The 121,896-nt window shown below is 35.0% G+C and overlaps 6 protein-coding genes and 3 long non-coding RNA genes across 12 annotated transcripts; 5 read left to right on the top strand and 4 right to left on the bottom strand.

Moving 5' to 3' along the window:
- Positions 1 to 1,973: 1,973 nt before the first annotated feature.
- Positions 1,974 to 10,430, bottom strand: LOC128995872 (prostaglandin E synthase 2-like). Its single transcript, XM_054420899.1, has 6 exons — positions 10,057 to 10,430; positions 7,289 to 7,498; positions 6,784 to 6,983; positions 4,624 to 4,735; positions 2,678 to 2,778; positions 1,974 to 2,334 (listed from the first exon to the last, which is right to left on the bottom strand). Exons 1-6 carry the CDS (start codon positions 10,348 to 10,350, stop codon positions 2,079 to 2,081), a joined length of 1,173 nt encoding a protein of 390 aa, XP_054276874.1. The 5' UTR covers positions 10,351 to 10,430; the 3' UTR covers positions 1,974 to 2,078.
- Positions 10,431 to 13,880: 3,450 nt separating this feature from the next.
- On the bottom strand, positions 13,881 to 15,558 carry LOC128995874 (uncharacterized). The gene is made up of 2 exons (XR_008490989.1): positions 15,449 to 15,558; positions 13,881 to 14,422 (listed from the first exon to the last, which is right to left on the bottom strand). It is a non-coding gene; the product is annotated as an uncharacterized LOC128995874 (long non-coding RNA).
- A 62-nt stretch (positions 15,559 to 15,620) lies between these two features.
- Positions 15,621 to 19,878, top strand: LOC128995873 (uncharacterized). The gene is made up of 4 exons (XM_054420900.1): positions 15,621 to 15,818; positions 16,534 to 16,698; positions 17,599 to 17,767; positions 19,645 to 19,878. Exons 1-4 carry the CDS (start codon positions 15,668 to 15,670, stop codon positions 19,775 to 19,777), a joined length of 618 nt encoding a protein of 205 aa, XP_054276875.1. The 5' UTR covers positions 15,621 to 15,667; the 3' UTR covers positions 19,778 to 19,878.
- A 995-nt stretch (positions 19,879 to 20,873) lies between these two features.
- Positions 20,874 to 50,590, bottom strand: LOC128994416 (serine/threonine-protein kinase PRP4 homolog). Of its 3 annotated transcripts, XR_008490893.1 has the most exons (21): positions 50,345 to 50,590; positions 42,731 to 42,904; positions 41,973 to 42,222; positions 41,401 to 41,537; positions 40,236 to 40,526; positions 39,732 to 39,790; positions 38,289 to 38,427; positions 36,654 to 36,743; positions 35,720 to 35,807; positions 35,071 to 35,322; positions 33,671 to 33,903; positions 32,686 to 32,839; positions 31,968 to 32,105; positions 30,958 to 31,072; positions 30,628 to 30,734; positions 29,752 to 29,883; positions 27,728 to 27,942; positions 26,452 to 26,506; positions 23,357 to 23,417; positions 22,294 to 22,337; positions 20,874 to 21,645 (listed from the first exon to the last, which is right to left on the bottom strand). XR_008490893.1 is itself a non-coding variant. In XM_054418974.1 (17 exons), exons 1-17 carry the CDS (start codon positions 50,347 to 50,349, stop codon positions 27,739 to 27,741), a joined length of 2,568 nt encoding a protein of 855 aa, XP_054274949.1. In that variant the 5' UTR covers positions 50,350 to 50,590; the 3' UTR covers positions 27,432 to 27,738. The 3 variants fall into 3 exon arrangements, 1 of the variants encoding a protein (XP_054274949.1); XR_008490894.1 differs by lacking the exon at positions 26,452 to 26,506; XM_054418974.1 differs by lacking the exons at positions 20,874 to 21,645; positions 22,294 to 22,337; positions 23,357 to 23,417; positions 26,452 to 26,506 and having other exon boundaries at positions 27,432 to 27,942.
- Positions 50,591 to 52,164: 1,574 nt separating this feature from the next.
- On the top strand, positions 52,165 to 55,142 carry LOC128995032 (uncharacterized). 2 transcript variants are annotated; one of them, XM_054419901.1, is made up of 3 exons: positions 52,165 to 52,252; positions 53,021 to 53,084; positions 53,728 to 55,142. In XM_054419901.1, exons 2-3 carry the CDS (start codon positions 53,022 to 53,024, stop codon positions 55,048 to 55,050), a joined length of 1,386 nt encoding a protein of 461 aa, XP_054275876.1. In that variant the 5' UTR covers positions 52,165 to 52,252; position 53,021; the 3' UTR covers positions 55,051 to 55,142. The 2 variants fall into 2 exon arrangements, with proteins under 2 accessions (XP_054275876.1, XP_054275877.1); XM_054419902.1 differs by having other exon boundaries at positions 52,176 to 52,256.
- A 647-nt stretch (positions 55,143 to 55,789) lies between these two features.
- On the bottom strand, positions 55,790 to 56,826 carry LOC128995933 (3'-5' exonuclease-like). The gene has a single exon (XM_054420993.1). It carries the CDS (start codon positions 56,660 to 56,662, stop codon positions 55,976 to 55,978), a length of 687 nt encoding a protein of 228 aa, XP_054276968.1. The 5' UTR covers positions 56,663 to 56,826; the 3' UTR covers positions 55,790 to 55,975.
- A 1,331-nt stretch (positions 56,827 to 58,157) lies between these two features.
- LOC128993876 (uncharacterized) lies at positions 58,158 to 61,032 on the top strand. The gene is made up of 3 exons (XR_008490846.1): positions 58,158 to 58,302; positions 60,280 to 60,345; positions 60,922 to 61,032. It is a non-coding gene; the product is annotated as an uncharacterized LOC128993876 (long non-coding RNA).
- A 15,605-nt stretch (positions 61,033 to 76,637) lies between these two features.
- LOC128993944 (uncharacterized) lies at positions 76,638 to 80,133 on the top strand. Its single transcript, XR_008490849.1, has 3 exons — positions 76,638 to 76,749; positions 78,411 to 78,520; positions 80,038 to 80,133. It is a non-coding gene; the product is annotated as an uncharacterized LOC128993944 (long non-coding RNA).
- Positions 80,134 to 80,902: 769 nt separating this feature from the next.
- On the top strand, positions 80,903 to 109,307 carry LOC128994249 (LIM homeobox transcription factor 1-beta-like). The gene is made up of 6 exons (XM_054418656.1): positions 80,903 to 81,212; positions 99,257 to 99,474; positions 100,488 to 100,690; positions 103,267 to 103,402; positions 106,591 to 106,794; positions 109,069 to 109,307. The coding sequence occupies exons 1-6, from the start codon at positions 81,019 to 81,021 to the stop codon at positions 109,236 to 109,238; spliced, it is 1,125 nt and encodes a 374-aa protein (XP_054274631.1). The 5' UTR covers positions 80,903 to 81,018; the 3' UTR covers positions 109,239 to 109,307.
- The last annotated feature ends 12,589 nt before the right edge of the window (positions 109,308 to 121,896 follow it).

Here is a 121,896-nt window from a genome sequence, read left to right as displayed (position 1 = left end):
ATACGTCAATAGTATAGGATGAAATAAATAAATTTGCCAAATTTTATAAATATATATCCATAAACAAGTAAACTACAACTGTTTTCATTTTCTCCATAAGAATAACATGGGAATTTTAAATTACACAATTTTTGAATTTTCTCTGTGACCATTAGGCATACAACAGCGCTGCAATATACTAATTTTTTTTATTTTGTAAGCTCTACAAAACGGTTTAAAAAGAAATTACAGATTCTATTGTTAAACCCTTGTTCCCATGGTCCGATTATGCTGGTTACCGAACTCGTTCAAATAAACGTAGGTTTACACGTTTGTACCAAATTTCATCAAAATCGGATCATTTTTGCCTGAGTTATTGCTCTAACGGACACATATATGAATACATATATATGAATTTGACGGATAGTGTTTTTGGCCTCTAAGGACCTCAAAACGAAAAATTACATCGGTCCCGAGTCCAGGTCTTACTGAGTACTACGGTAATAGCTTATTCCCTATATGGGAAATTCGCTAAAAACACAGCAAAACAAACTAATGCCTGTTTCTGTATAGATTTAGCTTGTGCAACAATGTAAACAGCTGATTGTAATCATTAAAATAAACCGTAACAAAACACTAGTGCGTGTAGTGGATAAATAGAGAACTAATCAAGGGCGAGGGAAAGTAAATTTAGAGCGAGGGAAAATCAGCTGATTGTTTTTCCCTCGCTCTAAATAAGAGCTTGGGAAACAACTATTTTCTTTGATATCAGCTGTTATTGAAAATAGTTACTTTCGGTAAGGAGTGATGAAAAGAATGTTTAAATTTACTAAGACGATTCAACTTTTTCTGCCAGAATTTCAATCCCAATATCAATCCAATGTATTTATTAACCGTACTAATAGGGAATCTGTCAAATTTTGTGCAGTTTAATTATTTCCTTTTTCAGATCATGACAGCCTAAAATTTACCATAACCCTAGATATTAAGAAAAACCAAACTGCATCTAATGGTACCAAACCTAACCAAGTATGTTTGAAACAATTTTTACCTCAACATAGGTTAAGTGAGTGACTTGTTGGAAATGTTTTTTTGTACCGATGGGAGCAGGTCATGTATGGTATAACTGACTCTATATCTTTGATTTCATGTTTGTTTGTTTTTTCAGAAACTTTGTAAACTTAACTCAATACATTTTTATCGTAAGAAAAAAAATCACAAATAGTTCTGATAAAAATTGGGTTACCAAAACAAAAATGGTACACAACCGAACTTGCAGGTCTCAAGCAGGAGATTTTATTTTTAAGTAAGTTCCTTAGAGAATCATTTTCTTCTAATCCAAGGATTTGTGAACAACTTAGAAAAAAAAAATGTATAGACCGAAAATCATTGGCAAAACTAGACTGAAAATAGTAGTAAAAAGTCTAAAGCTGCTTGGAATATCATAAAATCAAACACCCAAAACTTAAAGAAATGAGCCTTCACCAAATATTACACTATCTCAATTTAATGCATATTTTTTTTATCAGTTCAGGCTATAAAACGGAACACAACATTCCAAGAATACACAAACTCCAAAGCTGTGAAAACAAAAACAAAATTCCTTAAATCAGTTAGACAGTAACTATAGTAGAAGCACAATACTGTAGTTAGTAAGTAAGTACAAAAAAACAAACAAAAATCAAGACACGGAAGAGTGGCTTAAGCAAGATTGAGACCATTCGACATTAGGCAATTGGTCAAAGCAAAGGGGAGATCAAGAAATGGTTTGAATCCTGAAACTATCAACAGTATCAACATAGCAACATGACTTAAAAACCCGGAGAAAAAAATAAATAAGACTTTTTTGACGGCGTAATTATGAACTCTTTCACTGTTGTGAAATCAACTATTAACTAGTCAAAACGATCATCCTTTTCTTACGACAAATCTAGTTCTATAATCCAAGTCTGAAAATTTTTAATATACCACAAGGATAATAAGGTAGCTAAAAAATTATACAAACATAATTTAATTAAACAAAGCGGTATGTACAGAATAATACACGATAAAAATAAATTAAAATGTGCTTAGAGGTCACTGACTTAACAGTTTTCTGACTAACTTATTACAATGCCCATGTTGGACTGGACGAGTTTTTTCATCGGCCAGTACCATGAGCCGATTGATGTGTTCTTCAGAAGGTCTTCAAACGCTATGCAGCCTTCAATGCTGCTCAGTACGCCATATACCGCCAGGTCTCCTAGGTTCGGTTGTTTGCCTCCCAAGAAAGTTGAATTTTTCTTTTTGAGGTTTCTCATCCAGTTATTACATTCGTCGTAGAGTGACAACCTTACATTGTCTTTGAGATTATGCCTAGAAGCAAATTTGACATTATCATTTTGTACGTCAATAAGAGTGTTTATAAGAAGTTGCCTCATAAAAAAAATGCAACACTTTTTATGCTTTGAAGTAATTTTTTGTACTAATAGTTGGTGTGGGATGGTTGACAAGGGAGTACCACAGTCATGCAATGAAGCAAGTCATAGCTCAAGATCTGTTGCATCTTGTATCATTTCTTAACATGCTAAATACCTTTATGCATTTTTCATTCTTTATTGTAGGCCTCAGGAGTGAGGCATAAGGCTGTTTACGTAAAAAACTACTTCATTTTAAAGGATTTTATCTAATGTCTATCTGAACAAGTTTTAACTCAAACCTTTTTTTAAGACGTTTGCCAATGAATAGCATAGCATAAGCGCCAGCGTAAACGATCAGATTTCTTTCCCAGCTTGGGAATAATCTGTCCCATTCACCGACCTGTAAAAGAAATTGAAGTTACTTTTAATAACTACATCATGTAAGTTTGTGAAGGGAATACCACAAAAAAGTTCACAACATAGTGAATTTAATATTTTGATCTTTTTTATTTAATTAAACTGAAGGAAATTCACAAATTAAGTTGTACAACTTAGTTGTACAACTTCCGTGATCAATAGAAGACTGTAACAGTTGACTACAGTAGATTTAAATACCCCCGCCGCAGCAAACCTGCAGACTAAGCGAATTTCCATTTGACTGATTGGATTTACACTGAAATGTCTACTTAAAAATATAACATTTATTCTTGATTTAAATAGAATTAGTTTAACAAGTACTTAGGTTTGCTGCATCAGAGAGGGTAAAACTGTTTTTTTTTTATGTGAATTGTTAGTAAGAAATAAAAACATTTTCCAAATTTGATCAAAATATGTTCACAAACAAGCAAACTACAACAGTTTACTTATTCTCCATAAGAATAACATGGGAATTTTTAATTTACAATTTTTTGGAATTTTCTCCGTAACCATTAGGCGCATAATAACGCTTCAATATACTAAGTTATTTGTTTTTTGAAGCTCTACAAAATGGTTTGGAAAGAAATTGCTAAATTTTATGTTTTTTGGGTCAAAAATGGGAAAAACCTATTTTTACCCCATAAAACCCCCCGTAAACCCCCGTTCCCATAGTCCGATCATGCTGGATCGCGAACTCGTTCGAATAAACGTACGTTTACGCGTTTGTACCAAATTTCATCAAAATCGGATCATTTTTGCTCGAGTTATCGTGCTGACGGACACATATATATATATATATATAAATATATAAATATATAAATATATAAATATATATATATATATATGCATTTGAACGGATGGTGTTTTTGGCCTCTAGGGACCTCAAAACGAAAAAAAAAATCGGTCCCGCGTCCAGGTCTTACCATGAGTACTACGGTAATAGCTTATTCCCTATATGGGAAATTCGCTAAAAGGGCGCCTACCAGTTGATTAAAGTAAATCTCAGTGACTTTAGGGAGGGGATGTTAAATACCACCTTTGGAACGTTATGGCAATATATTTGTGTTTTAATGGCAAAAAGAAACAAAAAATACAATACTGATGTATTTATAATTAATGGGAAATAAATATTTCATTTAAGTTACACATGAGATAGTCATGCATACAATATTTTCCACCTTAACAATTTGAGCTGGTTGCCTGCTTGAAAAATATGTTCACTATAACTGATTCTGAATTTAATCATTGCCTGCAGCAAGGTGCAAAACAAAAGACAGGTTCGGGGAACTTTATTTTTGTGAGGCCTGATTTTTCCTGTGACCTTTGGGACCTTAAAATAAAAATATATTACTTTTCTGTGACTGGTAGACACCCTGTTTAAAGAACCTCATTATTCACTTTTGCATCCTCACCCTGTTGGTAAACAAGGGTGTTACGAGTAGTAACATAGTGCGGCCCCAGACATTCAGAAATAAATTATCGTTATCAGTACTTCAAGACAGTGATGCACACCTAGGTGCATTTTTAAGCTGAACATGAATACAAGGTGAGTGTGAATCATTAACTATTGCATACTGAATCAATAGTCAAAAGTAGAATAAAGCAAGATGATTTGTGTATCTTTGTTACTGACTACGATCAGCTGTTAATATAGCCAGGATCATCTGTTACAATGATCAAAGGACAGCTGGGTCGTTTTAAACCACCAAAAAGCTATTGACTTTTTTCAAGATCAAACTGCCAAACTTTGTATTGTTGGGCGAGCACTATAACCACTCAACTACCCAGCCAATCAAATGATGATTTGATTTGATCACTGATCACTTACCTCTGAAAACCACTCAAATGCTTGCAAAGCCTCCTCTTTGGTGCGGTAAACATTTGGTGAGAGTGTGTGAACCAAGGTGTTGTCAGCCCATTTCCTCCACTTTCTTTCTTCCCTGGAATATTTACACTAATTTAAAATTTTCTGTTTGGATGTAAAAAAATCCATCCATCTAGCTATTTAGGCAGTTTGAAAATAGACCTAGGTCAGCTAGCTTGCCTGAGAAAATTAAGAGTTAATGGCCTTACATAGAGTCCTTACAATAAAATGGTCAGATAACATTAACCCTCCGAGTGTCCCTTGTTTTGGCCTTAATGTCTGCCTATTTTTTGCTCATTTGCAAGGTTTTATTAAAACGGATCTGAGAAGCTTGAAAACAATGTTAATTATACTGTTCTATATACCATTTTGTTTGGAAAATCATGGGCTTCAATATTATACATAGAACATAAGGAACATTTGTTTCAAAAATTTTTTTTAGGTAAAAACAAAATATTTTGGAAAATTTTCAAAAAAAAAATAAGTTCGCGCTCAATGAAATTGTATAAATTATAGGCTATAAATATTTGAAAATAGCCACTTTCTTCTAAATTTTATGAGGATTACAAATATATAATAATATAAGGAAGTAGATTTGCAAATAAATGAGTTATGGGCAAAAAACAGATTTCAGTACATAGCGTTTAGCTAAGAATGCATAGCCTAACCATAGCTAGGAATCTGGCTGATAATTTACATCAATATCACTACCTACTTCTTCAGAATCATCAACCAGCCCTTCAAAATCACTTAAATCTTCTTATAATGCACCGCTTATATCACTACTTTTGATTTTTAACACTAAAACAATGATAAACGTAATAAAACACATCAGTCATCGGTCCGAGGATAACCAAGCTGTTTACAAATAAGCACGTCAGCTGTCTGCTACAATATTTTCGGAACTAAAATGAATAGCGCTTAGAGACAGACCTCCGGAGAAAGCTCTGAATCTGTAAAATAAAACGATACCTAACTCGATCCAGTTCAATCCGATTTTGTCAGTCATAGAGCCTTCGCCGTAAACAGTGTTTGTGAGTCGCTGCAGCGACACAAAACACTACACAAAGTGTGTTATGTGTCGCTGCAGCGACAAATAACACTTGGAGGGTTAATACAGTGTGGGAAAAAGTCCTGGTATAAAGGTAGTTTAATATTTCAAAAAATAATAAAGATATAGGGCCTAGCTACAAACTTGGCACAAAGTTGCTGGGCATTAAAATAATTTAAACACATTATTCAGTGACACGCTAGTTCCTTGGGGACGGCCAGATAAAGTCAGAAAAGAATCTTAAATGTTAATATACGTTAATATGCATATAAAATAATTAAAGGTCTTTGTAAGTAAAATCCCATGCCGCAAACCCAAACTCGAAACGGTCAATTAAGTAGAAAATGACAGCAGTTCAAAGATTCCTTGAATTTGCTATGCTAGGATGTTCCGCTACCTCTTCAGGGGAACGCCTGATAGAAGTCAAAATCAAATCATTAACGTTAGCATAGGTCAATATGTGCATAAAATTAAAGGTCTTTTTATTAGTAGAATACAGTGCTGCAAATTTGAGAAAAACTTGGTCGAAAATGGCAGCAGTTCATAGATTCAGAATGAAAAAAAGAAATCTTTGAACAGCTGCCATTCTGTACTCGATTGTCCATTTGGGATAGAATTGTGCGACATTGTATTTTACTAGTAAAGACTTTAAATTTACAATATGTTAATCAAGCTATGCTTACATTTAAGATTTTTTTCTGACTCCTAGCGGGCCATTCCTTCCGGAGGAGGAAGAATCATGTGTTAAAATTACTTTAATGCCCAGTTACTTTGCACCAAGTTTAATAGACCTATCTTTATTATATTTTGAAATATTTAACTGTCTCAGGACTTCTTTCCACCCTGTAAATCATTGTAGAACGGTAGCCTTTAGATTTTTTTCAGAGTGGATAATTATTAATTTAGCATTAAACTTTTAGAAAAATTGATATTGGAACAACCTACATGTTTTTGGTAATATATTTAAGGTGTTTTAAGTATATTGGCTGTGAATCAGACTAAATGCTCGCCAATTAGAAGTTATAAATTTATAAATCTTTGAATACCTATTCAAAAGACATGAGCAAACTTACTCCATTTCTTCCTTTGTTTGTCCTGTGAACTGTCCGTGTAGCATTAGGAAGTATCGGTTCATAATCTCACTCTTTTCATCTCCGTTGTCATCCCGATACGACATGCTCGGATAGCATTTCACTATTTCGGACAAGTTCGGTTGAGATTCTTGAAGGTAGGATGCAAGAGCAGAAATTATCATGGAACTGTCATTAAGTTGCTGCAACAAAATACAAGTTGTAATGTAATTGATAACATTACCAAACAAATGAATAAAAATAAATATAATTAAAGTGTCATACTGCTTTAAAAGGTACAATAATTTGATAGTTGCTATAAACATGTTTAAATTTATACACGAAGCTAACAACGGTAGGCCTAGGTGCCTATTTTTTACCAAGTTAAGTTACTTTTACAGCAAAGCACAACAACACATACCTGGAAAAGCATATATTCACAAGACACAGTATACATTATTAAATCTAATAGTGTATTACAGTCTACATCAGTAAATTGAGTATTCACCTGATAGCCATTTTCAACTTTAGCCAGTAGTATAGGTACTTTTTTATAGTTGCTCCAACCAATCTGTTGCCTTAGAACTGGATCAACTTCCACAACGTCATAGGATATTCCATAGAAGTTCAAAAAAGCTCGGACTTTACAGCAAAATGGACATGTAGGATACTGAAATAATGTGAGGTGTAAGCCACTGGCGTCTGCTTCATTGAACACCTGAAACCGAGACGACACAATATAAATACTGTAGCGTAGCCTTTATGTAACATTTGAATTTAGTTTGGTTTTAACTTAACGATTAACACGGATAAGGAAGATTGCACTTGCACACACACACTTACTTAGTTACAATCATAATCGTTAACAAACAAGTCACAACAACCTAATTATATATCTGTGTTCAGATTTTACAGATTTATTACTTTATTGTTAAGCTAAGCCTAAGTTTTTAGACCACCTACTGTAACTTAGTTTAACACGTTGACTGCGCGCGCCGACTTTACAGGCGCTCCCCAGTGGCGGGCGAAGCCCCGGCGCGCAACCGAATCAGCGAACGCAATTGGCATTCAAATATTTCAGTCTGACGAATCACAAAAGAGCAGTGGTGATTGTGCTGCGTTACCCCGAGAGTGGATGTAGTTCACTGAAACACCCAAAGGTAGCAGCACTGCATGGATCCGTATCCAGTGTCTTTGTAATGTGGGTTGAAGAGAAAAAATCCCCGAAACCGGGACAAAAGCATTGCCAGACGGGATTTTACGGGAAATTTTAGTACCAACCTACACCAAAGTAAAGCTTGCATTCTAAGCTGGCAGGCTGGCAACGATTATAACGTCTCCGTCTGAGGCTAAGCTCACACTGACTCAATATTTTACTGTTGGTCTGGTGCCGACTGTAGTCGGCGCGCGCCACCTGGGAGCGCTGGCGACGCCGACTAAAGTCGGCACACGCAGTCAACGTGTTAATAATCATACCGTACACACATTTAATGGGTGATTGTGGAATGTTATCCATTTACTTTGTTGTAAATTCTTAAAAATCAGAAATAGTCTAGCCCTAACAAGGATCCAGTACCTAAATGTGCCCTATTGAAAGGAAGTCTAAACTGTAATGTCTTTAAGTTAATTTCAACTGTCACTCCAATGTACATAGCCTAATGTAATACGGAACCTCGCAGATATTGCATGCAGGCCTGAATACCTACAACCATATTTAAACTACCAATGCGGTTCAAGGATTGAGAGAATAAGAATTCAAATTGCAATGATTCAAACCCTTAACAAATAGTTCCAGGAAGGTTGATTAAAATATTTTTTATTTAGGCCTATTATCTTTCACCGATAATAATAATTTAAGAGATGCTAAGTTAAAATTTGTTTGTAATGATTTAAATGTTGTAGACTAAGTAAATTGTTTCTATACATTCAGTAGGCCTATCCCTTACTAAAAATGTGAAGTTTAATATTTGTCTAACAAGTTAGATAAGTTTATCTGTAGGCTACCTGAAACAGTACTGTTGGTACCTAATAATGCTGCTAACAGTAGGCCTACCCTGAAAAAAGCCCTAGTAGACCTAGTCCCTGAAAAAGTTAACAGAAAGAGTAAGTTTATAGGTGATGACATTTGACAAACGTAGGCCTAATTAACAACCAATCGTAGGTATAAGTAGAGTAAGCAACTCGCATAAATAGCCTTTATCACGCTCGTAGGGGAAGGTTTTAGGGCTAACTTAGTAAAGGCCATAACGTTATCGTGTAAACTACTAAGTTATTGCGGTAGGGATACATAAGTTAGGCCTACACCAACTATTTAATAATTGATAGTAGGTAGTCTCAGTAGGTATTCCCTAAAATATTTTCTACAGCAGATAATTGCATAGATTGAATCTTTAGGGATAACTTAGAGGGTAATAACTTTCTGCAAGGCTAGTTTGTTTCTTGGCTTTAACCGCCCCCTCCCATCAGAAGAATGCTACTAAGTTTAGCCTACCCATCTGAAAAAATGACAACAGCCATGTGACATAGGCCTACTCCGGCCAACGTATCACTAGCAACACGAGACTTTCCTGACAGAAAAACACCGCCCACCAAGCTGCGTCGTGCCGAACGCGTCATACCGTGCATAGCTGAACTGTTCTCGGCAAATTGTTAGGCCTATCTCTGTCACTCTCGCTGTCAAGACGTATCGTTTGTATGTTAAATTTAAATATAATTTATCTGTCATAACCTAACCAAACTTGCTGGCATGAAAAAATCGAATGAAGGTTTACTAATCGAAAAAAATAGTTCTGTTTATATCTTAACACTCCGTAACATACAATTATAAATGCCTCAAATTCAATTATATATTTTTAAAATTATAAAACAAATGTCATAACCTAACCAAACTTGCTGATAAAATCAAATAAAAAACTTAGTGCCTCTGGTGTGTTTCGAACCGGCTAACTGGCCATCAGAACATCAGCCGGTGCGCTATCCACTACACCACCGAGACCAATGGCTTAACAACGTATTGTTACGGTAATGGTGTTCGCTCAATTGTCACGAAACTGGCCATCGCTGAAGCGGTTGTGGGCGGTGCTTTTCTGTCGGGAAGGAAATCTCCAGCAACTACTTAAAGTACGCTTTCCAGAGGTGGTATTACTGTAAAGGTCCTGTCACCACTAGTGACCACCTTAGCTCATCCAGCTATCGTAATCCTAACGAAAAGGATATAAAAATTGTGTTGGCACTGTTTTATTACACAAGGATATTATTACATAACATGTTACTCACCCTCCTTGAAACACTAACTCCAGGGAAGTTTTGAATGACCGAGCTGGTGGCACCAACCCCATCGTTAGAGATCGGAGAATTTCCTTTGTTGATTGAATAAAACGAATACCCTCCACCCAATATAGCTCCAGCGCCTACACCCGCTACGGTTAATAAAAGTATTGATGGTGGTTTGGACTTCAAAGAACTTGTCGAAACTTGAACTCTGAAGGGTAGTTCATTTCTAAAAACGAAAACCCGAGGAGTTTTAAGCACTGAGGAAAACAAATTTCTTGTGATACAATAACCGGCCATAGTTTTGACAGAAAATTCTTTTATTGAACTCTTGGACTTGGTATAATATAAACCTAACCTCTCTCTAAATATATGATTTTTGATTGTGAATGTTCTTCTTCTTCTTCAGCAAAACAAAATCCAATATCAAAACAATTTTAAGACAGACAGACTACCAGAGAGAAAATCAGAGAATACCAGCCAATACAGAAGAAGAAAATTGAGAAGTCTAAAGTCAATGGAAAAAAAATATTAGACAAAAAATCAGTTCACTATGACCAAAATGTTAATAAGATGTTGACAGCAAAATTTGTTCATTAAGATTTATTACTACAACAAAATAGCTGTCCAATCTGGGCCCGGAATGAAAGTTTTGGCTCTTAAGGGTCTTTGACCCCGGGGAGGGATTTTAGATCATCCGGCCGTCCAGGCACACAAGCTATTGCTACAGTGCAATCGATCATATTCATACCCATAATATTCATCAACCATTCATTTTCGTCAGGTTTGATCCAGGTCCGGCACTGGGCAAGGCCCCACTTTACAAGGCCCCCTGCACTGGGGCCCTATTTTTGAAATCTGACTGCTGAGTTGAGTGATGTTGACTATTGATTCAATTCTCAAGCATTTAAAAACAGGACCCCCGGCCCCGGTGTGAAAGAGATTTTAAAAACACCAATTCCACTCCCAGATGTGTTGCAAAGCATTTCGCACACGGCTTAAGAAAGTCTCACAGTCAGTGTTTTATAAAACTAAAGTAGATTGTTAAAATTAATCACGACAACCTGTGTTATTCCACCATATACGAATATCCTTATTTACGTTATGAGATGCATAGCAAATCTTTAAAGAGTAAGAGCCTTCTCAATCACTAACACACTACATCCGTGTGGTTTGGTCAAATATAAGACTATGTGAATACATTACCATACATTAATTGGTATCGAGGTATGTGATAATAATACGAAGTGTGTGATAATATATGAAAAACATTTCTCACTTTAATTACTTAACTCTACAATAAATTATTCCTAAAGTGGACCACAAGGAAATTGTACAGGGGTTATAATGATTTTGCGTAATAAAGTAAAATTTATTACAAAACGAATTTCATAACGATTAACATTTAAAGAAATCAATACTTTTCAAAGCTATCCAAATTTTGCTACACCCAGAGGTCTACATTTAGTAGGCTACTCAACCAACCCGACCCGAAGAAAAAAGGTTTACACCCCACAAACCTATATACTGGAGAGTCTTTGAAGGAGGGTCCCTAGAAAATGTCCTAAAGAAGACTCAGAAACAAGGTTTTCATGTATTTTTCATAAGATCTGCACACAAAATAATGGTGCATTCACTCACATTTTCTCACGGAAATATGTTAAAATCATTACAATAGGCGTTTTGTTTTTATTATTTAATCATCAATCTTTGAGATGGGAACGCCACCTGGGTGCGTATTTTAACCCAAATATGAGTGAAGGAGTAGTGTAGAATCACGGCGATCTCTTTAACTCCAGGCCGCGGCCTTCGAAGTGGCAACGTCGCAAGTACGGTAGTGTTGTTACAGCTGTTGTGTTTAAAGGCAGCTAATAGTATTCGTGTAATTATGTAAGAATATGAATGCTTATTACCTTACCTTGCTTATTATTGTTACCGGGCTATAAAAATATTGACTCCATTTTAAATGTACAGAAATCGATTTCAATTTATATTGTTTTGGTTTTCAATTCTATATGTTTTATTTTCAATCTTTTAACAAATTTATGTTCATAAAATTAAATGAATATTACGTGAATTAAAATGAGCTGGTGTAATCCGTCTGCCTGTTATCTTATGGGACGTCTGGCGCTAAACAACACTACTTGCGACGTTGCCAATTCTACCAGACTATCCTACCCTGGAGTTTGACAACGATTATTGTAGCTTTCTTAACGACCAAGATCAGCTGTTTCAATTTAATAGCCAGGATAATTTATTTAATGACCAATTATCAGGAACAGCTTGGCCTAGATTTGAACCATCAAAAAGCTACTGACTTTTCCCAGGATCAAACACCGGCGACCTTTTGATTGTTAAGCGAGCACTATAACCACTCAGCTACCCAAACAGTCTATATTTTTCATGCTCCCCCTCAATAGTGAGCCCATATGCTCCACTTATATTTGTACAAAACGGAAAAAATAAATATAGCTGCCAGTTGGTTTTTATAGTGGTTTAGTTACCTTTTGGTTGTATTTGAATCTACAGCCATGGTTTCAACGCCGGTTTGCGTCATAGTCATTTAGGTCATATGGAGAAGTATATTGTTGTCATAGTCGGATTCTTGGACATTGTCAAACTCGCACAAACACAAGGGGACACGTATATCATATATATAATACGAGTAAAGTTTGAATAATTGTTACTTCGATCTGGGAATCGGCTCTAACAAAAACGTTTAGTTTCCCGAGCAAAGCTCGGTCCCCAGGTACTAGTTAAATAAACGGTATCGGCATTCTAACACATACTTTCTCCCGTAAGCTCATCAACAACCTTTATGATGGGTAAGCAGTACAGTAAAGAGTAAATATTATATTTTATAGTTAAAAATCACATGGGGTTTGTACCATTTTGTTCAGAATTTAAAGGACTATAACATTCTCCATTTTTTTTAAATACTTTTTTTCCGTTATTTTATGGGGAAATTCCCATTAAAAATCAAAATTTCAAAAGAAAAAAAATTCAAAATTTTGAGGACTCCTACTAAGTTGATCAAAACCAACTTTTATTACAAAATCCTATTTTTCTTAATTTTATGTTTTTTTTTTTGATAGCCTATTAATATAATTAACAATAACTTTTGAAACATATTTTTTTACAGAAATGGGAGTTGTAAAATTTTTTTCAGAATTTAAAGTTCTAAAACATACTGAATTTCTATCAAAATCGTTCAGGCCATTTTTGAGAAAATCCGATTTTTTTTATACTATGGGAAAATCTACATTAAAAATTCAAATTTCAAAAAAATTAAAAAAAATACCCGGAGATACCATGGATTAGAACCTACACACCAAATTTCATCGAAATCGGACCACAGGTGTATACACATCCAGACACACAGACATCAGTTTGAAAACTACTTTTTTTCACAAAACGGATATATCCACTCAAAACTCAAACTCGAAAATGTTGACGAAAACAATACTTTTCCCATATACTATGGTATAGGGGGAGAAAGTAAAAATGGTTCTCGGGGACGGAATACAGGCTAGTACTTATTTAACTATACCGCGGGAGTCAGCTATCGATTTAACTATTTTGAACTCGAACAAAAATAAAAGGTAATTAAACTTAAACCACGGTAAATACCAGCTCAGGGGCAAACCACAACAATGAGTAAAATACAGTTGGACTGCAGCCCTGCACCACAAAAAATTTCCTACTTTCTTAAATTTTCATAAGGGGTTTTATGCGAACTGCTCCTTTTGTTGGACACATGGTAACAAACAAATGTGCACCAGAAATCAAATGTTAGCACTAGGCCTATAAATTAAAAAAAAACATATTCAGTCAATTAAAGATTAATAGTTTTATTATTAGTTTAGTACTGGCATAATGGTTTTATTTATCTATAGGATGCGTTTGAACTTTTTCTTCATAATTCTTTACTTTTTCTTTGATATCCAGAACTACATTTTTCATTTCAGATTTTATAGTACAAGGAATTATAGGATAGTGGTATTTTAACACCCAAGAGACACAAAATGTAAACATCATTTGATATTTAGATTTTGGAATCCGTTTTGGCATAAAAAGACTTTGAATGTCGGAATCACTTCTTTCCCTCATAAAATGATTACTTTGCCTTTTTAGCTTCTTCATTTTTAAACTTAACTGTGAATCCATAACACTGTAATTTGCTTTTGAGTCTCTTCAAAGTAAGTAAAATTTAACTGGTAAATTTGCCAGGTCATCTATTAAGTAATTCAAAATTATGTCAAAAATAAAAGAAAAAGAGATGGTAGTAATTTTGAGGAATACACATAGTAGGTATATGTGCAATTGTTTACAGTATTAATTTTGAGTTTTGCAATTACATTCTTGGAAACACCTGAAACAAATGTTAATTTAATGAATATCAGAATCTACTAAGACAACAGTTAACTTTTCTGACTTTATAATATGAACAGTATCAAAGGCGATGAAGTTTGATGAACACATAAATCATTCACAACCTATATGTAAGGATCGGAGATTAATTATGAAAACAGGATAATTTTAATTGATAGACTTCATTAGTAGTGTTGTCAACAGAAGCTATAGCACAATTCGTAATATAATCGCATAAATCAATACTTTTAGAAAATATACAGGCCTAACTTGACTTAAAAGATGAATTTAAATGGAAACAAGATACACCAGGTGGATGAAACCCTTGAATCAGCCTCTTGATATCAGAACGAAAGTCAAGAGTTTGAAACTGAGATTTATTTGTTTAATCTTACACAAAGCAAACAAAAATAAAATACCCCGGCCCCAGCGCTTGAACTCTCTGGTTCACCAACTCGTAGGACTAAATGTAGGCTTACTTGACACGTTTGTACCAAATTTCATCTAGATTGCATCATTTTTGCTTGATTTTTCGCGCTATCGGACATATATATTGAACGGATGGTGTTTTTGGTCTCTTGGGACAGCATAGCAAATATGTTAACCGGTGCTGGGTTCAAGTCTTTCCATGAGACCTATGGTAACAGCTTAGCCCATTATTCCCTATCATGTAAATTGGCTAAAAAACACAAATAAAAATAAAATCAATCTCAACAGTGAACAGAGTACAATGGAAAACCTAGACTGAGATAAGAATGTAATTACCTACTTCTGATAAGGATGCTCCTCTTTGTTGAGAAGGAAAGATCAAGTGCATGGAAATGGTTATTGGAAAAATATTTGAAAATACACAAAGTACATCTGAGGTCAAGAGTACCACGTTACTTATTAGACATTTTCAGTAATTAAGTACCATATTAGTAAAATTCTTATGGTGTTTCTTGTTCTTCTGAATTACAAAAAAGTTATAGAACTAATTGTAATATGTTATCAATGGATAATACTAAATAGGGTAAAAAGTACTCACAAAAGCTTGATGTACCAATTAATTTATTGATGTTTTATAACTTGTGAATCTTGAAAACTTGTTTAACACGGTAAATTTGTCAAATTACATTTTGTTGTTGATTTTGTTATTGTGACATTTTGCAACATAAATAAACAATATAATGTTTGTATGTCAGATGGTATAATTAAATGATAGTTTTGCATGTGTATTTACTGTTAAATAAAAATAAACAATACTATGAATTCAGAGAGCTCCAATAGTCCTATTAGTGAAATAAATGAATCGCAAGACGAGGAGAAAACTGAGGAAAAACTAACACCACAAATAATATCTTGCCCAGCCTTTCAACGCCAAATACGGGATGTGGTGTTCACCCTCATCCCTGAAGGTAGCCCTCCATTTTTCAACCTATGTAAACTTAATTATCGAACATGAAAGAAAGCAATGGGTACAAGAAAATCACTAATAATAGCCTCTGTTACGGAAAACCTGTACAGACTAAGAACATTTCTGGTAGCTTATTCATACAATTTCATAAGTATAAGAAACTTAACACATAGGCCTACACTTAATATATCATATTTGGTCAATTCATATATCCATACTAGCATGGTAATGTGTTTTACTACAAGAAACATCCTCATTTGGTTAAAATCAAAGAATATTTGTGAGTTTTGAAAACTACTGTACAGGTATTTACAGTAAGTACTAAGTACCAACATAGTGTTTTTGTCTACTGTAGACTTGAATTAAAAGGAAGGATCTAAATCCCTCCTGGACCTAAATCTTATGATGGCAAAAACTTTGCGTCAAGCTAAATTTGTGTAAGTTAAGTACAGACAGACATATACAGTAGTTGTTTAAATGCATTGAAGTAAAACCTATTTTAGGGTTTGAGTTTTTCCTTAAAGCCACATTTGTTAAACGACACCATTTAGGGAGAGTTAATTTTCAAACAAAACTATTAACACCTAGAACCATTGACTATACACAACAAAGTTTTTGTCCGATTTAAATTTTGTTTACTATTTTTCTCTATCCCCAAAATCGTTTTAAAGGTCATATACCGTATTAATAGAAATAATTAATTGATTCTGCCCTAGTGCCAAAACTTAGGGACTTGTACCTAAGCTGGGAATCACTCTCGACTCAGGACAAAGCGGTTATTGACGAGTATGGGAAGTCTCGTGGTAACTCGCCTGGGATGGAATTGTACAAACCACTTGTGGACGCCCTCAAGTACTGGGATGACGTTCAGAACACCCAAGGTAATCAACTTATAATTAGTCTTATTGGAATGAAGGCAAGTAAATAAGAAAACTGTAAACATTTCAAGAGTAAATATGCCACTATTTGGCTTTCAGAGGCATGTGTTGTGGCATGTTTGTGTAAGGGAACACAAAATAAACTATCAATTAGTGTTAGTGGAAAGAGTGCTTTAGTTTTTGTATCTAATTATAAAATGGAAACAACTAATTGTAACCCAGTTTTATTGTAACACTTTGGAAACATCGATAATGATCACCCAAATTAAACAGTGTACTAAAAAAAATTTGAGATAAGAAAAAACCTTTTCAGTTGCACTTAAGATAAACAATTTTGCCAAGTTACTGTGTGTGTATGAACAAAAATCTTGTTTAAGAATCAGGTTTTTTAAGTTCAAAGGATGAAAAAAATCTCAAGCTCAACCGGTAAAATGTGATTCTAAAAATTTGTGTCAAGGGATTCTTGTATGTATGAACACCATTTAAATTTTTATGATTTTTACACGGGAACCTTCCAAACTGTAGTCTTGTTCTAACTGATTAATGACATTTTATTTGACAGCATCATTGATACCCCAATGACAAAAGGCATCTGATCTGGCGTAAGACTGAACCGGTTACCTCCAGGTTTAAAGGCAAGCACCATAACCACTCGATTACTCAGAAAATCTAACTCCTGTTCTCACTTATAACTGTTTTGACCACAATTCAAGACTACAAAGTTTTAGGAGGGGAGCGAGCTAGCCTAGTGGTAGAGGATGGGTCCTCTCATAGGTTCAAATTTCACCCAATAAATTAATGCTTCGGTCCCCAAGGCGTAGTATCAAGTACTGTGCTCTGGGCGAGAGCCTATGTTCTAGGATGTGAAGATGGACAATTGATAAAAAAACTTGATAATTTCAGGAGCCCCTGGTTGTGATGCTGGACTGGTGACTCTAAGTGGACATCCCCAGATAGAAGCTGCACTGACCAGCGTGGTGTGTACTCTGGAATGTCTAGTGAAACGTCTACACTCAGAGACATCTACTCATCTCCCATCCATGAGCGATTCCCGACTCACTACGTCTTTGGTGTAAGTTATCAATTTTGGAATACAATTGCTGTGTAAGAGTTGTTAAATTAATGGGAATCAAGCAAATTCTAGCACAGTAACTATGACAGTATTCCCGTAAGGTAGTCCTATGTCCGTTGGAACTATTTTTGGTGTAATCAGTGGTTTTACAATACTACAAGGGTTGTCCGTAAATTAAGGTACAATTCTTGCCAGTTTCAGCCTTAGGACGGATATTATCGCCAGAGTATTGAAAACATTGTGAAAGAAAAATTGACACTCCATCCAAAATACATATCACTTTTTGTCATCAAAATTTCTGTGATATCAATCTTTAACTGCTTATACTACAGTATATCTTGTTGAAGAACATGAACCGAGTAAAGTGTTTGGTCATAGAAAATGTGTGGCATTTGGAAATGGGTTTTAACATTCGCAAGATGTTTTTCATGGTGTAGGCCAATTGATAGATATCATTCGTCCCGTTTGAAACAGTGACCAAAGTTAGAGGAAATTTGCATTCGGATCACAGTGTAACTAACTGGATGTGAGAGTCAAGCTAATCTATATATATAAAATCCAATGTATGTATGTTTGTTTGTTTGTCCTTTATGGACTCTGAAACCACTCGACAAATTGTAATGAAACTTTCAGGCATTATTAAGCATTATTCAAGGATGGTTTGTGTGAAGTTTGGTGCAGATCTGTCATAAGGGCTCCGCCCCAGTGGCTCTGGAGTTTCCCATGTTAACCTTATGAGTACTCATATTTAAATGGAATTAAAGAACCTTAACAGCTTCAGCTTGTTCAACTAAACAATTTGATTCTGTGATGTTCAATAGCATTAAATGTTAATAGGTTTACTAACAGGGTGCAGCACTATTATTTTTTTAAATTTATGACAACAGCCAATTTGCAACCAAAAGGTGAGTGAGCGTAGCAAACGAACTTCAACCAGGACAAGATTGAGCCATGCGAACGAGCATTTGACATAAAACCACATTAGGACAGGACGACGTCTGTCGGGCCAGCTAGTAGGGTATAAAACATGCCGATCAGCAAAGCAAAGTTTCCTCAAACTTACTGTCTCGATGGAAACAAGCTGCTGGCTATAGAGCAAACCTGTACAGTCTTCTGAGAACTCTCTATGCCATTTAAGCACATATTTGACATCAAAATCACTTTTCTTCACACACATCTGTTCTGTTGCACAATAATCAAAAGGAATTGATAAAAAACCCTTCCTACAAAAAACCTCATCACTAAACAAGATTCATACTTGTAGGGGTTCACATTTCCAAAACTATGACAAAACTAATCGTCTCATGGGGAATGGAACTAGCTAGAAGTGGATTAAGTAAAGAACTAACTCGTGAGAAAGTTGGTCTCGGATATGATTCAGACCGCCTGATTATGGCAGAAGCTTGATGATGGAGACCTTAATTAATCCAGGGACAGCCCTCATATTACCCTTTATCTGTAAAAAATTCAATATGCTTTCTTAACACTGGACTTTAGGAAGTTTTGTTAAAAACAACTTTACAATACATTAAACTTAAGAGTCTTTGGAGCCTATATGTTCTAACTTATAAAAAAAATTTAAAAAATAAAAACACAATTTCTGATCTCACAGTTTACTAGATATTTAAATTACAATCACACTGGTGTTTGAAAAAATATGTTAAGATGGTTAATAACTATTCAGCAGCTGTTTGGAATTACTACTTTTTTAGAAGGTAACTTAAGTTAACTAAAAGTATGCTAACCAAATTAACGGAAATCACAATAAAAACTGTTGAAGGCAATTTTTTGTGCTGGGAGGACCGAGTAAGTTACTTGTTGGATATAGTCTGGATTTTTTTGTTAAATAAGATTGTAAATGAGAGATCATTTTCCAGATCTGTATTCGAAGATGAAAAGGACAGAGGAGACAGTAGTTTAGTAGTGGTTTACGAATCTCGCCACAAAAGATCTCTTTCATTGGACGACATACCAAACACATCGGATAAGACATCACTATTGTCTCTGTGAGTTTATTTATTTTTCTTGATGCTCATTATGTTTTCTACAGTACCTATATACTTTATCCTCCTATAATATTATATTACAAGATGTAAATTTTTTTAAATATTCATGGCACAATATTACATATCTGTAAATTATAAAATTGTTTTGTACATTTGTTATTAAAATCTGTTATATTTTTGAATGCTTTTGATTTATTTAGTTAAGATTTTGTGAATATTTTTAACTTGAAATCTTTATAGCTTAAGTTTTTTACCAATTAAAAAATATTTCAATCCCCTCCTTACAGCCCTTCATTGGACAATACTTCCTTCAGGTTTACTTCTGAATATTGATAAACCTTAACATTGATATCAGTGTAAAATGTAATTTGTAAAAATAACTAAGTAAAGTAGAACTTCAATCATGAGGATCACAATTTGAACAGTAAAGCAAAAATCTAGACAATTGAGTTTTTAAAGAATATGTTGTTTGAAATGGGTGAAGACAGTGCACTAGGCAGATGACTCATCACCCACTAACTGATAACCATACTACAACAAACTCACAATGTGATGGACACAATTAGCGCATAATATTGAAATGAAATATGCAACAGAAAACAGCCAACAACGAAAATGAACTTAATTAATAATTATTCCAACTGAATTTTCCCTTCATTGAGGTGATCCAATGATTTGAGTTCTATTGTATGTTAAACCTTTAACAAATCTCACCTAATGAATTTAAAAATATTTTTTATACTGTTTGAGTAACCTAGAGGTTTTTGCATTTTATTTTAAACACTCACAATAACTAAAAGTCTAAATATTGACTGACAGCACAGAGAAGGAGTTGAGAATGCTCTCATGACGCAATGTTTGGGACATCGAGTGGTTTCAATGTAGTATAACACTACGCAACACTGGCCTGTAACACTAAATATCGTTAAATTTGATGTGCTAGAGAAGATAGATACTACATTCTGAACAACAAGATGAAACAAAATGGTCTACCATTGAGACACATCCTTGCTCCTTCTCTTTGTACACACTTATTTTCAGGGTAAAATTTGAAATGAAAATTCATTTTTTTTAAGTAATTTTTATTTAATTATGAAGTCATACCTTGCCTTGTATAGACTTGACCACCATGTGGCTTCACAGCAACAATACCTTGCCGAAATTAGAAATTGAATACCTAAGGAAAAAATAAAGTCATCAGAATTATTTGACATCAGACAAAAGTCATCTCACTTTTATAAATCGTGTTATTACAAACAAACAAATATTTAATCAAATAAAAATTTACATTTTGCTGAAATTAAGCCAAAATTTAACTTATAAATTATTTGAACCAGGTTGATAAACAATATTTTATTTTACAATATTTTAATATTTTATGGGGGATCGGTAGATGTGAGGCGGGATCCAGGAGATGTCAGGCAGGATAATCAAATACCTAATGGGATTGGGAGATGTCTGGTGCAATCGTCAGATATCAAATGACTCTGAGAGCAATTGGCAGATGTCGGACCGGTTTGGGAGACGACAGGCACGATTGGCAGATTTCAGGTGGGATCTTATGGAAAGATTTACAAACTAAACAAAGATACTGTGAGTTATTTTATCCAAGACGAAACAGAAGAATTTTAATGCATGAACAAGAACTTGCCACAGCTAACATTTACTTTATTATTTTCCAAGATCTATATTAAAAGTTGTTAAGTACTTACCGTTCTTGATGTCCACTTACCTCATTTTGTCTCAATACATACCACAACTTTTCTGTCCTTTTGCTTACTTGGATGTTGACAAAATAAACTCAGTTTGATCACAAATCCTTAAAGTTAAGTATCAAATTCGTTTCTGGCAATCCAGTGAGTTTTTTATATCCTGTAAAACAAAAATGTAAAATTAACGGAGCTATTGTACCAAATACTTCTTAACAACAGAACTTTGATGAACTTTAGTTAAATACTGAAGGCAGAAAAATCATAATAGTCCTACTAAATTGAAAGCTCTATCTACACTTCGAAAGCTTAACTTTAGTGAGTAAGAAGGTTATGGTCATCACTTGGTTTATCACCACTGCTTCCTTTCACGATAAAACTTTTTTTCGTGTTGCTTTTACTCCCAAAAACATAAAACTCTTGCCACTTACACAACTAACATGGTTCCCACTAAAACTTAAAACTAGCCAGATCGTGTGTGATTCCGATTCCTTACTAAGTTAAGATCCTAGACGTTGAAAGACTGAGTGATAAACACCAAGTCAAGAAATCAAGTAGAGTCAAACTTTTATCCTCATAACAGCAAAAACATTGGTAAAAAATTCCTGATGTCCCCTAAACCTTGGGGGACAATGATGTTTACACAACCTACGACCATAGGAGATGTCCACAATTATGCAGCATTACACAAAGGTGATGAAGATGTCTCCACCCTTCTCATCTATGTTAAGGTAATTTGGATGTCAAAATAAAAAATAATAAGAATAGTAAAACTTAGAGCAATTTTACTGATATTATAAACACCACTCACCACAACTTTTAGAGACTTGAAGCAGAACATCAATGTCTCGTCTCCTGAGAAACACACAACGGCTTAGAAACACTCATACACAAACAAACGTTGGTAAAATAACCTAAATACCCACCTAACTACTGCACTTACCACTGCAACTACAATGGATGATCAAACATACTTTCTAATAATTCTTAACCTAAAATATTCCCTACCCATATAGATAGGTTTAGCAAGTAAAGGAAGTAAAATGCTAGAAATTTTAGGAAAAAAAGGTTTATGTCAACCAATTGGTTTGGTGGTAATATAAACCAAGCTTTTTCAGCAAAGAAAGTTTTTATTTTGTTCAGATTGCTTTCCTGTTAAAATGTACGAGTACATTGTCATGTAGTATTGAACATCCGTTTTTTTAAATTTGCATAATCAGGAAAATTTAATTACCGGTTTATTTTGGCCTGAGTATGCTTTAAAATAAACATTGGGAATAAAATTAATGATAAAATTTAAGTGTCAACGAAAAATTATTTTGTTCTTTAATGAGGAAACTTACTTAATTTATTGAGTTTTCATGTGAAAAAAAATAGCGGGGAACAAGAATACAACTCATTATTTTGATAGTCACAAAATAGGTTGACTATTACCGACTGAGTCATCCAGGGTTTTAGAAAACGTGGAAGTAAAAAAAAGTCAAAAAAAGGCAAACAGGATATAGACTTTTAATCTTTTTAAAAGATACAAATCGGCCTTATTGAGAAAAAGTGAGCTTGAGTGTTATTTTACAAAATGTAGCCTACTGGACAACATATATGCATTAATATTAAGACAACAATTTTAAATTTAAACCAAGACCTTTTTCAACTTGAATTATCTTATGACAATAGAACTTTGGAATACTGTAGTCAACAAATATACTAAGTAATACTGTGATTAAAAGTTTCAAAGATACTATAAATAGGCATATATCAAAATGTTTACAATGCACAGCAGTTCAAAATTAACCTCTCGTAACTTGATTTGTCACAAAACCTTTATGTTAAGAGAAAAACTGTACAGGGTTGATGACCAATTTCCGAGGAAATACCTTTGAGCGAGCTAAGCAAGCGAGACAGTGCCTTGCCGCAGCTCTAGCACGCTACGTACTTCTGCAACATAACGTTTAAATTACAAGACATGTGAAAAATATGTGGTTGGTTACATATATAGTAGAAATAGAACGCTACGATGGAATGAATTTTATTGGGACGCAAATAGGGCGATCGTTGAATGTACAGTAAAACTCCTTTTTAACATAATTTGTTACACCAAACCCCTCAGCATACAAATCGATTGGAAAATGAACTATGCAACGAGAATTGTCTGTCATGACGCTAGTCCCGTATTATAGAGTTTAGGAAACAAAAGTAATTTTAAGAAATAAATTTTATGTTTACAGTTGCAGATTTTAAGATGATAGAAATAAAAATAAAAAAAATATTGTTCATAGATCTTTTTAAAAAGTCATAGCCTTTAAATTCCTACCATCGATTAAGAATTGATCAAAATAGGTTATTCTAAACGGCATTGCCCTCTTTATTTCATTTAATTGGGATTTTACTGCACTGTTTTTAGATTTTCTCTACATACTACGGAGGTATTTTTAACGTTTTAAGTGAGAGAACAGTTCACACGCTGATTATGTTATTTGTTACGTTGATATCATATTAGGAAGTGCAATTAGCTAAAAGCCATATGAATAGCAAGAAAAGAAAACTGCACTGAAATATTTGATGATTATGACATATGTAGACAGTTGGATTGTTAACTTTGTTTCTAATTATCAACAGTGAACTGCCTCATAGAGAAATGTCAAGCAAAAAGAATCACTTTTCTACATAATGGTGGATAGGATGTAGCTACATATTGGTGATTTTAGATAATTGGATTAATTATTTCAACATTCATCTTCGGTGTTTAACACCAACAACACATACCTGTATTAATTTACTTTCAAACTAAAGATAAATATGGGTTTGAATCTAAATTTAATCTTTGTATAGCTAAACTAGGAGCTGTAAACACAACATTAAAATTAATTTTAAATCAAAACTAGATAAAGTTGGCAAAAGATGAACTAAGAGATATATTTTTCAATTATCTTTTGGCACTGAGTTTATAAAATAACATGAATTGACTATTATACCCCTTTAATCTAGCCATGAAAATAATATGGGTGGAAAAAAAATTGTAGGTACGGAAGCTTTGTGAAGAAAAACTCACTATCAATACTAATACAATCGGTAAAATGTTTATTAGAGACATATTTATGGGATTAAGCTCTTAACTTTAACTGAAAAAATCTCATAGTCACATATTTACAACCCCAAATTACCTCATCTAAGAAAAAATATTGAAAAAGGTAGAATCAATACAACTAGTTTTATATCCACTACTTTAAGTTTTTAGTGAAGAAATAATAGAATAATTAATAAAAAAAATCACAAGGGAACCACTTATAATCAACTGCTTAACTATTGACCTACAAATAATTTAACAAAATTTCATTTTCATCTTAAAACCAATCCAAATATATTCTAAATCTATGCAGAACAATTTTCTTTTGTCTTCAGCGTCGTCCTCTTCTTTCTTGACTTGAGTTTGTTTCCCATTAAGTTAACATTAAAATATCTTCTTAACACGTTCGCTGCTGACCGCTAGACGCCGGGACGGCACCAGGAGCTGAACTAACGCTCGCTGCTGCGTAAACATTGCTGCCGATACACTGAATTAAATTACAGTAAAAACAACAGTAGCTATACTGGATGGCAATGTTCTGCAATAAAACTGGCTTTGGACATAGTACTAAGTGATTCTGATAGATAGCAGCACTACCCAGGTTGCAGTCGGTAAAATAGTGTCGCTATCTAGCAGGAAAGAGGTGGGACCTGTTCTAAACGACCCTGGTGGTGATTTTGGGAAACAATATTTTTTATTGTCAGAAAAGTATGTCCCCACGAGCTGCAAAGAAATAATAGGACGCTCGTGACGAGCTGGCTGATCCATGGTAACGTTAAACAACAATGAACGGCGACGTTCCGGAACATTCCTAGCTCCTGGCACCGTGGCCCGTTTGACGTTCTGTAACGTCCGTAGCAGCGAACGTGTTAAGATTTAATTTGATACATTTTTAACTGAATTTGGTCTAGTTAATAGCATTTAAGCCTTTTGTGCCATCAAGTATTTTATTAGGTGGGATTTGTGCAAGCTTTTTCAGAACTTAAAATCTGGAAAAGAAAGAGAGAAAATAATGTACCTACAAATACAAGGGGACATTTAAACCAGGAATCATTTGTATTAAAAACTTAAACTCACAGATTCCTGAGAAGCGTTAAAATTAAAAATTCTAAATAATGTACAAAGGCCAATGCTAGTCTTCACTGTTAATTTTCATGTCAAGAAGATGAAAAACATCCCAAATAAAGACATTTTACAAAACTTAAACACAGAGAATCAATTAACTGTAAAGCAAATTAGATTTATAGAATGGAGAATAATTATAGTTTTATACAAACAGATATTTTTCTTTAACACTGCTTGTGAGAAGGATTCTTAAACAATGTTGTAAAAACCAAGCCATTGCTCAGTACTTTGTACTGTTTGAGGGTTGTTTCAGTACAGTTATTTTGGTAAAAATTAATAACAATTTGATGGGGTGATATTATTTTGGTGAAAAGTAAGTCAAAGAAAAGAATTTTACATTTAGGAACAGGAACCGAGTAAAATGTAGCGTAAACCCCTTGAAGAAAAGATTTTTCTTTTTAAGAATGATTCGTTTTCATCAGTGCTACAAAAATCTTTCAAAATGAGGCTGTTGCTTTAAAATAACACTAAAAGTCTCATGAAGTTATGTTTAACAAAACAAAAACAACGGTGAAATAAAAATGAACAATTCATAATTAAATAAATCATTAATAGTAAATTTCTTTTTATCACAACCAGAGGCAAATTAAGTTCTAACTTACAACTGATAATTTTGAAATAGTTTCAAAATTCATTCTAGTTTCCAAAATTAGGATTAACAAGGTTCTACAGTAAATCGTTAATGGAAGGAAACAATGATTTGAATTGAAAAATGGATTTTTAAAATGACAAATTTCTAATTAATAAAAATGTAAATACCATATCTCTTGGCCGGCCTACCTTGACTGTTTTACTGTCAGGAACTCAAGAGGTAGGCCTAGTAGAGTCAGGTCATCTGCAAAACCAAAAGCAACTGCCAGTAAATTGTTTACATAATCATTCTCACAAGCTATGCAAAGTTGATGTAATTCCTGGTTAAACCATGTCACATAACGGGTAAGGGACAAGGGTCAAATGAATTCAAAAGGGCGCCTGGATGTTAAAAGTGGTTAGAAATTAACAATGAGTACACCATGTAACGTTCATCGAAAAACACAAGTATCAAAATAAAGAAATAGATTTATGCATTAAACTTACATATCTCCAGTAGCCTAGCATTTAAATTTGATCCACAAGAAAAAAATCTCAAATGTGTCCTAAGAGATGAAAATACTGTCACTACCATGTTTTACTGAACTACTAGGCCTAGTGTACAATGACGGCTGAAAATCATAGTTAGTAATTTGATGAACAAAATATAGTTTGAAATGAATTAAGAGAAAGATTTGTTTGTGGGCTGTTGTCAACATTTTTTTTAAATCCCTTAGTTGTTGATGGTGTAGTTAACAATAAGTTGGCGTTTCAGTTTGGCCAGGTTAAAAAGTTCACAGCAGCATAATTATTTATCAAAAGGCTTACTTTGACTACGTTTATTTTTATGCTAGAAGTGGCTACAATTTTAACGAGAGAATAAAATGTCTAGTTCTACACAGAGTCATTAGCATCTCCTGCAATCGCGACAAAAACCATGATCACCCTTGATTGCAATGATACCAAGAGATTACTGTGTGTTGAAGTATCTTTAGAAGTTCTGGTCAAAAATGAGTAATACAAATTCTGTAAGAAATTCTCACACTTACGGGACTTAAAACACTTGAATAAAAACACAGCAAAAGTATTTAGAAAGTTTCCAAATTAAAAAACTTTGTACAAAAACATATGGTAACTGACTGATAATTTCTTTCCACTTTTAAAATAAAATATATCACTGCACCACAAACTGGTTACTTTGAAAACATTTATTTACAAAGCAAATACATTTTTCCAATATATTACAATAATATGTTAACATGTACGAGTGCAACAATCACTTATTTAAAATAATCTTTCAGCTACCTGACATCTAGGCTATATGTTTAACATTTTGAAAACGAATCATGTAACCTTTAGTAACGTATTTTTAGACCAGATTTCTCTATACCTAATAGCCTGTTTTCCTGGTAATTTACACAATTAAAATAGAACTGTGACGAAAAATAACTTTTCTGATAAAAAGTTTTTCCACACTATCGGTTACCTCTGCGGACACTAAATCTTCTCTTGGATGAAGGAATGCAGCAACGCCTGATTTATCGGTATCCGTTTGCTGGAGTCCAGCATCAATATCTTCTCCAGCAAGTCCTTCAGCTGGTTGACCTTGCGAGCTTGGTCGTCAGGGAGGTGTTGGTTGCCGACCAACTCACTCTGCAAATCCCTCGTTATGTTGATTGTGGACATGGTTACCACTTTTTCCTGTAAAAGTAAAAGATCAGTTTTCCATTTACCACTTCGAAGTTACAATTTAAATTGATCATTTAAAATATTGTAAAGACGGTAGACGTAATCAATGGGAAAACATAAGATAAATATGATTCTCCCCTTACAACTGATCATGCCCTTGGATAAGTGTGACATGGAGCAGCTGTCATAATGTCTGTTCATAATCTGACTAATGGAAAATCCCCCTGTAGAAAAATAATAGAGTATAGTGGCCAATGCCAAATTTGATTGAAATATATCCATAAACAAGCAAACTGCAACAGTTTATTTATTCACCATAAAGATAACGTGGGAATTTAACATTTTTAGCGAATTTCCCATATAGGGAATAAGCTATTACCGTAGTACTCATGGTAAGACCTGGACGCGGGACCGATTTTTTTTTTCGTTTTGAGGTCCCTAGAGGCCAAAAACACCATCCGTTCAAATTCATATAGCCTATATATATATATATATATATATATATATATGTGTCCGTCAGCACGATAACTCAAGCAAAAATGATCCGATTTTGATGAAATTTGGTACAAACATGTAAACGTACGTTTATTCGAACGAGTTCGCGATCCAGCATGATCGGACCATGGGAACGGGGGTTTACGGGGGGTTTTATGGGGTAAAAATAGGTTTTTCCCATTTTTGACCCATAAAACATAAAATTTAGCAATTTCTTTCCGAACCATTTTGTAGAGCTTAAAAAAACAAATAATTTAGTATATTGAAGCGTTATTATGCGCCTAATGGTTACGGAGAAAATTCCAAAAAATTGTAAATTTAAAATTCCCATGTTATTCTTATGGAGAATAAGTAAACTGTTGTAGTTTGCTTATTTGTGAACATATTTTGATCAAATTTGGAAAATGTTTTTATTTCTTACTAACTATTCACATTTTACAAAAAAAAAAAACAGTTTTACCCTCCCTGATGCAGCAAACCTAAGTACTTGTTAAACTAATTCTATTTAAATCAAGAATAAATGTTATATTTTTAAGTAGACATTTCAGTGTAAATCCAATCAGTGAAATGGAAATTCGCTTAGTCTGCAGGTTTGCTGCGGCGGGGGTATTTTACTATTTAACCGTTAATTAAGATGGGTTTTCCTAGGCGCTGAAGGGGAGAGCGGAGAGAGGAACGCGGAGATCGGAAAAGAGATTAACATGGTGTTCCGCTCCGCTTCTAGGAAGACAGTAATACTAAATTACCTAAGACAAGTGGAGTCCGCTCTCCGCGTTCCTCTCCCCGCTCTCCACTTCCGTGCCTAGGAAAACCCGGCTTTAGGAGTACAGTAAGGCTTCAAACTAAATTATTTCTTTATTTAAGCTCTACAGACAAGATATTGGAAGGTTTGGAAAGTATATGTGAATTTTTATGTTTTTAGGGGGGAAATGGGGAAAACCTAATTAGACCTTTTACCCCATAAAAACCCCTGTTCCCATAGACCTATCCTAGGAACCATCATAGGTTCAAGAACTCGTTCAAACGTTTGTAATTCATCAAAATCAGATCATAATTGCTCAAGTTATCGAACTAAGGACATATATATACATTTGATGGTGTTTTTGGCCTCTGGGGACCTCAAAACAAAAAAGTCAGTCGGTCCCGGGTCTAGGTTTTACCATATCAGACCTACAATGATTGCTTATTCCCTATATGGGAAATTCTCTAAAGCACAAACATGACAAAACTATAGCTAAATTGTTTACGCCATGAAATTAATTACTGTTGTACAAATGTGATGCAAAATATAAATATTTATAGTAGAAAACACTACACTTGACTTACTCTCTCTGTGACTTTATCAACTTCATGAGACAAGAAGTTACAGTTGTGGTCAAAATGTTGATCTTTGAAAGCTCCTTTTCTGATCAACTTGTTTGGGAATTTACCCTTGAAATCCATGAAATACTTGAGCATCTGTAAGCAGAACAAAAGATGAACCAAAAACAAAAACATTGTTAGAAATGAAAGACAAATCATTCGGTGTTAAAGTATCTTGATAAGAGTTTGGGCAAAGTTTTGAAACACAAAGAGATAAAGGAAATATAGCTCGCCTCAAGAAATAATAATTAAAAACTGCAGCTTGCTCCCAGGGTTCTGCAGCATATCTAAAACATTAGCCAGTACAGTAAAACTCCAACTATAATTACCCAAATTGCTTACAAAAATAAGTTTAAAAACTTAAAACCACAGTAGGCCTATCAATAATCTTTTAAACAAGTCAGAAGCCTTGATTGCAGCAAAATCTCAAACCTCAACGTACAAAAATACATTTAACTATATGGCCTACTAATTCGAGGTAAACGGTCGTCACCTAATACAGATCTGCTCGCATGCCGAGACTCAACCGATAAAAAATTTGTCAGTCTTTAATCTTTAATCCACCAGTCTTAAATCTTTATTCTACAATTTAAAATCCTGGCCTAGCCTTTCCTTAACCTCATGGTTTGATATTTTCTTTGCTCTGAAAATATGGAAGTAGGCTAGAATACTGAAATATACGCTTAACATTTTAAAGGTCAGAGTTATGCAACAAAAAATAAACATCTTAGAAGCAATCATTTTTAAAATTACAGTTTTTGTCATTTAAAAAAACAAAGTATAACTTAACGAACTTACAGTACATTTTGAATGTAAAGTATGGTTGCATCCTAATCGTACCTGATTGTTGGATTTTCCAGAGAACATAATTTTCCCAGTGTACAACTCATAAATTGTACATCCGGCCGACCACATGTCCACACCAAAGTCATACGGGATGCCTAGAACTAGAAACAACAAGAGTTACAAAGTTGTCGGAGGGAAACAAGTTTATAAATTTAAATATCAAAGTAGCTGGAAAAGAGCTCCATAACCCAACATTTCAGTAACTGGAATTGTTTACTGAAAATAAAATATATGTAGATGACTTATGTTTAAAAAACACTAACATTTTACTGTACTATGTTAAAATAATACAATTATAAGGCCTACTTTAAAGTCGGTACTTACTGACTTCTGGAGCTCTGTAGAATCGACTCACTAAGTAAGGAGTAATTTCATTTTCTGCTACATGTGATGCAGAACCAAAATCACACAGTTTAAGCACCAGTTTGTTTTCATTTACCTAAAAACAAAAAAAGGAGGTTCAGACACTTTATTTCATAGAATTAGAAAGATTAATTCTATTTATTCTCAAAAAAGATAATAATTACTGTACATCAAGTTTAAATTCTTCTAAATGTGTAAAAGTTAACTATGCAGATAAGTAGGGATGGTCAAGTCTCGAAATTTCGGGAAATTTTCGGGAAATTTTAAATCTCGTTACACGAGACGAGATTTCTTTTTGGCCGAGATTTTTATCAAGACGAGAATTAAAAAAAAAAAAAAAAAAAAAAAATTAAAAACGCCTGCAGAAAGTCAATGCAATACCCGCAATACAGGAGCGTATTGTAGTTGCGTTTCCTTTGCGAAGGCGTTCTTTTTAATTAATTCTATAAATGTAAATATTACTCAAATTATTTTAATAATATTACTTTAATAACATTTGAGAAGTTTTGTTAAGTGTAAGCAGTGTGAGGAATGTTTTATTACTATAAAAAGTCAAAACAAGTAACTATTTTATAAAAATTAATATTGCTTTTATTTTATGATTTATTTTATTTTAGGATAAATTGATCTCTATCCTAACTGATATGACTACGTTTCCTAATCGTAGGCATTTTTAATAAGTTAGGCGTGATTAATAAAAAAATGTTATGCTGATGTTTTTTAATAAAAGATTGTAAATATTCTTGCCTATTATCATTATTTTTGTATTTAAACAGTCATCTAAAAATGTTACAAAATCAGGTAAAAATTTTGAACGTGCATTTCCCGTTGTGCATGAGAAGGGAAATCCCGTCTCGATCTCGTCTCGAAATTTTATGAGAAATAAAAAATCTCGTCTCGTCTCGTCTCGAACTAAAAATTCAATCTCGTCCATCCCTACAGATAAGTTTACTAATAACTGCTTTACTCACCAAAATATTGTCTGGTTTTATGTCAGCGTGTAGAATATTCGCTTTTTTAAGAAGCTTCAGCGCAAGAAACAATTGCTGACTATAAGAACGGACTGCTTTTATATGAAGTCCAACATCTTTGCCGTACTTTTTCAGCACCTGAAAACAAGAAAAAAGCCACATTATTTAGGTTCAAAATACAGCACATATTTTAATTTGTTTGAGACAGAACGTAACACAGTAAAACAACAGTTCTGCAGGAAATGTTCTAGGTATATAATAATTTAAAATACTTCCTGCCATATGCTGATGCTGTGAATGGTTTTACATTTGCCAAACTTATGAGAGTTCCTCTACATGACAAAATTGGAGGAAAGGTAAAGAAAACAAATGGAGAAGGTTCATAGGCTACTAAAAGGTATCAAATCAATTACTTGTAATTACTGATATCAAGCAGTACTTATACACAGTTTCAACAAAATGTAAAATAAACTGGCATCTTAAATTAACTTTAAAATTAAAAAAATTTTTTGGAAAAAATAGTAGATTATTGGGCAATTACTCAATTTAGTTAGTTCATCAGAGTGAAATGGAGTTTCTACCCAATACGTTAAATTACTATAAAGCCAGGAAATTAATCGACTAATAAAAATATAAATTGAAAAGCAAACCTAAAAATAGTTTTAAAAATTTAATGTTTTGCTTTTAGGATTGTTTAATACTAAATATTTTTTCTTACCTCTCTCAAATTCATACTGAGCGGCTCAAAGACCATACACAAGTGCTGCTTGTGAAAGAAATGCCTGAAGAGTCGTAAACAGTGGAATCTATCCTCGGGATCTGTGTCGTTCAGTCTCTTCAGGACTTCCAACTCCTTTAAACCTGTTTTGTGCCTAAAAAGAAGAAAATAATTAAAATTTCTGACTAAAACATATAATTTTTGTAACTTTGTCATAACTTTTAGAATGAGCAAATGAAATAACACTGATCTTGTCTGCCTATTAACAGTGGTCGCCTGAAAGAAAGTAACATTCTGGACAAGAGAGTAACAGGGGACAAAATAATAGTATTATTTTTACCTATTACCAAAAAGCGATGGAAATTTCAAGTAACGGTATTTCCCATCTTTACAACACACCTTTCTAACTAACACAATCTTTACCTTTATCGAAAAAAGATAGTTTAGTATTCAAAATATACTGCAGGGTGTCCACAGAAAATTTGTCATTAATTACCGTGACTCACGAACTTTACTCGAAAATTATAATATAACATACACACACGAATAATACTGCATAGACAACTTATTTCACAGAAAATATATACTTAAATATGTTAACAGATAACAATGGAGTAATACATTTTGCAAAAAATATGGTATTCAAAATGAGGAAGGAAAAAGAAAACCCAGCCTCCAATGTCCACACAGCTGGCCAAGTTCTCTCTCCACTTTCTTTTTCGCTTCCTATATACTTTTAATTATTTATTTTTATTGAGTTTGCAGTGTTTATATAAACTCAAAACTCATAAACTAATACAACTTTAATAAATTGAATTGTCATATATTTGTTAAAAATCCTGAAAAATGCTACAATAGTTTAGGGGTTAGGGTTGACTAGAGCATTGAAAAGTTCCCTCAAATCCATCCATCATTAAGAATTTCCATGACTATCCCTGACGTTTCAGAATGTGGACACCCTGTACTGTGTCTCTGTTTCACTCACATGATCTCGTTGTTCCTGATGATCTTGATGGCCACGTCCTGGTTGCCTCTGGCTCCGTCCCTGGCCCGGATCACGTTGGAGAACACCCCCTGACCTGTGTAGCCGTACACCACGTAACGGTTGTCCATCGTCTCCCCGATGCGGACACGGTAGTAACCCTCCGCGTCGTCCCAGTTGTCTGTCAGACTGGGGTTCTCAGGGAGCAGACCTCCCTTGGCCACCATGCTGGGGCTCTGCAACAAAGCAGGGGTACTACTGGTAAAATACTTTATTTTTGAAAGAAAGAGAAACATTGATTTTGGTTAGGATAAGAATGGAAAAGAGTCCATTGCTAATACTCTTCAAGATTTTATTTAAAAAAAAATTGCACAAGTCTACATTGGATACGGAATAATATCGTGGCAATATTCCTCCGGAAGAGTCCTTGGGTAATAAGTGTTAGAATGGAGTCTCTTATTGAAAATACATCAGTTAATATTTTATAATAATAAAGAAAACACTGTATTTTCATGAATTCTACACTTTTCTATTTTAAGGAGAGCATCAGAATTATATATACGAGAGGTCGTCCAGTGGTCGAAACTCGACCAAAAATATGTAATGTACTCACTTAACTATTTTCACCCCACACTGTAAATAAAACATGTGATTGGAGTTTCCTCCATTTGTTTTGATTTTCTGTTTATATTTCGTTGTTATTTCGTAACCAGCATAGCAACGCATAAGATCCATGTTAATTTTTTACAACTTTTAAACTTATTTTTTGTGCTTATCTTTGAGCCTATTTAAATTTATAAAGGGATTCTGCACACCTACAGGAAAATAGCTTTCCAACGGTATGCGTAGATTTTCCCTACGATGCACACGAGCTGAGAAAAAAGGTTTTAAAGAAACATGCTTGCCTATTAATTATATACGAGAGGTCGTCCAGTGGTCGAAACTCGACCAAAAATATGTAATGTACTCACTTATCTATTTTCACCCCACACTGTAAATAAAACATGTGATTGGAGTTTCCTCCATTTGTTTTGATTTTCTGTTTATATTTCGTTGTTATTTCGTAACCAGCATAGCAACGCATAAGATCCATGTTAATTTTTTCAAATTTTTAAACTCATTTTTTGTGCTTATCTTTGAGCCTATTTAAATTTATAAAGGGATTCTGCACACCTACAGGAAAATAGCTTTCCAACGGTATGCGTAGATTTTCCCTACGATGCACACGAGCTGAGAAAAAAGGTTTTAAAGAAACATGCTTGCCTATTAATATATAGATAGATATATTATATAAACAAGGTATTTAACCCTTTGAGGTCAAATTTTGTTCTTTTTTCTGCGAGTATAGGTTGCCATTCAAGCAGTCGGGATGAAAAAAAAATTTAAACAAAAGTTAAACTCACATTCACTTGGCTCCCAAAGTTGTCCGCCTCAGCAAACATGTCCCATTTGCCGTCTTTCCGCTGCTGATTTTTCCCGTCAGCTTTGCCATCTGACTCTTTCTTTGTCTCCGGTTCAAACCTAGACTTGCGCTTGGGTTTGGCGGCCGGTGCTGGAGCGGGGGCTTCTGGCTCCATGGGGGGCTCATCTGCAGGCGGAGGCTCTAGTGCTACAGGACTGCTGGTTAAGTTGGAGTCTTCACTGACTCCCAGCCTCTGGAAACATACCACAATATTATATAAACAAACAGTAGGCCTAACAACTTTTACACTAACTGTTTATTTACAAGATGGCAAATAAATATACACTCACTCACTCACTCCCTCCCATGGCCATTTATGCCGAATGCGGGATTTGGCCGCACCAACAACTTCTCCTCCCCATCCTTAACTATCGCATATATTGGTAAATATGCATGTATAGAACTTTTTGGTCTTTACAATACGTTACGTCTTTGCTGATTGATTTGTTTCTGGGAAAAAATTATTTGAGGTCATATTACAAAATGTTTCCTGATTCATAGTAGGATTCATACAAATGCTCATAGAGTACGATGATATATTTGAACACGGACATAATATTTTTAACCTAAACCTTTTTAAAGTTCCTTACCTTCAATAATTCCTCTCTCTGTTTTCTTCTCTTTTCAATTATCTGTTCCTCATCCTCTTCTTCAACATCGATGTTTATGTCTTCCAATCTAAATTTGGAAATGTGTATTAGTAGTACAACTATAAAACAGTTTATAGATATTTTTCATACAATATGGAATATCAGAGTGTACAGTCGAGGGAGGAGCCTATTTACCAAAGACATCGAAGGAGCTAACAAGGCCCAAGCATTGTTGAGAAATCTAATAATTGGACGATGTTGCAACGTGCGCTAGTCCGGTCTTGGTATTGCCTGCCGCCAACTGCAGACTCTGTAAGTAACTAATTGCAATATACTTCTAGTTACCGTACCATAATTTCAGTAACAAGAGGATAAAGAATGTTGACTTGGTACAAAGGAGAATAATCGTCATTAAGGTTAAAAAAAGTCAATCAAATGATCATGAAAATTATATTTATCAAGTACAAACGTAGACTTTAAGTAAAGTGTAGCAGACTTACTTGCACTTGTTAGGCAAGAATAGTGTTAATAATTTAAAAAAATTCTTAAAACCAAGGCTTTTGAGCTCTGTGTCCTTAGAAAAGTGTGATTGTATTTTGGTTGAGCATGAGAAGGGGTTTCTGTATTACTTCTTATGTGTCCTTTTTTGAGAAATTAATCGTCTGGTAATAAGTAAGCCTGCACCGTCACAAGCACTATTCTAGATTTTAATTAGAGCCAACGCTTGGAAAAATATATAAAAGAATACTTTTACTGGCTTTAATTTTGTTTTATTTGTTGCTCAATGTAGCACAATTTTCTAAGGGGCAGGTAATGATATGGATGGTGGTAGTTTAGGGAAAATAAATTATAGCTCCTGATTAATTTTTTGTTTTGGTACCGATACTTCAAATTCTATAAATCAAACACTATCTAGAGCTAACATAATACTTACTCATCTGAGGACGATGAATTGTCCACTTTCAAGCCTTCTGACAAGCTGTCTTTGAATTTATCCGCCTTATCACGACTTGACTTGTGAGATCTGAAAGAAACATTACATTTACTCAAAAACAAAGGTATAAATGAGGGTTTATGTAAGCCTACATAATGTTGTGAGCAGAATTTACGCATTTGAACTTGCTCTGTAAGTAGTTCTAGCAGATGCCGCGCCGTGCATCCGCAGCACCATCACACCTCTAGCAGACAAATTAAACATGTTTTTGTTTATGGTGTATGATTTGTGATCGGAGGAGCCACCAAGTTGAGTAACTCTTCAAAATCACTTGCTGTCATTCGTAAAAAAAATTAAAATCCAGCCTAAAACCTTAAATCCCTTAACAAGGGAGTTTTAGGCACCTTTAAGGGCCCCTTTGGCCAAAAAACTTCTAATCCACCATCTTGATCGCTTTCTACCTTTTAAACTAATAAATTGGTGGTATGCAATTAAATTTAATAAATTGATCAGTCAAAACCATGAACAACTACTCCAGGATTTTTCTCTGCTCCTTCTCAGCTCCCCGGGGAAGAAGTTTGAGTGTGGCCGGTTCTAGGGGTAGGCCTAGCCTGACTTGGTGAATACCAGTTTATTCCCCCCCCTAGAATTTTGCATCACCATTTTAACAAACAATATATTTGAAAACACAAAGAAGGAAAAATAATCTTTAGATGTAGCATGGAACATCTACTGAACACTTTTAAACATTATCAGGTTTGGTCTGTTTCTGTTTAGTTACTGACAATAAGACAAAATAAGACATCTAAATTGGTCATCCCGCAAAATTACAAAATTTGCAAATAGACATGGTCACACCATTGATGATTAACATGGATTAATTTTCAACACCAAATTGAGTAACTCTTCAAAATCACTTGCTGTCATTCGTAACAAATTTTAAAATCCAGCATAAAACCTTAAATCCCTTAACAAGGGAGTTGTAGGCACCTTTAAGGTGCCCTTTAGCCAAAAAAACTTCTAAATTGGTTCTAGGAGTAGGCCAAGCCTGACTTTGTGAATATTAGTTTATTCCCCCCCCCCCTAACATTTTACACCACAATTTTAACAAACAATATATTTGAAAACACAAAGAAGGAAAAATAATCTTTAGACGTAGCATGAAACATCTACTGAACACTTTTAAACATTATCAGGTTTGGTCTGTTTCTGTTTAGTTACTGACAATAAGACAAGACATCTAAATTGGTCATCCCGCAAAATTACAAAATTTGCATATATGGTCACACCATTGGTGGATTAATTTGCAACACCAAATTGAGCTACAGTACTCATCACAGAAAAAATAATGGAATGTTTAAAATTTGAAAAAAAGAATAGAACAAAACAGCACCAATACTATGAATCTAATTAACAAAAGCAAAACATGTTAACAGATCTCGGTACTTTGGTGTTATACCAACCACACCGATAAATCGACTCCCAAATAACATTTTAATTAGTTTAAGTAACAAAATCTTCCAAACCTAACCTCACAACCCTTAGGTTAGGTTATAATTATTTTGCGTGGTCGGATAGATGTATAAGAAAATGATCAAAACCCCTACAACATAGCTGATTAAACAATGAGTTTACCTGGAGTGATATCTGTCTCTACTATCCGATCTTCGTCTCCTGTCTCTATCTCTGTCTCTTCTGTCCCTGTCATCTCTCTGATCTCTAGCATCTCGTCTGTCTCTGGATTCAATTCTATCTCGAGAGTCTCTGTCTCTACCTAAAGAAACAATATGAAAGTAGAGAATACTGCAACTTGATTGACATATTACATTGTTTTTGAACAAACAAAAATTATGTAATGCTACAGAGGATTAGTTTGCAGGACCATATTTCCCTAACGGCAGACACGGTGACTGCTAGGGCCCTCGTCTAACATACCTTACATTACGTTTTTCAATAAAAAAAATAATTAAACTAATAACTCATTCAGGACTTTTTTTTCAAACTAAGTTTTTATTCTAGTTATTACTGAAAGCATCTGCTAAGATTGGGCGATTCAAGGTCACGATTTTACGCGCTCACTATTTTCATTTTGTGCCTTCAAGTTGCAAATCTGGAGTGAGACAAAGTAATTAGAGTGAGACAATGTTAACATTGTCTCACTGATGAGAGAATTGGCCACTTTGCTTTCTCAAATCAGTGAGAGAACATGTACATTGTTAGGTAACTGTAGGAAAAATTAATTCCTGATCCGTTGTACAAATCAGTTATTGAATGATTTTATGACAGTACCTATCAATTCAGGATGAACTGTTAAACAAAAAGATTACTAGAGGTTGAGTGTAGATTGGATTTAGACAATTTGGTACTAAGATTAGTCAAATGTGACCTCTTTAGGCAGATCTGTTTGTTCTTAATGATATAGGCCTATGTACATTTAACATTTATAAATAAGTCATATAGACCAAATACGGAAATTGACACAAAAAACCTATATTAATTTTAATATATAAAAGAAAGTTGTGTTAGTTACAGCGTTTATAACTAGAAAACTACTGAACCAATTGGCATGAAAATTTACAGGGATATTCCTTAGGTACTAGAATAACATAGTAGCCTGTTTCCGTTTCAAAAACCCTTAAGGGAAGCGTCCAATGGCCCTTTGCAGTTTACATGTTAATCTTATGGAAGAATGTTTTATTTTGTTTACCAAGCCATGTTTGTCATTTCTTGATTAAATTAAATTAAGGAAACAGCTGTTGTAATGATAACCTAATTTTTAAAAACATTTCTATGCATAACAAATGAGAGCTATCAAATAGGTTTCTATTCCATTTGTTTTTTACGAATATTTGTTGTCAAATGTAACTGAAGGCGAGTGAGCGCAGCGAACGAGCTCCAACCTAAAGGTGAGTGAGCGTAGCGAACGAACTTCAACCAGGACGTGATTGAGCCATGCGAACGAGCTCGTCTTGAAAATCAACGAGCATTTGACATAAAACCACATTAGGACAGGACGACGTCTGTCGGGCCAGCTAGTTGCTAATAAAGCAGAAAACCAATTGTTTTAACAAAACTTACCTGTAAGAGACCTGCTTCTTCTACCCTCTCGTCCTCTGCGTCTGTCTTCTTCTCTTCTCCTATGAACAGAAACAAAGACAAATAAAAACTCTACAAGCTTAATGTGTTTATTGGATTTACATCACAATAGCAAACAAAATCAATCGACCACTAAATATTTCCCAGTTTACCTATTGGGTTTTGTCTGTTATTTTGGTGTGGAAATAAAAGTATTAACCAACGTGGGATGGAAAAAACAAAAGGCAGTTCTTTTAGTATAAAGTAAGACAAAAAATTACTCATTACAAAAACACGGGGTTTCTTTTAAATTAAATAAAAGTTTTTGGCACACCTCTCCACAGGATTAACTCAAAGATTGTTTACAATCATACATCTGAAAAAATATTTTTTTTTAATTACTTTTATACCATTGTGATTTTTATTTATTAACTTTTACTTCAAAATCAGTTACCCACTTTCTTAATCCACATGTAAAATTATAAGACATTTGATTCATAAAGTTACCTGTCATCGTCTCTTTTACGGAAATCTTCCTCTCTTCTTCTGATGTCATCTTCTCTTCGTTTTATTTCCTCTCTTCTTCTTTCGTCTTCACGACGTTTCATATCTTCCTCCCTCTTTCTTTGATCTTCTTTCCTCCTGGCTTCTCTCTTACGATACTCTTCTTCTTCTTTCCGACGTGTGTCATCTCTATTTTTTCTAGGATCTCTATCTGCCGATCGGTCTCTGTGGGACTTTTCTTTCACATCTTTCTTGCTGTCGCTTCTTCTGACTTTCCGATCTTTGCTTGCACTCCTAACAAAAAGGAATTTCTTAAAGTTTCTTATTGTTATAAAAAAAAAAAAAAAATAACTAACTATAAATCATCATTACAGTAGTCCTCAAGTGTGTCTAACTTTTACTCATGTTCAATATTAACACATTATAAAACTAGACATTTAGGCTACAGCCTATAAAAAAATCTAAAATTTTATCCACAAGCATTAAGGCCGGTATTCCGAGCTGCCGAATTTGGTTGCCAAATATTCTACATTTTTCACCACCAAATCAACACCCAAAGGTCAGGTGTTTTCCTAACAACCGAATTTGACGGACTGTAATCTTGCCGTGGACTGTGAGGCAAGCACTATACCTAGAGCAGTCATTCCCGCAACCCGCAGTGACATAGACGTGCCCTAGGACAATAATTTTTTTGTATGTTCAGTAGTGCTAGTGAATTGTAATATTTCTCAGTTGTTACAGTGACTTTGTGTTACCTCAATTGGTTAAGTTGATATATTTCAGATACAGGCTTCTTTAGATTCTGAACAAATTTTACATAAAGACTGAGACAATTGATTTTGTTTGAAGATGCTTTTTTGCCTATTGTCAATGTCGTACCAAAATAACGGTTTTTTGTTTAAGGGTAAACAATTAAACTAGAACTAGTTGCGGAACATGAATAGAATCTATGTAAAACGCCGCAAATTACGATTTACAGAACATCTTAAAAATAGGCCAACTCTGCTATTGAATATCACAGGAAATCTAGGACAATGTCCTTACCGCAGCCGCATTTAGCAGCTAAGAAAATCCACTTTTACTCAATTACAAACAGTTATCTGGACAACTCATGTCAAAACTAAAACCAAGAAATGGTGTTAAGCTTTTTTACTACAATTTATCTTACCTTGACCGTCCTCGCTTTTTTTGTTTCTTGTATCTCCCTTCGTCAGATTCATCATCGACCAAATTGATGACTTCAGGTTCCCCATTGGAACTATCCGTCCCTGACATATAAGCTCCCAAAGCTGCGTGGAGAAGAGCCTGGGAAATATAAATCATCAATCATCTCTTTAAGACACAAATGCAAGTGTTTCATGCATATAATAAAATCCATATGGTTTGATCATGTTTGGGTTAGCAGGACTCTTGCAGTAAACTATCACTAATCAAAAGAAAAAAGGTATCACCTGTCAAACGTAATTCAAAACTATTTCATAATCCTAATAAACAAATTTCATAGGTAATTATTTTGTAAATGGTGTACCCATTAATATAAATAAATTCTCGAGTCGTATAGAAAAAAGTTGTTTACCAATCAATGTCTAAATCTGGATGTATAATCAGTACTGGTCTCTACTGTGTTCAACCAGTCTCTATGAAAATATTAGCGTAAGTAGGTTTTCCTAAAACAAATTTAATTCTTTGTAACTTAATCAATTATGAAAATTAAAAAAATCTATTGACTTCAACCTTTACCTTTTGCTTCATCAGCTCGTCTAAGTTCATTTGTTCCTCCAAAGGCCCTGTAGGTATGTCTACATCCGAGTCTATACTCTTACTTCCATTTGTCAACGATCCATTCTTCCCTTCTCCTTTTACTTCTCTCTTGCTGCCATCCCCTGACACTATCACAGACAACTTTTCTTTGGGTTTCTTCTCCTTCTTGCTTTCTTTGATATCTCCATTCTCTGTTTCTTTCTTGCTTTTGTGTTTCTTATGCTTTTTCCTAAATAGAAATTAAAATTATTACAGTATAAGCCAACTAATATCTGAAAACAGTGTGTTCTTGTAGGTCAATTAAGGAAACATTTTTACAATTTGAAAATTAATGCCTGATATTTGAAATGGTAAACAAGATTTAATATTGTTACTGGAGATCGATCATATTATACTGTAAAAAGTTAATCAAATTACATAAAAATGTCACCCTTATGCTTTTGTCCTCCCAGGATGAAACCAGGTCAAAAGGAGAACTAACAACACGTACATGACTTTTGAAATACCAAAGATGAAATTATAGTTGATCCACACCAGTTTATACAATATAAAATATAAAAGTTGCAAATGAAAAACAAAATCATAATAGACGTTTTTGACTCTTTGTTAGGACTGAATGTTCTACTCCTTTTTGTGAGCGCTACTATTAACTGAACTACTACTATTGTTTAATAGAATAGTAGGCTAGGCGCTCTAACAACCTTTTGTACAAAGTAATTAGAGTTGTGAATGCATACCTTTCCCCAGAATGTTTTTTATGTTTGCTATGATGTTTATGTTTCTTCTTTTTCTTCTTCTTCCCGTCCGACTCATCTTTGCCGGAATCCTCAATAATCACCTCAGGATCAGGTTCCTTATCTTTTAGGGGTTCTTCAGACTTATCACTTATTAGAGATTCTGTGTCGGTCGAACTAAAAATATTAAGATCTGTTACAGCCTGGATGTTAAAACCTATGAGCAATATTCTGGAAGCCTAAATCACCCGAGAGAAGATTAAAAACTGAAAAAACTCTATTTTGAGAAGATGGTCTCGGCTGGCGTGTCCTAGGGCTACTGTTACTTTGCGTGTTTGCTGATGCGTGTATGCGAGAGTGTGTGAATGTGTTTTTCTATTTGTTAAATTTGTATGTTTTTTTAGATATGTAGGTACTTGAATTGTTAAATATTTTATGTTTAATTAGATTAAGTTATCCCAATGTCACATTATTTTTGTTATATTTTGTATGTCAGGTTGAGTGTAAGAAAGAGCCATGTGGCCCTAACTTTACCTGAAAAAAAAAGGATTTTTCATTTCATTTCATTTTCATTTCAAAAATAAGATCACATGTTTACAATTTACAAGAAGATAAGGAAGGATAAATACCCCCGCCGCAGCAAACCTGCAGACTAAGCGAATTTTCATTTGCCTGATTGGATTTACACTAAAATGTCTCCTTAAAAATATCACATTTATTCCATAATTAAATAGAATGGAGTTACAAAACACATACTTAGGTTTGCTGGAACAGGGAGGGTAAAAGTGTTTTTTTTATGTAAAATGTTAATAGTTAGTCAGAAATGAAAACATTTTCCAAATTTGGGCAAAATATGTTAATAAACAAGCAAACTACATCAGTTTACTTATTCTCCATAAGAATAACATAGGAATTTTAAATTTACAATTTTTTGGAATTTTCTCCGTAACCATTAGACGCATTATAACGCTTCAATATACTAAATTATTTGTTTTTTTAAGCTCTACAAAATAGTTTGGAAAGAAATTGCAAAACTTTAAATTATGTTTTTTGGGTCAAAAATGGGAAAAACCCATTTTTACCCCATAAACGCCCATAAGCCCCCGTTCCCATGTTTGATCATGCTGGTTTACGAACTCGTTTGAATAAACGTAGGTTTACACGTTTGTACCAAATTTCATCAAAATCAGATCATTTTTGCTCGAGTTATTGCGCTAACGGACACACATCTAAATATATAAAAGGCAAAGCCCTCACTGACACACTCACTCACTCACTCACTCATCACTAATTCTCCCACTTCCCATTAACCTAGGAGGCTGAAATTTGGTACACCGATTCTTTAGGCATTAAATAGGAAAACTAAGTTGTTTTTATTCTGATCGGACTCTCGGGCTCCACCCCAGTGGCTCTGGAGTTTCCCATGTTAACCTTATGATTTTTCATATTTAAAAGGAATTTAACAGCTGTTTCAGTTAAACAAGTTGGTTCTGTTCTATGATGTTCAATAGCTTTAAAGTTACAAGGATTGCCAACAGGGTGCAGCACTATTATAATTTTTTTAATTTATGACAACAGCTAATTTGCAACCAAAAGGTGAGTGAGCGTAGCGAACGAACTTCAACCTGGAGGCGAGTTAGCGTAGCGAACAAGCTAACCTGAAGGCAAGTGAGCGCAGCGAACGAGCTCCAACCTAAAGGTGAGTGAGCGTAGCGAACACACTTCAACCAGGACGTGATTGAGCCATGCGAACGAGCTCATCTTGAAAATTAAGAAGTTAAACGGGGCAAAGCCCGCAGGTACAGCCTGTATATATATATATGAATTTGAACGGATGGTGTTTTTGGTCTCTAGCCCTCCGAGTGTCCCTAGTTATGGCCTTAATGTTTGCCTATTTTTTGCGCATTTGCATGGTTTTATTAAAACGGATCTGAGAAGCTTAAAAACAATGTTAATTATACTGTTCTATATACCATTTTGTTTGGAAAATCATGGGCTTCAATATTATACATAAAACATAAAGAACATTTGTTTCAAAAAAAAATTTTAGGTAAAAAAAATATTTTGGAAAAAAAAATAAGTTCGCGCTCAATGAAATTGTATAAATTATAGGCCTATAAATATTTGAAAATAGCCACTTTGTTCTAAATTTTATGAGGATTACAAATATATAATAATATAAGGAAGTAGATTTGCAAATAAATAAGTTATGGGCAAAAAACAGATCTCAGTACATAGCGTTTAGCTAAGAATGCATAGCCTAACCATAGCTAGGAATCTGGCTGATAATTTACATCTATCACTACCTACTTCTTCAGGATCATCAACCAGCCCTTCAAAATCACTTAAATCTTATAATGCACCACGTATATCACTACTTTTGATTTTTAACACTAAAACAATGATAAACATAATAAAACACATCAGTCATCGGTGCGAGGTTAACCAAGCTTTTTACAAATACGCACGCCAGCTGTCTGCTACAATTATGATCGGCTCGAGAAAAAAAGTGCTTAGAGACAGACCTCGGGAGAAAGCTTAGAATCTGCCAAATAAAACGATACCTAACTCGATCCAGTTCAATCCGATTTTGTCAGTCATAGAGCCTTCGCCGTAAACAGTGTTTGTGAGTCGAAAAATCGACACAAAACACTACACAAAGTGTGTTATGTGTCGATTTTTCGACACATAGGTAACACTCGGAGGGCTAGGGACCTCAAAACGAACAAAAAAATCGTTCCCGGGTCCAGGTCTCACCATGAGTACTACGATAATACGAAGCATGTTTTTTAAGTAAGTACCGTTTTTAAATTTCTCCGTTCCAACACTGCAATTGGCATTTCGGACATTTGCACTGTATGTGTGCATCTATTGGCTAGCTCTAGCCGGAAATTCGACAAAAATCGGCCCTGTTTACATCCGGTTTCGAGCAATTCAAAATGGTGCCGCCAAATGAGACTGCCGCCAACTGTGAAGTGCGCGCTGTAATTAGATTTTTAAGTGCTAAAGCTGTGAAATCCATTGAAGTTTATCGACAGATTAGTGAGGTGTATGGCGAGAACACTATGAGTGACGGAATGGTACGCAAGTGGGTAAGGGCATCTAAAGACGGCCCCACCAACGTCCATCATGAGCAACGCACTGGGCGGCGTCAATGTCCCCAGTACCAAGTGCGTTGCTCATCATTAACGTTGGTGGGGCCGTCTTTAGATGCCCTTACCCACTTGCGTACCATTCCGTCACTCATAATGTTCTCGCCATACACCTCACTAATCTGTCGATAAATTTCAATGGATTTCACACCTTTAGCACTTAAAAATCTAATTACAGCGCGCACTTCACATTTGGCGGCAGTCTCATTTGGCGGCACCATTTTGAATTGCTTGAAACCGGATGTAAACAGGGCCGATTTTTGTAAAATTTCCGGCTAGAGCTAGCCAATAGATGCACATATACAGCTCAAATGTCCGAAATGCCAATCGCAGTGCTGGAACGGAGAAATTTAAAAACGGTACTTACTTAAAAAACATGCCTCGTAGCTTATTCCCTAAATGGGAAATTCGCTAAATGGTAAGTTACTGGCCAGAATGTCTTATGGTCTGGCTACAACAAATGTCAGTCTCCGAAACATCTGGATTTTTCCAGAAATGAAACTGACACAAATCTCACCTCCCTCACCCCTCCTTTTGCGATCTGCAAACTAACAGGATCGCTGTTTTCGATAAGTAGGCTACCCAAGTCTAAGAGTACGGTTTTGTCATTATCAATTTTGGTTGGTTTTAGCGAATTTCCCTATAGGGAAGTAGCTATTAAGGCGGTTTCACACTGGCATCCGCGGACGATTTCTTCGTCCGCAGACGGATGCGAAAATAAATCGCTGCCCATGTTATCAGATGGGACCGTTCACACCGCCCATTGAAACGTAGCGTCCATCCGCGGATGCAGAAATTCGTCCGTGGACGATTTGGTGGAATCGCTCTGGGAGCGATTTTTCTAAAACGTCCGCGGACGATCACGCACTCGCGCATGCGCAGACAGAGCAGTAGCTCTCAGCGAGGCATGTGTCACTCGCATCACAGTGTTCAGTAGTTTGTGTTTACAGTCATAGTGTTCATCTAGTTGTTGTTTTGTGTCCTCCCTTGTTGTTTGTTATGGCTGAATTAATTGAGGCTGTCCGTGCCTACCCAGTTATCTGGGATACAACTATAGAAATTTATAGAGATCAACAAGAGAAAGATAAAATTTGGTTGGAAATTGCGACTACACTCCACAGAGATTACAAAGAGGATAAAATATCCTAACCAATAACCATGTACATATTTATACGAATTACTGTACAGTAAATCATTATTAGATTTGTATTACTACGATTATTTGCATTATTACAATGACTCACCAAATCGCTGCCGCTTACTGTTAATTGGATGAACCCACTTTCTCCTTTTTGATAATGAGTACAAAAGTACAACCTCGTCGTCACTATCATCACTACTTGAATCAAGCCACAGAACAGAAAATCCGGGTTGACACCATGGGGCAGAAGGCTCAGACATTTTGCACACCTTCGCTGAGTTGTAAGAGGAAGTATGTTTAATCTATGATTGTAGTAGGAATGGCCAACTCCATATGCGCATGCGTGAATGAGTGGACGTTTGAAACGTAGCTCGCAATGTGAAGGGGGCGTGTAGCATCCATCCGAATCATTTCATCCGTCCGCGGACGAAATTATCGTCCTCGGACGCCAGTGTGAAACCGCCTTTACTGTAGGTGGCACGGTAAGACCTAGACCCGGGACCGATTAACTTTTTCATTTTGATGTTCCCAGAGGCCAAAAACACCATTCGTTCAAATTTTTATATATGTAATTGTATATATATATATATATATACGTCCATGAACGTGATAACTTGAGTAATTTTTGTCCGATTTTGATGAAATTTGGTTTAAAGGTGTAAAGCGGGATAAATTTCAATGAGTTCGCGAACCAGCATGATCGGACCATGGGAACGGGGCTTTACGGGGGGTTTTATGGGGTAAAAATTGGTTTTTCTAACTTTTTACCCTCAAAACACAAAATTTCCCAATTTCTCTTTAGACCTTTTTAAAGAGCTTAAAAAAACAATTAATTTAGTATATAAAAGTATTTTTGTTCGGTTAATAGTAACAGAGAAAATTAAAAAAATTGTAAATTTAAAATTCCCATTTTATTCTTATGGAGAATATTGTCAAATGTTGTAGTTTGCTTGTTTATGGATATATTTTGTATTTTGATCAAATTTATTTATTTTGTACTAAGCTATCAATATTTTACAAAAAAAAACACACTTTATTAGTTTTCCTTGTAGCAGCAAACCTAGGTACTGGTTAAACCTAATGTTATTAAAATATATTTAATTGAAAATCAATTAAGACAAGCATGGAAATTCGCCTGCTAGTCGGCAGGTTTGCTGCGGCGGGGGTATCATTAATATGCAACAGTTTAGCTTCAGGTAGGGGATACGGGGAGAAACCAGAGGATTTAGGATGTAGCCTAGTTTTGGAGTTTTAACGTCTGTTTAACCATCTAACTTATTTGAAAAATGTAATAGAAATCACTTGCTATTAAATTGATCAATAGTTCTCTCCTGCCAATCCAAGTAATTCACTAGTCCATAAAATCATCCCCGTCAGGGATTCATTGTTGACTAGTGGTCCAAGGCATTTATTAATTTCAATGCAGCTCTGAAAATTTCAGGTAGGCCTAAAAAACTTACCATAAAGTTATATGATTATGGTCTACCTATTAGGCCTAAGTTAGTTGGTACTTTGAAACCTAAGTTAAAAGTTAAATCAGTCAAAATAGGGTATTGACTATTTTTCTGACATCTCTAGGCTTATTAGACCAAGCTTAGGCTTAAAAACTTTATCAAAATGTAAGAGGGCTATCGCTTATTGACAAAATAACTTTATGCTATAGAAAGGAGCATCCTATTTCATCATAAGTTTTCAGAATTTAAATTGTCAATGCAGTTTGTGAACTTTGCCTAGGCCTAAGCCAATAACGCCATCAGTTAAATTAATTAGCTGCACTTTAGTGTGATATGCAGAAAACCCTCTCACACTTCATAGGTTATTCTGCATATGCACCTGGGAGCGTAGCTTTTTAGAGAACCCGAATCTTTAATCTTATTTTACTTCTGTTAAGAGCTTGGGAGCTGCTCAATAAGAGGACCAGATTGTATTCACCAAAAAGGATTTTTATTGCCTTTAAGTAATCAACACAGTGACGGTTATTTCCAAGTATAGCCTACTAATAAATGCCTGGAAGGAACCGCTCTGGAGGCAGCTAGTATTTTAAATTTGTAATCCCCAAAAACGAATCAATCCCCTCGTAATCTAACTAAACAAAGTATCTGTCCCCAAAAGAATTCCTCTTATACAAACTCGCAAATCCCAATTAACTTACAAACCCCTTAAAACTCGCGACTAAAGGGCCTAACCCCAAGACAGAGAAACCAGTACTCACCCAACTCTCCTGGGCACCTTGCCCCGGGCAACTGACCCCTTTCTCTACCTCAGGTGGCCTATTTATTGATCTGACAGCTACTGAGTGCAAAGCCCTCAGTGTTTAGAAAACCACTCCAGCACGCTTCACAGCAAGCAAGGCCTGACCACAGGTCATCAACCTACCTTGCCCAGGCTACCCTCCTTTGTACATTAGTATCTGTCCTACACTCATTTGAATGAATCAATCAATATAGGCCTAATTGATTATTTCATTGAAGTTTGGTTTGCCTATGAAGTTTGGTTAAGTAACTTAAGGTTAACCTAACAAGCCGAATAAAATAATCTAAAACATTTACCGTATCGATACCTATATTTCATTCGAATTTGAGTGTCTAGGACATAACTTACTAAAGTGCAGCCAATTATTATCAAGACAGATTTTTACGTACTGGTAATTAAAAAACCAATCTTAGAGATAGGGTCTAGCCTATTAGGATTGGAACGTTAACTTACTTAACACTGATACCGAAACCCTACCCAGGCTGACGCTTACCGAAACATCCAGTCTGTTCAGACCTCATTTGAAATACTGGACCCCGCTTAGAAACACACAAAACGAAACCCTGGGCCTGTGAGATCTCCTTTAAAATAGACTAACGCTGGCCTTCTAAGACAGGCATGTTATGAACAGACAACCTGTCAAGGTCACTGAACCCTCGCAAAAAGAACAAACAATAGATAAACAGGTAGGGGAGGAAAAGGGGGGAGGGTGTTGGGGAGAATTCTTCAAGTAAACAATGTTGCCAACATGCGTTCATGAAAATCCTGTGGGCCAGTCTGTTACTGGGGTTTTGGTAAAAGGGTTAGGCTAAGAGTTAGGCCTAGCCTAGATTATGTAGTTCTCATGTAAACTTAATCTTGCATGGCCTGAATCATAGAAAATCCAATGGTTAGTACTACAACTGATAGGCCTCCTAGCCTAATTTGCCAAGAACCAGAAAATGGTTAAAAGTTCAAAAAACTCAAATAGGCCAAGGCCTATGCCAAACCATTACAATAGGCCTAGATACCTAAACTATTAAACATAATTTGAATATGTGGTACGTATGAGTAAAATGTTATACAACTTACCCCATTTTTATCTGTTGATCGAGGAAAATAGAATATAATTAGGCTATTGACTACTAGTTGATTGATAGTCAAGGATGATGGCCGTAGACGATCCTAGTTAAGTTATGCCTCTAACAAGTCTTTGTAATAATCGATTACAATGGAAATCTGAGCAATAAATAATAATCAAGAGTACCAAAACAAAATTAGCGAATGATTTGATATATTAATGAAGTACCTATCTAGTTCACTGATGTATTTTTAATGGATGATTATTTTCTTGGTTACGGTTATGTTACGTACGCTCTAACTCTGGTCTGGTGGTGGGACTGGACTGGAACGGAGGGAGAGTGGAGTGAAGACGGTCAGTCGGATCAGGTTGACTTAACAGAACGAGTCTAGGCATGGAAAGAGTTGAAAATAATAGACATTGACATTACTACTAATGATTATAGATTGTTGTAAATGGGGATGTAATTTGATTTGTCAATGGAATAATAAACAGAAATAATAGAAAAATACAATTAAAACATTAATGGAAAATAATGTTAAACGTTAATATATTAAATTTAACTCATTTCAACTGTTAAAACCATAGCTTCATCTATAAGTTTCATTAAAGTAATCATGCATTAATAAATTGAACAACAGTATAATGCGTAAAGCAAGTAATGAAAACAACGTAAATACCAATGATATACAACAGTAGCAGAGTTAAATCAATAACTCTAATATTAACTATATAACGAATGGTCTTGAGTGGTAATAAAAACTATTGATAAGAACAGCGATTTGGTAATGAGCTAATGTATAAATTTAGGAGATATGCAATTTTAACAACATTTTGTAATACTCAGATGACTGTTAAGAGCCATATTGGTTACCCGCCACAGCCTAAACATTGTTTTAAATGGGGACCTTCAGACACGGCCACTCCAATTGCCCCTGCCCGTCAGAACACAGTGGCCGAGCATAAAAAGTCTCCTTGCGCAACTGTGAGCCGGCAACTACAGTGGTGGCAACACGTCACGGCAAGCCACTAGTGGCCGCCACCGCGGAAAGGCGGGCATCAACTGTTTTGGTGTAAACAAAGACGCGTAGACAGACGCATTGATTGGGCTAGTTGTGGAGTGGTTTTCTGTTAAACTCTTTAGAATGAAATTAACGAGCAGTTGAAAAATAAGGAGGAAGTTAGTCAAAAAGTACGAAAAGAATTAGGAATTAAAATGTAATCCCTTATTCTGTTCTTCAAAAATCAAAAGACAAAATAAATACTTCACTGAGGATCTCATTTACGAGATTGAAATGCACCCGGCCCCGGCAAATATTTGATTGGTAACTCGGGAAGAAGATGTTCAATGTTCATTGCTCGTCAGCATTTCCTTAACTCATATTATGTGGCTTTTGTAGTTGCCTGTACCGTGCCATAAACTACAGTTGCCCCGGTTCCGCGTGGCCTCGTGTGAAAGCTGAAAGGGCCCTTTTAGTAGTCAAGTTTTTTTAAGGCAACTGTCCAAACCCTTTGTGTTCTAACATGAACTATGAACTAGTCAATATATATAACTATATAATCAATAAAATAATTGATTGATTATACAATGCACAAACTTCTTGCAGAATGTTAAGATAAAAATCAAATCAAATTAGGTACTGATATTAAGAATGGACATTTATGATTTAGTTACCACCACGATTACCTAGTAATCGTGGTTACTACCATTGACTATATAGTCAATGTTACTACTCAATAACTTTCATAAAATTTCCTGAAAAACTTTATAAAATTACAACATTTTAATCAACCACATATCACATGTTTTGACCCACCAATTATTAATAGACAATAACAACACAAAACTTATATCAAACAAATATTAATATGTCATCATTCTAAATTTTAGTTAAAATTAAAACAGTTTACCCTTAAAAGTAAGTAAGTATTTAATCAAACATGTTATTATATTCTAATTATTTTAAGTTAAACACAAAATAAACCTAACAAGTCTGGTGTAGTAAATCAAATCTCACAGTAACTTGCCTTTTTAGTAAACTCTTTAAGCCCTCAGAGATTATTTACAGATTTTTGTTCTTATTTTTATTACATTGCTTTTTTCTCATCACAAAAATTAAATGAAAAACTTATCTCAATACATACTAGTTTTTTATTTGTAAATGGAACTTTCTCCACAATTGCTCACAAATGATTCATAAAGTATGGTAAACCCAGTTCAACATGTGGCTAGAGATGACATTATCAGCTTTTATAATGTTTTAGTAAATGGTTGAGAATTTTTTTTCTGCATGCAATTAATTATTTTCTCATTAAAATTGCATAAAGTGTTGCTGTGGGAGTAACTAAATAGCACTTAGGGTAACTACAATGAGTCAAAAACATATCATTAGAAGGTAAAAAAATTACACGAGAAATGGATAAGTAATAGAAACATAACTTTACATAAAACACAAAAAGAACATGACATTGAAAAGAGAGCAAAGGCCAGGCTGGAAAAATCAATCACGTTGCTAACCCAACAAGAGCCTTATTTAATAAAAATTAAAAAAATCAACACACATACACCGCCTGAGAAGTATTATTAAACTTTAGCAATAGGAGGTTTTATAGCAACCTTATATAGTGGAAGATTACCTATATTATGAGAAGAAACTGATTGTTTTTCATCTTATCTTGTTTTACAGCATGCAGAAAACACTTCTGACAAAACTATTCAATCTCTCTGGACAGAAATTATGGAAGCTTCAGGTATCAAATTATTTTCAAGTAAAAATTTTCTTGTAATAAAAGTATTATTTCACCTACTTAGTTTTTTACAGCAAAAAGCTAAATCCTCCTTAATTTTTCTAAATTTTTAAAATCCCATCCCAAGACGTACCCAATAAAACTTCTAGAATCTAACCTTGTAAGAAATATTTTGCAATTTTTTTAGAGGTAGAGCAAAAATTAATTTAAAATACTCAATCTACCATTCCCTAATCTTTGTCTAATAGAGCTCATATAGCTATGATATCAAAATAACAAGCTTTTGAAATGGACTCTGGATATTGTACATTTGTTTAATGTTACAACATTGATTTTAATATTTGAAGGGCTATAAGACAGCATATTAGACAGATTATTGGAAATTTGCTGTTATAACAATGATTAAATTGACAGAAAAATTAAAATACAACTTAAAAATAGGAGGCATTAACAGAACACACAAATTTGGACCAGGGTTCTTCTTATTTCCAAGAAACCCTTAAAAAAAAAAAATTAAATTATCAAGAATTATTGATGTAGACGATATAGTCATCTAAAACCAAATATTGGTTTTACATTCCTATATCATACTACTAAAATATTTCCAATCAACAAAATGTATCTTTTGCTTTCCATCTTTTTTCAGGGTTATCAGCCGATGTATTCCTCCTCGCTGCCAAAAAACTGCCTCTTTTTAAGATCAGACCAAATAACTGCTCCAAGCTTTAGTACTTCTGGAAAAATATCACATCCGAGAGTTGGGAGTTATCCTAATAAGTTTCTACTAAACCCAGCTAAACTGTTTACTCGTAGAGCAGAAGAAGAAACACTGAGATTAGAAGAGTATGGTTGGGCTGGACAACCTATTGTAAAGAGGATGCATTCAATCTTTCCAGAAACACATGGAGAAACTTCTGATTTGTTAAAATTTGCTAAAAATTCTAAATATATTGTAGAGGTTGGTAATAATTTTGAAGTTCAGCTCAGAAATTTTGGAAGAAGTCATGATATAATCTCTATGTGCCAAATAAATAATGGACCAAGTAACCTTAAAAAAATAGCAAATCTTGATTTGACCAAAACCAGGCGTCTACACACTAAGAAAGAAAAAAATTATCTCTACAATTCAGGAATTTTAACAAAAAGACCATTGAAAGTGAAGAGGAAAAAGAGGACAGTTGTACTGGGATCAAAACCAGGTATCTTCAGTAAAAGAAAATTTTATGAAAATAAAAAACACAAAATGACACGTAAAGTTCCAAGAGTTACACCAACACTAGCTATAAACAGGCGATTTTCAACAATGCCATTGTCTGAGAATATCTGTTTTACTCCGAACAGACAATTTCAAACTTCTTCATCATTAGGTTATGCAAAAGAAGCGGTTTCAATGAAAACAGTTTCTAAACTTGCTGAGACAGGAAGTAAAAACGGAAGAAACATAAGTAAAGATGCAAGTGTCTCAACAATGTCTGAAGATAACTGTGTGTGTCCTGCAATTTTGTATACAGCAGGAAAAAGAAAATCTACTAAAATCTGTGGTGAAGCAGCAAAACGTAGAAAAGCAAACAAATTATCAAACTACAAGCAGAAAATGTGTCTAGCAGAACCAAGAGAAGTACCTGAACAGATGAGAACATCAGTGTGTTTATCAGCAGCTGCTGCAAAAATGGCAAAACTCAAAAATGTTAAGGAATGTCCAGAACCAGAAGAGAAAAAAGTTGCTCCAAGAACTAAAATATGCTTGCCAAATATCGAGGAAGAGATGGCAAAAATGGAGGAAAAAGAAAAGTGTGTGCAGATCGAAGAGGAAAAAGTCAGAAAACGAACCAAAGTTTGTAAACCAGTTTTCATTTTGGCAAAAGAGGAAGTTGGAATTCAAGTTGAAAAAGCAGAAGTTTGTGTGTCATCTAAAAGTGGAAAAATAGTATCAAAGCACACAAAAATATGTCCACCTGATAAAAAGTAATATGGTTCATCTTGATGGTTGAGAATAGTTTTGTCAGCAATTTGGTTGCAATTAACATTATTTATGATTCAAGTAAACGTAAATATACATGGTCTACTGTTTCTTTTTTTTTCTCATTATAAAAAAGTATGCATAACTCTTGGCTCGGGACTTATAGAGGTAACAAATAATGCACAACAGCCTTCACAATTTAAATTGAACGACCTTCCTTACAACTTAAAATTAAAGGGGGAAAACACATCATAATTGAGTTCTCTGATTAAAGTTAAACTATATACTTTTGTTATTATGACAAAAATGGTCACTGGATTTTATGATCAATTCCAATACCTAAAAATCATGAAAACTTTTGTAACATATAGGCCTACTTCTTTCTCATGGTATAACATTTGCACCAGTGTTACTTTCTTCTTATATTCCTAATGATGACTGTTACATCAACCATTAAAAATTAACTAACCCACAAATAAAATCAAGCGAATACTTTATAAACATCATAGTAACAACAGAAACATAAAACAAAAAATCGAATGCAATTAAAACATATTTTATTTTAGACACAAAACTGTATTTATGTCCACTGTAGAGTATTGTTTGTGGATAGAGTTTTGTGTTTGATCACCAATACACTTCTGTTAACCAACAACTACTTCGTCCTGGGTCACATACAGGCACTAGTGTAGGGTTTGAAGGTTGTAACACCCCCATTAACCAAAAATAAATAAAAACAAAAATATAAATAGTTTTCATAGAAAATGTTTTCAAAATAACTTAAAACTCATAAAAAACCTAAAGCTTCCCTAGACCCCTTGGTAGTCAACCCTCCCTCCTATTAAATGACCCTAGTTAAGCTTATGCTGGATTACCAGTGCCCCTTTCAAGACAAAATGACCCATGTTCCAGAAGCTCCAATAAGGAAACATTGTCACTTAGTTTTTTCAATTTCTTTTAATCGTAGATAAATAAGCAAAGATGCATATGCATCCGTAGCAGCATAAACCAGCTGATGAGATGTCAGATCTTCTTGAGCCCAGTTACTTATTCTCACATCAGATTTGTCAAGCTGTTTTTTGAGTACGTACAACACAAGTCGACCCAGGCTCCATGTGTCTTGTGTAGAGAATATTTGATTCGCTAAGGATTTTAAGTCGATGACATTACTTTCAACAATGTGTGCGACGGAGATGTCAAAATCCCTACCGAGCTTCCAGATATCCGCTTTAACATTAACACCAACCAGTCTCACTTTGGGATGGCTGATGAAATCAATGAACACTTTAGGTAGGTAGTTCCATTCTGTCACTTGGAAGATGTAACACACACTAACACAGGGGCAAAACTGAATGAGAGCAGTTTTTGGTTGTCTTGTTCCCATTGTGAACTGAACTGGCCACTCTAGATCAAAACCTACAATAAGATCCTCTATTCCTTCAATTTTCTTTAAGATGGCTTCACAAACATAACCACAATCTCCAATTTTGTTTGAAAAGTGTACTTTCCCTTTGAACGTCAAGAGCGGCTTTTTCTCATAAAACGAATCGCTTGGGTTAGAGTTTCCATTTTGAACTGGTTTTGTTGTTGATTTCATCCATGCTGGCAATTCCCTTTGCATTGTGATTGGCTAAGCCTCCTAGGGTGGAGGGGAAATAGATATAAACTGTTTATTGGTTGGAAGAACAATCTTAATTAATGAACTAGCTTTGACAAAGTCTTTTATATGGCAACACACTCACACACATATACACAAATATTGATGTTTTCACATTCACTATCATGTTTTAGCTCATGTCTTGCGGTTTGTTATGATTAACAATTATGCACAGAGTAACAAAACAATACATAGACACTTGTTTTGGAGTCAGCAATCTTTAACAATAATGTATGACCAAATGTAGGCTACACATATGTTTGAATTGTGTTCTATAGAGGAATAAACTATGGATTATACACTAAATAAACTAAACTATGGAGCTGTATTATCCCCAAGGCAGCTGTGAGCCTTTGGAGGAAAGCTGCTTGCATTCATTTTTGAACTTCTAATTTACAAATCCCATAAATCTGACACATCAATTTAGAAAAAATGTCGTTAACAAAATTAAAGTAAAGGAATGTTGATAAAATTAGCAAATTGCATTAGTACCCTTGGCTAAGCAATAGTTTTACGCATATGATTATACTTGAGATAAAACAAGTCTGGAGTCAGTTAAACGGTGAGAAACAAATGCACACCATAACATAAACCATGGTGGAACACACTATAAGATTGACTTTAACTGATTAATAAATGGATGTTAACAAGGTAGTATGTGTACATACCAACATAATATACTCTGATACTCAAATTCCATAGTTTGTTACCATCTTATAGACCATTCCACACAGACCCACAGCACGCATGTGATGCGGCACTATGGGGTAAAAATTGTGCACTTCTCTACCTACCTTTTGAGGAATTTATATCTTCCTTGCGCCCCCAATAAACCTATCTTATCTTATCTTATCTAACAGGGGCAGGTCAAGACCTTAAACAAAAAATAAACCTAAAACCTCTTGCACCCCTGGGCCCACTGGGTCCATTTACCAAACAGCCCTGATTGACCCACATGATCCAGATTCAAAGACCAATATAAACTTTCTCTGACCTCTCCAGAACTACACAAGGTTTTATGCATCAATGGATCTGTAAAGAGTTCATTCCACATTTGATTTCACATGGATTGGAAAATCAAGATGAGTCTAGCGATGAATGGACTATCATGAAGGTAAGTATATAAGATCCTACAGGACTCAAAAATGTTGGACCCTAGTCCAAAAATAATGTCTTTAAAATCTCCAAGCTTAATTACTAAACAAAGTTTCCCACTGAAACTTGTATTTACGTACTGGTCCAGGAGATTCGGGTGTACAGTGTCAAATCATATGCATAAATATGAAGATGTATAAGCATTGATTAGAAATGTAGTATTTTGATAATCAATGGTTTACTATGCAAGATATATTATCAATAGTCTTACCTCTTCACTCAGGAAAACCAGCTGAAAAAAAATCACTATGCCATCTGACAAAACTGTCTACATTAGGTCAAATTTGAAGTATGTAAACAAAAACAAAATTAACAAAATTGCAAAATTCAAAGTATTTCCAAATTTTTGAGTTTTACACATTCTTATCATTAAATTATTAGTTTATTGTCAAAACCACTTAGCAAACAATGCATTGGATTAAATATTACAATAGAACACTTCAGAAAAGGTAAAATAAACTTTAAGTTGTTTAGTTAAATTATATGGAGAATTGCACTAATGTGGTATGTGCAGATAGAAAATAATTTATAAATAAAAATTTTTTTAAAAACAAAACGTTTTTAGACGTTTCTACTGAAAAGTAGAAAATAATTTATAAATATGTGGAGAGTACAAATACTTGTAGGATTTAAAACGAAAAACGTTGGGTGCATGCAATAGATAGTTTACAATTACCTTCATCTATTGAACTAATGTATTATTATCAATGTAAGAATGTAAATATACATTCTTTCAAAATGTAAAAATGGAAAATTTGGAAGCCCATGGGGCGTAGCCCAAGGGAAATATGAAAATTAAATGATATAATATTGCATTGTCATCCATTTGTGAGCTATGTTTCAAATTTCAAGTCTCTAGCTAATCAGGAACTTCGTTTAGAATTGATATCAAAATTTGTAGGAAAGCGACTAGCGAGCTAATAAAAACAAGCCCATGGGGCGTAGCCCAAGGGAAATATGAAAATTAAATGATATAATATTGCATTGTCATCCATTTGTGAGCTATGTTTAAAGTTTCAAGTCTCTATAGCTCATCGGGAAGTATCAAAATTTGCAAGAAAGCGAGTAAATAAAAACAAGGCCGTGGGGCGTAGCCCAAGCGAAATATGAAAATTAAATGATATAATATTGCATTGTCATATCGAATGCAAAATGTATAAAATTTTATTTATACATTTGAGAGCTAAGTTTCAAGTTTCAAGTCTCTAGCTTATCGGGAACTTAGTATAAAATTGATTGCAAAATTTGTACCGGTCAAGAAAGCGAGCTAATAAAAACGTTTTAAAATTGAAAGGTTTTTTTATTGACCTTAGAACAATGTGGAAAGATACATTCTCACAAACCACCATAAAATGTTTTCTTTACACTTTATTTACATTTTTAGTTATTGTATTTGTGGTTTGTATATTTTGGTATATTTCAGATAATTTAACCTATTAGCGAATTTCCCTATAGGGAAGTAGCTATTACCGTAGGTCTCATGGTAAGACTTAGGCCCGGGACCGATTTACTTTTTCATTTTAATGTCCCCAGAGGCCAAAAACACCATTCGTTCAAATTTTTATATATGTATATATATATATATAGGTATATATATAGATTTATATATATATATATGTGTCCGTGAACACGATAACTTGAGTAATTTTTATCCGATTTTGATGAAATTTGGTTTGAAGGTGTAAGGCGGGATAAACTTGAATGAGTTCGTGATCCAGCATGATCGGACCATGGGAACAGGGTTTTATGGGGGGTTTTATGGGGTAAAAATTGGTTTTTCTCACTTCTTACCCTCAAAACACAAAATTTCCCAATGTTTCTCTAAACCTTCTTAAAGAGCTTAAAAAAACAAACAATTCAGTATATCAAAGTGTTTTTGTACGGATATTGGTTACGGAGAAAACTAAAAAAATGGTAAATTTAAAATTCCCATGTTATTCTTATGGAGAATATTGTAAAATGTTGTAGTTTGCTTGTTTATGGATATATTTTGATCAAACTTGGCAAATTTATTTATTTTATAGTAAGCTATCAATATTTTACTAAAAACACACTACTTTATTAGTTTCCTTGTAGCAGCAAACCTAGGTACTCGTTAAACCTAATGTTATTTAAATAGATCAATTGAAAATCAATTCGGCCAAATGGAAATTCGCTTAGACGGCAGGTTTGCTGCGGCGGGGGTATTTTATTTATAAGTAGGTTTAAGTTTATGGTGTTAAATTTTAGCTGATTTATTAAACTGATTCAATTTTAAATGGATTAGTAGTACAACCATAGATGAAGTAGGTAATAAGTTATAATTAAATTAATTACTACTTACTATGAAATTACCTTATCTAGGGTACAACAATCTTATTTGTATCGTTAGTAATAAAACCATACCGGTATCAATCTCAAAAATGAATAACTATAATTTCTTACAGTTCTGCTTACAACCTTTCATGATGATGAGAAACTATTTTGCGCTGTTACAGGCTTTAGTAAAACAGGTAAGCATTAAGAATAAAAATAAATAAAAGTGTTTGTTTTCTTATTAAAAATCTGTTGGCTTAGTTTTACCAAGAAGTTTTGCCAAGCATGATACAAAACCATTTACAAAATTATTGCATGTTCCAGTTATGTAAAATGTTGTTTTTAAGTGTGCAAATAGCAGTATTTGCTGTAGGCCTACCTAACATAATCTTAACATTAATATGAACTCAAAAGCGGTTTTGACCAGAACTAACCTACCCCACGACTGAGCTTAAAACCTTTCAATCATTAATGACATATTCCTCTGCCATATGGATCCTAGAGATTTTGCAAATTTTGTATCATTAAATAGACAAAGGTTGACAAATTAGTTATTCATCAGGGTCAGAAGCATCAAACCTTTATTTAACAACAAAGAATTCATCCCTTGTATGTTTTCAAGTCTTTCAAATAAATAATCTTATTGTAGTGAAAATAAACTCTAAGGCACTAACTAGGTGGTTTCTTTCAATAAATTTGTGTTGTATGATCAAGGATATAGTTATTTTCTCTAATTTTCGTAATTTATAAGTAAGATTGATTACTATTTTTAGAATGGCAAGCTGTATGTCAAAAGACAAAAATCAAAGCAATTGACATTTGATAATTGTCTGGAGAGACATTTGAAGGCAGACACACCTTTGGTTCCGAGTACTATTATTCAGGTAGGTGCATTGACACTTTTCCCACGCATAATTACAATAAATGAAATACAATTTGAACAAGTTTATAAAATTGCATATTATATTGATCCGTAAATTTGTATAATACCTGGTCCATTGCAACTTAAACTCTCCATTAAATGTATACTTGCTGTTTAGATCTGTACAATATCATCTAATGATTTTTATTTAGTCAAATTTTTAGTTAATATTACTTTGAAGAGAATGAAGTTTTGTAATTTAAAAAATATGGGTTTTTTGTAATATTTAATTTATAGCCCATGTCATTTAAATTAATAGCATCAATACATATTAAAAATATTTTCAAATAATTTTTGTTATGTTGTTAGAACCAGGATTCTATTTATTTCTTCAACGAAGAATAGTTAGTGAAATATTTCTTTGTCCTAGACGAGCATCATACACAGAGGAACATCACCTAACCCACTCTTTGACCTACTGCTGAAGAAATTTGTAAACCCAAGGCTAGATCTGTTATGTCCAACAGAACAGATCCTTAGTCCAGTTGTATGTTCAAAGTTAAGAGGGTACCGATGTGCTTCGACATTGCCGAATTTTTGGGATAGAGATTCCGGATGTGCTCCAACATTACCTTCACCAAATTTAGAAGATGAGGGGAAGGAAATTGATGTAGGATGGGCAGGGCAGACTACAAGCGAACCTAAAAGCAACCCGAGGCCAGAGCGAAGTAAATCAGTGATAGATTTAGGACCTGGTGGTCCAAGGAAAAACAGGAGGAAAAGGCAAAAAGATGATAGAACTTCTTCAAAAGGTTTGCAGAATGGGAAAAATATAACCAAAAATGTAGCTCCAAAACCAGAAAGAAGAAAATATGAAAATGGGGTAGTTATAAAACCAGAAAAGAGTTTGATTCGTGTATCAAAGTGTGAACCTAAAGGGCGGGCAGAAAATGTAAACGAAAAGATTATTTTGAAGAAGGATGCAAAAAACAAAGCAGAAACAATGAAAGTGGATTCAATCAGTATGACACCATTAAATGCAAAATTGACACAGTTTAAAAGAATGTGTTCCGATATGTTCTTAACTGGAAATCCAAGAAGTAACAATAGAGAGAAAGAAACAAGTGTCAAGAGGAATGAGTATTTTGGAACTGATGAAAAAGTACCATCTCAGACAAAAAGTACCCAGAATGAACAGATTGTTTGTAAAAACAGCATTGCTAAAAACTATACAAGAGTTAACTCGATAAAATGTGAATTGTCAAAGGGTGTTGAAATGCTAAAACAAGTCAAGAAAAAAGTAACCAGTGGTGAAAAAATTGAATCAACATTCAAGAATTCTGAAACTAAAATAGACGACATAAATGAATTAAAAATAAAACTGAAAGAGCCAATAGAAAATGCAAGAAAGACAGATTCATGTCATAACGTTGATAACAATAATTTGATAACTAACAATGAGAAAGACAACTCAGTAACAAACAACACAAAACTGAAAATTTTAATGCCAAGAAGTGGTGGCAGTTTAAAAAATAAAAACGATGAATCTTCAATAGCTTGTGTTACAAGTGGAGTTAGCAGTAAAAACAAGCCAATTAAAGAGACAAAAGGCAACATATCTGTTGAAAATAATCAATCAAAGAATTATTTAGATGCAAAATACCTGCTTAGCCAAGGAGGAAAGCCGCACCAAGAAATTTGTCTTGACAAAACAAAACCTTCTGAAAACTTGAACTGTAACTTAAAATTTCCCTCTACTAAAATTGAGGATGGTTCACAAGAGTGTATACAGAAGGAATACGCAAATTATAATGTTGAAAGAAGCAAGGCATTAGCTGTAGCAAAAGAATCAAAACCTGACAATAAAACTCTGCCAATCAACTGTAATCAAGTGAGTGAAACATTTAAAATTGGTAAATACATAAAAGATGCGTTTCTCAATGCTGTAATCTCTCAAAAAAAGCTTGTATCAGTTCGTGAAAAAGATAATTTTAAACATATAAATACAAACTCTAAAATTCCACCAAGCTTTGTATTGAAATCAGTTCCTCAGCATTTAAATGAACAAGAGAAAACACAAAATAAAACTACTACTCCTATAATTAATGTTTGTAAAACTGAAAAATCAGATTTACCGAGACTTACTGATGATACAAAAAATACTCCACACGTTGGGGTGAAAATCGACCAAAGAATTGAATATAATGACATAAAAGTGTGTAAAATTGAGCCAAAAGTTACTGAAAAATTGCATGCCATCTCTGCAACAGGGAAATATTTAGATGGGTTGGCTTTAGATGATGAGCTTGATAGGTACAATATTAGTAGTTATAAAGGGTTCAAAATTGCAAGATCTCGTCCAGAAATTTGTGTAAAGAATAAAGAACTAAATAAAAAACAAGAACTACCTGAACAAATGGTCAAAGACAATATCCAACCATTGCCTGGAGATAAAAAATATGATAAACCAGCTGGTGAGCTAAGTAAACAGGCTGAGCTCAAAAGCAGCCGTGATGGCAATCATGAAAGCAAGACAGAAAACCAGATGATTTTTCAAGAAAATAAAATGTTGTGTAGTCAAAATGGCGTAGACAGTAACTACAAAAAGATTGGGGAAGTGAAGAACTCAAATAACAAAAAAGAAGTTGGAAGTAAAACCATTTCAGACCAATGCCAAGCTATCGTATCTGAAGATGCTAACAAAAATATGGCAAACAAAAATTCATTGAAAGGATCTGTAGGAATCATTGACCGAGAAGAGCTCAAATCAAATGACACCAAAGAAACTGCATTTGGGGATACTAATGAGTTAGTTTTACTTGAAGAAAATTGTAATAATGGGTTTACTAGGGAAATCAAACAAGTTTATAGTAATAAGGATAGCGGTTCCAAAAAGAAACACATAAATCCAACTACAATTAAATACCAAATGAAAAAGTTCCGTAAATATAAAGAAAAACAAAATATATTTAAAGATTTCAAAAAACAACAAGGAATCGACGATAAAAGCAATCAAGATAGAAAACAAAGCAACAATCTTCAACCAAAAAATAAACAGTTGAAAACTCTTTTGAAATTGGTTAAAAAAAGAGAAGTCATTACTAAAGCACACCGACTAGCGAAAATTACTCAACAGCAAAGAAGTAAAAGTGTTTCTCACATCCTAGACAAAATGCTGGACTCTTTTAAGAAGCAAGAAAATATAAAACATGTCAAGTCAATATCAACAGAAGATTTACTCCATCCTCAAAAAGATAACTTGAAACTAAAGTTGATTGGTTCAAGAAATGTTAAAAATTATAAAAACAAAATCGCTCAATCAAAAAATGATAATAAATATACCATGACAGATGAAAAATCTACCTCAGTTCATTCTAATAAAAACAATAGGGCAGATACACCAAATAAATCAACTAAAAAACAAAGTCGTAGAACTCCTCAGAATAAAGATGTAGAAATAGAGGGAGTGTGCAAAAGAGCACTGAATAGCAAGTCATATTCAAATCTACAACAGAATAAGAACATTATTAATGAAGAAATGAAACACAATAATGATTTAAAAAAGAACAAGTCAATAATTTCCGCAACCAAGCAAGAGTCAAAAAAATTAGTCAGAAATAAAAGAAAGGATGACTCAAGTGGTTATAGTAGTTTCAATAATATCATGAGTGGTCGTGATTTAGTTATTCCTAAAATACAAAACGATCATAAAGTAAGCAGTGTACGAGTAAAAACTTTACATATGAAGAAAAACAATGTTGATAGTTCTAAAACAGCCTCAAAACAACAAACAAATCTTAAAGAGAATAAATCCAATCGTCCAAGCGCAATAGTATCAACAAACCGGAAAACTTATGTAAAAGAACCAAGTGAACGAAATTTAACAAAAGGGTTTAATATTAGTAAGCATATTTTAAGTACTGGCACTTATAAATCAAATGAAAATGGATCATCCGTCAGGATAACTCCCAATAAAGATCATAAAAACTCTTATACACTGAATAATGCTAAAAATTACAACAAAACACAGCATGGGATGAAACAGGTGGAAAAGTTACCTAAATCGCTCATTAGTAAAATTGGCAATTTTGAAGCTCCTTTCAGACCAAAAGGTGTACAGAAAGGATCTATAATGACTAAAAATAACAGACCTCAAGCTGCAAATTATGTCAAAAATTTTGGCTCAAAATCTATGTTGAACAATCATTTAAAAACGGAAGGTATTGATGAAAAGAAGTTGCCACTTCATTCAATAGACTCAGTAAACAATAAAAATCTAAATAAGAAGATGAACAAAACTAATAATGTAATTTATCAAAGAAAAATAAAAGAAGGAACCAGTTTCTCTAAAGAACCATGGAAGTCAGTTCGAGGATCTATTAAAAACTTAAATGCTTTAGAGGAAAACAGGGTAGCTTTAAATTCAAAACATAATGAGTGTCAAAGTAATTATATTACAAAGGTTGAAAAACAGGTTGAAAATAGACCTGATGCAATAGAGAACACAAAAACTGTTAAGGGTATAAAAGTTCATGGAATCAATCCGGTAAAGGAAAGATTGTATTTAAAAAAAGAAAGTCATGATACCGGTACTGTACCAAGTTCTAAATATAATATTTATGAGGGAGATATCAAACTAAACCAACTTGTCAAAGAATTCTGTTTGCCTAAAAATAATGATTTGAAAGATATGCCTGTATTTAATCAGGATTCTCCTAATTGAAATACAGAATAAAAATCAAAGAATGCAAATTTCATAATAGGTATAATGGGTGAAGATAAGCTGAAAGATTTAGTAAAGAAGAAATGTAAAGAAGCCAAGCTCAAAAAGTTGTAATATAATGATAAAAGGATGAAAACGAACAAATAATTTTACTCACATATTGATAGTGAAAACAGAAAAATACCATCATGAGCTATCAATACCACATAACCTTTTTACAGCCAAACAAATAAATGTGTAATTATAATCACCAGAAATATCAGAATAATTTTGTGTTTGTTAATTAATTTATAATGTATATTTTGTTTTCTATTAAATCGTGATACACTCAACTTAGTAAATATGTGGTGTATGTATTTGTTATTTATTGATATAAATTCAATAGCAAAAAAAAAAAAAAACTTTCCGTTTACATTTCGATAAAGTCAATATAATCTCACTGTGGTGTAGCAGCAATAATTAGTCATTTGTAACAACTCTTCCGTATGAAGACTTCATCAGAAAACATTAACCAAAATCATTGTCAAAATCCTGTAAAATTGAACTTTTTCCTATAATTAGTGAACTCACAAAAGTAGACATAATTTGTAAATGAACAAACATTTTATTTTAATTCAGAATGTATTTTTGGATTTCCACGAAATTGTATTTCCTTAATTTATTATGATTTTGTTATTAATGTGTTTACAATCATGCCGTAAAGTTCCGCAGGTTTATGTACTAATTGAAAAGTAATTTTATTGCTGAAATTAAATTGTGATTTTTACCATTAGACAAACAATATCTGGGGACGGGCTATATCTCTAATGAGACCTCAACCCATAGCAGGAATGAAATAAACATCAGTTGAGCAAAATCATCAGTGGTTACGGTGCAGAACCTAACCTCGTTTGTTACTTTTCTTAAATTGTCTTGACTGCAAATTTAAATTTGAAACTCTTTCAAAGTTTCAGGGACTTTCTTTGCTGACAATAACATCGCTAATATAATTCACAACGCTGAAAAAATTAAGCGTTTCAACTGTTAGGAATGAAGACTTTTTTTTATAGAATTTGTGTTCTATGACCAATCACGTAAAGGCAATGGAAAACAAAAGAATCTAAGGTGCTACCCAGGGGCGCCCCTTAACGATTTTGGTACACTAAAAGTCTTGTTTACATAAATCAATTTTCTCAAGCGAATTGTTAACTAGAGGATTGATTGAAACCGGCAGATGTAACTTCTCATTGAGAAACTGTTCTTTGTACAATAAGGAGGTTATTGTCATCCATTTCAAACTAATCTACTAATTTTATTACTCAGATATGCATCAATGCACACTTTAGTTCCTTTTATAAATAATCAACTAGCAGTGTTTTAGTATTGAATTTAGGATACCAGAGTAGATCACGTCTTTGGACGAGTTTTAGCAGATTTTCGTTTTAAATCAGCCACTTACAGATTGTGTTACTCTGGCTGGTTTGGTTATTATTAATACTATTTTATCCCGAGTGTTTTAACTTCATTCACATCTTTACTTTTTTTGTAAGAGAGCTATAAAAAATCTGCTCTTATTTTGTAACGTCAATCTGTTGTTAAATAGTAGTATAATTAAAATGTTAATAAGATATTAATGGTAAAGAATTTTACCCCGCTTGGGGATCTAACCAGCAACCTTCAGATATGAGGTTACACTATACTCGTCTTCACACACAATTACGAAGCTTTATATCTAAACGATGCAATAGATAACAAAAATTTGTCCTTTCAGTTTGATTTGTCAAAAATATCGTGTATACAACATAAACTATCACTAAAGAGGAGCGGAAAATGTCAATAGCTCAATTTAACATCAAACTGGAATAATTAGCTCTACCAATGGTCAAAGGTTTAAACCACGACCATTTGTAGCACAACAATCAACACAACAGAATTGTATCAAATTTTAAAATTGACAAGTTACATGTGTCCTCATTCAATTTAAAACCGCCTTCGATGTTCTCTGTTGTTTACGATAAACCGCTGTCCACTTGCGAAATATAAATCCTCAGACTCCTCAACGTCCGGCGTTGTTTACGTTAAAACCCCTGTAAATACAACTCATATAAATCTAAAGACATGTCTACAGACAGGACGCCGTATATGAGTCCATGTGTCAATCGGTCACTGATCGTCTGACGGTGGCTTCTGATTGGTCCTCGGCGCGACGCTGGCCACGCCTCCCGCGGAGGAATACATTCGGCGTCGCGGCGCTTCGCCTTATTATTTAAATTCAGATCCATGTTGTAGGGTTACGTCGGTCTCGTCGGATCAGCTGATGATAAATTGCCTGTGCCATCGATAGGATCGATATGTGACGTGGTCAGGTGAGTGACGTCATTGTCACGTGATACGTCATGTGACGTTAGTTGTAAATTGTATGTTATGTGGTGTCTGTGTGCTGTGGTGGGTAATCATTGGGGTGGTACGGATTGAAAGCGGTTCGTTTCTTGCTATATGAACCTTCGTTCGTGGAGATGAAGTAGTAAAATACAAAATAAATTAATTTTCGTGATTGTGGTACACACTTTTTTCAATATCTGAAGAAATAGATCTAGATAACACAGAAACATCATTGGCTACGCCTATAGGTTGGTTTTGTGATTCCTTCTCAAGCGAGGTTCCACAATAAGGTCCAAGAGAAACAATACCCTTCCCTAAACCAACCAACTAGAGTCCAACTGAATCCAGCCCAATTTTAGTTAATTGTGTACACGCTACAGACCTTTTCGAATCCACTGACTTCACATTTTGAATTTGCTATTTGGTTAGAATTTGACTCAAAATGTTTACTAGTTTTAGGACACACATTTCCCTATCACATTAGGTCTATGTTTTATTTATTTTCTAAATTCATCAATTGCAATTTAACATAACATTAGTAAACTATTCCCTACGTCTGAGCCAAAAGAGCTGGCAGCCACACCTAGTGAACTGATCATGAACACGATCTACATGTTACGTGTTCAGTTAGACCAGTTTGACCCAATACAGTGTATAGATAGTTAATAATAACTTATATATGCACATACTTACATTATACTTATATGGCTATACTTATATGTAATCTGTACACACAGAACAGAGTACATTGTAAGATAAATCAAGATATACAGCGTGTCCAAGAATTTACAATGATAAAGAACGGAAGGACAATCTATGATATTTTTTATTGTTGTTTAATACAAAAAAATCCTACAAAAATTGTTTTGCGAATGAGATTTGTCAAACGAATTAACTTCTTGTATGAATTTACCTCTCGAGTAAACTGAATTTCTTTCATTTACTCAATTTCGTCTTGTAAAATAAAAAAAAAATATATCCCTTTAGCTACATTAAATTAAATATTAAAAATAAATTCCTGTAGTTAAAATAAATGAAATAGGCTATTAGAAAATACCCGTAGTTATATTCAATTAAATACTACTCCACCTTAAGATGATTTAGAATGTTACTGTACCAAAAGGTTTAAACAATTTTACATAAAATTTATTAAAATTTTCTGCAATTTGGTTTAGTAGTGAATTGACTATTCACAGCACCTATTATTGTAACTGTCCACTAATAAATTTAGTTGTTTCCATGGCCTTTCCAAGCTCCATCTACTAGTAAGATAGACATTTTAAATGTTTTTTTCAGCCATTGAAGGGAAATACTGTAAAATGAAGAGACGTGTTAAATTGATATCACTGCACTCAAACGTAACCGGACATGCACATAAATAATTCTATAGATCAACAAACAATACCTAGGTAAATGAAGTATCTATTGTATAAATCTTGATGGTCGTCTACCTATTTAAATAAATGAAACAGTATAGTATTAGGTCGAATCATATATTAGTAATCACAACTACAAAATTATTGTTGTTGACATCCTAAATAATTATGTTCTTGAAAATGAACCATTTGACCTTAGCTTTAAAACGCAAGAGCTATAAGTTTTAGATATCAATTAAATCGGGTAATTTCTAGATAATTTACAGTCCAATTTCTAATTACATGTAGTTACTAAGTAGTACAATGTAGTTTAGACGTTTTACTTGGGTGAAACGTGTATAGTATCATATATCCTATACTCTTATATGAGCAATGTATGCTTTTATGTATGTATGGTTGCACAAAGATCCCGAATACGGCTTTTACGATTTCCTTCAAATGTTGTAAAGTAGTAACAACATGATGCTACCTAACAGCGTTTTTACGTTGGTTTTTCATCGTTCAACCTCTTTTTTGATAGATCTTAATTAACAGTGTAAAATTTGTAAATGTAACAAAACATAACATGTAATTACGTACATATGAATAACTATTATAAATCAAACATTCTTCTATAAAACTGTGCGGGCACAAGTTCTCCGATAAATTAATTATATACATACGTCGATACGTATTTTTTTATAGTTATTTGACTTATTTTGGTACTTTTCGGGTATTAATTAAGTTAAAATAGCAACAAGGTTTGGTATATAACTCCTCCTTAGCCTATAAGGAAAAATACATAATATTTGTATTATTGGCGAAATGACCGTAACAACCAACTATAGATTGTTTAATTAGCCAAAAATATCCAAAAGAATAAATTCAGTTGATTGTAACATTTCTAATATTCCAAAAACCTCATTTTCATCAATTAACCGTTCACATTACTCCCCCTTTAATACTAGCTGCGAATGTGGCCGAATATTTGCCAATATGTTTTAGTAATCGATGCCATAAATAATTGGCAGTTCATAAGCGAGCTGGTTAATACAGTGGCACTATTAGCAGCTAGAGCATGTCATTAACAGGGCGAGGGCCAATAATGTATTGATGTAGCAATATCTTCACTTAATGATTTTACAATTGTTGTAACATTGTTTGCGTTGCTTCTGTTGTTTTCTGCTTTTAAATGCAACGTTAAAAATACATTGCGTCGTGTATTGTCCTACTAATATTATAAGTGAGGAATTTTAGATGTATGGATGGATGTTTATGACAAGTAAACGTGAAAAATACTGAATGACAGGTTTGAAATTTTCCACAAAGGTAGATTATGCAGGTACTTTAATAGGTATATTCAAGTTCTTGAACTGTCCTCGGGCTCCGCCAAGAGGCTCTGGAGTTTACCATGTTAAACTTTATGAGTATTATATTTTTTAAAAGAGTTATCTACCTACAATCACACATGCATACAATTTGATACACTAATTTTTATAGCATCTAAGGATTTTAAAGCAAAAAAGTAAGTCTTTAACCTATATCTCACCTAGACTACGATAAAAACTACTTCACATAACACTATTTGTTAGAAAGAAAGAACTTCACTAATACTTTCCCGCTGGGAAATTCTTGAAAACCCAGCAAGAAACGAACCTCCTGTAGAGACAAATAACACTTCGCCACAAAGGTTTAAATCACACTCGAAGGTGCGAATATCGAATATCGCATATCGCATTCCGCAACACCTGCAACTGATGGTTATATTCCCGACTCATCTCTGTACTTCTCGATTACACATCCACACGGTTATGGCTGATTCACGGCGAGCAATATCCACAGAAAAATGTGTTAATTCCGTCGAAACAGAAATATGAGAGTCGCGAATGGAGGTTATCGTTTTCCAATGGCAATTAGACTCGACCACTCGCCCCTGTGTTATTGGCTTCTTGCGACACGCTGAGCTGCGAGGCGCTCCACAAATATTTCAGTCCGGATTTGGAACCTTTTCATTGATTTAAAATTCAATTTTAAGACAATATGTACTGGTTTTTGGAAGTTATATATTAGGTAGGCTACTAAAAACGTGAATATTGTTATACGATTGCTAGTATTCCCATCATTGAAAATATTGGCAAACGATTTGGGCAATGCTGTAAACGCCATGTCTAAAGTTTAATAGAAGTAAATTAAAGTTTTTTATCACGAAGCTTGGATTTACCGTTAACTTTGGATTCCAAAGTAACCGCTTCTATTTATTGATATTTTTTCTCCAAGATAACAAACTGTAGTTAATTGAATGACCGTGTAATGCAATCTGCTATTAAAGTTCTATTTCATGTGAGTTATATCTTACTTTCATAATTGATTAAAACTGGTTTTCGATAAGCTAACAATTTAGTTATTTGTAACTGAAAATTTGGGGTATATACAATCAAACTGTGTTTAACAGAGCATTCTGTTGGTAGATTACTTAAACTAAATTTTTTTCCAACCTGGCTACAAATTAAACATGGAAAATGGAACTTATATTTTCCAATTTATAGCATATCCATATTCCATAGCCAATGTCTAACGTTAACTTAACCAAATATATTCAAACTCCCCAACTGGTGCGTACTAGTTCATCACGTTACCAAACTTTTGATCAAAAATGGTCTTAATATATTTATAATTTTTATTTCCTTTTTTTCTAATTACAATTTTCTATCCTACTTTCCCATACCATACAATTTATCTGACAGCTGATAAGCTATTTCATTTAATGTTTATTTATATCATGCATTTGATTATTATAAAAACATTGTGTTTCTCTCCTCAATACAATCACCACACATAATATCTTCTCAGTTTTATTTTAAAAACCACAATCGATTTTCATGGGATTCCAGCTAAATATTAATCATTTTACTTGTAACTATCTTATACAATTATTATTATGAATGCATTACTAAATTGTGCATGAACAAAAGGACATTTTAAAGTGATGTCAACCAACAAGCCAGTAAATGAACTTGGACTTAATCACTCTTCAAGAAGCCAGTTATGAACTACTCTACCAAGGGCATGTGTTCCATCTCCATCAGTAAAATTGTAAATTATGATTGACATTCTGAGGCGCATTGGTGAGTTTCAGTATTAAGTTTAATGCAATTTCACTAATTTACTCTCAGAAACTGAAAATTGTACAATAAATTGAAACTGTTCTTGTTAGTTACTTCTTTTTACACAATTGATTTGCTGTGTAAAATATTAAGCTGAAACAAATCCCAGCGATATTGATTTTGAATTACTTCACTTAAATTTTTTCTTTGTCTAATTAACTAAGCTGGTCCTTCGATCTATTTCTCTTATTTTTTCTTATTCTCAACTACTTTTTCCCAACACCAACAGAGGTTTTTCATAGTTTACCACCCTCCTGTTACACCCTTGAATAATAAATCAAATTAATTATTTAACATTTTGATCCATCTGAACAATCAAAAACTAGAACATATTATAAATTCAGTATAAAAGAAGTCTAAAGATATTTCAGTCACTCCACGGTATATTAGCGTCAGTTCCATGTCTACAGAAGTAAGCAATTTCAGAGTACCTGTGTTGCCAGGGGGTAGAGACACAAAGGTCATATGTTAGGGGAAGGTTATATAGGGTCTCGTGTGCCCAGGGGTCCCTAAGGGACAAACTGTATGGGCTGTTGACACCTTTAAACCCCTCAGATATAGCCTGTACTTCCTGGTGTATTCCTGTCCTTGCTGTTTTGGCCCAGAAAGTCTTCATGGGTTTTGCTATTAGCTTTCGAATGAATTGTTGATGCTGAATGTGAAACTAGAACGGAAGACAACGGATTCGTCTTGTTCGAAGGAAACGTATAAGGCTGAGATAAGGAACTGTATAGATACTTTCAGAAACAAGGTAATGCAGCCAAATAAAAAAATGCATATACGTTATACAGGTTTTCTTATATTACGCGTTAGAATGTAATTGTAACTTAACTGTGGTATAGAATAGTTTAGACATTTTAAACTTTTTAAATTTTAAATAGGTTAACTCTGTGTTCACCTAAACCAGTCAACTGTCTTTTAATATAATAAGTGTACAAATTATTTATTGAATTTTAAAAGTTATGGTTTTTGTAAAGAAGTTTTACCTAAACGTTTTGAACACCTAGGTACTTTTAATGTTTTAATTGTTATTGATTGTTCACACAACTTAGCAGTATTTAAAATTTAAAATAATCAACAAAGTTGTACTGAAGAACTAATAATTCGTAGTAATACACAACTTAACATTTGAAAGGATAATTTTTCAAACGCAAGTCTCTACTACCGGTGTTAAGTCTTCCTCAGTTGTTGTGTAACCATTATAGTATACAAACGTTGCCTTAACAAAACATGTTAATTTAAACATTACCATGTTAAGAATCATTTGAGATAAATCATTTTACCATGGAATAAAAACAAGAAAGACATAGAGGTTAATTATAATTTAAACCACTACCAGCGGGTACTTCTCCATGTTCATATCTAACGCAGGTGTGCTGACGGTGGGGAGAAGGGGGATGGTTTGAGATATGTATTTCACACTTCACAGGTTCATTAGGCTACGTACCGCATTAGGCCTTTGACATCGTTACGCTGGAGGCATAAATTATTGCAACATTCTCTGCTATGAATCATCTGCATAACCTGTACGTAGTGCTATCTGCACGCGGGCTGCAGACGAGTAGATGAACGCCCTCCATGTTGAATAAGATTAAACATATAGCTTTGTTAGTAATTTGAGGGATTGTGTGATGGTGTTTCTGATTTCAGCCTTTTAAATATGAATACCCATAAGGTTAACATGGGAAACTCCAGAGCCACTGCCAAAAAGTATTTTTGAGATAACATTTATGTCTATATGTTAATTGGGAATGTGAACTATCATCACACCAAATTTCAGCCCAATATGACAAGTTGTTCATGCGTGATTGAACTGTAAACATAAATAAAACACAAAAAAAAAACAAAAAAACACAAACTTTCACATTTATAAGATTAGTAAGATAAGATCATGTAGGTAACACTGGTCAAAATTAGCATAAACCTTGTACAAAAATGTATTACACGCAATAAAGAAAATACAATCAATCATTATGGTAAGATAATCTACATAAATATGTTAGCTGTGTATTACCCGAAAAATTAAGTATCATATTATTTCCAAGATAAATATAATAAATTCACCTGAAACACGACCATAAATAGTAAAAAATTCAAATCCGTACTTTAAAATATTTGTGGAGCGCCTCGCAGCTCAGCGTGTCGCAAGAAGCCAATAACACAGAGGCGAGTGGTCGAGTCTAATTGCCATTGGAAAACGATAACCTCCATTCGCGACTCTCATATTTCTGTTTCGACGGAATTAACACATTTTTCTGTGGATATTGCTCGCCGTGAATCAGCCATAACCGTGTGGATGTGTAATCGATAAGTACAGAGATGAGTCGGGAATATAACCATCAGTTGCAGGTGTTGCGGAATGCGATATGCGATATTCGATATTCGCACCTTCGAGTGTGATTTAAACCTTTGTGGCGAAGTGTTATTTGTCTCTACAGGAGGTTTGTTTCTCGCGGGGTTTTCAAGAATTTCCCAGCAGGAAAGAATTAGGGAAGTAGTTTATTTCTTCCACGCTCACGTATTAAAAGTAGATACTACCGAAGTCTTTTAAGTGAGATACAGGTTCGGGATTGCTGTATTTTTAGGGTCCCTTGAAGCCATAGTTCAAGCCGACTTCAAGTTCTAAATGTTTGTCCGTATAACATACACATTTTTATAGACGATTTTTGACGTTAACCACAAAGAATCATCACGTCAATTTCAACCACATCATTTCCATGGCTAATTTCCCTATGACGTTAATAATCTATGTATCTGGGACTAATTTAGGCATATCCCCATTTCGATATTGTTACTGGACTCTGTCCTATGGCATATTGAGGTTCTGACGTTGAAAAGACTTCACCAAGAAAATTAAGAAGGCAAAACCTTCAAATTTATATAAATAATATGACATACCATCCTGTATGGCCGATTTATGCAACTAATAATCAAAACAGTTCGATTATTTGTCCACAATATATACACATGGTTGCTATTTTCATACTCATATATGTGGTTCACACGTTGCGAATGTGTATATTAGCGAATTTCCCATATAGGGAATAAGCTATTACCGTAGTACTCATGGTAAGACCTGGACCCGGGACCGATTTATTTTTTTGTTTTGAGGTCCCTAGAGGCCAAAAACACCATCCGTTCAAATTCATATATATATATATATATATTTATATATATATATATATATATATATATGTGTCCGTCAGCACGATAACTCGAGCAAAAATGATCCGATTTCGATGAAATTTGGTACAAACGTGTAAACCTACATTTATTCGATCGAGTTCGCGAACCAGCATGATCGGACTATGGGAACGGGGGTTTATGGGGGGTTTTATGGGGTAAAAATAGGTTTTTCCCATTTTTGACCCTAAAAACACAAAATTTTACAATTTATTTCCAAACCATTTTGTAAAGCTTAAAAAAACAAATAATTTAGTATATTGAAGCGTTATTGTGCGCCTAATGGTTACAGAGAAAATTCCAAAAAATTGTAAATTTAAAATCCCTATGTTATTCTTATGGAGAATAAGTTAACTGTTGTAGTTTACTTGTTTATGAACATATTTTGATCTAATTTGGAAAATACATTTATTTCTTACTAAACTATTAACATAAAAAAACCACCTTTTTACTCTCCCTGTTGCAGCAAACCTAAGTACTCGTTAAACTAATTCTATTTAAATAGGGAATAAATATGATATTTTTAAGGAGGCATTTTAATGTGAAATCCTATCAGGCTAATGGAAATTCGCTTAGTCTGCAGGTTTGCTGCGGCGGGGGTATTTTAATATACTGTCAACTTTCAACAGTTTTCATTTTATCAACAATTGCACGTGTAAAACATATTGGACGCATGGTATACCAATTGGGGATTTGAAGCTCTATATCACCTTTAACAAATCAAATACTAAAATTTAAAAAAAAACTGCTGTACTTGGCGCCTAACGATTAAGTGTTGCGCAAAGACGATTGGCCCACGTAAAGACACCGCTATCACACACACACACAGACACGAGTGATGTACGGATTATCATATCAGTGGCCGGTAGCTAATAGATAAGAGATAAGAGAGAGACAGGAGCGTTAGTCTCTTGTCATCTGACGATATGGCGGCCTCTCCCATCTATTGTCTGGTAATTAATTACTTTCATTCTACATTAGTAATTAATCAATTCCCTGTACTGAGTAGGTGCGTAAAGTGAATGTTGTGTTTGAAGTGTGTGTAAAGTAGTAGGATGTCGACATTGTAGAGAATTTAACGTTTGTAATAATTAATCAATTCCCTATACTTAGTAGCTGTGTAGAAGGTGGATGTAGTTTTTGAGTGTGTGTAAAGTAGTGATACCGACATTTTACAGCATTCAACATTAATCATTTACACACTAAGTAGGAAAAGCATCGTGTAAGTGTAATGTTTGAATTATAACTGTCAGCTGATTCAGTACCAATCAATAACCCCATTTGATATCCCCGTAAAACGTCTAGATTTTGTCAATAAAGTTCAAACTGTTTATACAATTGTCCACATCTCTCTTGAAACTGGTTTGGCCTGGTAATAATTGTAAAGTACAATCTGAAACGAAACCATTATAGTAATATGACAGATACCTCTGCACAGATAACAGACAACCACACCTATTACAACATTACTATTATTATTAGGCAGTTTACTGTAACCTGTGTACAGTTACAGTACACAGATAACACATCATTATTTAGGCAAGAAGGGTTTTTGAAATTTAAGAAAGGAACTGTGCAAATCCGATTTTAGCTAAATAGGTTTCACCTGTGAAGAAAAACATAACGCTCATGAGTTCCTTAAGTTTTCACTCAGATTTTCCCTAATACCTATCAACATTTACGTTGGATGATGCAAGTAGAATTTTCGTCCTTTTGAAACATCTGGGCCATCTTAGTGTTTTAGCGAATTTCCCATATAGGGAATAAGCTATTACCGTAGTACTCATGGTAAGACCTGGACGCGGGACCGATTTTTTTTTTCATTTCGAGGTCCCTAAAGGCCAAAAACACCATCCGTTCAAATTCATATATATATATATATTTATATATTTATATATAGGCCTATATATATATATATGTGTGTGTCCGTTAGCACGATAACTCGAGCAAAAATGATCCGATTATGATGAAATTTGGTACAAACGTGTAAACCTACGTTTATTCGAACGAGTTCGCGATCCAGCATGATCGGACCATGGGAACGGGGGTTTACGGGGGGTTTTATGGGGTAAAAATAGGTTTTTAACATTTTTGACCCAAAAAACATAAAATTTAGCAATTTATTTCCAAACCATTTTGTAGAGCTTAAAAAAACAAATAATTTAGTATATTGAAGCGTTATTATGCGCCTAATGGTTACGGAGAAAATTCCAAAAAATTGTAAATTTAAAATTCCCATGTTATTCTTATGGAGAATAGGTAAACTGTTGTAGTTTGCTTGTTTATGAACATATTTTGATCAAATTTGGAAAATGTTTTTATTTCTTACTAACTATTAACATAAAAAAAAAACAGTTTTACCTCCCTGATGCAGCAAACCTAAGTACTTGTTAAACTTATTCTATTTAAATCGGGAATAAATGTTATATTTTTAAGTAGACATTTCAGTGTAAATCAAATCAGTCAAATGGAAATTCGCTTAGTCTGCAGGTTTGCTGCGGCGGGGGTATTTTCATTTGCGATAACGCTTAAGTGTGTCGACTATGTTAAACATTGTTCATGTTTAGTCGTGTAACTATTTCCTATAGATATTATATGAATATGAATGTTACAGGGTTGCGAGTTATTCAGCCCGTATCCTCAGACGGACTACAGCTTCTCCACTGGAGCTGAACCGGATTGTCAAGCTCTGTGATAACTATCGGCAACACTAAACATCTTCTGGTAAGTGGAAAATATGTACAACAAGGTTTGTGTGGAATTATCAAACTAGACGCTAGACAAACTTCACGTTCTAATGTTGCAGGATTGAAACTGAGGTACAAGTGCAAGGTTTAATTCTTAAGTGAACTTCATCTATTTATTTCAGTAATTAAGGGGAGGATACAGCAAATGCACTTGATGACGCGAATCGCAGGATACGTGATACAGTCCCATTGTATTATTTTGATGCACCGATTCTCCATGCAATGAACACTATGACAAAAAAAAAAATGCAATGTATTATCATCTTCAGCAAACATACCTATTTGACCAAGTCTTAAGTGTGTCTATTAGTTAAATTAATTTTTCTAGATTACCTATTTAGCATTACTATTCCAAAACTTTATACCACTTTGCTTTCTGTACAATAAAACAATTACCACGTTTAACTCTTTACCACATAAGTAAAAGCAACACATGTCCGCCACCTGCATCGCGCGTGACCGTACATTCTGATCAACCCTTCTAATGCGATTGGCGATTTTAATGCGATCACAGAAGTCATCAACTTACCATTAAACTCGGGAATGAAATTCGGAATAGGAATCAAAAGATTAGTGCTGCCCCGCTAATCCCGCCCCGCTGGCCGACAGCGGCACAACGCTGTGTATTTGCATATTCTCCCCGTGCCACCCCCGTCTGTCTTTCATATGTCGGGCCTCCTTGGATAGACAAGTCAATAACGCGACCCCTGCTGCTCGCTCCGAGGCTGGGGATTTGCAAATATTTACACCGGATTGATTCTCATAAGAGTAGTTAAGATGACAGGTTAAACAGGTTGCGAAGTAGTTGAACATACATTTAAGTGAAGTTTACTATTATCATCTGTAAACATAAAAAAAAATCACGTACAGTATGCCAATAGAAAATTCAGTATGTCCTGTTACTTCTTGATCATCGTACGTGTTATTAAGTTACCTGAAAGTACAAACTATGTCAAATAATATGTATTTGTAATAATATATTCACACTTATACTGTTTACTCACAAGACAGTAAATACAGATATAGATGATAAATGGTAAACGATTTTGATTGGACACTCCAATCATCATCAGACCCGATAGGCGACTGACAACACCTTTATTGGCTCTAATTTCTGTACTGTTATTGGCTCTCGGAAGTACCGGCCAATAAGTTTCTAAAAAAACTAGGATTGGGTCTGGAGATGATTGCAGTGTCCAATCGAAATCGAACACTTATACCATCTTTTATATGTATTTAGAGCGTCTTGTGAGTAAACATTATTGTACTTTTAGCTAAGATGATTATAAAAAATATTGCATCTCTTAAGTGACTGAACCATTTAAGAAAAGACCTTGTAGATAACGGAAGACAGCATTTGTCAGATCTCAAGCCAGTAGGAGGACCGGTGTGTGGAGCCTGCTGTTGTATCATCTGTGACCACTAAATCATGAGAGTCACTGACAACTTGTACCACGAGAGATGTGACATGTACAATGTTGTATCTTGTACTAGGTGATGTCAGAGCTCAAGACAGTAGGAGGACCGGTGTGTGGAGCCTGCTGTTGTATCATCTGTGACCACTAAATCATGAGAGTCACTGACAACTTGTACCACGAGAGATGTGACATGTACAATGGTGTATCTTGTACTAGGTGATGTCAGAGCTCAAGACAGTAGGAGGACCGGTGTGTGGGCCTGCTGTTGTATCATCTGTGACCGCTACATCATGAGAGTCACTGACAACTTGTACCACGAGAGATGTGTCATGTTCAATGTTGTATCTTGTACTAGGTGATGTCAGAGCTCAAGACAGTAGGAGGACCGGTGTGTGGAGCCTGCAGTTGTATCATCTGTGACCGCTACATCATGAGAGTCACTGACAACTTGTACCACGAGAGATGTGACATGTACAATGTTGTATCTTGTACTAGGTGATGTCAGAGCTCAAGACAGTAGGAGGACCGGTGTGTGGAGCCTGCTGTTGTATCATCTGTGACCGCTACATCATGAGAGTCACTGACAACTTGTACCACGAGAGATGTGACATGTACAATGTTGTATCTTGTACTAGGTGATGTCAGAGCTCAAGACAGTAGGAGGACCGGTGTGTGGAGCCTGCTGTTGTATCATCTGTGACCGCTACATCATGAGAGTCACTGACAACTTGTACCACGAGAGTGTGTAATGTACAATGTTGTATCTTGTACTAGGTGATGTCAGAGCTCAAGACAGTAGGAGGACCGGTGTGTGGAGCCTGCTGTTGTATCATCTGTGACCGCTACATCATGAGAGTCACTGACAACTTGTACCACGAGAGATGTGACATGCACAATGCTGTATCTTGTACTAGGTGATGTCAGAGCTCAAGACAGTAGGAGGACCGGTGTGTGGAGCCTGCTGTTGTATCATCTGTGACCGCTACATCATGAGAGTCACTGACAACTTGTACCACGAGAGATGTGACATGTACAATGTTGTATCTTGTACTAGGTGATGTCAGAGCTCAAGACAGTAGGAGGACCGGTGTGTGGAGCCTGCTGTTGTATCATCTGTGACCGCTACATCATGAGAGTCACTGACAACTTGTACCACGAGAGATGTCTCATCTGTTGTGTCTGCGGATGTCGTCTTTCTCATACTTGTTTCACCAGAGACGCTAAGCTTTATTGTCGGCACGATTATGACAGGTGAGCCATTTTTCATCATATTACTCACATTCGCATGGTTTGAAGTTGGGTTCTCTTTTGATAAGCACTTATCCTTCTTACGACATCTATTAATACCAACATAGTTGAGGATTGCGAAGATATTTTTTCAAATACAGTTCAATTAGGACCTCAAACATTTTGAGGGAACACAAATAATTTACTTTTTCTTTTTTAGAAGATCTGTAAACCTCCAACTTCCCCGTCCTAACTTTTCCGATCATGTCAAGCAAATCAAGGTTTGAACAACGGTATGATACTGATACAGCCCAAGCATGAACTGTACTGACAAATAGTATTGGAGAATCCGTGACTCGAACTCACGACTTCACTATCATGAATCATAGTCTGTCGCATTACTCACCATTTTCCCTAATACATAAAATACACATAAGTACGTGCAACAAACGTTTTAATCAACACTTCATTTATACAACACCAATTTTACAATCAAACTAGATTTCACACTGAGTGACATGTGGACGTCAAATCACCCGTAATTACTTGACAATTGGTAATTTCGTCCGAAGCTGCGGTGATTCGCACTGGACAGCAATAAAAGTGATCGGCAGGCTTGTCACGGGGATCATGTCCGTGTTGTAATTGAGAGGACATCGTGTAGCGCCGGACACAATATGCAGCCTGTGGCGGACAAGTTGACAATTAACTGTCAGCGCACAGGTGTTGTGATTGGCCGCTAGTTATCGCATGGGGGAGTGCATTTTGTGTACTGTGAAGGGTGTGCTACAGCAGTATGTTTTATCTATAGATGTTATTTCAGTCAATTAAAAACTCGTTAACCAAATAAAATTATCTAATCATAAACAATAACTCGTCTCCTAGTTATATAACCAAACAGTAAAGCACAATTAACTAAATTAACCCTACAATGATAAATACCCCCGCCGCAGCAAACCTGCAGACTAAGCGAATTTCCATTTGACTGATTGGATTTACACTGAAATGTCTACTTAAAAATATAACATTTATTCCCTATTTAAATAGAATTAGTTTAACAAGTACTTAGGTTTGCTGCATCAGGGAGGGTAAATCTGTTCTTTTTTTGTAAAATGTTAATAGTTAGTAAAAAATAAAAATATTTTTCAAATTTGATCAAAATATATTCATAAACAAGTAAACTACAACAGTTTACTTATTCTCCATAAGAATAACATTGGAATTTTAAATTTACAATTTTTTGGAATTTTCTCCGTAACCATTAGGCGCATAATAACGCTTCAATATAGTAAATTATTTGTTTTTTTAAGCTCTACAAAATGGTTTGAAAAGAAATTGCTAAATTTTATGTTTTTTGGGTAAAAAATAGGAAAAACCTATTTTTACCCCATAAAACCCCCCGTAAACCCCCGTTCCCATGGTCCGATTGTGGTGATGTGGAGTAGTATGAGTGTAAATGAAGATACCTGGGCCCTATATATCTTCCTCTAACCACTGCCAAATCACGCACATTTCCCGTCGTAACCCAACTCTATTGCAAGAATTAATCTAACTCGTCAAAGTGCACAATATTACCTTAGCTGCCTATCACAGCCAGCTTTTATGTTCATAATGTATCTAATTATAATATAATGAACAGAGAAATATATATATATGGACTTATTCTAATTCGTGAAAAAGGTTACTAGACTTAGCAAATGTGAATTCTAATTTACGATATTAATTGCCAGACCACGACCCTTCGAGAACCTAATAAACTACATGATTGAATTACCTTTTGCCCCAACCTACACCCCTTCCCCAACCCCTACTTCTATTAGCTAGACATCTTAGGCTACAGTCTACTTATCCGATCAGATGTACAGCTCCAGGCGCTCGACACTACACTGTACTCGTCTCTTGGTTCGCTGCGCGTGCCTACCCGGGTCGACTGCGCGCGCATCGTGGTCACGTGACTTGCGCTATTGTAGCGGTCCGCTACATCCTCCCCCCGGTGGGGTTGTTTTTTTTTCTTTTCCTAGTTTTGGGGTGATTTTGGGGTTTGGGAAAGATGAAGGACGAAGAAATTTTTTTTTTTTTTTTTTTTTTTTTTTTTTTTTTTTTATTGTGCTCGCCGTGAGATTGTGTCGTTGTGACATCGGTGTCGGTGTGGGAATGTTCCAACAGTTTTCTGCACTCCTTTTGGTTTGACTCATTTGAGGTTATAATGTGTGTCGGTCTTGCTTATAAACTATTAACTATTTTTTTTTTTCTAAACTAAAGGTGACTATGGTTTTGAATGAATTTCTTATAACTATGTTTGGTGGGATTGCTTAATCTAAACCTGCTCTAAAAAATGTGGGCGGGCGTATATCAGTGATAGATTTAATTAAGTTGGGTTGAGAAGATCTGTTGGCTGATGAAGTTGGATATATGATTGATGATGAATTTGGGAATGTTGTTGAAATACTGAAGGTTGATGAAATTAGATGGATGTATTGAAGTCTGGTTATTGCTGGTAATTGCTGGTAAATATGGAAGGTTGCTGAAGTTTGATGAGTTTCTTGAAGTTGAGTAGTTGGAAGAATGAAGAATGAAGAATGAAGTTGTGTAAACTGATGAATGAAGCTGGAGTAGTGTTCTGAAGTTCTTGAAGGTATACTGTTGTGATGTGATGTGACGTAATTTCGTAATTAGCTCTTGAGCCCTTACTAAATTCGGGGCGCTAATTATATCGCTGGACGCCTCTTAATGATGGATGAAATGCGTTGGGTTTTGAAGTTGATATGAGGTTGATGATACGTTTACTCAGATGTGAATTTGGAGATTGTTTTGATTGATGATTAATTATTTTGATGTTAGTTATCACTGATATATTCCCTGGATATTCGGTAAAAATTGATCGCGACTACTCTACTTAAGTTTACTATTGATACTTATGATCTAAATGAATTTACTAATAATAAGAAATTGTTCTACTTAATTTAAAAAAAAGAATTTAATTTACTGAGTATAAAAGGGAAAAAATCTAATGTTTATCTACTTAAATGCTATGGATTTGATTGACTGGGAGATATATTACTAAATTTCTGTTGATTTACTAATAATTAATTAATTAACTAGTGTGACACACATTATACACTCTTTCAGCTATTCATGGTTGAATGGAGTTTCGAAAGTCTGTTGGTTGATGTAAGGAATGATAGTGTTATTGTAAGTGTAAATTCATTCGAAGCTCCTCTAGTGCCAATTATCAAGAATTATGCACAGAGGTATTAAATAATAATTATTTATTCCACCGACGGCTTAGCACAACTTAATTTTTTAAATAAATATTGTTTTTAATATGTTCCTTCAATGTGAAGGATTGATCAGTGCTTGGTTTGATTATTTAAATAGGGCGGAAGTAGAGGTTTGAATGGAACAGATGTTTGTACTGATAACGGCAGTGTTATCTCGTGGCTGGCGCTTGCTATTGTCTGTTTCCTACTAGTCCATTTCTTCTCTGTCGCTCAGCAACATAAATATATTTATATATTTTTGTATTTTATTTTAACGCATGCAAGTGTATAACACATAATAAACATTTAAATTACCCTTTACAAATATATAGTACATAACTCTTCTTCTACGCTCAGAATTCTGCCTTTTATTTACAAACATATGGATTGTATTGTGCGCTGTTATCTACTTTGATAACGATTGTATTGCGCCTAAATACCATATATCTTATTTTAATATACGTGGATGACTTTACTTACTTAATACTTTTTATGAAATGTTGTATTTACCTTTGCGATTAAATTGCTTATATTAACACAGAAATACTTAATTTTACTTAATTCTACTTAGTTCTACTTAGCCTAATTGCCATAGTTTAAGTCTAGCTTGGTCTGTAGTCAGTTGTCTGTATCGTTCCAGTGTTGTCATTTTTCAGTCCAGTACTTTTAGTGAGTGTTTGTTGTCATAAGTAAACTGTCGGCTGCACTATTCATATGACAGTTGCAATCTGTCATAAGAATGTGTTATGGCGAACGATTCCCGTCATAGCCAATTTGAGCAAATTAAAAATAAAAAATTACTTAAAAAAAAATTAGTCGTTTGCTCAGATTGTAAGTTTTAAGGGGATTGAAAAAGTTGTTGATTACTGGGGTCTGGAAATGCATATATTAAGTACAAACACTATGACGTGTTTCGCTGCCAACTTGCCACGTGTTGTCGCTTCCGGCTTTCCGGCCAAGCGGTGCATCGAGAGGTGTAGCCGCACCCTCTGTGAAGGTACGGCTTAGACTCAACTCCCAACACCCTATCAGCCGGGGCCGGAGTTGTATTGTGTACCGTATTGTTGAGAAGTATTGTTGCGAAGTATTGTTGTAGTCAGTTACTCGAGATTTCTTGCTAGATGTTCACTTATAACTAATTAAACTAGGCTAAGGTTCTATTGTGCACTCTGACGACGTTTATTTAATAAATTGGTTGAAAAAATCGTTTCAATTGTGAAATGTGGGCTTTTGTCACAATCTTACCTGTTGAGGGGTTTACCAGCTTTACTGACACTGGTGATGAGAAACTGTCAATCACGCACGGTTTTGACCAGGCGTATTGGAGTTTATAATTGACGTTGTCTATTGCTTTGGACTGTGGGTGCATTTTATACATTACCCAATCGCCTACTTTGTAAGGATTGGGTTGACGACCGCTGTTATAATATTGTGTGCGTTTTTCTCTTGCCTTCCGTAGGTTATCAAGTGCATGTTGCCAGCGATTGTCTGTGGTTGGTTGAGGTTCTTCCCCAATTAATTTATTTAAATCCCAGGCTAATTGTAGTGGATGGTTTATTTCTCTCCCCAAAAATAAGCTTGCAGGTGTCGAACCGGTGCTTTCATGTTGAGCGGAATTGAATGCTATTTGAAACCAATGAATGTTTTGATCCCATGTTTGGTTGTCGGAATTGTGATATATTCTCATAGCAACTTTGAGATTTTTGTTGACTCTCTCTACGTTGTTTGCGCTTGGGTTGTACGGTGATGTAAATATGTGTTTGATTCCGAAGTTTAAACACATTTCCTTCATTTGTTTTGATTTGAAAGATGGTGCGTTGTCTGATACTAAGTATTGCGGGAAACCGTAGTGTGAGAATATGTGTTTTGTGAGAAGTGTAGTTGTGGTGGCAGCTGTCGCGTTTCTAGCTGGTAAAAGAATTACAAACTTTGAGAATGCGTCCACCACAGATAGTAGGTATGAGTTGCCTGACTTTGTCCTAGGAAGTTTGCCTACGTAGTCAATGTACACTTTTTGGAATGGTTTTGTTGCTAGATCGGATGATAATTCGCCTACCCTGGTGTTCGGAGCTTGTTTGGATCTTTGGCAAGAGAGACATGTTCTGACTTTGTCGGCTATTATTTTGTTTAAATTTGGTGACCAAAAAAATTGATTTATTTTATGTATAGTTTTCTTGATTCCTAGGTGTGCTGATGTAGGTGCTAAATGGTAGTATGTGAAAATCATGTCAATTAGTTTCGTGGGGAGTACTATTCGTGGTGTCTTTTGGCCGGGTGCTAAATGCATTAACACTCCGTCCTTTACTGTATATGCCTGGTTTCTATGTGGGTCCCTAATAATTTTGATCAACGTGGGGTCGTCTCTTTGATGTTCGTCGATGTTTTTGAAAGCTTCTGGAATTTTCATCAAAATGTTTACTGAATGTGTATTAGTGTCATCGTTTAGTGTTACTACTGTTGGTTGTGTGTCGGCGTCCTCGTATAACCTAGATAGACAGTCGGCGACTGGATTATCACTGCCTTTTATGTGCTCAGAATGAAATTGGAAAGAGTTAATGAATGTTATCCATCGCGCAATTTTACCTACTTGTCGTGGATGATTTAGAAGCCAAGTTAATGCTGAACAATCTGTTTGAAGTGTAAACTCCCTGTGTTCGAGGTATTGTTGGAATTTTGTCAATCCGAACACGACTGCTAGGCATTCTAATTCAACTGTGGATTTGTTTACTTCGTGTTTGCTTAGTGGTCTCGACGCGTAGGCTACTGGTAATAAACTACCTTCGTGTTCCTGTGCTAATTGCGCTCCTAGTCCTGTGCCTGAACCATCTGTTTGTAGGATGAATTTTTTATTGAAATCTGGGAGTCTTAAAACTGGTTGCGACGTTAGAGCTTTTTTAATACTTTGCAAGGCGGCTTCCTGTTCAGAGCCCCATTCAAATGGTGTATCTTTGCGTTTGAGTTTGTTTAATGGTGCCGAAATGTGTGAAAAATTCGGTATGAACCTCGCGTAATACGCTGTCATCCCGATTAGCCTAGAAATCTGTTTGACATTTTTGGGGGTTGGGAAGTTAAGAATTGGTTGAATTTTTTGTGTGTCAAATGTAACTGTGCCGTTGCGAAAAATGTGGCCTAGGAATTCGATGTGATTAGATGCTACAGTCATTTTTTCTGGGTTGATCGTAAGACCTGCGTTTTGTAATCTAGTTATTACTTCCTTTATTTGATTGAGATGGTCTGAAAATGATCCATTTGAATAAATTACCAAGTCGTCGAAAAAATTGAAAATGTATTTGTATTTTATGTCTCCAAATATTTTATCTATTAACCTCGTCAAAACCTGTGATCCTGTGGCTAATCCAAATGGTACAACGTTGAACTCAAATTCCCCAAATGGGACGACGAATGCTGTGTATTTTTTGCTTTGTTCTGTCAACGGTATCTGCATGTATGCGCTGTTCAAATCCAACAATGTATACCACTTCGCTTGACCTAAATATTGAAATGCTGATTCGACGGTTGGCATTGGCGTAGACTCTAAATTAATCAAGTCGTTGAGCTTTTTGTAATTGACTACAAATCGCGTTTTGTTTCCTTTTTTGGGGACTACAAATCCTGGACTACTGTATTCGGAGGATGATGGTCTTATCACGCCCTTTTGTAATAGGTCGTCGATTTGTTTTCGTAATGCTTCGAGCTTTGGCGGTGCGAATTGGTACGGCCTACTCCTTACAACCTGCTGAGATTTTAATTTTATGTCGTAGTGTATCAATTTTGTTTGCCCTAATCGTTTCGATACTGTGTTTGGAAATGACTGTAATAATTTGTGTATTTGTTGTATCTGGTTTGGTGTCAAATTATCGCCCAAGGTGTAAGTTTTGTCTTCCTGTAGATTACTATCGTGTTGGTCTGTGTGTAATATGGCCATGACCGGTCTTGTACCGTATGGAAATGTTACCTTGTGATTCGCCACGTCGATGATTGCTTTTGTTTTTGTGAGGAAATCTAACCCTAATACAATGTTTATTGGTAATTTAGGTGCTATTAGGAAACTGAATGTCCAAGAGAAGTGTCTAATTTTAAAGTGTAGCTTTGCCATGTGCGAGAACATTACCTTGTCGCCTGAGGCTGAAACAGCAAATTGATTGATCGGAGTGATTGATTTTGTAATTAAGTGATTATTTTTGATTCTATCAAAAAGGGATCGTGAGCAAATTGACGTCGTAGACCCTGTATCTATGAGTGCATTTGTTTCAATGTCGCCGAAAAAAATTGGTACTGTACATGTTTTTAATTTAGGAAAGTTTGGAGCATTTTTGTTTTTATGGCTATGTGTGTGTGTGTTTTGGTTGATTGTTGTGTGTGAATAGGCGCTATGACGTGTCGGAGGTGCGAGAGCGCCAATTATCGGCCTCCTCTGGAGTTTAACTGTGTATTGTGTGTAGGTGTGTGTTGGTTCGTAGTGTCGGTGGGCGGGCGGTAGTGTCTGGGGTCATTGACCTGCCTCGGTGCGCCGTGATATGCACTGTTATGCACTGGTGTCCTATAGTATGTACTTGGCTGCATATGTGGTCGATGTGGGAATCTTGGTTGCCCATGTGGCTGTTGCATGTATTGTGGTGTGTATTGCCTATGTTGAGGTGTAAATTGCCTATTTTGAGATGTGAATTGCCTGTTTTGAGGTGTGAATTGCCTATTTTGAGGTGCGAATTGCCTGTTTTGAGGTGTAAATTGCCTATTATTTTCTGCTCTGGTTTCCCATCGGCGTGATTGCGAGTTGCTACCCTCCTCTAACTGTCTCACAACTTCTAATTTTGGGATAAGCGCTATTAAATCATCAAGTTTGGTCGGCGGCGGGAATCCCGCAAGACGTGCCCTATTTGTCGCGTTTATACCTGTCAATATTACCTCCAGTAAGTCGTATTCTGTTGGTATTAGGATTTCTGCTGATTCTTTCACCTGGATAATGAAATCTGAAAGTGACTCGAATTGACCCTGTACCCTATAGACTGTTTGAGTCAGGAGCTGTTGTTTTGCCCTTTCTGGCAGAAAGGTACTAATTATAGTAGGAATTGTTTTACCCTTGACCTCCCAGTTCTCCTGTAATGCCATGGTCCAAATATCCCTTAATTGCCCTGCTGTTTTGTGTAACAATGCTATCGTGATTGATTTGTCGTCGGCTAACTTTAATTTCTCAATTTGAATGGCCGTTTTCAAGAAGGCTAACAATTTGCTTGTGTCCGTGCCGTCGCAGTTGGGAGCTTTCGACGCTAGATCGTCGACTAATCTCGGGTTTGTGTGGGTGTGTGTTGATTGTGTTACTGGTTTGTTTTGAGATAAAGCTTGAGCGATTGAATCGCCTATGGCTTGGGCTGTGATTCTAATCATTTCCGCCGTCTGATCCGCTAAGATGGGTGTGTTTTGTTCCGTGGGTTTTGGTGTGTCTGGTACCGTTGGCACTTGCGCTGTCACCGCGTTCTTTAAAATGACCCTATTTTCTTCCAGTGTCTTGGCTGGGGTTAAGCCCCACTTCTCGCACTGTAGAATTGCGCTTTGCGCATCAAAATCTCGTATCCATGATACCCCTGTGGGTTTTGTTTCCCACTCGTAAATCTTGGACATCTTGCCTTGATCTACTATTATTTGAATAGTAAAAAAATTCAAGACCTAAAAACCTTTTTGATATCAACTATTTTACCAAACAGGTGGGAAGAGTTTGGGCTGGGCAAATTGTAATTTAACAAGAAAAAGAGAGAAATTATTTAAAAAAGGTGTGAATTTTGCCTAATGATTGTATTTTACTGCAATTGGTGTGTCAAATGTTTGACTAAGATCTGATTCCCTATATTGTTCAAATGTATGTCATCCCTACGATTTGAATGCCTATATGTGTGTAAATAATATTTATTTGAATTTAAAACATGTGCTAGAAAAATTGGTTGGGTATTTTGATTTGACAATGTGTGTATAAATGTGTTGAATCGAGTTATTTTATCTATTGTGTGTGGTGTATATTCTGACCTAGGGAAATATGGTAATCCTAACAGTATCAACCTGGTGCCTAGATAACGTTTCCTGATTACCCTGAGCAATGATACATATTGCTGTGTCATCATTGTTATTGATGTATTGCTGAATATGTCATTGGTTCCTATCCATAACAATAATGGTATTTCACTGTTGAAATATGGATTTGTGATTTTGATTTGTTTCTTTAATTGTCCAATTGTTGCGCCTGAAATTCCCATACTGTATTCTAATTTTAATTTACTACCTTCTCGGTTAATAAAATATTCCAGACGTTTAGTCAGTGAATCGCCGAGTATTTGAATTTGTATCATATTACGGTATCAAGGTGGTCGAAAGAGTGTAGCAGGGTAATGGCATGTCGGTATGTCGGAATTCTTTTGTTTGGTTGTAGTGTCGGGCCTGCATGTTCAAGGTCGCTGCGAGTGAATGAAACTTTGTGAACTGTAAAATATAAAACTGTAATGCATTTTATGTCTGACATCTATTGCTGTACTGATTGTTGTGTTATTGTTGTACTAAATTACATGAAATTTTATGTAAGATAATAATTTGTTAATGTGAACAATGAATTGACTCTGTGGTTTTGGCTCGATTCAGAAGGAATCAACACTGTCAATTAACGGCCTAAATTGACTGAAATGTTGCGAAGTGACGATTTACTCAAGCAAATGTTGTTAACAGGCTCTTGGCTTTCTTTTGATTATGTAGTACATTTTTTTTTACATTTATTATTATTATATATTTTTTTTTTTACGTTTTAAATGTTTTTCTGTTTTTATACTTATTTTATATATTTATTTGTATTTTTGTTTAAGATGAGCCTGTAATAACTGTGTGTAATGTATATTTAAATCGTGTATGTTTGCTTGGAAATAACAAATCTGGCCTTAAATCGTCGCTTTATCTTTGAACTTCTGTTATCTAACATTCCAGTTCTGTTCTAAGTCTGTCTGGCCTATTAATGACATGGACTCTCAACTTTCACTAGCCCACCTCAAATATCAAAACTTTGCTGAACAACTTAAATTCTAAACACAACTTAAATTAAGGTGATGAGTTACAACTAAAATATGTCAGACTACGCTTTAAAATACTATTTTAATCATTAATTAATTCACTGCAGTACCCTTTCGGCTGTAAAATTATGAAATAAAAATTTTTGGGGATATTTATGACTTTTTGGGGTTGGGGAGGTGACATACAAATGAATTTAAAATTCCCCCCAATTTTGAATTTTGATTTTTTGGTCGTGGCCTGTAAACTATACTGATGTGCACTTTGACTCCTAATATTTTGCTTTCGGTAATAAAAATATTCATCAAACACTCATTCGGCCTGTCGTCGAGGTATATTTAGTTTAATTACTGCCTTTCAGACTTGATGTCGAACTCGTGAGTGATTACATAAATGCATTTAAACATATTTATCAACTTGGTTTGGTAAAATATTAATAAAAAACATCAAGGTTCTCCTAATTCTACTTTGAAATTAAAACATTCTCATTAAAATTGATTTTTAAATTTTCCTTGGAAATAAAATAAATTGAATGATATTGATTCACATTTCATGACGTGCCTAGCTATGCATGCTCGTGCGTTCCAGGCCGCCACGTGGTGCCGACCTGTAACCTGTCGATTTCCTGTCTGAACAAAGCACCTGGCTGGTCTGAGACACGTTTTAATCTATTCTATTTCTGTTAAAATTGCATTTTTGGCCGGATCTTGACGCTCTGCTACCACTATGTGGTGATGTGGAGTAGTATGAGTGTAAATGAAGATACCTGGGCCCTATATATCTTCCTCTAACCACTGCCAAATCACGCACATTTCCCGTCGTAACCCAACTCTATTGCAAGAATTAATCTAACTCGTCAAAGTGCACAATATTACCTTAGCTGCCTATCACAGCCAGCTTTTATGTTCATAATGTATCTAATTATAATATAATGAACAGAGAAATATATATATATGGACTTATTCTAATTCGTGAAAAAGGTTACTAGACTTAGCAAATGTGAATTCTAATTTACGATATTAATTGCCAGACCACGACCCTTCGAGAACCTAATAAACTACATGATTGAATTACCTTTTGCCCCAACCTACACCCCTTCCCCAACCCCTACTTCTATTAGCTAGACATCTTAGGCTACAGTCTACTTATCCGATCAGATGTACAGCTCCAGGCGCTCGACACTACACTGTACTCGTCTCTTGGTTCGCTGCGCGTGCCTACCCGGGTCGACTGCGCGCGCATCGTGGTCACGTGACTTGCGCTATTGTAGCGGTCCGCTACACGATCATGCTGGATTGCGAACTCGTTCGAATAAACGTAGGTTTACACGTTTGTACCAAATTTCATCAAAATCGGATCATTTTTGCTCGAGTTATCGTGCTAACGGACACATATATATATATATATAAATATATATATATATATATATGAATTTGAACGGATGGTGTTTTTGGCCTCTAGGGACCTCAAAACGAAAAAAAAAATCGGTCCCGCGTCCAAGTCTTACCATGAGTACTACGGTAATAGCTTATTCCCTATATGGGGAATTCGCTCAAACAAAATGTCATCGACACTAGCGATCATTGTCATCGGACATGAACTAGATAAGAAAAACAAGCTTCAAAATTTTGAATGACATGGGATGAGAGGTCTACTTGTGTTGGTTCTATTGGTGTACTTTGAAGAATATTGTTATGTTGCTAGTTTTTTATTCGAGTGAGCTCTCTATAGTAGATCTGACTTGTTGTGATATCACCGGTGAAATTGTGTGATTAGTTAAGTTTGAGCCCGGCCTTGTGGAGGAAAAATGTGTACACCTGTATCCAGTTCCTGCTGGTGGATGGAAATGTAACATTTTCGGGTTGCGATTGATTCGGAAGATAAAATAGGTGTTTTATACAGTAAAGTACAGTTTATACCTAAACATGAATTACAGAATGATATAAAACGGCAATTCAAACCTTATCAGCTCAAACGTGACTCTAACCTACCCTAAGTTAGAAGAAACCTATTATAGCTACAATCATACCTCTGATCCCTAATCTAATCAAACATAACCTAACACGAACTCAACATAACTTGACAAACATAAACTTACATACCTGCAACGACTACAAAGACATAAAAACCTAACAAGAAGAAAGATTTAGGCATGTTTCTTCTACACCGTAGAAACTCTAGAGATGAAAACGATGTCCTAAATTCTAAAAAAAAGTATTTTTGTTCCTGTAATCACTTAGGTTAAAAATGAAAGTCCTAAATAATGGTTTACCAATAATTTTACACCATGGCCAAATAGTCGAAAATTATGATTAACCATATTATAGCTTTCTCTCTTTGTAGAAAGTGACACGTTAATAACTACAAACCTCTACGACCTGCGTAGCTTTACAAGGCGTATCGATATCAAATACTCATTCACTCTTTTCACTCGAACTTACGTTACCAAACGCTCCTAGTCCTGTAAAACACTGAAACAAAACCTACCCCAGTGTCGAGTCAGCGACATCAAAGTAAGCTGTCCCTCCCATTCTTCTATTTCCAATAAAATAAACCGCGGGAGGGGTGCGACATATTGTGCGCCACCTGATTGTCGCACGTGACACGCGACCCTTGCGACGTTTTGTCTCCCCCCCCCCCGCTCTCTCCCCCGCCCCCCCCCCCCCCCGCTATCGTTATGCTAATATATTATTTCTCGGCATTAATATCAATCAATTGGCCATTACAACCCTTGTACGGTTGTAGTGGTGCGTTGAACAGCATCATTGGACCTACGTGCGGTTAGTGGTTGTGGTCCGAACTGCTAGACGTGGTTTTGTGGGTAGTTTGAGATGTGACAGAAATGGTAAAGGGTGTAGATACTCTGTCTTGAAGTATATTTTTTATTTGAGCTTTGGTCTGTTTAGATTTTATAATTTGTTCATTGAGGCACTTGTGCTGTAAATGGCGTTTTATTTGTCATTCACACACTTCAAATCAGTTCTAATTAAAATTGCAACTAATTTTTAAACTGCTTCGTTTTTTTAACCCATTAAAAAATAATACTGTGGGAAACAAACAAAGAAAATATTATTACAATAGTAAACTATTGCGAATTGTTAATAAACTAGGTTGGTTTGATTTGATTTGTTGCATTTGAAATTCTGGTTAAATTTTACCCTTAAACTAGATATAATCTTTTCACTAATATTATAACAGAACCGCTATGGATCATAAACACAAACAAATGGGGTCACTGACCAGAAAGTAAAATTTTTTATCAATATTTAAATGAAACTGTCAACAAACGAGCTCATCTTGAAAATGAACGAGCATTTGACATAAAACCACATTAGGACAGGACGACGTCTGTCGGGTCAGCTAGTTGTTTATAATAATGATCTACACAGTTTGTTTCTGTTGTAATATTCGTGGATATTTCTATTTTAGCATGGAGTGAGATGCCTTTTGTAGCTTTGTTAGTGACTAAAATGATGTTGTTACCGGTTCCGTTAGGCAGGATAATTTATTTGAAGCCCAATGATAAAAAACAGTTAGGTCCAGTTTCGAACCATCAAAAAGCTACTGACTTTTCTCAGGATTGAAACGGGAACATTTTGATGGTTAGGCGAGCACTACAACCACTTAATTGCCCAGCAAACTTATGTTATTTTACATCTATTACGATCAGTTATCCTGCATACCAAATATGGGACTTTTGGGTAGTTTATGTATGCCTGGAAATCTTCTGCTGAATTCATCTCTAGTCTATAAGTCTCGGTATTCAATATTAGAACGCAGATAAGATAAAAACCACCTCATAGCAAGCTTAGAAAGATTTTAAGAACATTGGTAATGGTATTTCTATAGAGAAATCTTGTTAGATAGCAATCCGTCAATGTTAGTGAAAGGCTGCAGTAATTGAGAAGAAACTCTAACAGATTGTGATCGATGGACGCGTTGACAAGAGACATTTCTATAGATTACCCAAAAGATACCGTAAGCTATGTTGGATCAAGTATAACAAACTTGGACGTAATAAAGCAATGAAACTTTCACACATTTTGTTCCCCTTTACATAATAGCACGCTTGCCTCTAGCCTACGTCCGCACGAGTGAGTACTACGACTATCCGCAGTACTATCCTGATAATTAGACCAATTCGTAAATTACAAGGAAAAATGTGGTTCGGATTCCACTATAAACTGTAGGTCCCTTAGTTGCCATTAGCTGTATGAGCTATTAATTGACAGCAGTGTCTAAGGAATATGTCGGCCTTAGTCACTAACAAGACTACAAGATCGCGCCACTCATCCAACACTCATCATTCACTCATATTTTTGGGTTAAAATACGCACATAGTGGCGTCTCCATCTTAAATAATTGATTGATAGCCTAGAATAGTTTGATCAGTTCTTCAGAAAATCCATTTCAACAATCACAAAATAAATTGTCTACCTAATACACTCTCTTTTTTCAAATCAAATCAACTGTGTTGGAGAATAATTAGGTTGTTAAATTGATAGAATTGTGAGTACAGTAAATTTATTAGATGAAATCTAAAAATTGTGAGTGTATGGTTGACTTGATGTTTTTTTGTTGATTTCCAAAAATTCCATCCCGAAACATTGGACGTCCACTTTTTTTTCTCAAAGGGCGTCTCAAGTAAACAAGTATAGATTTTTCGCAGTATTTAAGCTTTGAAATTTGGGTACTAAAGTAGACATCCCATTTATTTAGTCAAAGGAACATTGAATGAGACAGTCATCAAGTACAGACGAGTATAAACTCTCTCAGTTTTGTGTTACTATCATAGTAGTCGTCTCAATTTCTGTTGATCCCCCATAAAACCCCAGTTATACTTCCTACTTATATTTTTCATTTAAGTTGTAGGGTGTGCTATTTTAATGTTGGACTGATTAGAAAGTAATTGTGAGTTTTTAGTCGGTCCAAGTGTGATGAAAATATATATTTTGTACTCCTACTCGTGCACTGGTGGTCCAGCACAACACAGCGGGATTCTAGCCGTGGCCGGATCGATGCAGGGATGTTGACTCTGTCCCAATATCACTGCAACCCCAGCAATATCCACGGCCTTCTAGCAACCCTCCCCTCCCCTCACCCCTCCACTGCCTGTCCGCTTTAATTAAATTATATGTTAGCTTAGCAAACTTAAAAACTGACACAACTTACGACACGTCTGAGGTGTCGATGAAGAAGTGTCTTGGAGTGTATGATAAAGTGAGAAAATAGTTGAGCGGACAAATTAAAAACAAACATGCTAGACTAGTTGAATATTAAGAAATTTTAGTACCTACAAAACATAGGCATAATTCAGAATTAATTCGTACATTTTTACCTTAATTTATCTGAAAATTCCTCAGAGTCTGCATGGACATCATTAAGTTTAGTATCACAAACATAAAGTTTTTGCTGTGTATTTTTGAAATATATATTGAAATTAAAATCGATGCAAACGACAATGGATGGAAACCATCCACACAAAATTAAGAACCACTGTTTGTTGTAAATATGTAAAATACACTGTAATTTACCAAATTGTACCATATGTCAAAGTATTTGGCAAAAAACCCATGTAATTTCAAACACGTTTACGGAGTAAGGTATTGAATATTGACAAAATAAATTGACAATATGACTCTTGAAATAGCAATCCAAATTTATTTTGAAACGTTACGTAAAAGTTTAGACTAACCAACGGTATGTTTTATTTGTGGTAAAACTACGTGTTGAAAATATAAAAAAACAACTGTTTACACATGTAGCATAGACTAACTGTTTTATCTATACCTGTAGTTACATGCAACAATTGAACGTCATGACACTAGTTCAATCACCATTCTCACGCTCACAATAACACCCCTTTCGCACACAGAGATCTACAAAGCGATGAAATTCAAACTAGTAAGCATCGACGGCGGCGACATATTTCACAGTCACTACTATTTACTTAATGAAGCCACAGTACAAACCGGAATGAATAATAAACTAATTAAACGGTGCGAGCGACGTGTGCGAGACATTTAAGGGATTGAATAATGTCAGCAATAATGGCGGGAGGCGTGAGGTCACGTGACCAGCGTCTGGCGGTAAACCGCGGCGCGCGACCGTCGGGGCGATATAGATATAAATGTATATAAATATGTGTTGCCTTATACGTCGGGAGTCACTGTGTTAAATGGGGGGTAAGATGGGATCAAAGTCTTGATAAATTCCATTTTGGGTATCTACTCATTAGTTTAAGTTCTTATCATTACTAACCTAACGTGGATTTTGACAAATTTTTTCTACGTCTAGCGTCCTACCTTCACATCCTAGGACGCTACTGTTTTTACATAACTTCAGGTTAGTCCTATCGGGTTGCGGCATTACCACATAAAAATCCATTGGTGATTGGCATGATTTGCACCCAGAACCTCACCTACACTGAAGCCCTGCGCTCTACCACTATACCATCACTGGATTTTGACCACAGAGCACAATATTTTTTACACTTTGATAGGAAATCTTTCTACCCTTAGTAGGTTTACTTTGTACTGTAGGTACTGTATTGACTAGTTAATTTATGGGATATAAACCGTGTTTACTTTACCTATCCTATGCCAAATAATTAGGTTGAATCAGCATATATGTTTCGCATACAATTAAAACACGCACGTGACAAACATAAAAACGAAACATTCATGAATAACAATTTCAGTGTAATAACATGTATTTTAATTTGTAGCTCAATAATAAAATGACTTGTGGAATCAAGATTTGAAAATCTCTTGCAACGATCTGGTAATATTCGAAACAGTAGCACTATCTGATTCATTGTTTCAAAAAAAGATAAATCAACCAGAGACCCGTGTAGGGAATTTGCTACAGCTCACTCCCATAATATTGTCGTACGTCAAGTGGTTCAAGTGTTGTAGGCCTATCAGACGATGTCGCAACGGTAGGGTGCATGTGTTATCAGGGTTTCGGAAATCGTGATTCCACTCCGCGTTGATAGCAGAGCCAACAACACTGATAACAACAGGTGTGAGATAAACCTACTGCTTGGAAGCTAGGGATCCTCCAGCCACACCCTAGTTATTTGTTTTGTGGATAAAGTAGTCTGAGGTAGAAATAATGATGGTAGATCTTTTGAATATCCAGTGCAAACAGCTTCTGTTACGTCTAAGTTCCACTTGTTGAATGTGAAAACGAAACCTATAGCAACTGGTTTGGCCAGAGCTCTGAAAGGCGTTGAAAATCTTCTTGCTTGTCCAGTAGGGAGAAGAATCTGTTGAGAATGACAACCTTTATCTCACAGACTAAATACGGTTACCTCCCGTATTCTTTTGAATCCCTTCTCCCAAAGGCAGAAAAATACCCATAACTAGAATCCTTATTTCTCTATCCATATAATTTCTATGAAAGATACCGGTAATTTAACCTACCTATCATCCGGTGGCTGTACATGACTTATTCAGTAGAAGCAAAAGTAATAAGAACAACTTGGTCGATAAATAATAACAAAGACTTATTTGAAATATGCAAGACAAAACTATGTTTCTTAGGAGGGTAGATTCTCTAAGTAATCTCTCTAAAATAGAATCATACTGGTGCAGAAATACCGCATCTTGCTTGATCCAAAACCATCTTCTGTAGGAACTCGTCTAGGAGTTCGAGAGAACTTGGTGCATTTGTGTAAGGTTTCAGTGGATCACACACTCTGGCTACCCTCCACTATAAAGTTATCCATTTACAGTTTCTAGCTTTTGTTTTGCTTCTCCCCAGGATCTACGTAAAGAAGTGCCTGGGCTGTTCAGAACGCATCGGTCCGGACGAGTTGGTGATGCGAGCGCTCGACTCCGTGTTCCATCTGAGATGCTTTGTTTGCGTCGTCTGCGGCGTGAGACTCCAGAAGGGCGACCAGTTCGTGGTCAAACAAGGCCAGCTGTTCTGCAGACCGGACTACGAGAAGGAGGTGGAGATGATGCAAGGATATTCGCAAGGTATTGAAATGTTATATTTTATTTCCTTGTACGTTTTTGGTGGTATTTAAAATACAAAAACCCTCTTAAGCGATGGTTGTGTCACAGGGTGGTTGAGTCCTTTGTTGCTCAATTTGCTCACTTTTCCTCTTTTCTTCTTTCTTCACTATGGGAAATGACATTCTTACTTTTCTCTGGCTATACAATTTTACAATAGTTAAAGTGTTACCCAACAAATACTAAATTATAATTTGTCCTATGCAATTTGTAATTACCTATACAATTTTACAATAGTTAAAGTGTTACCTAACAAATACTAAATTATAATAATCTATATCCATTTGATGCTCGAGAAATTAACTCGAGGGAATCAACCACAGTATAAGCAGTTGGATATATTTACCTAAGGATCGTTCTTTTTTAGGCCCTATCTTCACTATGGGAAATGACATTCTTACTTTTCTCTGGCTATACAATTTTACAATAGTTAAAGTGTTACCCAACAAATACTAAATTATAATTTGTCCTATGCAATTTGTAATTACCTATACAATTTTACAATAGTTAAAGTGTTACCTAACAAATACTAAATTATAATAATCTATATCCATTTGATGCTCGAGAAATTAACTCGAGGGAATCAACCACAGTATAAGCAGTTGGATATATTTACCTAAGGATCGTTCTTTTTTAGGCCCTATCAATTGAACCAAGGTTATATAAGCTGAGAAAGAACGAAGAATGAATCTTTAACCATAAACTTCTATGTCTCAACTGATTCCTTTGAATTATAGTATTCATTTACACTGTTCTAAGGTGTTATTGTCAGTATTCGCATCATATTTATTCTTAACATCCATTTTCCTGTTATTCTTCCTTAAACGTCCATAACTAAATTCTACGTGATCTAACGAAGAAAGAAATCTAAACTTAACAATATCAACTATTCCACCCCATTTTCACTTGGAGGTGCGTTAGAGAGCGTCTTCTTCGAATTTTCCACCTCTAACCACTAACAACACCACTGTGCCCAGCCATGGGCGAGTACCCGTGTGACGAGCTGATGCCTTCAGCACGAAGCCAGGACGGACGACGAGGACCCAAGAGGCCGAGAACTATTCTGACAACGCAGCAGAGACGAGCCTTCAAAGCATCCTTCGAAGTCAGTCCCAAGCCTTGCCGCAAAGTACGGGAAGGACTAGCCAAGGACACGGGCCTCAGTGTGCGAATTGTGCAGGTAATTTCGACAAAATTTAAGTCTATTTTGAAATTCATGTTTCGTCAGGGTTGTACTCTCTTAATGAGCTCTTCCTATGTAGAAAATTTGAAGCGATCTCTTTGACGAGGATTTTTTTATATTGGAATCTCCATTTGCTGAAAGCAATAATATAATTTATTTCAACTTTGAGGAGGGTATGGGGATTTAATCAAAAATGTTCTCTAGCTGGTAGACAGTTCTTTCCTGATAGCTGTGTCTTTGATTTTGTTTTATTATGAATCGACGTATACTATACAAGTTGTTGTGAACTCCAATCTGTAATATGGTCACTAATAGAGAAGTCATACAATCAATATACTCTCAAGGTACACTTAATATACCATCAAGATACACTCAAGAATTAAATTTATGATCTTACCGTTGGAATAAATAAATGAATAAGACACATAACAGTTGTAATGTATTATCTGTTACAACATTACTGTACTTTGTTGTAAATCACTATAAGATTTCAACGCCATAAGGTGTGCGATGTTAAATGATTGAACCCATTATGAAATGTTATTTCTCTTTAGCTCACACAATTTCAGCATTCTTGAAACATTTAGAGTATTTTAGGAAAAGATTAATTTTGAATAGTTTAGTTTGTTAAACTTCAACAAAACATTATTTATATTTTTAATAAACACTAGAACAAAATCTCGTGTGACTTTTTCCTCGTTGTTTGTTAACATACAAAGTAATTCTCTACACAATAACATGTAATTAATCTACGATGTAATTGGGAAAGCTCCAAAATTAGTTTCGATCGTTAAATGATACATATTAAAGTTTTGCGCTTTGTTGCTTTAACGTCAATAATAGGTTTCCAATCAAACATTACACTAGTAAATGTATATTGAAGTTTGAATTGGACCTGTTTACATTTAAGTGAAACCCTCTCTTTACTACCACGAATATAAACATAGAATTGATGATAGATTGTAATTACTTAAATTTGTTACAAATATTATAAACTAGAATATACTAGCAGATGCAGTTAGGAGCGACTTTGTTGTAGATCTTTCTTTATTTATGGTGAATCATGGAAGTATGTTTATTAAGTGAAACACGAGATAGTGGAACTATCATAATTGTATTATATTTTATTTTTAAGTATCTTAATTGTTTTTATTAAAAAAAAATTTTTAAGCAACTAGGTATTTCAATTTACTTTTAATTTAAAGTAATTTAATTGAGATTTGGTTAACTAAATTGTTTTAATAGCAACCCAACAGACGCAGTGACAGCTCCTATATAAAAATAAATCAAATTTAGTAACACAGAAACGTCATTTTATCTAGTTTCTGTAATTTCTTAATTACGTGTTCATAAAAATTACATGGAACAGACGAATTATTTCAATCAATCGTTGATTAGTTCCTTCATATTAATATTACCACGATATAAGTTTCCTACCACAAGAAGACGAGGACGGATTTTAGATCCAAAATTGCCCTAACATTTGTGTTATACTAATTAGTCATGGAAAATGTTCGCAAAAATTCTTTAACTTAAAACCAATATCACGACCAGTATCACAACAAACTAAGAAATTAAAAGTCAATTCAACCACGAAACATTCGCCAAACATATTGCATAAGCATGGAAAATATATTTCAAAAATACACATTTTACCACCTTTCATAAACCTAAACTTTTGCACCGAATGCGTATAAGGTCGCGGGAAAGATATCTGACAGACTTTATTAAAGTAGACCGCGCAAACCAAAGTTGAACTTAATGAGGTTTGCAGGGAAAATTAAATTCCCTTTTCCCACCACGATAATCACAATTAGCCCCAAAGGGGTGGTCAGGTCTTGCGACAAATGTCCTTTGTTTTTCTCTTGTCTAATTTGTATGCGGACGCCGCACTATGTTTGTGCGCCTTTCCCTACGCTGGCTTTCTTTATAATCCTTTCAAAACCCGGCGGAATATTAAGTCTCGCTTGTTTTCCCGGGCACGCGCTTAATGCCGTGTTTCGCTAATTATTATGGAAGGGTGTAAATCTACCTTTCTGGATGCAAGAAATGAAACAAAGGTTGTGAGTAGACATTTCCATAGCGTGGAAGTACGAATTGGTATTTTCAGACCTGTATACAGGGACGACGACAGTTACAAGTTGAAGATATAAATGTGTTTAAAGATTCGATTGGTAACTATAGCATTTTTATAATTTGTTTGACCCTAAATGAGCACTAAATTAGCTATGGTAGGCTCGACTCCAGTTATGCTAGTGAGTAATCGTTTGGATAAATGACCGCTATAGAATCTGTTGAAGTAAAATGCGTTTTCAAACGTTAAATATATCATAACAAAATTTAACCTGGAGGAGGAAATGGTAATTAGAAAAGAGAAGATTTTAAACTGTATCCTACTTTGATTATTCCAATGTAGAATACAGTTTAAAATCTTCTCTTTTCTAAATATTTTTAAACATATGAACATTTGAAACTCAATATCTAATCCAACGTAATGTTATTCAGCTGTTGTAATTCATTTTCGATACAATATTTTGAAATGTGACCATTTTCTGATGCTGAATGTTTTGCAGGTGTGGTTTCAAAATCAAAGAGCGAAGATGAAAAAGATTCAGAAAAAGCAGAGACTCGACCAGAAGAACAACAACAAAGACGGAGACTGTTCAGATGAGAAGGGTGAAAAGATCAAGATGAAAGAAGAAGACCACAGTGAGTATAATCATAAGCAGACGAAATAAACTCCATACACTTTAGTTGCGGCAAACCTGCAAACCAGGTAAACTCTCGGCTGATTTTGTATTCAAACCAATCCATGATACTCTAACAAGAAAAAAGGAAGTTTATTTGGAAAGTAATTATATGCTTCTGCTTAGAGATTATATTTGGAAGGAACCTTAATACCTAGTAAAAATGTCTTAAAGTTGAGCAAATATGTTTCTAAAGTCTGGTTCTTAGGTGCGAAAACAACGCACAATTTTACCTTTCCATAAAATTGGGATGGTTAGCAAACTTATTAAACGGAAAATCTAATACTAAAGTAAGCAATATTATGAAATTGGTCGTGCCCACGGTAACATTGCTCTGACCCTAATTGCCTGGGGGAAATACACTTTAATGAAGCACTTTTCAAGTAAAACTTCACATATTGGGAGTTGGGATCCTCAAATCCTTCATATTATGGCGTTGCAATGAGTTGAGACGTTTGTTGTGTTTAAATGTGCGCTTGACTTTGCACCGTACAAATACAAAACGCAAACCAAGCGCTGTGTCACTTTTGCCTATCAGCGCCTGAAACCGATACTAACTTGACGATAGAAAACTTTAAATTCTTTAGTTTACGCGTTCTTACGGTTATTTTTAAAAGACGAAACATAGATGGATTATATTTATTTGCAATTCAGAGGTGATACTGGATTTTGTCTTTACATTTACACGCATTCGCTCACACTTGGCAATCAAATTTGACATGATGGTTAGTAAAGAATAAAATATTATAATTATATGTAGAAACACAACTCAGAGTAAGGATGAATCTACAAAGTCAACTTAGGAATTTAATTTGAAATACGTTGGACGAGTACATAATAACCAACTAAATAACAAAAGAAAGACTTTTTAGTGCGTGATCTCTATTAATAAGTGAAACTATTCAATATTTTCCTCTTTTATAAACACGCAACGCAACTGTAAATTAACCTTAGCTTATTCCATGATACAACTTCAAAACAGAGTCAACAGCTAAATAGTATTTTACCCAAATAATATCTCATAAAATCATACTTTCCCAAAATACTCTCTTTACAATGAACTTGGCAGATGAAAGGCGTCGGTGCCGAAGATGTCGATAGTACTTGGCCGCCATTTTCTTAGTTTTCTCACAACGCGACCTTAGCTGTTTGTTTTCGTGGGTCCGGTGTTGGGGGGGTTACCATAGCGACGCCCCCTTTCCCCCGACAACCACCCCCTCACCCTGTCTACGCGTTTCCGGACCAGTTTGTACGTCCCACGACTGCCAAGTATTCACTTTCTCAAACTTTGTTTATTGATAGAATCTTGTATCTAAATAGAAAACAGAGGATTCTAAAATATAAATACAGTACAACTGTTTCACTGAATTACTTTATGACGTGCAGGTAAATGTTGTTTTGACATCACAAAATGTCAAAAGTTAACTCTTTTCGTAAGGGCTTGTATTTTTGGGTTTGTTTTGTTAGGGGTGTCGATCTTTGTTAGATACCATCATTATTTGATATCCAAATAATAAAATGGCATCTGAGTCTTGTTTGTTGTCTGAGAATTATCTAGCGTGAGTAAATCAGCAAACAAGTACGAAGGCTAGCACTGTTTTCACTCTGCTAAGCAGATAATTCATCTTTTTAGGAGAGGTTAGATAATAAAATTGTAACAATAGGTCCCTCTCCTCATTTTACCTACCTCGATGCATTTTACGTAAAAGGAAATTTAGACGTCCTCAATTTAGATTAATAAAAGACAACTACTTGGATCGAAATCTTATTGGAAATCCTTTTCGGGTCACCAAACGGTGAATATGTTTGAATTTTGTAAAACTTTTGAAGGGATTAACGTTATGTATATAAGGTTTTTTGTTATTATATAGGCCTAATGTTATTGTTTTTACATAGAACTCTAAACATATCAGATAAGTTCAAATCCACAATTACTTTACTAGGTGAAACCATAAACGAATTAAAATACACAACACCGAAAATGGAAAAGTAGTTTGAAGAATCGACGAGAAACTGTTGAATTTTCGTGAATGCGTAAAGCTATATTTAAAGTAACATAAACATTGAACGCTATGTTAACATTACAAGAGCATTATATTACTGTGAAATACAAATAACAAAGTAATTCCACAGGCTATATAATAAATAATTAAACAGTATGCATATATTTCTCGCATTGTATGTTATTTGATCACTCAATGTTATTGTTTATGAATCTTTGCACCTCTGGGTTTTTATACTGTAATATTTTTCCAGATTTAAATATTGTTCCACCTATATTATAATATGAACCTGTTTATTAATATTTGGTCAAATACCTATGGCTTAGTACTAATATTTTATTTCGTAAGCCAACATTTTTACAATTAAATGGAAGGCGAACCAGGGAGAGTCTTGAACGCGAGAAATGTCTCTTTGTCCAGCCATGGCCAATTTACCATACGTTTTGGAAAAATTGTTTTCATGTTCATAATTTTATAACTATGCAGAAACACCTGTAATGGAGGAATTATATTTATTTGATCTGTACCAATTTATATGTTATTATTAAATATTGAATCATCAAATTACCTAACTGAATGTACACCTACTTCATTTCACAAATGCCGACGTTATTTAGAAATTTTTAGTAATCTGCTACTAAAAGAACTGGTTGACCATATGTTTCCCCTTACAAAATATCTCTAACTGATTTCCTTAAAAAAGAACGATTTTTCAAAAACTTTTAACTCATCAATGAACCTCCAACGCTTTTCCTTCAAATTGTTCCCCTCCGCACTTATAATTCATCACCTCCCTCAAAACTAGTACCTAAAAACTCATCCCCAATACATTTTTTTTTCAAATTGTGTACACAAAATTTATATTTCAACACTTTCCTCCCAAGACTTTTATCTCAAAACTGACCCCCCAGCAGTTGTCCCAGACGCTTTCTTTCTCAGAACTTTTCTAAACTCTTTTCTCTACAAATTTCCCTAGCACTTTTCCCTAACCACTATTTACACTCAGAAAACTGGACAATTTCAACGAAATAAAAACGATATTACAAATATTATCATCTACACCTGTTCTTCTCGATAATGTCGGACTACATAATGTCAGTAAACATATTATTTCTATGATATTAAATACGTTAATGTCCTGTTATAGGTCCAGGCATGGCTGGCATGACTTTCATGACAGACAGTTGTTCGGACTCAGAGCTAGGTCTGGGCGGCGGTGGAGGCGGCATGGGCGGCGGGGTCCCGGGGGCGGCACCTTCCGAGATGTCCATCAAGAGAGAGCTGGACCATGACGAGGTGGCCTTCTACAAGACTATGCTGCAGAGTCAGCCGAGAGAGTTCATCACTGCTGGTCAGTAGTCGAGACTAAACCTTAACTAACCTAACCTAACCTCCTAGCCTTAAGTAAAATGATCTCAAATGGCAAGACAGTTTCTAGGCTGTTACTGGATGGTATTCTGCAAAATTACTGTTTGGATAGGTAGACAAGAATTCATCACTGCTGGTAAGAGATATAGTCGAGACTAAACCTAACCTAACCTAACTTAGCATAAAGAAAAATGATCTCAAATGGCAAAGTTTCTAGGCTGTTACTGGATGGTGTTCTGCAAAATTACTTCTAAATAAGTAGTCTTCTAAAACCCTAGCTTGAACTTAATTTTTCACGTGAACAAACTATATTTTTTCAAACATGACCTAGCGTAGTCCCCCAAAGAGTAGAAACGTCCTATGACCTACTAAAACCAAAATTGTTTGTAACAATCTCAGTTAGTGATTATAATACCGCATAGTTTTCTACGGTCTTTAAACTGGACCTAAACCATAGTGACACTTTACGCTTAATACTACGGAAAAAATATTAAGGAAAATGTAAAGAAATTATACGGTTCATTACCCGGTTCGATTTCTATTTTATCTGCAAAATTATAATTAAGAATAAGGAACTAACGTATCCACCATTCCATCAAAAAACCAAATACGCGACTACACACAAAACATATAACAAAATAAACAGTTGATTTTCCCCATATCAACTTTTTAACGAAAAACTCTCCGTGAAAACAAAAGCCAAAATACAATTTCCCCTCGTTTCCACCGTTAGGGGCAGCTGTTTGTAGTCCGGTGATTGTTATGTTATCGCGGATAAAAACCTTAACCCCGTTATATCGAGCGAATGATCCGCGGGCGAATCAAAACATCGAATCCTCCCCCACCCCTCCCCCCTCACCCTGGTAGGGGATGAAACGTCTTTAACGCGGAGGCCTCTATTACGCCGCTTTGGTACACGACTTTAAAATGGAAATCAGGAGCGTGACTCGTCTGCTTCTTATTCATATAGGGAAGGGGAGGAGGTGGGGGGAGGGGTTGATCGTGGTGTAAAACTGTATTACCAAACGAACTTTCCATTAGAGATTGGGGAGACGTGTTTTGGCATTCACTTGGGAAGCGTGTATTTTAGAGGCGAAAATTTGATGGGGTTTTGATGATTTGATTTTTACCATCGTACTTTTTTTCCGTAATTATGAATAAATTATGTTCTGACATTCAAAATAATATATACGTTCATATAAAATGATGAAATTTCAAATAAATAAATGGTTTCTGGACTAAAATGGCGTTTTCATTAGCCTATCAATTATTGATGCCAGGATGCTATCCAACTAAGGTTGACGTTAGAAAGTAACAAGACTGGAGTTTATTGGACCGTTCCATAACAAACAAGAGTAAAAACTGGAGTTGGTAAAAAAAGAAAGTAAATGAAATAACAACAGAATCAACTACAGTACTTTATTCCTGGCTAGATCTTTTTCTACCCTAGCTATAGGGATACCTAACTATAGCTCTAGAATAAGTTAAACCCAACATCAGAGGTTCCAGGATTATCCTGTATGGTGTCAGAGGGGTTATAGTGTTTGCATTGATTCGGAAGTCAATCAAACTACGACAAACTACAATGGAACAATAGCCGAGGTTCTTAAAGATCTATTGAAAAAATGTTTATAAACATGACTTTGCCGCACCGAAATATACATAAATAAGTTTAATCATCTCAATATCATTCATGTCATAGAATCATGTCAGTTATTAAAAGTGCAGAATGTTTTTAGAACAGACAATATCAGAGAAGATGGAATCACTGAGATAAATTAACTTTGCGCTCACTCACGCAAGATTTTAAGTCGAGAGTTGGTCTATAACAACGTTTTTAAGTCAGGAGTCATTTCCACAGAAAAAAAAACTCTACCTCAGTGGTTCTCGAACAAGACTCTTCTCAGGAGCTGTTCTTTTGCACTAGACTCGAAGTCAGGAGTCGTTACCACTAACTTATGAGTCTCTTACCGTAGATTCTCTGACAGGTCTTTTAATCAGGATTCATTCTTTACACCAGACTCTTACTAATGTCGTTCGTAGTCAAGAGTCGTTTCCCAAGCGTTTTTTATCTATGAATGTGTATCTTGTATTTTGTAATTTTACTATTCTTCATCTAACCATTATAATTTATTTACCGTTATAATCTTCATACATTTCAAACAGCATATTCTACACTCACAATTGTAAATTTTGACACATTGCTAGTTATTATTAGGAATGGAAAAATACCAAATTAATTTGTAACATTTTACAGATAACGTAGTCCACAAGATGGAGCCAGGGTTCCTCGGGTTTCCTCAGAATCCACCAGAAGCCATGGGGTTCCTCCACCAAGCGGGTGGTCTTCCCATCAACCCCATAGACAGGCTGTACTCCATGCAGACCTCCTACTTCTGTGGTGAAGACTCAGGCATCGAGCAATGACAGGGTGTGCCATAACAGACGATCTGTCGCCCCGTTCCCCTCCGAGCCCCCCTTAATTTACCCCCAAAACATTCCCCCCCCCCACATCACACCTGAATAAATGTAGGAAAAGTCTAGTACTGGATGTATGTAATGCAACTATTCCAAAACGCTGTGAATAAGTGAACGAGTTACATGTGTAAGATTTTCTGGTTTGGGCAATGTTTAAAATTATTTGTTGTGATTTTTTAAATTTATTATTTTATTTCCTTCCACAAAACAAAATTTATGTACATTTGGATCAAGTTAAGAGGCTATTTCTTACATTACATTTCTTACATTTATATTTATTTATTTATATTCTATCTATTTATTTATTTTTCTTAAATTTGGTGTGTAGTTGTCAAATATGTTATTTTCAATGTAAAAAACATATTAATGAACCAAATATTGCGTTACACCAAAATCAATAAAAATCAAGCATAGAATTTTCATTTAGAGCAGCAAAGTTTTACCCTAAACTTATATGATTGTTCGTACAATTTTTTTTGTAAAACAATTGGTGGAAACTGTTATGCATAATGGATTAAGTAAAATAAATAAAAAAATATATATTTAAAATCTCCAAACGTATTTATTGGTAATAAAAACATATCAAACAAAATCATGCAGTATTTAAAAAGTTACAATTTGAGCCATTGATTTACATATTTATTTATTGGTCCCATAGCATAAATACATTACAACCTGTATTTTTCAGTTCTCGATTTCAAACGTGGTTTTGAATATCATTGACGAACAATCATGAAATTAAAAACACATGTAACTACATACTATTTATCAACAATAACCAATGCACGTTAAGGTGGGTAATACAACGCAACAAACGCCACTGTAATCATTTATATTTCATTGAACTCTAAACTGCAGTTTGAAACTTTGAGTGTATGGACAAGGCTGAAACAATTTTGTTTTGTAACTTCGGTATATGTGTGTTAGTTATTACTCGCTTCATGTGTCTCTAGTCATGTAAATAAATTGTTTACAATGATCAGCGCGTGTTGAATTGTCCTCTCCACTTTGCCTTATCTGACGCCACGCAGCTGAGAACCTAAACAGCTGATTAGCCGATTTCACGTGTCGTTTTCTCGCCAGATACGAGCTAATCAGCTGAGCCAACATGTGTTGGTGACGGAGGGAAATTCGCACAGATGACAATTGTGATGAGTGGAAACTACTCTTAGAATATATCAAATTTCAAGTTAAGTACTTGGTGGGCAAGCTTTGCTTGGTGTTGAGTATTAATCCATTCCTGCAAACAGTGTGTTTGTTTACTGTTTATTAAGGGCGTTATGATGTACCCGGGTTTCGTTCATTTGCAAGCTATTATCTGCTTAGTAACAGATGGTTGTCAATTGTAAAAATACCAGAGTTCTGAACTTTTAAAGTGATCTATTATGGTTTATAACTAGATTTTTAGTATTTTTGAATGACATGTTTTTTAAGTGAGGTTTATTATAATGATCAATGGCTCGTGGTTATAGGAGTTCGGCTCGCGTGAGCGAGAGAAATAAAGTTTAAATTCCCTGAGGAAGCGGGACATTATTTTGGTCCCGCGATACATCGGAATAATCCAAGGACGATTTTTATGTCCGTGTATATATTTGTAATTGTGTATTCGTAGTGTGGACAATTTGACGAGTCCTGGATAAAAAATTAAGGCGAGTGGAGCACACAAGATTGATCATTAGATTTTTAGTAGCCAATTCACTCACATAAACATAACGTAAAAACTCCTTTTGGAGCACTCCATGGTATATGTGTGTTGTATATCCTGGATACAGAACAGTTTCAATATGCCCGCTGGTGTATATCAATAAGCTACAAGAGTAGCGCCCTTATGTGTAACATTTCCGTCACTCCCCCTACATATGTGCTTGTATCGTGTCTTATTTACAATACCCTTGGAAAAATCTGCAAATATTGCAGTTGCGTTTTGTAAATTAGCTGTGTTCAAATAACATACATTGCTTGATGTATGCGTCTTAGGTACGATGAATTCTAATATAGTTTTTTTTTATTAAAATAATATTTCCTTTTAGCTAAACTCAACAATTTTGGTAAATTTAAATTTAAAAATTTCTGATTCCTAAAATGTTAACTGGGAAATTTACAAGGATGAAAAATCAAATTGTATATTTTTAGCGTTTGATACGTGTAAAATGAGTCAACATTATGAAACAAAGCCAAAAGTATATGAGACATTTATTATACATCAAGAGTTGCTAACTTAAGGATTCTGACTGCGTCTTCTTTGATGATAAGATATACTGCATTTAGTAAATCCTATCGTAATAATTTCAATTTAAAATAATTGTGTAGATAAATCTACTGTAAGAAGTCCCATGAGTGTCCAGGGTTTTCTAAGAAAAGCAGGGTTTTTTTTCTTCCAATAAATCAGAGTATTTTAATTTTCGGTCTGTACAACAACCCAGTGGCAGTGGATGTTTCATTTATTGTAAATATTTTCTGGAAAAAATCTAACAACCTTCATATTTGTAAACAAGTACTTCACAGCTCTGCCACCCAATCAATTATGTTTTTTGACACCCCAACACAACAAATCCAACCCAATATTAAGAAAGTTATCACAGTTTTCCACAAAGGTAGTAAAATCTCAAACCCACTCTTTCTTACATGGTGATATATTCAGACGGTAAGCCTTTGGAACGCGCAGTAAAATTCAAGGTGAAGAGGCGAGGCAAAACGCGGGAATGATAGCGTAGTTTTGGCGGGAGATGTGGGAGGGTTGCTGATAATGAGACCCGCTGTAACCTTACGTCTTTACAGCCACATGAAACACAGACTGAGGCCGCATAACCCGGGACATAACCTTGCCTGGTTTACTGCTTATATCCCGCCTCTCTCTTGGAGTTAGTATGGGACCGGCTGAGACGCTTATAAAAATAAACATAAATATTAGGTTTTGTTATTTGCATAATTTAAATGTACATCGATCAAGTACTCCTATTTTAATAGTAAATCGGTTATCTCAACACTTTAGCACTACAATATTGACTGGATAAAATTCGAGTTTTCATTTCATCAAATTTCTCAAAGCCAAACATCCTTTTGTGGATTTGTCCTACTTTTCTTTATCTATTCCATTTGTTATCGAAACTAATAAGTTTAATTCTACACTACTTATAGCATCCATACCTAATTCATTTCTCGGTTGGGGCATATTTTAACTGCCTACGTTTGGTAGAGAAGTCGCAATTGCACGAAAAGTATTACTGTACAACATATTGAGAATGTTGTTAAATTAGTAATCACAAGTGTAAACAAAATTTACTTCTATCTTACAATACATCGAGTAACGTTTAATTGTATTTCAAAGATGAAGCACTCTACAAAATACACACTAAATTTCCCATAAAATTCTAAGAAGATGTATAAACTTTACGAGTTTGGCAAAGAATAGGATTTCCTTCTACTGTAACCGGGTATAACAAAGTTTATCTAGTTGTTAGAACGCGAAACCTTCTGATCTGACATCTAACATTCAATTCTTCATGATAAAAAAACAATAATGATGTTTAAATAACGATAATGTCACCACCCGTAGGATTTAGAGTAGATTGTCCATCTGAAGTAGATTCACGCATTACGACCAACAGGATATCTCTCAGACTAGGAGAAGGTTCTACTAAACTACTCACTCAGCCTAAACCATGTGAGGGTTGATCTAGTTTATTCAGAAACTCCCATTATCAGCTTATTGGCAGGGGGCGGGTGGACTTCCAAAGTAAACACCATTACACCCCTCATTTCGTGTGACGTCCCCGATTTTCCCTCTACAGGGTGTCCAGATAATCCAGTGTTATACGACTCACCTGTCTAAGCTCTATCACCCAGGTGTTCTTATTGTTTTCACCAAAGCCTCCTCCTGTATAATCAAATCACACGCTCCAGAGAGTTTTCAACAATACATGTTGTGGTTCCTTTGCCCCTCCCGATCGCGCTTACCCCTTCAATCGCAAGGAAAATTAGATTCCTCCGGCACAAAGACCGAGACCGACTTGGCTCTGTATAGTTGTCTTTTGAGCGAATTCCTCCAAAGTTTGGCCGATTAAGCAACTAATGTACCGTGTACGCTTACGTCTTGTAGAGTAGAAATTGTTGTACACTGTGAAATTTTTTTTCGAGATTAATCTTTTCCCATTTGAGTATTGCCTCCTTTGGTGAAATTTGCTGTAAATTATTTGTCATTTTGCTGTAGCGGGGATAATATATTACTATATTGTAAAGCATGGTTCGTCTGGTAAAATTACTAGACTTCTGCTCGCAAACTGCCGGGTTCAAATCCCGCCAATCATCAGACCCTTTAAGCAATGTGATAATGCTTTAGTGGTTTGGAGTTCCCATCTCTCAGTAACTTAATTCAACTAGAAAACAAATTATGGGTATTTATGGGGTTAGAACTTTGTCTAGAGGAAAATCCTCCACTTTTGGTCGTAAGATTTTGACAGTGTGTATATAAATGGTAATACCCCCGCCGCAGCAAACCTGCAGACTAAGCGAATTCCCATTTCCCTGAATGGATTTACACTAAAATGTCTCCTTAAAAATATCACATTTATTCCCTATTTAAATAGAATCAGTTTAAAACATACTTAGGTTTGCTGCAACAGGGAGGGTAAAAGTGTTTTTTATGTAAAATGTTAATAGTTAGCAAGAAATAAAAACATTTTCCAAATTTGGGCAAAATATGTTTATAAACAAGCAAACTACAACAGTTTACTTATTCTCCATAAGAATAACATGGGAATTTTAAATTTACAATTTTTTTGAATTTTCTCCGTAACCATTAGGCGCATTATAACGCTTCAATATACTAAATTATATGTTTTTTTAAGCTCTACAAAATAGTTTTGAAAGAAATTGCAAAATTTTATGTTTTTTGGGTCAAAAATGGGAAAACCCCATTTTTACCCCATAAAAGCCCCCATAAACCCCCGTTCCCATGGTCCGATCATGCTGGTTCGCGAACTCGTTCGAATAAACGTAGGTTTACACGTTTGTACCAAATTTCATCAAAATCAGATCATTTTTGCTCGAGTTATCGCGCTAACGGACACACACACACACATATATATATATATATATATATATATATATATATATGAATTTGAACGGATGGTGTTTTTGACCTCTAGGGACCTCAAAACGAAAAAAAATCGGTCCCGGGTCCAGGTCTTACCGTGAGTACTACGGTAATAGCTTATTCCCTATATGGGAAATTCGCTAAAAAGAAAAAAAACTTTAAAATCAACCGATATACATTATTTAATCTCTTGGGATCCAGGTAGCCTACAACGAAAAGTCATCGTGGGTTCAAGTACTGTAGAAATTTACAGTGCACTACATCCTACAACTTAACTTTTGAGTATTTTCACATGAGATTGTAATTGTAGATTGTAAAAATTATAAACCCATCTATCCTTTTACTTTAAATGTGTACAGCTAGCTTGCATCGTCTGATATTTGTGCGATGTAGTAAATAAGACAGAGACGAGGGCATGTGTTGGGGGAGTGACGGAAATGGAGTCAGTGTTAGACATAAGGGCGCTACACTTGTAGCTTATTGATATACGTCAGCGGAGCATATTGAAACTGAGCCGCCCCAGGTACCAGGCCCAACATCAAAACATTCATATCCTGTCTGCCTCGGTTGTGGAAAAATACTACAGTTTTTGTATGTTTTTGGGAAACTTATTGCTGTTGAAGCCGTTTGGTAGGACAGATGTGTTGTATGTTCAATAGTTGATTAACATTATTTTTTAGTAATTAAAATATCCTACTGAACCTTTGTGTTGTACTTATTTGGTAAACTATTGCATTAGCGATTTAAAAAACATTACAATATAAGAGTAAGTCAGTTTTTTTAATCACTGGTAATTTAATTATAATTTACATTTATGTATTTTAACTATTGTAAATTATATATTTACTTTTATTCTTGTATGTACTCGTAAATTGATTAATAAGTCAACTAAAAAACATGCACACAATCAGAATCAAGTAAAGTGCTATTACCATAGTTACTACACTGTTTTCGAAGCTTAGTCGTAAATTTTCTTTTGATGCAATCCAAACGTATAACTATTATAGAACCCACTGCATTAATTTGAGTTGGATTTAAACTATTGGAAACTAAGTCTGAAACAACAATAAATAAATAAAATGTGTCATTTGGTGAAACAATTTCAAAAACTAAAGTATTTGAAGATAATGGTGCAGATGTTGACATAAAAGTTTTGTTTTGTTATTGCTAACTGAACTTAAACTCCTAGTTGACTTTTAAGATTGTAGAGTAAAATAAAAATTAAATATTATTCTAATAAGCATTTCCACCACAGAATAATACGAAAGTTCAAATTACCGCTACAATATGCTGGTGACGATGGATATGAGTTGGAATGAAGGAACAGTGGGATGCAGGTATGGAGGAATTAAGGAAAAGGAGAAAGAGTTGTATTCAGTTCACACATTCCATTTCTACTCTGGCATTCCCTTCAAAGTTGGAGCTTTGACCCTTTAACCGTCTTACTTTAGATTCATTTAATTGTTATGGAGATAACTTTATAAACAAACAATTACGAAATAGCTTTATTATTTTAAAGAATCGCCTTATTAATTCTTGCAGATAACTATGGTGCATACATCAGTTTCCTTACTTTTGTTACATCTCCTTAACATTTTGTATTTTTATTTGTTGGAATTATAATTATCTAATTATTTAATTTATCTTTAATTATCATAGAATGTTTATACGTACAAAGAAAAACGTGGCATCTAAAAAGTGTTAATCACAGTTAATAATACAATAGGGTGTGTTTAGTTACGGCTTCCATACATGTACAAAATTGGACCTCCCTTTGTTAACCTAAAGTAGCCCGGTAGTACTTAGTTAAACATCTATCATAGAGCAATAAGTAATACGGTACATAGACAACTATAATGAGGTAAAAAACTGTATGGCCTGGTTAAATACTTGGCTGATGTGAGAGCTCCAATTAAATTTGTATTCAACTTAAAAGTTTCTTACATTCAACCGATACAATTTTGTCCTCAGACAGTCGTAAGATAGTTCCGTCACGTACGGCCAGAATGCGCTGGGGGGCATCCGAAGCAGCCAGGGGGTGAATAGTTTGGCCGGGGTCAACATTGTTGGCATGCCTCGGCCATACCTCTGTCTAATACCTCCCCCGCACATGCATCGGTGTCACCAATGGGGCAAATCAAACGAATTCTTCACGTTACGCAAACAAAAAATGTAAAAATAGTTTCTCCCACAAGAATAATTTATAAAATACGTATTATTTACATATATTCTGATAGTGCCTGTGAAAAATGTGTATTGGGGCTATAAAAAGGAATTATATTTGGAAAAAATTGTTTTTGACCTAATTTTGTCCGGTATTCTGTAAAATGAGACTTTTTTCAAGGACAAAAAAGCCGAAATTATGACAAAATCAATAAACAAGTGTGTTAGTGGCAAATGACAATGAATGTTGATTTTTTAAATTTTATATACATATTTAAGAACTGTACTTCTAATAAAATATAGTTCATTATTATATGAGCGGAAGAAAAGAGATTGGCATTATAGGATCTATTACAAACCAGCTATGGTCATTCAGACAGAAATCAAACAACAAAATGCTCGACAAAATGTAAACTATTGTAACACATACAACATGAATGTTAACAGACTGTTGAGCCAGAGAGTGCTTGAGGAAATGCTTGTCAGTCTACATGGCATTTGATCAGTGTCGGACTGATTGGACCAATACGACGTAAATTGTAACACATACAACATGAATGTTAACGGACTGTTGAGCCAGAGAGTGCTCGAGGAAATGCTTGTCAATCTACATGGCATTTGATCAGTGTCGGACTGATTAGACCAATACAACGTAAATTGTAACACATTCAACATGAATGTTAACAGACTGTTGAACCAGAGAGTGCTCGAGGAAATGCTTGTCAGTCTACATGGCATTTGATCAGTGTCAGACTGATTGGACCAATACAACGTAAATTGTAACACATTCAACATGAATGTTAACAGACTGTTGAACCAGAGAGTGCTCGAGGAAATGCTTGTCAATCTACATGGCATTTGATCAGTGTCGGACTGATTGGACCAATACAACGTAAATTGTAACACATTCAACATGAATGTTAACAGACTGTTGAACAAGAGAGTGCTCGAGGAAATGCTTGTCAGTCTACATGGCATTTGATCAGTGTCGGACTGATTGTACCAATAAAACGTAAATTGTAACACATTCAACATGAATGTTAACAGACTGTTGAACAAGAGAGTGCTCGAGGAAATGCTTGTCAGTCTACATGGCATTTGATCAGTGTCGGACTGATTGGACCAATACAACGTAAATTGTAACACATACAACATGAATGTTAACAAACTGTTGAGCTAGAGAGTGCTCGAGGAAATGCTTGTCAGTCTACATGGCATTTGATCAGTGTCGGACTGATTGGACCAATACAACGTAAATTGTAACACATACAACATGAAGGTTAACAGACTGTTGAGCCAGAGAGTGCTCGAGGAAATGCTTGTCAGTCCACATGGAATTTGATCAGTGTCGGACTGATTGGACCAATACAACGTAAATTGTAACACATACAACATGAAGGTTAACAGACTGTTGAGCCAGAGAGTGCTCGAGGAAATGCTTGTCAGTCTACATGGAATTTGATCAGTGTCGGACTGATTGGATAAATACAACGTAAATTGTAACACATACAACATGAATGTTAACAGACTGTTGAGCCAGAGAGTGCTTGAGGAAATGCTTGTCAGTCTACATGGCATTTGATCAGTGTCGGACTGATTGGACCAATACAACGTAAATTGTAACACATACAACATGAAGGTTAACAGACTGTTGAGCCAGAGAGTGCTCGAGGAAATGCTTGTCAGTCCACATGGAATTTGATCAGTGTCGGACTGATTGGATAAATACAACGTAAATTGTAACACATACAACATGAATGTTAACAGACTGTTGAGCCAGAGAGTGCTCGAGGAAATGCTTGTCAGTCTACATGGCATTTGATCAGTGTCGGACTGATTGGACCAATACAACGTAAATTGTAACACATACAACATTAATGTTATTAGACTTTTGAGCCAGAGAGTGCTCGAGGAAATGCTTGTCAGTCTACATGGCATTTGATCAGTGTCGGACTGATTGGACCAATACAACGTAAATTGTAACACATACAACATGAATGTTAACAGACTGTTGAGCCAGAGAGTGCTCGAGGAAATGCTTGTCAGTCTACATGGCATTTGATCAGTGTCGGACTGATTGGACCAATACAACGTAAATTGTAACACATACAACATGAATGTTAACAGACTGTTGAGCCAGAGAGTGCTCGAGGAAATGCTTGTCAGTCTACATGGCATTTGATCAGTGTCGGACTGATTGGACCAATACAACGTAAATTGTAACACATACAACATGAATGTTAACAGACTGTTGAACCAGAGAGTGCTCGAGGAAATGCTTGTCAGTCTACATGGCATTTGATCAGTGTAGGACTGATTGGACCAATACAACGTAAATTGTAACACATACAACATGAATGTTAACAGACTTTTGAGCCAGAGAGTGCTCGAGGAAATGCTTGTCAGTCTACATGGCATTTGATCAGTGTAGGACTGATTGGACCAATACAACGTAAATTGTAACACATACAACATGAATGTTAACAGACTTTTGAGCCAGAGAGTGCTCGAGGAAATGCTTGTCAGTCTACATGGCATTTGATCAGTGTCGGACTGATTGGACCAATACAACGTAAATTGTAACACATACAACATGAATGTTAACGGACTGTTGAGCCAGAGAGTGCTCGAGGAAATGCTTGTCAGTCTACATGGCATTTGATCAGTGTCGGACTGATTGGACCAATACAACGTAAATTGTAACACATACAACATGAATGTTAACAGACTTTTGAGCCAGAGAGTGCTCGAGGAAATGCTTGTCAGTCTACATGGCATTTGATCAGTGTCGGACTGATTGGACCAATACAACGTAAATTGTAACACATACAACATGAATGTTAACGGACTGTTGAGCCAGAGAGTGCTCGAGGAAATGCTTGTCAGTCTACATGGCATTTGATCAGTGTCGGACTGATTGTACCAATACAACGTAAATTGTAACACATACAACATGAATGTTAACGGACTGTTGAGCCAGAGAGTGCTCGAGGAAATGCTTGTCAGTCTACATGGCATTTGATCAGTGTCGGACTGATTGGACCAATACAACGTAAATTGTAACACATACAACATGAATGTTAACAGACTTTTGAGCCAGAGAGTGCTCGAGGAAATGCTTGTCAGTCTACATGGCATTTGATCAGTGTAGGACTGATTGGACCAATACAACGTAAATTGTAACACATACAACATGAATGTTAACAGACTTTTGAGCCAGAGAGTGCTCGAGGAAATGCTTGTCAGTCTACATGGCATTTGATCAGTGTAGGACTGATTGGACCAATACAACGTAAATTGTAACACATACAACATGAATGTTAACAGACTTTTGAGCCAGAGAGTGCTCGAGGAAATGCTTGTCAGTCTACATGGCATTTGATCAGTGTCGGACTGATTGGACCAATACAACGTAAATTGTAACACATACAACATGAATGTTAACGGACTGTTGAGCCAGAGAGTGCTCGAGGAAATGCTTGTCAGTCTACATGGCATTTGATCAGTGTCGGACTGATTGGACCAATACAACGTAAATTGTAACACATACAACATGAATGTTAACAGACTGTTGAACCAGAGAGTGCTCGAGGAAATGCTTGTCAGTCTACATGGCATTTGATCAGTGTCGGACTGATTGGACCAATACAACGTAAATTGTAACACATACAACATGAATGTTAACGGACTGTTGAGCCAGAGAGTGCTCGAGGAAATGCTTGTCAGTCTACATGGCATTTGATCAGTGTCGGACTGATTGGACCAATACAACGTAAATTGTAACACATACAACATGAATGTTAACAGACTGTTGAACCAGAGAGTGCTCGAGGAAATGCTTGTCAGTCTACATGGCATTTGATCAGTGTCGGACTGATTGGACCAAAACAACGTAAATTGTAACACATACAACATGAATGTTAACAGACTGTTGAGCCAGAGAGTGCTCGAGGAAATGCTTGTCAGTCTACATGGCATTTGATCAGTGTCGGACTGATTGTACCAATAAAACGTAAATTGTAACACATACAACATGAATGTTAACAGACTGTTGAGCCAGAGAGTGCTCGAGGAAATGCTTGTCAGTCTACATGGCATTTGATCAGTGTCGGACTGATTGGACCAATACAACGTAAATTGTAACACATACAACATGAATGTTAACAGACTGTTGAGCCAGAGAGTGCTCGAGGAAATGCTTGTCAGTCTACATGGCATTTGATCAGTGTCGGACTGATTGTACCAATAAAACGTAAATTGTAACACATACAACATGAATGTTAACAGACTGTTGAGCCAGAGAGTGCTCGAGGAAATGCTTGTCAGTCTACATGGCATTTGATCAGTGTCGGACTGATTGTACCAATAAAACGTAAATTGTAACACATACAACATGAATGTTAAGAGACAGTTGAGCCAGAGAGTGCTCGAGGAAATGCTTGTCAGTCTACATGGTATTTGATCAGTGTCGGACTGATTGGACCAATACGACGTAAATTGTAACACATACAACATGAATGTTAACAGACTGTTGAGCCAGAGAGTGCTCGAGGAAATGCTTGTCAGTCTACATGGCATTTGATCAGTGTCGGACTGATTGGACCAATACAACGTAAATTGTCGTCAGACTTTAACATTTCCGGACATCCATTTATATGGTAATTTATTACAAAAACACATTCGATTCCTAATAGTTATTTGAAATATTGGGATTATTATTCGTTGTTACTTGGTAAATAGGTGGTTAACATTACCTAATGTTTTCATTTCGTGAGAGTTTATTAGAAAAACATTAGCTATAGGAAAATACATAACATTTTCACTTTATTTACCCCAAAATAAGTTGAAAATAAGGCAGGCAGAAACATGGTTTTACATTAAATGTTCGCAGTAAGAACTACCTTTGTCTTTGATTAGGTACTGTAATGTTAATCTTGTAGTAAATTTTGACTGTGTCTTTCAGGTGTTCCGTGAATGACAACAAATAATTTAGATAGTTACTTTTCAATAGTACACCCAAGAGATCTCAATTAGAGAAGTTAAGAGAAGATCTCAATGCAATCAAGCATTTCCGGATACAAGCCTATCCTAAAATTGTCTTTAAATGATGCTTAACGATAGCAAAACCTCAAAAAGGAGTTTAAACAACTAAAAATCCTTTAAAACAACTACATAAGAGTTTGATAACCACATTCCATTACAACCCCAATTTATATATAAAAAATGTACTATACATTCTCTACAGAACCTAGTTAGAATGTTCATCAAAATAACTATCACCGGTCTATTTGGTCTCCACCATGGTCTATCGATGTATATTAGTTGTAATTACTGTCACACTGTCCATCA

This window comes from Macrosteles quadrilineatus, unplaced genomic scaffold (assembly GCF_028750875.1).
Source record: "Macrosteles quadrilineatus isolate MER2022 unplaced genomic scaffold, UCM_ALF_1.0 Scaffold_5__1_contigs__length_97177068, whole genome shotgun sequence".
In the NCBI taxonomy this organism is placed as follows: Eukaryota; Metazoa; Arthropoda; class Insecta; order Hemiptera; family Cicadellidae; genus Macrosteles; species Macrosteles quadrilineatus.
This window is presented reverse-complemented; position numbering and strand designations above follow the sequence as displayed.

What these genes read in the sequence shown, in the direction of transcription:
- LOC128995872 (XM_054420899.1), bottom strand. Translation starts at nt 10,350, where the DNA reads ATGGCCGGTTATTGTATCACAAGAAATTTGTTTTCCTCAGTGCTTAAA. An exon ending in CATTTGAGTGGTTTTCAGAG is followed by an intron (nt 2,779 to 4,623) that starts GTAAGTGATCAG and finishes TTTCTTTTACAG; the next exon opens with GTCGGTGAATGGGACAGATT. An exon ending in GGCAAACGTCTTAAAAAAAG is followed by an intron (nt 2,335 to 2,677) that starts GTTTGAGTTAAA and finishes ATTTGCTTCTAG; the next exon opens with GCATAATCTCAAAGACAATG.
- LOC128995873 (XM_054420900.1), top strand. Translation starts at nt 15,668, where the DNA reads ATGAATTCAGAGAGCTCCAATAGTCCTATTAGTGAAATAAATGAATCG. An exon ending in TGACGTTCAGAACACCCAAG is followed by an intron (nt 16,699 to 17,598) that starts GTAATCAACTTA and finishes TGATAATTTCAG; the next exon opens with GAGCCCCTGGTTGTGATGCT. An exon ending in CGACTCACTACGTCTTTGGT is followed by an intron (nt 17,768 to 19,644) that starts GTAAGTTATCAA and finishes ATCATTTTCCAG; the next exon opens with ATCTGTATTCGAAGATGAAA.
- LOC128994416 (XM_054418974.1), bottom strand. An exon ending in AATTCATCGTCCTCAGATGA is followed by an intron (nt 35,808 to 36,653) that starts GTAAGTATTATG and finishes TTCCAAATTTAG; the next exon opens with ATTGGAAGACATAAACATCG. An exon ending in TAAAACCAGACAATATTTTG is followed by an intron (nt 31,073 to 31,967) that starts GTGAGTAAAGCA and finishes TTTTGTTTTTAG; the next exon opens with GTAAATGAAAACAAACTGGT.
- LOC128995032 (XM_054419901.1), top strand. Translation starts at nt 53,022, where the DNA reads ATGCAGAAAACACTTCTGACAAAACTATTCAATCTCTCTGGACAGAAA. An exon ending in AGAAATTATGGAAGCTTCAG is followed by an intron (nt 53,085 to 53,727) that starts GTATCAAATTAT and finishes ATCTTTTTTCAG; the next exon opens with GGTTATCAGCCGATGTATTC.
- LOC128995933 (XM_054420993.1), bottom strand. Translation starts at nt 56,662, where the DNA reads ATGCAAAGGGAATTGCCAGCATGGATGAAATCAACAACAAAACCAGTT.
- LOC128994249 (XM_054418656.1), top strand. Translation starts at nt 81,019, where the DNA reads ATGTCAGAGCTCAAGACAGTAGGAGGACCGGTGTGTGGAGCCTGCTGT. An exon ending in TCAGTGTGCGAATTGTGCAG is followed by an intron (nt 100,691 to 103,266) that starts GTAATTTCGACA and finishes AATGTTTTGCAG; the next exon opens with GTGTGGTTTCAAAATCAAAG. An exon ending in GAGAGAGTTCATCACTGCTG is followed by an intron (nt 106,795 to 109,068) that starts GTCAGTAGTCGA and finishes AACATTTTACAG; the next exon opens with ATAACGTAGTCCACAAGATG.